Genomic DNA, 144,179 nt, shown 5'->3' with positions numbered 1-144,179 from the left:
GATCAAAAAGACAATTGACAAGATAGGAAACAAGAAAAATGAAACATTTCTGCAACCCTCTCTGGCTTTGTACAATCTGTGAGGAAGCTTTGCCAGAGTTTCAAGGAAGGTGATAAGGGACAGACTCAGAGGCTACCAAATGAAAACAAGCAAAATCAAACTGACCTTCACACGGCTATGCTGACATCCTCTTTGATTTCTGCTCTCTCCCAAACTAACATCTCTCCCTTTAAATAGGCCCTGAAATCTGTCTAGGCAGAACCATATCAGGGGTGTCCTTTCCCTTAGACCAACAACTGGTGAATGACAATGTCACTTGTATCAGTTACATTGTTTACACACACATCAACAACAGTATTGTTGCTTATTGTACACCAAAATAAGTACAAATAACATAAATACAAAACCAAATATTTAACTAAATAAAATAAATTCCCAGACACTTGGTCTAACCCATGACATCACTGGTGATGTCAGCAAGATCTTAAAATCAGGAAGTGGTTCAGTGCCTCCATTTTGTCTCCTGGCCGCATGGTGGGTAAGTATGGTAGGTTAGAACCTAAGCTAATCTATAACTCAAGAAACAATAAATGATAAACTTAAATACTTTTCTGTCTTGATTGAACCTTAAATGACAGCAATGTGACTGGCTAAACAAACAAATGACAAGTATGACAGGAAATACAAAGTTTAATGGAGACAAAATGGAGGTCTCACCCACTTTTTCACAGCCTCTAGAGACTATTCAGATAAAACAATCGTAGGACTACTTTCCTCCTCTGATCTTAAGATTTGATATATTTGATACTGACATAGTCAAAACTCTTTTTTTAACCAGGAAAAATTAAGCTAAATAATTTGGGTTTGGATATAAATAGCTTGACTCAACCAGTGAATACTGAACTGTTTTACTATTGAACATACTGTATGTTTGTATGCTAAGTCCTTCATATATTTTAAGTTAACATCCGGTGTCATTTATCTTTCCTCGTAGGCTCAAGTGAAACATGCATGCTGAGGTTCCTTGAGCTTCAAAGAAATCTCGGTATGATGTATGCTGAAATACTGTTGGTATTGCTTGAATTATTCCAGCGATTATTTCTTGACTCATCAATCAATTGTGTTGTCTATAAACTGTCAAAGTAAGAAAATACACCAATTTTAGTGTCATTTGCAGAAGCCCAAGGGAAATTCTTCAAATGTCTTGTTTCGTCTGACCAACAGTCCCAAATCCCAAGATATTCAATTCACAGTGATGTAACATAAAGAAAAGCAGCAAATCCACATATATGAGAAGCAGGAACCAACACATTTTTGGCATTTTTTCATGTGAAACAATTATATAAAATTAAGATATTATTGCTGATTAATTTTCTATTGATCAACTTTATCAATTTAACATTGTAGCTCCACTTCAAACCCTGCCCATATTACATTTGAAGTTTTTACTCGACTGTTATTTTGTAAACTAATCAAAAGTTCATATTCATGTGTTTTGTGCACATCTAGGACTAAATCACTCACTCACTAGAAAGTGGCTATTGTATTGGTAAGTCAGATAAATATTTACATTTTGTATTTAAAAAGTCACTTAAGCATTTCATTGTGAAGTCCTTGTTAACTGTATATCTGAATAATTAGCAATTAGGACTGTAACGATAAATCTGTTCCCACAGGATCAAATTGACTGAGTGACATTGCCCCTTGCACAGCAATCAGAGGTATGTTTTAAATTTGATTTTCTCTGCATCAGGAGTAGTATATCTGTATTGAATTATTCAAGAATATGTAGACTCAGTGCTTTTTATGTACTGAGCTATTACCAGACTGAATATCTGTCTGAACCCTGCTCAGACCAAAAATGGTCTGTATTAGTGTTGGCATGTTGCTTCAGGTAGCAGTGAGATGATGAAATATGATACAAGAAGTCCAGTTCGAGGGATAGATCCATGCATTTTTAGACTATTCAGATGCCAAAGCAAGTCAGTATTTTACAACCCTGGCAAGTTTGTAAAGTCTGGAAACATGACCACAAACATTTTTATATATATAATTCTCAAACACTGGCTTGGGCAACGATGGTTGTTTAAAAAAAAAAAAATAGAACCATTTTAATTATATTATTTTTTGGAAATTACATTAGTCAAACTGTTTCACTGTTTTGTGCTTGATGTTTGTGCGATGTATAATTATTTGTGTAATGATTATTACTTTTTCATTTTCAGTCTAGAACAAAATGTTCATGAAAATGAGATGCACTCTGGCCCTTCGTAGTCTTCCGGTGTATCAGCGCGAGGGGTTTCTGAGTTCTTCAAGACCAGCAGTGTAACTTCTCCGTACACTCACAGAAATGTCAATATCTATCAGTACAGTGTTGACATAACATATTGTATGGGAGACGAACTTGAACGCCTCCTGTAGCATTCTCAAAATTTAAATAGATTCAAGGATAGGTTTGGACTTTTTCAAGTCTATCTCAATACAATATTCAAATGTATATCGACAAAGTTATTAGTGGGCGGAAATTATTCGTCCTATCTCCATAATAGCCGTGAAGCAGTCCTTTCCTATCAGGTAGGATGAGTCTCTAACCGGTCTGCAGAATTACATTGAGTGTGTTTTTCCAGTTATCAAGTGGCTCCACATGATCACAGCTGATGGAGGCCACTGTCTAGTGAAAGCTTGATTCTAACTGATGCTACCTGGATGAGATGTCCCAAACTGATTTACTGCACAATAGTTGATGCTTCATATGATGGTCACTGTCTGTGTAGATTAGTCACTGCATAAATGCCTATCTATAGATGCCTGTTTTTTGTCTAGCTGTGAATATATCCACATTTCTATTTATTTTTTGAGACATTGAGTGTACAAACCTATTGATGAGGAGGTTCACTCAGTGTGACACCTGCTGGTCATTTTTTGTAACTACTTTTGGCATGCTTGCTGTTGGTTTTATGCCATTGATCTCTGTAATTATTGAGAGCTCATAGTACCCTATTACCCCACTAGGAAACTGCGCTCCCAGAATGCAGGCTTACTGGTGGTTCCTACAGTCTCCAAAAGTAGAATGGGAGGCAGAGCCTTCAACTATCAGGCTCCTCTCTTGTGGAACCATCTTCCAGATTCGGTTCGGGGGCGCAGACACCCTCTCTACCCTCTCTAAAAGTAGGCTTAAAACTTTCCTTTTTGATAAAGCTTATAGTTAGGGCCGAACAAGCTCGCCTTGGACCAGCCCTTAGTTATGCTGCTATAGGCCTAGACTGCCAGGAGACTTCCATTGATGCACTGAGCTCCTCTCTCCTCCTCTCCATCTGTATGTATTCATTTACCATTAATGCATGTTACTAACTTGACTTCTTCCCCGGAGTTCTTTGTGCTTTCTCATCTACAGGAAACCCCATGGACTGCACTGACATGGGGATGTCCTTCCCCTGCTGTTCCTTCTGTTGCTAGTCATGTATCTATTGTTATTGTTGTTGCTGTTGTTGTTCTGCTTCTCTGACCCACTGTGTACAGCATTGTAAATAACTTTGTTAATATATTTCACAGCCCAGTTTCTGTAGGGGTGGATGGCATTTTTTTTTATATCTTTCCTCCTGTTTCTGTTTAGTTAGGAGTTATGTCAGTGATTTGTATTTTTGTTTCTTTATGTTTAAATAGGTAATTTTAGGTTGATTAGTTTTAGTTCCCTTTTGTTTGTTGTTTTGCTGTTAACTCACCCTGAAACCAGAACTATGAAATAAACATTTAAAGGCTGCAAAATCCCTTGTTGCTTTTTTTTTGGGGGGGGGGGGGGTGGCAGCTGGGGAGAGGGAGTGTCATTTTCATGTTGCGCCACGGTTTCTCTTAGGCCTGGTCATAACAATATATTTTTAAATTTTTCTGCTTCTCCCAGTTTAAAGGCCCCTAATGATAGACCCACATAGATGTTTTTGCCTATTTTGCTTAATTAGACCTCTACTTAGCAGTGTGTGGGCCTGTATAGACTGTCTTTGATTGACATTTCCCCTGAAGAAGTAAAACACATTTCCAATCCACTGGAGATAGAAATATTAACATATATTCAGATTATACAATATATATCTAAAAAACACAGCAGTAGAGTGGACAAAAGAGTCATTAAGTTTCATTCAGCGTATTGTGCTCATTCATCATTCACCACAGTTGGATCACTCATTCAGTATATAGCAGGTTTAAATGTTTAGTGTGTTCATAATGGAAAAGTGACAAAATTGACTTTTGATTTATTTTTGTATGTGCTATTGATGGATAATATTCTCCCACAATGCAATGCACAAAACAAATTGAGGGAGCTACAAAAAATATCCCTCTGGAGAAGAGTGTCAGATGGATATATTGGATAGTTGCTTGTAATTACTGTCAAATACTATTTATATACAGTAAATACCATATATTAATTGGAAAAGTCTGTAGATCTATTGGATAGTTGCTTGTAATTACTTTCAGATAATGTTTATATAAGGTAATGATTATTAAAATTATGTTTTTGTAAGCCATTTTCGCATGATCCTATTTTTTTGCACAGTATCAAACCAATATTTTTTTACCATGAATTTACCGTAAATAGATGAGATAATCACATACAATTAAAGCCTAAAGCTCTCAAGATACCATTAATGGGTGTTAAAGGAGGATAATTTGAATATAACTTTACATAAAACAGAAATTTGTGCTTTGATGGGGCAGTCTTAAGGATAAACTGGATAATTCTATGAATTTACAAAAGAATACTGTACAAAACAAGCCGTTATTTAAATTAGGTAATTTTAAGGTATTTCTGCAATGTTTTTCATTTTTTTATGCACACATGTGTGCAATGCATGTGTTGCACATAAAAACTCCTAGTACTCACAGCAGTACTGTAGTCAGTGCTGCACAGTGGAAAGTATAGTATTGTGTGTATTTCTGGGCTGCATCGTCTTCTCTCACATTGAATCTTTATACTCCAGGAGCGCTGCTGGACGCTGCTGTGTAGTAGTTTTGTGTATTTTATGAAGGATGTGTGGCATGTGTGGACTGTCTCTGATTGCTTTTTTCTTCTTAGTGTGTGTGTTTCTTTTATTGTGTGTTAAGTTTTGGACACACTGCAAACGAATTTCCCTCTTTATCTTAATTTTTCTCTATTTTTTGACATTTCATACACAAAATGATTAATAGAGACATCTCTAACTAGATTTACTCTCCTCTCCTCACATGTTTTAAAATGTCTTTTTTATGTATTTATTTCTCCTTGTGTGTGTTAAGTCTGTATGGATCGCTGTTTTCTTGTATTGTCACTTGGTGGCACAGTTTCCTTGTTTGTATATTGCACCTGATTTCAGCAATAAAGTGAAGGAATAAAGAAAACACAGACAATTTAAAGTTAACAACTTTCCTGGGAAGAAACAAGTACTTTAGCACTACTTTATAGGTCAAATAAAGACAGTGTTCAATTGGTGTACTTCAAATTAATGAATTCCAGTTGCTAAACTAGCATAAGCTAAGGTCTTTTAGTCAGTTCACAGCAGGTCAGACAAACATGCAAACATGTTTCATCTACAGAAAAACATACAATTCAACATATATGAGAATAAAGTTTCCAATAATAAATTACTGATGAATAAATATTAAGTCAGGTGGAAATGGAAATCTACCAATAGGCGAAATTATACAGACAATTCCTTCCTGGAAACTTTGAAGAAATTAATAAGAAATTATAACAGTAATGGACCTTTAAAATAAAGCATGACCAAAAACTCAGATGGCGTGTCCTGGTGGTCCAATGGTTAGGCAGATATCAAAAACAAAGAACACAGATTCAATAAAATATGGCTCATTTATATACAAAGACAGAAAAAATGATTGCAATAAAATAGATGTCATACATGAAGCTGAAGCTGGTCACATGATAAAAATGCTGCAAGTTACTTTATTTCCACAGATGTCTCTGCAGTTAGAATTAAGTCTTTGTTTACCACCACCATCATCCCACCACTCTCCCTTCAGATGTCTATAAAACTTCTGAAAACCAACATTACAGAATGCTTTACATAAAACTAAGACACACATACAGGAAGAAAATAAACCAGTAAAACAGACATAAGATTCACATTTAAGATGTACAGCATATAAAACAAAAATAATCAGTAGATCAGTGGATAAAAATGACTTTGAAGAAGTGATTTAAAGGCAGATAATGACTTATCAGACTGAGCTCCTCAAACAGGTTGATCCAGAGCCCTGACAGCAAAGACCAGGACCCATATTTATCTGTGATGATAATCAGCACTAATTCATTTCCCACCACTCAGTGTCAAGTCATAAAAAAACAAGCTGCTTTCATGCAAATGGCAGCTTTATTTATTTAATGATTCATAGTTTTAAAATGCTGATGGCAGATATATATTTCAAATAGCTGTAAGGACACATACGTCAACAGGAGGTTAAGCTTGAGATTAGTGGGGCAGTGGAGAGCATAAATTTCATGTTTTTAATGAAGTTGTGCCCACAGTCTGTTTGCATTGTTATCACTGTATGCCTTAAAGGTATACCTATACCTTTAATATTTACACACAGAGAAACTCTGACATGTCATCTGGGGCCATGAAGAGCCTTTAAAAGTAATCAGTCAAATGTTTACAATCAATCCTAAAACAAACCAGTGAAGTGATGATAGAAATGGAGTAATATGATCTCTTTCCCTATTATTTTAATATGTTTTAATGGTGAAAACAGGACTGGACAAGCTGCTGATATGATCATCAAAAGGTTTTTCACCACAGACTTGATGTTGTTATCAACAGAACCAAGATATGTGCATGCAGGTTTTCTGGACCAATGATAATTGTGTTTCTCTCTCTCACTGTTTCTGCTATTATCTCTCTCCATCTGTGTGAGTGTGATACAACAGTTTTACAGATTTTACTTTTCCCAAACGTTAAATGTGAGACTCAGTTTCCTCGGCTGCAGTGGTCAGTCTGCAGTGATAAATCAGCTGCAGCAGGCTGTATACATTTCCATTATATCTTCTCATATTTTGTACCTTTCAACAGGAACATGTTAAGACACATTCTGTATTCTTTATCGCATGAGACCAAATACTCATTTTTTTCTATTTTACCTTTAGTAAATAAGGACAGACACAATTTGACTTGTTACTAAATCCTTAGTAAATATCATCCTGGGTTACCTGCTACTACTTTTGATTCTTTGACTGGAAAATCAAATAGCAATAGCAGCCCTGTCTCTGTCTCTGGTTAACATGTACATGAAGATCTGTTCTAGATTACAGCTGAATTGAAGGTAGTTCATTATTTCTTTCCACTGTGTTTCCTTCATATCTACACTACAACCTTAATGAAACCATCTCACTGAATATCTTCCGGTCAGTTTGCAGTAGAAACAGTCTCTTACTTTGTGCCTGAGGGTCCAGGTTCATTACTGAACTCTGGAGGATGACCTTTGTACCACTCGGCGATGGAGGATCACTTTTATACTGGTCACTCTTCATAGACACACAGCTGGGCTCTGCCCTGTCCTCATCTTCCTCCAAATCATTCATCTTCTGGAGTATGAGAAGTAAACCAGTAACACTGGAGACACACACACATACACAGTATAATACACCCAGTCCTTCCTCTCAACTTAGTATCTTCTTATTAGTTTACATGACTTTAACTACAACCATGTGTGTTTTCCAGCCATCACAAAGATAAACTTTGACTCTGGTTTAAATCCAACCAAAAGACTTCAGATAAACATCTGTGTTGTTCTTAATTGTGACTTCTCTCTATTTTGATCGCACCAGTGTGCCACGTTACATCACTGTGAGGACACAGAAACCAGGAAAAGAAGAAAGGAAACAATGTTTGAAGAAGTCAACACTGTGATCTCATTTTTTTGACAGTTTAATCAACTAAACAACTGATCAGAAAAATAATGAGCAGATTGATCGATAATGACAGTAATCATTATTTGTAGCCCTAATATTAACACTCACTCTGCCTCAGACTTGCTATTTTCCTCCTTCTGCTTTGTCGACTTTAAAATGGAGTCTGTACAGACTTTCACCTTTACTCCCTACTTGTTTGCTCCTCCCTTCCTCTTTACTGGAAGTCAAGTGTGTGTGAGTGTGTGTGTGTGTGTGTGTCACCATTTAAAGTTGATCTAAGCTTCCTAGAATCACTTACAGCTCAAAGTATGTGCAGTGAATTAAATTTAAGAGCTTTGTGAAAAGTTTTCTGACTGTACACTCGCTGTTTCACAAACACGGACACAAAGACTTCCTCATTGTACTAAAAAAGTTATTATCCAGTAAATATGAGTTCTGTGTCAACAGATGAAGTCAAACAGATATATCCACACCAGTCCACAGGATACTAAACTAGACCACCTGACAGTGAAATAATGATCATAATACTGTAACACTCAGGCTGTGTCACCAATGTTCCTCTGACATGTTACATCACTGTGAGGACGCAGAAACCAGGAAGAGAAAAAAGGAAACAACATTTGGAGACATCAGTGCTGTGATTGTTTTTATATTTTTCTGAAACAGTTTAATCAACTAAACAATTATACAGAAAAATAATCAGCAGATTGATCAATAATGACATTAATAATTATTTGCAGCCCTAATATTAACACTCACTCTGCCTCAGACTTGCTATTTTCCTCCTTCTGCTTTGTCGACTTTAAAATGGAGTCTGTACAGACTTCCACCTTTACTCCCTACTTGTTTGCTCCTCCCTTCCTCTTTACTGGAAGTCAAGTGTGTGTGTGTGTGTGTGTGTGTGTGTGTGTGTGTGTGTGTGTGTGTGTGTGTGTGTGTGTGTGTGTGTGTGTGTGTGTGTGTGTGTGTGTTTGTGTGTGTATGTCACTATTTAAATTTGATCCAAGCTTCCTAGAATCACTTACAGCTTAAGTGATTCTAGGAAGCTAATATGAAGCTTCAGCGTCCAAATGAGTCAAATCAAGTAGATATCTTTCAACGTTACAGTCTTTTTAGTGCCAAAGTCCCTCTTTTTGTTACTATACTTCCACTCCTTTTACTTTAATCACAAGCATTTCTCCCATTTTAGCTTCACTACATTGGCTTCCTGTAAAATCTAGAATAGAATTTAAAATCCTTCTCCTAACTTACAAAGCCCTTAATGGTCAGGCACCATCATATCTTGAAGAGCTCATAGTACTGTATTATCCCACTAGAACACTGTGCTCCCAGTATGCAGCTTACTGGTGGTTCCTACAGTCTTTAAAAGTAGAATGGGAGGCAGAGCCTTCAGCTATCAGGCTCCTCTTCTATGGAACCATCTACCAGATTGGGTCCGGGGTGCAGACACCCTCTCTATGTTTAAGAGTAGGCTTAGAACTTTCCTTTTTGATAAAGCTTATAGTTAGGGCCGACCTGGCTCGCCTTGGATCAGCCCTTAGTTATGCTGCTATAGGCCTAGACTGCTGGGGGACTTCCCATGATGCACTAAGCTCCTCTCTCCTCCTCCTCCTCTCCATCTGTATGCATTCATGTAACATCAATGCATGTCACTAACTTTGTTTCTTCCCCGGAGTTTTTTTTTGTGCTTTCTCATCTCACAGGAAACCCTGGGTTCTGGGCCAAGCCTTCGCGGTCCTTCACAGTCCTGTTGGCATCCTTCTCTGGCTGCTATGTCATTGTCATTATTAGGGGAGTTTTTCCTTACCACTGTCGCCAAGTGCTGCTCATGGGGGAATTGTTGGGTCTCTGGAAATTAAAGAGTACGATCTTGACCTGTTCTATGTGAAAAGTGGCTTGAGATGACTTCTGTTGTGATATGGCGCTATATAAATAAAAATTGATTGATTGATTGATTGATAATACTCATGTACTTTTACTGTAGTAGGATGTAAATTGCAGGACTGGTAGTGGAGGAAGTATTCAGTATCTTTACTGAAGTATAAGTTGTTTTACAACGTAAAACTATTTTGCTGCAAGTCAAAGTCCTGCATTGAAAATCTAAATTTAATGGTCAAAGTACAAAAGTTTTACCAGCAAAATGTTTGTTATCATCAAACTTTAATTTGTATAGCACCTTTCATACAGGTTAGTGCAATTCAAAGTGCTTTACAGATGACTGACTATAAGACGGGGGTTAGTTAGTTTAATCTATAACAATGCATCATATCTTGGAGGCTCATTATATATGCTTTCATTGCACAAACGTCATCTGTAGAGTAACTCAAGTATATTTGCTATTATGTAGTATACAAATTAAGTATAAATACAGTATAAAGTAGTATTTAAGTGGAAGAAAAGTTTGTCAGAACTGCTGCAGCCTAACTACAATACATCAGTAAGCACTTGGTTACTTTCCACCACAAACATGTATTTCTGGATTCATAACAACTTCTCTAATCAATCAACTTTGATTTTTTAAAGATTTTTTAGACTTCTATATTAGCTGCTGTGTCTTCTTTGTGTGAGGCATGTGAGTCGTCTGCTTTAGAGAGCGCCTGCATTAAAGCTGAATTATTCAACTAGTCAGTGAAGTAAAACAGTGAACAGTGTCTTCTGTATGGATGTATAGGCATTGGTACACACAAGACAACATGATGGCATATAAAACATCACAGGAAACATTTGATTCATTTTCTAATGTCTGATATCCTGTCAGTTTCTTCAATATCAGCTATCGATTAAAGGCAAAAATGCCCAAAAACAGAATAACCTTGTTGATGATGATAATCCAGACTGATCCAGATTCATATTTGTTTGAACACTGAACTCTGTCTGATAGATGGTTGAAATAAACAAACAAAAAACACACAAATTATTATTCAAAGCAGAGTATTTTCTTTTTATTCATTATTTTGCAAATAAGTATTTCATTAATATTAGAAATATTTTCCATTTCATGGCTGTTCTGACAATTAACATATAAACTATATCACAAACAAAAATAAATGTTTCAAAAAATAAACTCAAAACACAATTTCCATTAGATTCATCATAAAAACAGTCATTTCTATGATTCTTTTATACTTTCTTTTACTGGCTCACTTTGATCAATTGTGTCACAAATAAAGAAAGAAAAAATAGCACAATAATGATGGAAATATGGAAAGCTGATATGAAATGTGGTGAAGAAGAAGTATAAAGTAGCAGAAAATATACATACAGATATACAACACTGTTTTAAAAAGCAATAAAAAAAGAGAAACCTTGTTTTTCATATTTAACTGCTAAACACAACACATTGCCTCTCCCTGACTGGAGTACTGACATGCTTTAATCTTCAACAGGAAATGAAAATGCTCAATCTACATCATCATTGGTATTTTCCACTGAATACACCCCGCTGTCAGGTGCACTCATCTTTATGATCTCTAAACTTCCAGTGGTTGTGTTCAGGGTTGTTCGGTGATCATTCTGCCGCCAGATTTTTGTTGTGTTTCCACTGGATGCTGGTGATCTCTCCAGAGAGAGGAGGCCTCAACAGCAACGTATCGCTTTCCCCGAAAAACGTATCTTTAGCTAAAACAGAGTTCAGCACCGCTGACAGGAAACACCCCGCCAGCTTCTCCATGTCCACAGGTCAACACAGAACAGGAAGAATGTGCTATGTCCTTCTGTATTCTGGTGCGCATTTGGTTTCCCTTCCGCATTATAATAAACAGGAAGTTTATTATTAGCAATTACATAATATCTAATAACATTTGAATATCTTTCTGTTTTTTTTTAACATTCAAAGAACACCACACACGTCAAGATATAAATGTGTGACTGAGTAAACAAGGTTTTCATGCAACTACAGCAGCTGTCACACATGCAGACACCACTGTGCTATAACACATTATAGATCACATAAATCAAATGTCAAACAGTCTGTCAGTCACACTTAAAACCCCCACTTCCTGGAGCCTGCATTATGAAGCCATGTTTGAGTGTTATCAGCTATCTGTGGTTTAACTCATGTTTACTGGTATCATGAAGTTCTTCAAAAGCGAGAACATTTTTAAAGACTTCTTTTTGAGTTTATGAAATACCTAAGGGGAACCTTTATCCTCACTAATTTAACTTACTGTGAATATTCTACTAGTATGTATTCATCTCTGTAAAAAAGTAAAAACCATTGATGTAACAACTAATTATACTTTGAGAAAAGCATTATCTTAAAATATCCATCTTTTAGTTAGTCAGTTAAATGCTACATTTAATGTTTTGCAACATTCGAGCTGTGACTTGCAACATGAGAATTTCTTTTCAGGTAAATTTTGACAGACAGTACACTAAAAAGTAAATTGAGGATGTTTATGAATATATTGCTATAAATAATTTTTATTTATCAGTTAACTTGATATGAAGTTGAGTAAACAGCAAAAACCTAAAGTAAATCAATATTTGCTGAGAGCAGCTCTGTTTCAGCTTTAGTTCTTCATGACTCTGGCTGGATGTTTGGGCTCGTTGTCATGCTGCAGATAATCAGATACAAAAAATCTAAAAAGATTTTTTAGACTTTTATATTACCTGCTGTGTTCAGCCACTATCTGTCTTCTTTGTGTGAGGCATGTGAGTCGTCTGCTTTAGAGAGCGCCTGCATTAAAGCTGAATTATTCAACTAGTCAGTGAAGTAAAACAGTGAACAGTGTCTTCTGTATGGATGTATAGGCATTGGTACACACAAGACAACATGATGGCATATAAACATCACAGGAAACATTTGATTCATTTTCTAATGTCTAATATCCTGTCAGTTTCTTCAATATCAGCTATCGATTAAAGGCAAAAATGCCCAAAAACATGTTTTAAAAAAAAGAATAACTTTGTTGATGATGATAATCCAGACTGATCCAGATAAATATTTGGTTGAAGACTGAACTCTGTCTGATGGTTGAAATAAACAAACAAAAAACACACAAATTATTATTCAAAGCAGAGTACTTTATTTTTATTCATTATTTTGCAAATAAGTATTTTATTAATATTAGAAATATTTTCCATTTTATGCCTGTTCTGACAATTTAAATGTAATATATAAAATATATCACAAACAAAAATAAATGCTTCAGAAAAACAAAAAACATCCAAACTTAAAACAAAATTTAGATTCATCATGAAAACAGTCATTTCTATGATCCTTTTATACTTTTCTTTTACAGGCTCACTTTGATCAATTGTGTCACAAATAAAGGAAGAAAATATTAACATAATAATGATGGAAATATGGAAAACTGATCTGAAATGTGATGAAGAAGAAGTATAAAGTAGCAGAAAATATACATACAGATATACAACGCTGTTCTAAAAAGCAATAAAAAAAAGAGAAATCTTGTTTTCATGTTTAACTGCTAAACACAACACATTGCCTCTCTGTGACTGGAGTACTGACATGCTTTAATCTTCAACAGGAAACCAAAGTGATCAGGCACTTCAAGCTGCATTATCATAATCATCATCATCATCATCACTTTTTTTGATTAGACAAGTTCAGATCTGTTTCCTGACAAATTCTCATTTCCGCCACACCAAGTACACAAGAGAGACAAGGCAGCCAAAGCAAATTGATATACCACGCTCTTGAATAACGAGAGGGAAATAGCTCCATAAAGACAGCCTCTAAAACTTTCATCCAGAGTCTGCAGGCTCTTCTCTGAAGAAAGGTTTGCCTTTAGTTTTCAAAACCCTGCACCTACCACAGTGGCCAAGATGCCAACAACAAGCAGAAACAGATCCACAGGCAACCCAACTCCAGAACTGGCTGAAACCTTTTCTCTGAAGAAAGGGTTGGGTTTGGGGTCACTTTCTTTCCCACTGATTGGGTTCTTCATCCGGCAGGAGAACGTTTTAACTCTTTGTGTTTTCTCATCGTTGGCGATGCTCCTGTCCTTCTCCCCATCCTTCCACTCTCCTCCTCCCATCTTCCAGCTGTAGGTGACAAGTTCAGCCTCCTCTGTGTTTCCATAACAAGTCAGGGTGCATTGTTTCGATGCAGCAGCACATGCCGGTGGTCTCACCAACACAACAGGCTGTGACACTGCCTTGATCAGTTTTGCAGCATAGCGCTCAGCCTGGGGTTTGTTGTTGATTTCCACTGAATACACCCCACTGTCAGGTGCACTCATCTTTATGATCTCTAAACTTCCAGTGGTTGTGTTCAGGGTTGTTCGGTGATCATTCTGCCGCCAGATTTTTGTTGTGTTTCCACTGGATGCTGGTGATCTCTCCAGAGAGAGGAGGCCTCAACAGCAGCGTATTGCCTTCCCCGAAAAACTTATCTTTGGCCAAAACAGAGTTCAGCACTGCTGACAGAAAAAACACCCCGTCAGTTTCTCCATGTCCACAGATCAACACAGAACAGGAAGAATGTCTGATTTTATATCTGCACAACGTCTTCTTCACAGTTTCTTCCATATTCTGGTATGCATTCGGTTTCCTTTTAGAATTATAATAAATAATAAATTCATTATCAGAAAATCTTTCTGACACTTTTAACATTCAAAGAACACCATACACCTCGAGATATAAATGTGTGACTGAATAAACAACGTTTTCATGCAACTAAAGCAGCTGTCACACATGCAGACACCACTGTGCTATAACACATTATAGATCACATAAATCAAATATTAAACATTAAATTAAAGTCTGTCAGTCACACTTAAAACCCCCACTTCCTGGAGCCTGCAGTATGAAGCCATGTTAGAGTGTTATCAGCTATCTGTGGTTTAACTCGTGTTTACCGGTATCATGACGTTCTTTAAAGTGAGACCATTTTTAAAAACAATTATATTTGAATTTATAAAATACCCGAGGGGAACCTTTAGCTGAATTAATTGAACTTGCTGTGAGTATTCTAATAATATGTATTTACTCCTGTAAAAAAAGTAAAAACCATTGATGTCATAACTAATTATACTTTCAGAAAAGCATTATATTAAAATATCCATCTTTTAGTGCAACATGCGAATGTATTTTCAGATAAATTTTGACAGACAGTACACTAAAAAGTGAGGTGAGGATGGTTATGAAAATATTGCTATAAATAATATTTATTTATCAGTTAAATTGATACAAAGTTGAGTAAACAGCAAAAAGTAAATCAATATTTGCTGAGAGCAGCTCTGTTTCAGCTTTAGTTCTTCATGACTCTGGCTGGATGTTTGGGCTCGTTGTCATGCTGCAGATAATCAGATACAAAAAATCTAAAAAGATTTTTTAGACTTCTATATTACCTGCTGTGTTCAGCCACTATCTGTCTTCTTTGTGTGAGGCATGTGAGTCGTCTGCTTTAGAGAGCGCCTGCATTAAAGCTGAATTATTCAAGTAGTCAGTGAAGTAAAACAGTGAACAGTGTCTTCTGTATGGATGTATAGGCATTGGTACACACAAGACAACATGATGGCGTATATAAAACATCACAGGAAACATTTGATTTATTTTCTAATGTCAAAAATAAAGAAAGAAAAAATAACATAATAATGATGGAAATATGGAAAACTGATATGAAATGTGATGAAGAAGACGTATAAAGTAGCAGAAAATATACATACAGATATACAATGCTGTTCTAAAAAGCAAGAAAAAAGAGAGAAAGTTTTCATGTTTAACTGCTAAACACAACACATTGCCTCTCTGTGACTGGAGTACTGACATGCTTTAATCTTCAACAGGAAACCAAAGTGATCAGGTACTTCAAGCTGCATTATCATAATCATCATCATCATCATCACTTTTTTTGATTAGACAAGTTCAGATCTGTTTCCTGACAAATTCTCATTTCCGCCACACCAAGTACACAAGAGAGACAAGGCAGCCAAAGCAAATTGATATACCACGCTCTTGAATAACGAGAGGGAAATAGCTCCATAAAGACAGCCTCTAAAACTTTCATCCAGAGTCTGCAGGCTCTTCTCTGAAGAAAGGTTTGCCTTTAGTTTTCAAAACCCTGCACCTACCACAGTGGCCAAGATGCCAACAACAAGCAGAAACAGATCCACAGGCAACCCAACTCCAGAACTGGCTGAAACCTTTTCTCTGAAGAAAGGGTTGGGTTTGGGGTCACTTTCTTTCCCACTGATTGGGTTCTTCATACGGCAGGAGAACGTTTTAACTCTTTGTGTTTTCTCATCGTTGGCGATGCTCCTGTCCTTCTCCCCATCCTTCCACTCTCCTCCTCCCATCTTCCAGCTGTAGGTGACAAGTTCAGCCTCCCCTGTGTTTCCATAACAAGTCAGGGTGCATTGTTTCGATGCAGCAGCACATGCCGGTGGTCTCACCAACACAACAGGCTGTGACACTGCCTTGATCAGTTTTGCAGCATAGCGCTCAGCCTGGGGTTTGTTGTTGATTTCCACTGAATACACCCCACTGTCAGGTGCACTCATCTTTATGATCTCTAAACTTCCAGTGGTTGTGTTCAGGGTTGTTCGGTGATCATTCTGCCGCCAGATTTTTGTTGTGTTTCCACTGGATGCTGGTGATCTCTCCAGAGAGAGGAGGCCTCAACAGCAGCGTATTGCCTTCCCCGAAAAACTTATCTTTGGCCAAAACAGAGTTCAGCACTGCTGACAGAAAAAACACCCCGTCAGTTTCTCCATGTCCACAGATCAACACAGAACAGGAAGAATGTCTGATTTTATATCTGCACAACGTCTTCTTCACAGTTTCTTCCATATTCTGGTATGCATTCGGTTTCCTTTTAGAATTATAATAAATAATAAATTCATTATCAGAAAATCTTTCTGACACTTTTAACATTCAAAGAACACCATACACCTCGAGATATAAATGTGTGACTGAATAAACAACGTTTTCATGCAACTAAAGCAGCTGTCACACATGCAGACACCACTGTGCTATAACACATTATAGATCACATAAATCAAATATTAAACATTAAATTAAAGTCTGTCAGTCACACTTAAAACCCCCACTTCCTGGAGCCTGCAGTATGAAGCCATGTTAGAGTGTTATCAGCTATCTGTGGTTTAACTCGTGTTTACCGGTATCATGACGTTCTTTAAAGTGAGACCATTTTTAAAAACAATTATATTTGAATTTATAAAATACCCGAGGGGAACCTTTAGCTGAATTAATTGAACTTGCTGTGAGTATTCTAATAATATGTATTTACTCCTGTAAAAAAAGTAAAAACCATTGATGTCATAACTAATTATACTTTCAGAAAAGCATTATATTAAAATATCCATCTTTTAGTGCAACATGCGAATGTATTTTCAGATAAATTTTGACAGACAGTACACTAAAAAGTGAGGTGAGGATGGTTATGAAAATATTGCTATAAATAATATTTATTTATCAGTTAAATTGATACAAAGTTGAGTAAACAGCAAAAAGTAAATCAATATTTGCTGAGAGCAGCTCTGTTTCAGCTTTAGTTCTTCATGACTCTGGCTGGATGTTTGGGCTCGTTGTCATGCTGCAGATAATCAGATACAAAAAATCTAAAAAGATTTTTTAGACTTCTATATTACCTGCTGTGTTCAGCCACTATCTGTCTTCTTTGTGTGAGGCATGTGAGTCGTCTGCTTTAGAGAGCGCCTGCATTAAAGCTGAATTATTCAAGTAGTCAGTGAAGTAAAACAGTGAACAGTGTCTTCTGTATGGATGTATAGGCATTGGTACACACAAGACAACATGATGGCGTATATAAAACATCACAGGAAACATTTGATTTATTTTCTAATGTCAAAAATAAAGAAAGAAAAAATAACATAATAATGATGGAAATATGGAAAACTGATATGAAATGTGATGAAGAAGACGTATAAAGTAGCAGAAAATATACATACAGATATACAATGCTGTTCTAAAAAGCAAGAAAAAAGAGAGAAAGTTTTCATGTTTAACTGCTAAACACAACACATTGCCTCTCTGTGACTGGAGTACTGACATGCTTTAATCTTCAACAGGAAACCAAAGTGATCAGGTACTTCAAGCTGCATTATCATAATCATCATCATCATCATCACTTTTTTTGATTAGACAAGTTCAGATCTGTTTCCTGACAAATTCTCATTTCCGCCACACCAAGTACACAAGAGAGACAAGGCAGCCAAAGCAAATTGATATACCACGCTCTTGAATAACGAGAGGGAAATAGCTCCATAAAGACAGCCTCTAAAACTTTCATCCAGAGTCTGCAGGCTCTTCTCTGAAGAAAGGTTTGCCTTTAGTTTTCAAAACCCTGCACCTACCACAGTGGCCAAGATGCCAACAACAAGCAGAAACAGATCCACAGGCAACCCAACTCCAGAACTGGCTGAAACCTTTTCTCTGAAGAAAGGGTTGGGTTTGGGGTGACTTTCTTTCCCACTGATTGGGTTCTTCATACGGCAGGAGAACGTTTTAACTCTTTGTGTTTTCTCATCGTTGGCGATGCTCCTGTCCTTCTCCCCATCCTTCCACTCTCCTCCTCCCATCTTCCAGCTGTAGGTGACAAGTTCAGCCTCCCCTGTGTTTCCATAACAAGTCAGGGTGCATTGTTTCGATGCAGCAGCACATGCCGGTGGTCTCACCAACACAACAGGCTGTGACACTGCCTTGATCAGTTTTGCAGCATAGCGCTCAGCCTGGGGTTTGTTGTTGATTTCCACTGAATACACCCCACTGTCAGGTGCACTCATCTTTATGATCTCTAAACTTCCAGTGGTTGTGTTCAGGGTTGTTCGGTGATCATTCTGCCGCCAGATTTTTGTTGTGTTTCCACTGGATGCTGGTGATCTCTCCAGAGAGAGGAGGCCTCAACAGCAGCGTATTGCCTTCCCCGAAAAACTTATCTTTGGCCAAAACAGAGTTCAGCACTGCTGACAGAAAAAACACCCCGTCAGTTTCTCCATGTCCACAGATCAACACAGAACAGGAAGAATGTCTGATTTTATATCTGCACGTCTTCTTCACAGTTTCTTCCATATTCTGGTATGCATTCGGTTTCCTTTTAGAATCATAATAAATAATAAATTCATTATCAGAAAATCTTTCTGACACTTTTAACATTCAAAGAACACCATACACCTCAAGATATAAATGTGTGACTGAATAAACAACGTTTTCATGCAACTAAAGCAGCTGTCACACATGCAGACACCACTGTGCTATAACACATTATAGATCACATAAATCAAATATTAAACAGTCTGTCAGTCACACTTAAAACCCCCACTTCCTGGAGCCTGCAGTATGAAGCCATGTTAGAGTGTTATCAGCTATCTGTGGTTTAACTCGTGTTTACCGGTATCATGAAGTTCTTTAAAGTGAGACCATTTTTAAAAAGAATTATATTTGAATTTATAAAATACCCGAGGGGAACCTTTAGCTGAATTAATTGAACTTGCTGTGAGTATTCTAATAATATGTATTTACTCCTGTAAAAAAGTAAAAACCATTGATGTAATAACTAATTATACTTTCAGAAAAGCATTATATTAAAATATCCATCTTTTAGTGCAACATGCGAATGTATTTTCAGATAAATTTTGACAGACAGTATACTAAAAAGTGAGGTGAGGATGTTTATGAAAATATTGCTATATATAATTTTTATTTATCAGTTAACTTGATATGATGTTGAGTAAACAGCAAAAACCTAAAGTAAATCAATATTTGCTGAGAGCAGCTCTGTTTCAGCTTTAGTTCTTCATGACTCTGGCTGGATGTTTGGGCTCGTTGTCATGCTGCAGATAATCAGATACAAAAAATCTAAAAAGATTTTTTAGACTTCTATATTACCTGCTGTGTTCAGCCACTATCTGTCTTCTTTGTGTGAGGCATGTGAGTCGTCTGCTTTAGAGAGCGCCTGCATTAAAGCTGAATTATTCAAGTAGTCAGTGAAGTAAAACAGTGAACAGTGTCTTCTGTATGGATGTATAGGCATTGGTACACACGAGACAACATGATGGCATATAAAACATCACAGGAAACATTTGATTCATTTTCTAATGTCTAATATCCTGTCAGTTTCTTCAATATCAGCTATCGATTAAAGGCAAAAATGCCAAAAACATGTTTTAAAAAAAGAATAACTTTGTGGATGATGATAATCCAGACTGATCCAGATTAATATTTGTTTGAACACTGAACTCTGTCTGATGGTTGAAATAAACAAACAAAAAACACACAAATTATTATTCAAAGCAGAGTATTTTATTTTTATTCATTATTTTGCAAATAAGTATTTTATTAATATTAGAAATATTTTCCATTCTATGCCTGTTCTGACAATTTAAATGTAATATATAAAATATATCACAAACAAAAATAAATGCTTCAGAAAAACAAAAAACATCCAAACAAAATTTCCATTAGATTCATCATGAAAACAGTCATTTCTATGATCCTTTTATACTTTTCTTTTACAGGCTCACTTTGATCAATTGTGTCACAAATAAAGGAAGAAAATATTAACATAATAATGATGGAAATATGGAAAACTGATCTGAAATGTGATGAAGAAGAAGTATAAAGTAGCAGAAAATATACATACAGATATACAACGCTGTTCTAAAAAGCAATAAAAAAGAGAGAAATCTTGTTTTCATGTTTAACTGCTAAACACAACACATTGCCTCTCCCTGACTGGAGTACTGACATGCTTTAATCTTCAACAGGAAACCAAGGTGATCTTGTTTCCGCCAGACCAAGTACACAACAGCTACCAAGAGAGACAATACAGCCAAAGATCTCATGACAGCCCCTTAAACTTTCATCCAGAGTCTGCAGGCTCTTCTCTGAAGAAAGATTTGCCTTTAGTTTTCAAAACCCTGCACCTACCACAGTGGCCAAGATGCCAACAACAAGCAGAAACAGATCCACAGGCAACCCAACTCCAGAACTGGCTGAAACCTTTTCTTTGAAGAAAGGGTTGGGTTTGGGTTCACTTTCTTCCTCACTGATTGGGTTCTTCATCCGGCAGGAGAACATTTTAACTCTTTGTATTGTCTCATTGTTGGTGATGTTCCTGTCCTTCTCCCCATCCTTCCACTCTCCTCCTTCCATCTTCCAGCTGTAGGTGACAGGTTCAGCCTCCTTGGTTTTTCCATCACAGGTCAGGGTGCATTGTTTTGATGCATTGGTACATTCCGGTGGTTTCACCAATTCAACAGGCTGTGGCACTGCCTTGATCAGTGTTGCATTATAGCGCTCAGACTGGGGTTTGTCATTGATCATCACTGAATACTCCCCACTGTCAGCCCGACTCATGTTTATGATCTTCAAACTTCCAGTGGTTGTGTTCAGGGTTGTTCGACCTTTAAACGTACCATGGTTCTCAAAAGAATCATCTTCTTTCACCCATTTTGCTACCAGATTAAAATTGTTGTGCATCCACACGATGATGGTGATCTCTCCAGAGAAAGGAGGCCTCAACAGTAGTGTAACACTACCGCCTTCCTCGAAAAATGTATTTTTGGCTAAAACAGAGTTCAGCAACGCCAGCAGCAGCACTGCTGACAGAAAACACCCTGTCAGTTTCTCCATGTCCACAGATCAACACAGAACAGGAAGAATGTCTGATTTTATATTTGCACGTCTTCTTCACACTTCCTTCCGTATCATGGTTTCCTTTCCACATTATAATAAACAGGAAGTTCATCATCAGAAAATCTGTCTGACACTTTTAAACAAAATTAATATTTCTGCAAACTAAAAGCCAGTGCAACATCATGTCTCCACACAAGCAAGTCCTTTACTAATCCCTGTATCCCTGTATCCCTGTCTAACCTCTACATTTGACAGATGGAAAAGTTTTAGGCACTTTAGATGTTTAGATTCTTCTCCATAATGCAACATCATCAGGGAGGCACTTTGAAAACACACCATACACCTTGAGATATAAATGTGACTGAATAAACAAAGTTTTCATGCAACTATAGCAGCTGTCACACATGCAGACACCACTGTGCTATAACACATTATAGATCACATAAAACAAGTGTTTCACAGTCTGTCAGTCACATTCAAAACCTCTTCCTTCCTGGAGCCTGCATCATGAAGCCAAGTGAGAGGGTTACCAGCTATCTGTGGTTTAACTCATGTTTACTGGTATCATGAAGCTGTTTAAAGCAAGACCATTTTTAAAGACTTATATTCATAAAATACCTAAGAGGAACCTTTAACATAACTAATTTAACTTACTCTGATCTTGGATGCTGATCTTAACTTTCAGAAGCACATTTCCAGTATCTCTAAGACTGCTTTTTATCATCTTAGAAATACATCCAAAGTTAGATCTTTCCTGTCACAGCCTGATTCTGAAAAGTTGTTTCACGCATTCATTTCCAGTCGACTAGACTATTGTAATGGACTCTTTGCTGGACTGGCAAAGCAAACGCTTAATAAACTCAGCTTATTCAGAATGCTGCAGCCAGAGTATTAACCAAAACCAGAAGGTGTGGACACATCACTCCTGTTTTAATTTCTCTTCCCTGGCTCCCAGTAAATCAAATAATTGATTTTAAAATACTTCTTATTGTTTTTAAAGCAATGAACGGCCTAGCTCCCTCCTACGTTGTAGACATGCTCTCTGAATACACACCAGATAGACCCTTGAGATCATCAAATAAAGGTCTCCTCACCATACCTAGAATAAATACTAAATCAGCTCGTGGTGCCTTCAGTCATTATGGTCCTACTCTTTGGAATTCTCTACCACATGAACTCAGGTCTGTCTGTTTTTCACAAGCTTATAGTTAGGTTAATGGGTAAAACCTTATTTTTAGAAACAGTGTTATTATTGTTATTTCTTTTAACAATGATAATAATAATACCTTCATGCCTTACTCTCTTATTGTAATACCTTCTCTCCTTCTAATTTTTTTATGCTGTCTTATATGTTTTTATATGTCTTTATATATATAACATCTTCTTATTTTATGTTTTATCTTATTTGTTTTTTATATGTAATGTTAATGTAATCGATTGATTATGTATGATCTTTACTTGTTTTTAAGCACATTGAGTTTATGCCTGCCGCATGAAATGTGCTATATAAATAAATTTGACTCGACTTTGACTATTTATATTCAGCTTTTTTGCACACAAAGCTTTCTTTCTTATCTATGATAATTATGAATTATTGCTCATAACCAAACGCACTACTGCCCGTCCCAACATATCTTTCTTGTGTCTGTCGTCTGTCTACCTCCAAATAAGGCACTAACACCATGACAACATTCAGGATATTAAATAAAGCAGGGGATTGACTGTCTGGTTTCTCTGTAAAACTAAACAGGAGGAACCATCGAGTCAGTCGATAACGCCCCCTGGCCCCTGTTTGAAATGTCATAGTTCACAGACATTAAAGTGAACACAGTGACCAGCCCTTCAAGTGAATTAAAGGAACAGTTCACCATCTGGAGGTAGCAGTCCCATGAGGAGTGAGGTGTGGACAGTCTGTGTCTCAGGCTGTCTCGCTGCTCTGAGCTGCTCTGAGCTGCTCTGGTGATGAAGACGAGGCGGCTGGCTTCATTTGTGGTTTGATTTACATTTCTCATCTTCATACAAAAGAGCCTGAGGACAAAAAGAGAAATAAGAAAAGATCAATGAAAGAAATGACAAAGTGATGCAGAGTGCAAATCAAAGCTGTCATCTTTCTACTGTTGAAAATAAGAAAAATATAGAAAATCACCAGAATCATCCTTTAAATAAATCCCTACAACCATCCTAACTAGTCTGGTTTAACTCTACAGTTCAGTGTTGTCTTACAGTTGTGTGTTCGTCAGTTTAGTGTTGTGTCACCTTGCTCTCCAGCACTCGGCTGTAGGTCGGGCTGCTGAGCTCCTCCAGAGTTTCTGCTGCAGGTCTGTTGAGGGTTTCAGGCAGCAGGAGGCCCAGACAGCCTGCAGACAGACCGCTCAGACAGAACACACACACACACACACACACACACACACACACACACACACACACACACAGACACGTTAGATATTTCTGTATTGAGGATCCTCATTGACAAGATGCATTCCCAACCCCCCTAACCCTAAACTGAACATACCGTAAACCTGATTCTAACATTAAAAGGGACATATTCTGCTTTTTGTGGTTTTCTGTTATTTATATCCTGTTCTGATGTCAGATGTTAAACATGGTTTAAGTTCCAAAACTTGAGATGAACTTATGGAGAAATGCTGCCTGCTAGTCAAGTCAGGGCTTCAACTTGCTGTAATTGCTTAATTTACAGAGACAATTTATAGAGACATATTGAGAGCAATCATGTATTAACTAAATACACTTGTGCTTGAATAAGTCAGTGAGGTACACAGGTTCATGATGAACATGTAGATTATTCAATCATTTCAACAATAAAGAGTCACATAAACCCAAACAAAATATTTAAACTTCCTCTCTAGTTTTATGTACACTAATAAAATGTATTGATTATTGTAATACTAAAGTATCACCAATCAATAAAATACCAGCTTAATTTACTAGATAGAGGAAGTACTACAGTAACAGGTTTAATATTTATGAGCTGAAAAGGTCTCTGTAGATGTCACACCTGAACAAACAGCTGAATAAAAATTCTTTGTCACATTGATTCATCATGTTGAGCAGGTTTCAACATGATTCATCTCATAGTGTTTCCTCTTTCTAATGAACTGAATAGTGCCTAAAAGCATTCATGTGAAAACGCTGGTCAAAGTCTTTAAGGACACAAATTTCTGTTGTTGACTTAAATTCACTTTTTGGAACAGTTTTACTGTCTTATTTTGAAATATTTGTGACTGGATTATTTGTCTGTTTGCTACTTTATTGGTTTTTAGAACATCTTGTCAATTGTAAATTAGCCAGTCAGGTAACACTGGTACATTTACACAAATGTCGATTAATATGTATCCTTAAACTTTAAGGATACAATGAAAAAAATGTACCTTGGCTCCAAAAAGGTTGAAAAACACTGCCTTAAAGAACAGGTTCACAAAGCTGTCTTAAAACAACAGTCAGCAGCCGAAATTAACAGTGGAGCATGTGTTTCTTTGTTGTTCTTTGTTTTAATACACACTGAAAATATTGTCTTGTGACTCATTTAAAGTTCAAATGAAATCTCTATCTAAAACTATGTGGAAGCAGTAAATGTTCAAAAAGGTGTGGGTTCGCTCACTCTCTCAGTTCAAATATATGAGTATTTTTCCGTGTCCAGCTGCAGTTACTTATTGTCTCTACACACCTGACAGTACACATGTCAATCAAACTTTCAAAATAAAAGCACACCACACTTGTAAGAAATATCCCTCATTTTTAAAAAGCAAAATGATCTGATACCAACAGGCCAGAGTGCAAGGTCCCGACCAACACTGCTTGCAGCTTTAATTACTTTTTGTAATTGTGTCTCCTGTTCACATTTCACATGTCTATGAGTTGTTAACAGCTCCACCAAATAGTGATTTTTCCCTCTAAACTTCTCACATGCTTTCATTTCAATAAATGTTGTGACGCAATATTTCACCAAAAAATCAAAGAGTAGAGAAAAAAATCCAAAAACTGAAAACAGATTTGTGTATCAGAAACTTTGTTTTTCTTCTTTCCTCTCCCCTTAACTCATGATCTCTCAGATTTATCTGGTGACCCTTTGGAGGGGCCCGACCCCTAAGTTGGGAACCAGTGGACTAAACTAGCTAACTGTATATAAAGTAGTTGAAACTAGCTCCACCTCCAGCAGCTACAACAGTAACATGCTGCTCTAACGCTGATGCTTCAGTATTAATAATCTAATGATGTCATATATAATAATATATCAGTCAGAGGGACCAAACCACTATTTTTACTGCAATACTTTAACTACCTCAAGCTCATAATACTTATGTACTTTTACTGCAGTAGGATGTTAAGTGCAGGACTGGTAGTAGAGGAAGTATTCAGATTCTTTACTGAAGTATAAGTTGTTTTACATTGTAATACTATTTTACTGCAAGTTAAAGTCCTTACTCGAAGTAAACATGAAATAATCAAACTTTAATTTGTATAGCACCTTTCATACAGATTAGTGCAATTCAAAGTGCTTTACAGATGACTGACAATAAGACGGGGCTTAGTTAGTTTAATCTATGCATCATATTTTGGAGGCTCATTATATATGCTTTCAATGTACAGATGTAATCTGCAATGTAATTTAAGTTTAGTCAAACTTAAGTATATTTGTTATTATGTAGTATACAAATTAAGTATAAATACAGTATAAAGTAGCATTTAAGTGGAAGAAAAGTTTGTCAGAACTGATGCAGCTTAACTGCAATACATCAGTAAGCACTTGGTTACTTTCCACCAACAACATGTATTTCTGGATTCATAAAAACTTCTCCAATTGATCACCTTTAATTTTTTAAGGATTTTGTAGACTTCTATATCACCTGCTGTGTTCAGCCACTATCTGTTTTCTTTGTGTAAGGCGTGTGAGTCGTCTGCTTTAGAGAGCGCCTGCATTAAAGCTGAACTATTCAACTGGTCAGTGAGTAAAATATAACATCCATTCTTCTGTATGAATGTAAAGGCATTGGCACACACAAGACAACATGATGGCATACAAGATACCACAGGAAACATTTGATTCATTTTCTAATGTCTAATATCCTGTCAGTTTCTTCAATATCAACTATCAATTAAAAATGCAAAAATGCCCCCAAAACAGTATAACCTTGTTGATGATGATAATCCAGACTGATCCAGATTAATGTTTGTTTGAAAACTGAACTTCAGTCCAGAGTCTGAAGTCTGCAGGCTCTTCTCTGAAGAACACATTGGGTTTGGGGTCACTTTCTTCTACATTGATTGGGTTCTTCATCCAGCAGCAGAATCAATAGTACAAAACCAAAACCATTCTGTCTTGGTTAAAACACCAGATGACAATTTTTTGGATTGGCTGCTGTGTATCCACTAATGTTAGTAGAAAAGAAAAATAATTCTTTAATTCATTTCTAAAACAAGTTAGTGAGGGTTTCTGATTTTTCCATTGACATGAATGAATGTGATATTTACCCATAATTATGATGATATTGACCATATCAGATATTTGTTTGGAAACATTATCCTTGTATATTAAAATTTGGTGTGTCGAAAGGTGTGACATTTTCCATTTTAATAGGTAGTCAATTATTCAGGTTCTGTCAAAATTGTAATGTGACTGGACATGAATAGAAGAGTTGCAGAAACAACCTCAAATCCAAATCTTCTTCTTGGTGTTTCTGCTGCTGGATAATATTTATTAATAATTTTGAACTGTAATTCTTTTGCCTCTGGAGAAATTGGCCATTTAAAATATTTTGAATATTTGTCTGTGATTTTTAAATTATTGTCATTTATTCGGATATTTGTGTCTCTTGTATAATCATGAAAAAAGATTTGAGAATTTTCCTGATATTTTTGTTATTACACTTCCAATCACTGATATGCATTTGGAATTATCCAATTTATAAATCTGGTATGACTATCTGTTCATTTGAGTGGAAGAGTGTGTTTTGTATCAGTTGCACCAGGGGGAGTGGTATTGCTTTGCATATTCAGCTGAATTCCCTGTAAGAACATTGTAAATCAATTTTTTCTTTAAAGGTATTAAATTGAAAGAAGTAGCCCTGGTCATCCATCATGTCAGTGACAAAAAAATGTTTTTGTCATACTTATTTTGATTGAATAAGGTTTTCCTATTGATTGTAACTGTTCTGTTGTTCCGCAAGGTGGAGCCACGTGGAGTAAAATTATGGGTAAATATCTTCCAATAGTACAATATTTGTCCATTAAATTCTGACAACTTCAAAGGCAATTTTGCAATTTCAAAATCACATTTTAACAAAAATTCCAACCTTTCAATTTCTTTGAATCTGTTTCTGAGGATGTGAAACCATATTGACTCAGTCTGTGACATAAAGATTTTTATCCAATTTAACTTGAACACTACCATTGATTCAAAGTCAAGTGTATTTATTAAATTCTTTGACCACTTGTGAGTTTTTTAATATAGTGTGTTTTGTTGTATAATACCAAGTTGGCCCTTTTGATGCTTTGAGGAGCAACATACATAGAGTGGCATGATAAACCAATTCTTATATACCCTCAGATTTGGACAATAAGTTTCAACTAAAAATGGAAAGGTCTCTCAAAAACCAATGATTTAGGGATTTTTTCATATTCTGTTTTTCATGAATATTGTTTGTTTCCCTTTTATTGACATCTTTTATTAAGTTTATGCCTAAATATTTCACTTCAAGTTTAACAGGAATGGACATTATATGAAAACCTGTACAAGGAAGGAATGGTAGTAGTTTGAATTGTTCAGATTTAAACTTAAACCAGATGCCTCAGAGAAAATAGAAATTATGTTCAAAGCTTTTCCGATTACTGACTTGCCCTTTAAGGAAAAAAACATTAATTCATAATCAAAAATATTAATTCCTCTAAAGCCCAGGTGATTTACAGTCAGGTAAGCAAACAGCTGAGTGCATGAAATTAAGAATTTTGGTGATATGGGACAACCTTGTCTGATTCCACGAGAAACTTTTAGTCTAGGGGTCATTCCTGGATTGAGAGAAATATATGTTTATTCCATTTCTAGTGTTTAGATAAAAAAGGTGTGTTCTATAGAATAAAATGCCTTGAAAAAGTCAATAAATAGAATGAGACTTCCTGATTCTATGAGGGCTTGGTAGTCTAGCATATCCTGTATTAGTCTCACATCACGTTATGTATGTATGTGTCTACCTTTAATGAAGGCTGACTGAAATTCATCAACCAGTTTGACCATGACGTGTGTGTGTTTTTTCACCTTTCAGAAGTTGTTGTAGGAGGCCTCTGATACAGAAATTAAATGGTTTTCAGATTTTTTACATTTTGTGAGGAAGCCTGACCAGAGTGGCTGGTCACTTGGTAGGAGGCAGACACAGGAAACCTTGTTGAACGTGTAAAAACTGATTTATTCAGTCCAGTGTACCGAAAAAACTGAGCAAAAGGTGTCTCAAATTAAATGAACACAAGCAAATCAAAGTTAACCAGCTCAACTCAGGATAAAGCAAACTAAGGCATGATCACATGTACAAAGCTACACTGTCATCCTCCAATTTCTACTCTTTCCCTAACCTACATCTCTCCCCTTAAATAGGCCCTCCAATCTACCAGGCAGAACCACATTTATTGCAGGGGTGTCCTTTCCCTTATGCCACCTGGCATATAACAGTGCTACTTGTATCAGTCAACATTGTTTACACAAAACACATCCACAGCATTAAACCTCAACCTGAGCCAAACAAGTACAAATCATATCGATACTCAACCAAACATTTAACCAAACATAAATCCCCTCTATACTTGGTCTAACCCAGTAACATCACTGATGATGTCACCCAGCATATAAATACAGGAAGTAGTTGGGTGCCTCCTCCTTTTGTTTGTAGCGCACACGGTGGGTATGGTAAGTAAGAAAGAAAATGATTAACTTATGGAACACAGAATTGACCCAATAAACAATAACTAAACTTAATACTTGTCGGTGTTTTACTTTAACCAAAAATGTTGCTGGTATGTGAACTGTAACCAAACATAATGCAAACCAAACATGCATGCAAACGTGGGATAATATGTGTCTGCAAGTTACAGATTAATGCTGGACATATAGCTAAACAAACAATTAACAAGCATGGTTAAATAATTGGCTATATTGCATTGATGGTGAAAGTAGGGACAAATGGTGCGTTCTCACCCACTTTGTCACAAATTTATTACGTTTTAGGGAAATGTTGTAATATTGCAACATTGGGCCTAGTTGGGAGCAGAATTTATGTATTTGTACTCTTTGTACATTCTTTGAACAAATACACAGACCAACTAAGGGTTCATATGCAATCTTGCTTGCTTATTTAGCCCCATAACAGTATATGCCATAAATAATAATCACACAACAGTCATATTTTTTATGAATAGTCATTTGTGGGCAGCTGTGGCTCAGAGGGTAGAGCGGGTCGTCCACTAATAGGAGGATCGGAGGTTCGATTCCTGGTTCCTCCAGTCTGCATGACGATGTGTCCTTGGGCAAGATACTTGACCCCGAATTGTCAGTGTTAGAATGTAAGTGAATGATTATATTTCCTCTGATGGGCAGGTTGGGGCCTTGCATGGTAGCCCCTGTACCCATTCAGTGTATGAATGTGTGTGAATGAGTGAATGTGATTTGTGGTGTAAAAGCGCTTTGAGTGGTCGGAAGACTAGAAAGGCACTATACAAGTACAGTCCATTTATTAATATTTTTTAAAAAACAGGATAAAATTGTATTTACAAAACTGAATTTTGTCTTCATCACCCTGCATAGCGTATTGGTATATCCTTTATTGCAGCGTCCTCTCTTTGTCTTCGCTGGGAAATGTGCGATTTCTCAGCCAGCGATACCTTGTCACAGGGCATGGAGTGTTTGTATGATTTAGTCTCGGTTAACTCTAAGTGTGGGTCAGTGTCTGACTTAAAACACCTGTTTTTTTGTCTTTGCTGCATCAAACAGCTCATGTATAACACATTTGTAAAGTGCTGACTCCAACAAAATCCAGAGATAACTGTTCAGTTTGTAGTCAGTTAAGAGATTTAAGTGAAGATGACAAAATCCAGATCCAGACTCCGGTCCAGATGGATCATCAGGATGGATCATCCCCTCTCAACAAACACTCCTGGATGTTCACTCACACTCTTACAGAGATCATCACTTCCAGCTGATGAGAGAAGAAGAAACAACAGAGGCTATAAATCAGTGTTTAGTGAGATTCACTTCATCTGTCAGTCAGTGATGCAGCACATCCAGTACAACACCTTCAGTCCTGTTCAGACCAGAAGTGGAAAAGCTGTACGGCATAGTCAGCTTCCTTTCGGCTCTCATGTTATCATGTTGGAGTGAACACACTGAGCTCCAAGCTCACAGACCTGTAGAGACTTTTGGTATCAAGTCTGTTTAGTCTGCAGATTTCACTGAAGTACACAGAGGAAATAAACTGCTGAGAGTCATGAACACATCATTACTGCAGAAACAGAGACATTCATTCATCAGTTTACTGATGGATTTACTGTTGATACATGTATACTGTTAGAAAACTTTAAAAGCTACTGTGGGATTTGAAGATCTTTCCTGCTCTTAAACCTAGGGCTGTAGTCTCCTGGTCGACTGGATATACTCTCGTCCGACCAAATTCTCATTGGTCGAATAATCGCTGTGTTAGAGGCTGTGTAAGGAGAAAAGTACCACATTAATAGCCTTCCAGGATGATTCCATTATTGCCTGCAGCGGGAGGGACAGACTAACAAATTACCTGTGAAACCAGGGTATATATAGCGATGTATTCAAATCACCCCTGTTGTTTTCACAACTTTGAACTCGCCCAACCTAATGGAGACTGCTAGCTCTAACTGTGCTCAACATTTACTGAATCAGTGTTTCTCCTATAATTATAACAACAAGAACCCCCACATAGAAAAAAATGCCAAAACTAAAGCCAAATATCCATTCAGTTGAAAATCAATAGCACTGTTCCGATATATGAGTCAACCCCTGTGTCATTACCTGGGAAACTATCGGTAGAGTAGCTCAGTTAAGGAATAGGGCATTACGTAATATGTTTGCATAGTGGTTGGGAAAGATCAAGGGGCAGAATAGTGATGGTGGATGTGAGTGGAGCAGAGGAAAGGGTTAGCAGTAAATTGTCAGTGTGGCAGTAAATGTACAGTACAGGCTACAGTGTGTCAGTTAATAAATGTTGCAGCTTCTCAAAACCAAGAAAAGTCATGTCAGTTGTTTCCCAAACTGCTGGAAAAATGAAGGGGGTTAGCTCCAAAGTTAGCAACAATGGGTTAGCCTAACCTGAAAACACTAAACCAAGAAATAGAGAACAGAGAAATGTGTGGCTGCTGAGTTCACTCTGTCCTGTGACATCCAACAATTTTTAATCCCACATGGTTACTAAACGTAATGATGGTTATGTGAAATCAGAGTCAATGATTTGCAGGCTGAAGTCAGACTAATCATAGAGCTCTGACTAAGACAAACTGATCAATTCTTCAGTGTTTAAATGAGAGAATAAACACTTTCAGATCAGATTTGATGGTACAACAGTTTGATGATGAGGACCACTGTCTCTATACATCTTGTAAGGCTGTCGGCTGTAATCCAGTTTTATTTCCTGCAGATATGAACACAACAACAACAATTTACAATTTCATTTGGCAGACTTTTATCCAATGTGACATACATCTGAGACTGATACAACACAAGCAGGGATCTAGTCAGGAGACAACAACACAAGTGCCATAAAGCTTAAGTTGTGTAGGACACAGGTGCCAACAGGCAGTGCACCGAGGCAATGCATAGAGTGCATTGATTGCATAGAAGCTTTTTTTTTTTAAATTTGTGACTTTTTGTTTTTTCTCTACCTTCAGTCCAACAAGTGCAGAGGTGTTCACGAAAGAGTTCAGTCTTTAGTCTTTTCTTAAATATTGAGAGGGACTCTGCAGATCGAACAGAGTTTGGTCATTCGTTCCACTACCAGGGAACTACAGAGGAGAAGAGTCTAGCTAGTGACTTAGGGCCCTGTTGTGGTGGTGGTACCAGGCGCCTTTCATTGGCGGAGTGAGTGGGAGGGAGTGTAAACCTGAATGAGGGAATTCAGGTAAGCAGGAGCCATTTTAGTTGCTGTTTTGTAAGCAAGTGTCAGGGTTTTGAATTTGATATGGGCAGCGACTGGGAGCCAGTGGAGGCATATCAACAGCAGGGTGACGTGCTGTTTTGGGCTGGTTGAAAACCAGACACGCCAGCGCATTCTGGATCATCTGCAGAGGTTTGAATGTACATGCAGGGAGGCCTGCCAGTAAGGAGTTGCAGTAGTCAATGCATGATATTACTAGAGCCTGTACCAGGAGTTGTGCTGCATGCTCAGACAGGTGGGATCTGATCTTCCTGATGTTGTACAGAGCAAACCGACACGACTGTGCAACTTTGGCCACGTGAACCTTAAAGGTTAGTTGGTCACTGATCATGACACCCAAGTTCCAGGCAGACTTTGTAGGCATGAGTTGGGTTGATTTGAGCTGAATGCTGATGTTTTGTAGTATGGAGGGACTGGCAGGGATGACAAGGAGCTCTGTTGTAGAGAGGTTGAGTTGAAGGTGGCATTCTTTCATCCATGCTGATAAATCGGCAAGGCATGACGAGATCCTAGCCAAGACTGTGTGGTCTTCCCGCAGGAATGACAGGAAGAGCTGGGTATTGTCAGCATAGCAATGGTATGAGAAACCATGGAAGCGGATGATTGCGCAAAGTAAGGTGATGTATAATGAGAAACCTGAGATACCAAGCTCAGTGAGTGTGGAGAGGAGGATTTGGTGGTTAAATGTGTCAAAGGCAGCTGACAGGTCCAGCAGCAAAAGGGCTGAGGACTGACCAGCAGCTCTAGCTGAGCGTAGTGATTCCATAACCAAGAGGAGCGCAGTCTCGGTAGAGTGACCCCACTTAAAGCCATACAGGTTGTTCTCAGAGAGGAATTCAGAGACTTGGTTAAAGACTGTGCGCTCAAGTATTTTTGATAGGAAGGGCAGGAGTGAAACAAGTCTGTAGTTTTCAATCTGGGTTGGGTTGAGTGTTGGTTTTTTGAGCAGCGGGGTGACTTAGGCCTCCTTAAATGCGGCGGGGAAAACACCTGTTGTAAGTGAGGACTTGATGAAGTGTGCGACCGTGGGGTTAAGTGCAGGGGAAATGTTCTGTAGCAGGTCGGATGGCATTAGGTCCAGTGGACAGGTAGTGGGACGAGAGTCCAGCAGAATTTTGGAGATTTCCTCCTCAGTCATAGGGGAGAATGAGGACAGTGTCACCCCATTAACTGGCAGCTGTAGACTGAGTTGGTCTGGCTCAGAGAACTGGTTACTGTTGGCAGAGACCTTATCAGTAAAAATGAAGTGAACATGTCTGCAGTGAGCAGAGTGGAGGGTAGAGGAGGAGGCGGATGGAGGAGTGAGTTAAAAGCAGAGAATGTTTTCCAAGCATCTGTGTTGCTACAGATGCTTGGAATCTTAGCAAAAAAATCTTAGCAGTTTTTAAACTGGAGGAGAATGATGCAAGGAGACCCTGATAGTCACTGAGGTCAGTGGACTCTCTGGATTTACGACATTTTCTCTCTGCTGCTCTGAGTTCTGCCCTTTGCGCTCTGATGACTTCAGTGAGCCATGGACTAGAGTGGGTGATGTGAGCAGGTTTGGATGTTAGAGGGCAGAGATTGTTAAGAGAGGTGGCTAGTGAGGAACAGAATGTGTCTGTAGCTTTATTGCGAATAAGGAAAATTCATTATGAGGAGGAAGGGTAGCCAATACCTCATTGGAAAGTTGAGTCGGTGTGAGAGACTGGGTGTTGTGGCGGAAAGAGACCATTTGTGGAGGAACATGAGGATATTCTGGTACATTGATTATGAATTGAATAAAGAAGTGGTCAGACAGATGTAGGGGCTGACAGTCAGATTTGCTGTGGAGCAGTTCCAAGTAAAAATCAGATCAAGAGTATTGCCTGCTTTGTGTGTGGGAGGGGTGAAAACCTGTTTGAGGTCAAATGAGGACAGAAGTGACAGGTAGTCAACTGCTTGGGTTTTGTCAGTATGGATATTCATGTCTCCCATGACAATCAGTGGTGTGTCGTCATCAGGCATGGCTGTGAATAACATGTCAAGTTTGACAACAAAGTTCCCCAGTTGACAACCTTGTGAGTGGTATAGGACAACCACAAACAGCTTAACAGGAGCAGTGACTCCAATTGCATGGTATTCAAAGGAGGAGTTGTGTTTAGCGGAGAGAGCTCAGTTAAATTCCAGTGTTTGGAAATGAGGACCCCCATACCCTCTCCGTGCCCAACAGGATGGGGTCTGTGTGAGAAAGTGGAGTCAACAGAGATTGCAGCCAGAGTAGCAGTGTTTTCTGGACGGATCCAGGTTTCGGTCAGCACTAGTACCTGAATGTCTGTCATATTAGCAAGTCCTCTCTTTGCCTTTCTGTCCAATCCTGAAGCCTGTCACCATTCTCCTCTCACAGCTTCACCGAGGAAAGCAGCCACTGAGAGGGTAGGAAGTTCAGCAGGAAATATTGGATCTTCGCTTTGATACTAACTGTGTTTAATACAAGACTGCTGAAGCCAGCACGGACTGACTCCAACTCTCTACTGACCTCAGTTTCTCCAGTGTACAGTGTGGACTCTCCTGAAGATCAGACAGCAGCTTCACATCTGAATCCTGAAGGCTGTTTCCTCTAAGATGCAGCTCTCTCAGATGGGATGAGGAGTTGGACTTCAGAGCTGAGACCAGAGAAGCACAGCTGATCTCTGACAAACTGCAGTTGTCCAATCTGAATAAAGAATAAATGATGTAGATAAAAAAAATCCATTTATAATCAAATCAGATGTGTTCAGGTTTTAAATGTGTAGCTCAACATTGCTATGTCCTCATCAATAAGCTTTTCTTTAAAATGAGTAGAGTGATTTTGTCATTGTCTTATTGTGGATCATCATAATGTCAGCCTTCTACAGACATCATCAGAATGTCACCACAACATTCACACACATTCATGTCAACACTGATTCATAAAATGCTGCTGAACTCAGTCAAGTCTGTAATTAGATCAATAAGAAATCAGACATGTTGGACTAAAAACCTGTTCATTATTGATCTTTCTGTCAGGGCTCAGGAGATGCAGGAGTGGACCCAAACGCAGAGACCGGAATGCAGATATGACGAAAAACTCTTTAATTGTGGACGGTAACGGACAGGTAAACAGGGCTGAACAGAACTCACAGAAGGAACAACACAAAACGATCCAACAAAGACTGAACAGAAAACCAGAACTTAAAGAAACTGAACTAACAAGGAGATGAGGTGCAGGTGGGGAGATGGGTGGAGAACTCGAGAGGGGAATGAACATACAGGGAGCTGATTGGCTGAGGACACACAGGGAGCGGGGCAGGGCTGACGAGGCTAACACAGGGCAGGTGTGGGGAAGACAGCAGGGCAGGGCTAACGAGTCCAAATGCAGGGCAGGTGTGGAGGGGTACATGAACACACAAATGAAACAGAACAAAAACCCAGAAAACAAACTGAATGCCATCTACACTAACCCATCCAAAACCAAACACAAACCCAAGCACACAACCCAACAAACCAATGATGCAGTGATGAACCAAGGGACTAAACAAACGTGCAAAACCAGGAGACCACACAGAACACAACATAACACCAAAAAAACACCTTAAGTCCAGGCAAGATGTGACACTTTCTGTGTCCCTTTGTGTGTGTGGATGTGTGCGTGTGTGTGTGTGTGTGTGTGTGTGTGTGTATTCTGAGGAATCAATATCAATGCTCAGACCTTGTTTGTTAAAACACATTAAAGAATACAGTTAAGAAATATTTTTCCCTCAGCAAGTAAATTTGATCAGTTTAAAACAGATATTAGTTTAGAGGATCTTCTGTATGCATATGTGACTCTTTACCAAAATTGATGAACATTAATTTACTTTAACAACTAACAGTGGATATTTTCTTATTGTCTTTAAGAATCAGTCATGTTTTATAACTACAGATTAAACTTTGTACAGTAAAAATTAAAATGTGGAAAAAATAAAATGATGTATGTACATAAACAAGGTTCAGTTATTAAACGTTAAGATCAACAGTAGTAACAGACAGTCAGTGAACTGACCTCAGAGTCTCCAGTCTACAGTGTGGACTCTCCAGAAAATCACACAGCAGCTTCATTCCTGAATCCTGAAGCACATTGTCACTCAGACTCAGCTCTCTCAGATGGGAGGGGTTGGATTTCAGAGCTGAGGCCAGAGAAGCACAGCTGATCTTTGACAAACTGCAGTCTCTCAATCTGAATAAAGAATAAATGATGTTGATAAAAATCAATTTATTATCCAATCAGATATGTCCAGGATTTAAATGTGTAGTTCAGCATCACTATGTCCTCATCGATGAGCTTTTCTCTAAAATGAGTAGAGTGACTTTGTCATTTTGTTATTGTGGATCATCATAATGTCAGCCTTCTACCGACATCATCCAAATGTCTGTAGAAGGCAACATTCAGACACATATTCATGTCAGCACTGATCCATAAAATGCTGCTGAACTCAGTCAAGTCTGTAATTAGAAGATCAATAAGAAATCAAACATGTTGGACTAAAAACCTGTTCATTATTTATTGTATGATCTTCTTCCTGTATATGGTAGTTTAGTAGGTATGTGCAATTAAAACATGTTATTGGTGGCAGCAATCATTCCTCATGTCCATACTGACTGTGAAGTGGTCTCTTCCTAACACAGCTACATTGTAGGAAATTAGTTCATAAGTTCAGCTGAAGCTAATATGAGGCTTTGACAGTCTGGTAGACACCTGCTAGATTTGTCTGTCTCAAAGTTACAGACTACTTAGTACAAATTCCCCAAAAGTTATTTTTACACAGAACAAGATTGGATTTTGAATTCCTGAAAAAAATTAAATTACAGATTTGTGCTCAGGCAAATCCTGACAATTTATGAACCAAACATTTGAAACTTCAATGAATGATTTGAATTGAATATATAGAAAAACTACCAAAGCTACAACCAGTGAACTGACCTCAGAGTCTCCAGTCTACAGTTTGGACTCCCCAGTCCAGCACACAGAAGATTCACTGCTAAATCCTGCAGGTTGTTGCAGATCAGGTTCAGCTCTCTAAGATGGGAGGGGTTGGACTTCAGAGCTGAAGCCACAACTTCACAGTGAGTCTCTGAGAGTCCACAGTAAGAAAGTCTGTCATAACACATAGATTACAACATGTGTTATCATGAAGGAGGATACTTTATATTGACTTCATGCATTTGATGATGAAACAGTTTGACTTACTTACTATTTTGATTAAAATTTGCTCTTCACTTCAAGTGTTCAGCTAATCTTTTTTAATTTTTCCAAATCTTTTTTCAAGGGTATTTTATTCTTTTAATGGTAAGCAACAGTTGAGAGACAATAGGAAACAAGAAGAGAGAGAGAGACAGGGAATGACATTGTGGCTATATGGCATGCATCTGAGAGAAAATTGAGTTGCATTGAGGCTTCCATAATGTGCACAGTATGTCTGTGTGATCTGATCCCATGTCTGTCTCCACAAAGTTGGCATGAGGCCATCTTGATTAGAAAACCATTTTTGCTGTCCACTATTCTTAATTTGACTCCAGGATATTTATACTCAGTTCAACTCAGTGAACAGTTACAGTTGAGAGAGATCATCTCTCTTTGCCACCTGCTGTTGTCAGGTTCACATCCATGAGTGAGAAAATTTACTCTTGACTTTTGACAGTCAACAGTGAAACAAATGGCTTGACAATATTAGACCTGTACATAGTTAAATATTGATGTAATTAAATATTTAGATGTGCATGACAGATGACTGCATGACATTTAGTTGTCAACATTATATTCTGAGAATCTGAAAACCCGATTCAGCACACAAACACAATTAACAAACCAATAAGGTTGAATTATTTTTAACATGATGTCATCAGAAAGATATTATCAGGGTATCAGCATTAAAATATAACATTGATGATTAATGTGTATAAAATCTCTTGAATATCTACCATTCTGCTCTGCATTATATATTCATCAGACCACATTTCCTGCTACTACTCTCCTCTACACCAACAAAAGAGAAAACACCTGAGAGTTTCTGTCTGTGAACAACAGAATATAAGAAAAACTTAAAAACAAGACTATGTAACACAACTTCCCTCTTTCTTTCCTTCAACAAAAAGTTGAATTTTATTTAGATATTGTTGTATAACTGACATTACTGAATCAGTTTGCTGATCCACCTGCTCACTATGAAATGACTCAGAAACCATTAAGGAAAAAATGGTGATGAAAGCAATTCTCTCTGACTTCGGAAATTACCTTTGGAAAACAAAACAGATCTTATTTTAAACTTTTAATCATAGTGATAAAAACAGTGTCTACCTGATTATATATTTAATTTGTAATAATAACTTTACTGCATTTACTGATAACTGTAAAATACTGATATATTTTGTGATATAATGCTGCTGTAAGAAAACCTCAACCACAACCTCTAAAGTCCTTCATTTTTGAATGACGCCTCTGTCACCCAAAGGAAGATAAATAGAAGAAAAACACTATAACATCCAGTTACTAGAAATAAACAGAATAACTGTGTTCATTAATTTAACAACTATAAACACAACCAAATGAAAAATCAACATTGTTTGCACTCACAACATTTGAACAACTGAGACTAAATGTAACAGCATATTATTTCAACTATAAAGAAGAGCACTATTTTCACAATAATAAGAGCATTATATTATTTATATTTGAAGATCTAAACTACTAATCTGCACTGATTTATAATGCTAATGACATCTGGACTTACTGAGCCTTTTTGCAGTTCCTCACAGCTGGGATCAGTCTCAGTCGTCCCTCCTGTGATGTGTTGTACGTCTTCAAGTCAAACTCATCCAGAACCTCCTCTGACATCTGCAGCATGTAGGCCAGAGCTGAGCATTGGAACACAGAGAGTTTCTTCTGTGATCTGTTCTCTGACTTCAGGAACTCTTGGATCTCCTGATGTACTGAGCGGTCATTCATCTCCATCAGACAGTGGAAGATGTTGATGCTTCTGTCAGGAGAGATATCATACATGTTCATCTCCTTCAGGTTGTTGATGACTCTCTGGGTGATTTCTGGACTGTTCTCTGTCCGACCCAGCAGGCTTCCCAAGAGACTCTGGTTGGACTCCAGAGAGAGGCCATGAAGGAAGCGAACAAACAGGTCCAGGTGGCCATTTTTACTTCTGAAAGTTTTCTCCATGGCTCCCATAAGGAAGACATCCAGAGATGAGCAATCATGATTGCTGTCAAGTGGGTCACGCCTCTCATTGTTTCTGAAATGAGCTGAAAATTTCTCAAGGAAAAATTTTGGTTTTGATTTGTTGTGTTTGTAGTCTTTTCCCAGGAAGTCCATTAGTACCTCTGTGTTGCTGTTGATGTAACAGTGGCGCATGTAGACTGCAGCCAGAAACTCCTGAACGCTCAGGTGAACAAAGCAGTAAACTGTTTTCTGGAAGATCACACTCTCTCTTTTGAAGATTTCTGTACATACTCCTGATAACACCGAGGCCTCTGTGACATCAAGACCACACTTCTTCAGGTCTTCTTGGTAGAAGATGATGTTTCCTTTCTCCAGTTGTTCAAACGCCAGCCTCCCCAGTTTCAGAAGAAGTTCCCTGTCAGCCTTCGTCAGTTTCTGCGCTCTCGTCTCATGTCCCTCAACATACTTGTGTTTCTTCCTCTTTGTCTGCACCAGCAGGAAGTGTGAGTACATGTCAGTCAGGGTCTTGGGCAGCTCTCCTCTCTGGTGTGTAGTCAACATGTGCTCCAGAACTGTAGCAATGATCCAGCAGAAGACTGGGATGTGACACATGATGTAGAGGCTCCTGGATGTCTTGATGTGTGAGATGATTCTGCTAGACAGCTCTTCATCACTGAATCTCCTCCTGAAGTACTCCTCCTTCTGGGTGTCAGTGAAGCCTCGTACTTCTGTTAGCCTGTCAACACATGTAGGAGGAATCTGATTTCCTGCTGCAGGTCGGGAAGTTATCCAGATGAGAGCCGAAGGAAGCAGCTTCCCCTTGATGAGGTTTGTCAACAGCACGTTGACTGATGACTTCTGTGTGACAACAGACACGACCTTCCTGTTCTTGAAATCCAGTGAAAGTCTGCTTTCATCCAGGCCATCAAAGATGAACAAAACTTTACAGACAGCGAGCTTCTCTGCTGTGACCTTCTGTAATGTTGGATGAAAAATATGGATCAGCATGAGGAGACTGTACTTCTCATCTTTGATCAAGTTCAGCTCCCTGAACGAAAGCAGAATCACCAGACTGACATCTTGGTTTTCCAAGCCCTCTGCCCAGTCCAGAGTGAACTTCTGCACTGAGAAGGTTTTTCCAACACCAGCGACACCGTTCGTCAGAACAACTCTGATGTGTTTCTGTTGGTTAGGTAAGACTTTAAAGATGTCGTGACACTTGATTGGAGTGTCATGGAGGGTCTTCATCTTAGAAGCTTTTTCAAGCTGCCTCACCTCATGTTGGGTATTAACGTCTTCACTCTGTCCCTCTGTGATGTAGAGCTCAGTGTAGATCCTGTTGAGGAGGGTTTCACTTCCTGCTTCATCAGTTCCTTCAGTCACACATTCACATCTCCTCCTCAGACTGATCTTATGTTCATTTAAAACCTCCTGCAGACCACTTTCTGCTGAAAGGGAAGAAAAAATGTATAATTAAAAAGAAATATGTGTCAATGCATTAATTTTCAGTAGAATAGAGGAGGTAGATTCCTGTCCTGTTTTCAGAGATAATGACATCAACAGACAGATCTTCAGTCTTACTTTGTACAGTAATGGTCTGACTGTCTGCCTGCAGTCCAGGTCTTGCTCTGGATCTTTCTCCATACTGGGGACAGGAGGAGTCTCCTGATGAAGCAGATTGGTCCCAGTATGAGGTGATGCACTGTCTGCAGAACCAGTGTCCACAGCTGGTAGAGACTGGATCCTTCAGGACGTCCTGACACAAAGAACAGCACGACAGCTGCTCCTCTATAGAAACAGCCCTCGTCTTCTTCTCTCTGTGGACATGAGCACATTCTTTATGACACATGACATTAGTGATGGCCAACCAACAGCTCACAAGCTGCATGTAGCTCTTTCCCTGCATAAACAGTCCAGACTGTACGTATTTAAATAGTTACACATTTTTTTGTTCTTCAGGTTCTGGGATGCAGCGCATTCAAGTTGAAATAAAATAATATATACTACAATTACAAGGGTTCAAAAGTAATTTGACACATACAACAAAGCACCAACAAAGGCAGAGAAGAAGAGTGGAAGCGAATAAACATGGATGTAAACAATGCAGGATTTATAATACTGGCTTTAAAAAATGTCTTTGCAAATGTTTCATAAGGAGGGAAATTGACTCAACACACTTGTTAGACCACAAAGATTCACTCAGTGTGTTTTGGAAAGTAAGTCAATGTAAACATGACTTTCGTTTGTGAACAAGAAAAGTCCACAGGTCTCCTTGAAGCTACTATGAGCCATTAAAAGTCAGGAAAAATATGCAGGAGGCAACTAAGCAAAACAGAAAAGTCCACTTGTGAGAAATAACAGGCTGCTGCTCTTTTGTCTTGTGTTGTGGTGCTGAACAGAGAGCTCTGCTAAATATCTTCATAATGCATCTTTTTATTTGTGTTTCTCTCTCTCACTGTTTCTGTTATAATCTCTCTCCCTCTGTGTGAGTGTGATACAACAGTTTTACAGATTTTACTTTTCCCAAACATTAAATGTCAGACTCAGTTTCGTCTGCTGCAGTGGTCAGTCTGCAGTGATAAATCAGCTGCAACAGGCTGTTTGTATACATTTCCATTACCTCCTCCCATATTTTGTACCTTTGAACAGGAACACATTAAGACACATTCTGTATTCCATGAGACCAAACACTCAATTTTCTTCCATTTTACCTGCACAAAACCCCGGTGCAGTCCTTTAGTAAATAAGGACAGACACAATTGGACTTGATACTAAATCCTTGGTAAATATCACCCTGGGTTACCTACAACTACTTTTGATTCTTTGACTGGAAAATCAAATAGCAATACCAGCCCTGTCTCTGTCTCTGTTAATATGTACATGAAGATCTGGTCTAGATTACAGTTGAATGGAAGGTAGTCTATTATTTCTTTCCACTGTGTTTTCTTCATATCTACACTACAACCTTAATGGAACCGTCTCAATGAATTGTTTTCAGGTCAGTTTACAGTAGAAACAGTCTCTTACTTTGTGCCTGAAGGTCCAGGTCCATTACTGAAGTTTAGAGGCTCATGTTTAGACCGATCACTCTTCATAGACAGACAGCTGGATACTGGAGACTCTGCTCTCTGTCTGTGGAAAAAACAATTGTTTTACAGATATCATTAGTTCTTGTGAAGAGCAGATGTAACATGAAACATGGCACAGGGTCATGATTGAATAATGACAACAAATAGTTATGTTCATATCTCTTTCTGCATGTTCTAAACATTTTATCTACAGCTGCAAACTGGATGTATTTCACTGAAGAGTTTACATCTATGTGTTTGTCTGATATTTGAGGTGTGAAAATGACAAATGACAAAAAATAATTTTTATATAACAGTTTATTTAGTAACAGTTAAACTAAAGGCATTACTGCCTGATGCTGGGCTGTCAGATTAACTTGTGCAGGTCTAGAGAGCAAACAGAACAATCTGTCCTCTGCAACTTAACCTATGTTAACTATTGGTTGAAGCAACTAATAAACATGCAATCAGGCACTCTTTCTACTAAATTAAAGCTATAAATGAAGACATAATGCAGTCAATGCACAAACAGCAAAAAGATCAGTGACTGAATTTAAAAAAACAGAATTATAAAAGAATATTTTTGTAATGTAGGTTATCAAATGACATTAAAAAACTGAATCATCTTCAGGTCAGTTTACAGTAGAAACAGTCTCTTACTTTGTGTCTGAGGGTCCAGGTTCATTACTGAAGACTGGAGGATGATTTTTAGACTGGTCACTCCTCATAGACACGCAGCTGGATATTAGAGACTCTGCTCCGTCCTCCTCTTCCTCCAAATCATTCATCTTCTGGAGTCTAACACTGGTAACTGGAGACAAACACATATACACGGTATAATAAACCCAGTCCTTCCTCTCAGCTTAGTATCTTCTTATTAGTTTACATTAATTTAACTACAACCACGTGTGTTTTCCAGCCGTCACAAAAATAAACTTTGACTCTGGTTTAAATCCAACAAACAGACTTCAGATAAACATTTGTGTCATTCTTAACTGCCACGTCTCTCTATTTTGACCAAACCAGTGTGCCATGTTACATCACTGTGAGGACGCAGAAACCAGGAAGAGAACAAAGGAAAGTTTTGAAGACGACAACACTGTGATCCTATATTTTTTTGACAGTTTACTCTACTAAACAATTAATCAGAAAAATAATCAGCAAATTGATCAATAATGACAGTAATCATTATTTGCAACTCTAATGTTAACACTCACCCTGCCTCAGACTTGCTGTTTTCCTCTTTCTGCTCTGTTGACTTTAAAATGAAGTCTGACTGAATACTTTCACTCTCAGTGTTCCTACCTGTTTGCTCCTCCCACCTTCATCTTTACTGGAAGTCACATGTTTGTGTGTGTGTGTGTGTGTGTGTGTGTACCAGGTATTCCTCAAGTTGTGGGGACATAAATCTTTTCAAACAGTCACATGTGGGGACTTGCCTTCCTTTTGGGGACATTTTTTTCTTCTTTTTCTCTAATCTTTGATTTTTGCTGAAATACTGGATCATTTTAACATTTATTGAAATGAAAGCATGTGAGAAGTTTAGAGGAAAAAATCACTATTTGGTGGAGCTGTTAACAACTCATAGACATCTGAAACGTGACCCTGACTACACACTGCTTTTTGTAAGACGTCAAAAGCCAAAAAGGTTGGAAACCACTGGTTTCATCTTTAACAATGTGTTGTATTGTAAAAGCTTGTTACATTATCCATCGTGTCAAATCTTCACCTGAAAAGTTGTCAGTTAAATGCTACATCCAATGTTTTATCCACCAAAAAAGGTTTAACTTTCTCTTTTCTCCAAATTTGCAACATGCAAGCTGTGACTTGCAACATGAGAAGTTCTTTCCTGGTTAATTTTGACAGACAGTACTGTGAAAAGTTTAAGGCATAAAACCTAATAACTCACAGGACTCACAGACATCACTGTACATATATTATATCTACATAATACACACTGTAATAATATGATTGTATACATAGTACAAAATGATGGCGTATAAAACGTCTCAGGCAACATTTCATTTGTAAAATTTTCCATTTTAACACATTTTCATCTGAAATCTGAACTTCATCAGTGTTAAAGGCAGCATAAGAAGGCACAGTTGGTTAAGAATGAGAATGTTGATGTTGAATGATTGTTTTGAGGATGTGTTTCAGGCTGGTTTGTCTGAGCTGCAGATTTAGTGCTTATCATGTAATTCACACTCCAAGTGGTGATATATCATTTTTGGGTAATGCAACAGATATGTTTTTGACTTAAAGAGCCTTATTTTAATCATGCAAGTGCAAGACAAGCACACTTAGATACACGGACTGTGTGGGCATCTCCATGCGCTCCTGCTATTTTGGTTCATGTATGTGCAGCAGCGCAACATGCAAAAAGACTGAGTGAAGGTGAATATAGATCAGCGAGTGTGGCGATTAATAAATCTCTCTCAGCCAGTAACATCACTGCTTTCATAGCTCTGTAACAGCTGAACCAATCACAGTTAAACATGATAACAGCTCAACAAACAGAAAGCTTTTCTTCAGGAGAAGTCTGGACGGTTCAGGATTCACGACGTGAACACACATCACAAATCCGCAGCCAAAGACAGATGGAGTTGTTTGTTTTTTTTTTAATGACAGAAATAAAAAAATAAAGAAACTGATTTGCTGAAGCCGTTTATATATTGGACCAATGTTATTTCAGCAATAATTATAATGTATCTCACCTAGTACAGGGCCACATAGTTTAGTAATTAATGTTACACAAGAACGTTTGCCTTGAAATGTGTCTCAGGGATAACACATGAGACACTACTTTTGCTAAAAAGAAAGTTACAAAATAGGTTGATGAGCTGCTAACTCGACGTCACCGTCATAAAAAAGCAGAATATCGAGTTATAACCGACCGGTCTGATGTGCGTAGAGGTGTGTGTGTGATTATTCTGTAGCAGCCTGGTGTGGTTTTCACACACACACACACACACACACACACACACACACACATACATGTTGGATATGTCTATATTAAGGATCCTCACTGACAAAATGCATTCCCAGCCCCCCTAACCCTAAACTGAACCTAAACCTGATTAACATTAAAGGGGACATATTCTGCTTGTTGTGGTTTTCTGTTATAAATTTGTGTAGAAAATGCTGCCTGCAAGTCAAAAGTCAGCGCTTCAACTTGCTGTACAACGCTTTTTTCTATCTCGCTGACAAGCTGACGTTGGCTTGTCACACGTGCTCATAAATAGTTTTCTGATCTTTATGCTTGGCTGCTAAGGTGGTTGCTAAGCTGTTTCCATATGTTGTTCATGTACGGATGGATTTGAGAAGTTGATATTTAGTAAAGAATGAGAAAAAGTGGTGAAATGCTGCTACTATAGTTTGTTTCATAGATTGTTTACATAGCCTCCCTGATGCAGCTTCCGGGACCTGACCAATCAGGGAGCCTCAAGTTCAATTTATGGTCACTCAAAACTGTTTCTTACAATATGTCGTCTGAACACGTCGGAAACCACTCATCACTCCGAACGGCTTCAATCAAAGGGAGTGAAAAGCCAACCGTCACAGAGAGGGGAGGGGGATGGGACAGATGTGATTAAAGGCAAAAATGCCCAAAAACATGTTTTAAAAAAAGAATAACTTTGTGGATGATGATAATCCAGACTGATCCAGATTAAATTTTTGGTTGAAGACTGAACTCTGTCTGATGGTTGAAATAAAGAAACAAAAAATACACAAATTATTATTCAAAGCAGAGTATTTCATTTTTATTAATTATTTTGCAAATAAGTATTTTATTAATATTAGAAATATTTTCCATTTTATGCCTGTTCTGACAATTTAAATGTAATATATTAAATATATCACAAACAAAAATAAATGCTTCAAAAAAACAAAAAACATCCAAACTCAAAACAAAATTTCCATTAGATTCATCATGAAAACAGTCATTTCTATGATGCTTTTATACTTTTCTTTTACAGACTCACTTTGATCAATTGTGTCACAAATAAAGAAAGAAAAAATTAACATAATAATGATGGAAATATGTAAAACTGATCTGAAATGTGGTGAGGAAGACGTATAAAGTAGCAGAAAATATACATACAAATATACAATGCTGTTTTAAAAAGCAATAAAAAAAAAGGAAATGTTTTCATATTTAACTGCTAAGCACAACACATTGCCTCTTCCTGACTGGAGTACTGACATGCTTTAATATGCATCAGGAAACTCCAGTCTGCAGGCTCTTCTCTGAAGAAAGGTTCACCTTTAATTTTCAAAACCCTGCACCTACCACAGTGGCCCAGATGCCAACAACAAGCAGAAACAGATCCACAGGCAACCCAATTCCAGAACTGGCTGAAACCTTTTCTTTGAAGAAAGGGTTGGGTTTGGAGTTACTTTTTTCCTCACTGATTGGGTTCTTCATCTGAACGTTTTAATTCTTTGTGTTTTCTCATCATTGGTGATGCTCCTGTTCTTCTCCCCATCCATCCACTCTCCTCCTCCCATCTTCCAGCTGTAGGTGACAGGTTCAGCCTCCTTGGTTTTTCCATCACAGGTCAGGGTGCATTGTTTTGATGCATTGGTACATGCCAGTGGTTTCACCAATGCAACAGGCTGTGGCACTGCCTTGATCAGTGTTACATTATAGCGCTCATCCTGGAAAATGTCGTTGATCATCACTGAATACTCCCCACTGTCAGCCCGACTCTTACAATGTTTATGATCTTCAAATTTCCAGTGGATGTGTCCAGGGTTGTTCGACCTTCAAACGTACCGTGGTACTCCAAAGGAACATCTTCTTTCATCCATTTTGCCACCGGATTATAGTTGTTGTGCATCCACACGATGCTGATGATCTCTCCAGAGAAAGGAGGCCTCAACAGTAGCGTAACACTACCGTCTTCCTTGAAAAATAAGTTTTCAGCTAAAACAGAGTTCAGCACCGCCAGCAGCAGCACCGCTGACAGAAAACACCCTGTCAGTTTCTCCATGTCCACAGATCAACACAGAACATGAGGAATGTCTGATTTTATATCTGCGCATCTTCTTTACAGTTCCTTCCGTATCATGGTTTCCTTTCCACATTATAATGTAGGGCAGTAGCCTAAATAAGCCACTGGGTGTCATTGTTGCGCCGTGTATTCCCCTGAGAATTTAGCATTTATCGTTGTTTGTCCCTTGCAGGACACTGTAGTTCTCTAATTCATTCTGTGTGGGACGTCATTTTTTTTGTAGTTTACTTTCACTACATCGTAAGGTAAGCAGTGTTAATGCCGCCCTACATCATCCTAAATATCTCGGCTAAAAACACCCATCCAGTTATTGTGTTCAGTGATTGTGTTTATTAAGATGTTAACCTAGACCTAGGTGTGAGTTTGAGAAGTAAGCGAGTGTGTTTTTGTATGTAAATATTGGCTGTAATGTTGACTAGCTTGCTGTGTATGAGCAGAGCACCCATTAAGTGGAAATAGTACAGGATGAAGAATTAGCTTTTCATTTATTGTCTGCTATCGGTCCTGTCATTTAATTTATTACACTAAATTATATGTTAAGAGTGCCTAATTTAATTTCAACATGCAGCAATTTGTTATTTTCTGAGTCGGATTATTATTTTGTACTATTTATCTTGGCATGAGGACATATTTTCTAAAAAAAAGTTTACTTTCACTACTTCGTAAGGTCATGGAGCCAGCAGCCAGTATAGCAGACCAGCAACAGAGATGAAAGCTGTCATTGTGAGCCAATAAAGTGTCCCCAGGTCTCAACCACAATCCAGAACCCCTGTGTCGCGTGTCTCCTTCTCTCCACACGCCACCCCATCTCACACCGATAAACACAACACAGAGTCCCCGGGTGTCGAGAAGCTACGGCACATTCAGATTACAATAATAAACAGGAAGTTCATTATCAGAAAATCTGTCTGACACTTTTAAACAAAATTAATATTTCTGCAAACTTAAAGCCAGTGCAACACCATGTCTCCACACAAGCAAGTCCTTTACTAATCCCTGTATCCCTGTATCCCTGTCTAACCTCTACATTTGACAGATGGAAAAGTTTTAGGCACTTTAGATGTTTAGATTCTTCTCCATAATGCAACATCATCAGGAAGGCACTTTGAAAACACACCACACACCTTGAGATATAAATGTGTAACTGAATTAACAAAGTTTTCATGCAACTATAGCAGCTGTCACACATGCAGACACCACTGTGCTATAACACATTATAGATCACATAAAACAAGTGTTTAACAGTCTGTCAGTCACATTCAAAACCTCTTCCTTCCTGGAGCCTGCATCATGAAGCCAAGTGAGAGGGTTACCAGCTATCTGTGGTTTAACTCATGTTTACTGGTATTATGAAGTTCTTTAAAGCAAGACCATTTTTAAAGACTATTTGAATTCATAAAATACTCAAGGGGAACCTTTAACATAACTAATTTAACTTACTCTGATCTTGGATGCTGATCTTAACTTTCAGAAGCACATTTCCAGTATCTCTAAGACTGCTTTTTATCATCTTAGAAATATATCCAAAGTTAGATCTTTCCTGTCACAGCCTGATTCTGAAAAGTTGTTTCACGCATTCATTTCCAGTCGACTAGACTATTGTAATGGACTCTTTGCTGGACTGGCAAAGCAAACGCTTAATAAACTCAGCTTATTCAGAATTCTGCAGCCAGAGTATTAACCAAAACCAGAAGTTGTGGACACATCACTCCTGTTTTAATTTCTCTTCCCTGGCTCCCAGTAAATCAAAGAATTGATTTTAAAATACTTCTTATTGTTTTTAAAGGCCTAGCTCCCTCCTACATTGTAGACATGCTCTCTGAATACACACTAGATAGTCCCTTGAGATCATCAAATAAAGGTCTCCTCACCATACCTAGAATAAATACTAAATCAGCTCATGGTGCCTTCAGCCATTTGGAATTCTCCACCACATGAACTCAGGTCTGTTACAACAGTGTTTTCCTTTAAAAGCAGACTAAAAACATATTTTTTCACAAGCTTATAGTTAGGTTAATGGGTAAAACCTTATTTTTAGAAACAGTATTATTATTGTTATTTCTTTTAACAATGATAATAATAATACCTTAATGCCCTGCTCTCTTATTGTAATACATTCTCACCTTCTAATTTTTTTATGCTGTCTTATATGTTTTTATATGTCTTTATATATATAACATATTCTTATTTTATGTTTTATCTTATTTGTTTTTTATATGTAATGTTAATGTAATCGATTGATATTGTATGATCTTTACTTGTTTTTAAGCACATTGAGTTTATGCCTGCCATATGAAATGTGCTATATAAATAAATTTGACTTGACTTTGACTATTTATATTCAGCTTTTTTGCACACAAAGCTTTTATCATGTCAATATGTGAGCATATAGTCTGCCCCCATTACACAGAATCTATGTAAGTTACTGTCCCTCTCTTTCTCACACTGTTATGTTTGTGTTTATGTTTATTGTTTAATGTTCAGGTTTATTGCTTTTTTCTGTTGACATCTGGCCAACATTGAATTCCTTGTATTTTCTACTTGGAGAATAAATCTGATAAATAAAAAAATACTGAGCATTAGAAGATGCATAATGCATTTACAAGTGACAGGGGACAAAATCCACAGTCCTCCCTCTGTACAAAAATGTATTTAAAAGTTTATCTGAAGCGAATATGAAGCTTCAGCGTCCAAATGAGTCAAATCAAGTAGATATTGTTCAACATTACATTATTTTTAGTGCCAAAGTCCTTCTTTTTGTTACTATACTTCCACCTGCAGCTCAACAGGGAAACACTGTCTGAGGAATTTTGGTGCTAAAAAGACTGTAAATGTGTAAGATATCCACTTGATACGACTAACTCAGTCTGCTGAAGCCTCATATAAGCTTCACATTAACTTTTAAAGGACTGTGTGGACACACTGTGGATTTTGGCCTCCATCACTTACATTGAAAGCACATTTGAAGGATCTTTTAATAGCCAGTATGAACATAGAGATGAGATGAAGAAGAGGAGATGCTCTGATCAAAGAGAAGGAAGAGGAGGAGGAGGAAGGTCGACAGTTTGCCTCTTGATGTCCAAAGTGCCCTTTTGTCAAGACGTATTTTATGTTTAGCTTTACACAGACTGTTCATCACTTTATAGCTGCTAGCTCAGACCGGCTTCCTACTGCACTTTCTGTTGTAACTTTTAGGAGCGCTCGTTTTGTGCTTCATGTTCTGTCAGATTTTTAAAAGGAAAGCTTTTATATTTTCAGAGTGAGTGAAGGAATCAGGAGAGAGGAGACAAAAGTGAGGAAAAATCGCAGGATGTAATTGTGTAGAAAGAAAAACAAGGAGAAAAGACACAACTGATTGAAGATTGAAAGAAAAGTTTAAGGAGGAAAGAGAAACACATAGAAGCAGCCCAGATGTCAGGTGATGGAGAGATATGAACAAATTCAAAGCAGGAAAACTGGTAAGGAACTTGTAGCTGTATCTAGATGAATTACTGTTCTATAAACATGTTTAAAGGCACAATCTGTTATCCAAATGTAAACTTAAGGACATCCTAACAAACATAAGTCAAAGCACAAGACTGAAACCCTCTTTTGATACAGATACTAACACTATGCAACAACTCTATTAACATGATGTTTTCTTAAGCTGTTAAACAGTTTGTTGACCTCAGTAACTGTTCCTTAACCAAACAGGTGAGATGGGAAAAATGTGTCTAACTGTCTCTTGCACTACTTTGAACTCTGCCTCTCCATTATTTTTATCCATATTTAATAGTCTTTAAAGAGTCTCCCCTTTCCATCCCAGTTTTTGTTTGTCTTTTAGTTTTTTGAAATTTCTTTGTAATTATGGGATTTGAAGAGCTACATGTTATGCTCTGGATCAGAGATTGTCACCGAATCAAAAGCATATTCTTTGTTTAGAATATGTATATGCTAAATGTCTTTAAAGGAAGAGCCTTTTCACCGCTCATTCTTTTATATGTCGTTCAGTCAAACATTATAAACTGAGTCTTGTAGACAAAAATATTTGAAGCCATGGGCTGATCCTGCCATTCATTTACTCTTACAATGACAAATTATCTGTCCTCACAGTTTATGATCTATACTGTGGCCATTATGGTTCTCAGCTCTTAGTGTGCAGAACACACACAGACAAACACACACACACACTCCCTGAGGTTGTTGGACCCTGAGGTTCTTCATAGGTACATTTTGTTTTTTAGTTTATGGTTCTCTATCCAGTAGGATAGAGAACCATCTGTAGGTAAAACCACTAGAAAAATGAAGCAACACGTCAGTTCTCTGGTTCTAGTTTCTTAAATGTGAATATTTTCTGGGTTCTTTAGTCCTCTATGACAGTAAACTGAATATCTTTGTGTTGTGGAGAAAACAAGACATTTGAGGACGCCATCTTGGACTTTGGGAAACACTGATCCACATTTTGCACCATTTTCTGACTTTTTATGGACCAAACAACTCATCGATTAATCAAGAAAATAAAAATAATGGTTACTTGCAGCTCTAATATACACATATACTGTATATATATATAGCCTAAAAAAGGAGGCAAGGACGCCGTAGTCTCAGTGAGGATTTGCAAGTCTAGTTTCAGTTTTTCAGGTTCAGTGTAAGGTAAGGTCAGAGTAAAGAGGACTGTGGTCTAATGTTAGTTTTTGGGGACTCGTTGTGTATATTTGAATCCTCTGAGCTGTGATAAATAAAAGAACATGTGACTGTTGAGTACAGTGTTGAAGTAAATTCAGATCAACGTCTCCCTCTGCTGGACAAACACAGGAATACCTGAGAGACTGAAGACTTCCTGAAAAAAAGGGTCAGCAGCACTGACATTAGGGCTGAATCCTAATGTCCACCTCCCAGTCAGCACCACAAGGAGGGCAGGTGTGTATGTGTTGCACATAAAAACTCCTAGTATTCACAGCAGTAATGTAGTCAGTGCTGCACAGTGGAAAGTATCGTATTGTGTGTATTTCTGGGCTACATTGTGCCTTCTCTCACATTGAATCTTTGTACTCCAGGAGCTGGACGCTGCTGTGTAGTAGTTTTGTGTACTTTATGAAGGATGTGTGCTATGTGTGGACTATGTCTTGGAATTGCTTTTTTCTTCTTAGCGTGTATGTTTCTCTTATTATTATAAATCTAACAGATCCACAGATATTCAAAACAGAACAAGATTACAGAATGCTTTACACAAAACTAACACACACATACAGGGAGAAAATAGACCAGTAAAACACACATAAGACTCACATTTAAGATGTACAGCATACAAAACAAAAATAAATGGTAGTGGATAAAAAGGAGCTTGAAGAAGTGATTTAAAGGAAGATAATGACTTATCAGACTGAGCTCCTCAAACAGGTTGATCCAGAGCCCTGACAGCAAAGTCCAGGACCCATATTTATCTGTGCTGATAATCAGCACCAAATCATTTCCTACTGCTCAGTGTCAAGTTATAGAAAAAACAGCTACATTCATGCAAATGGTGGCTTTATTTATTTAACAATTCATTAGTTTTAAACTGCTGATGGCAGAGATATATTTAAAATAGCTTTAAGGACATACAAGTCAACAGGAGGTTTAGCTGGAGATGAGTTCAACAGTGGAGTTGAAAAATTTCATGTTTTTAATGATGCTGTGCCGACAGTCCGTTTGCATCATTATCACTGTGTGCAGTGTTGTACAATACATGCAAGATGCTGCACTAATGCAGAAAAAGGATGTGATTGGATAGGGTTGGATCACACAGTTGAATCACATGATCTAACCTGCAAGTTTACATTATATAGTTATTGTTAAAGCCATCTGATTTGCTTACCAGTGTTTACTTACAGCCTAATGCAAATGACTTGTTAAATATCATTATGAGATATAAACTATTCATTTTGACATCATATTTTTGCATATAAAAGCTAGATACCTATACTTTTAATAGCTACACACAGAGCAAATCTGAAATGTAATCTGGAGTCATGAAGAGCCTTTAAAAGTAATCAATCAAATCTATTGAATCAATCCTAAAACAAACAGGTAACTAGTTAAGTGATGATAGAAATGGAGTGATATGATCTCTTTTCCTGGTTTTAGTTCAAAGTCTAACAGCAGCAGTGTTCTGTGATAGTTTTATATATATATTATTTTAATATGTTTTAATGGTGAAAACAGGACTGGACAAGCTGCTGATATGATCATCAAAACTACGACTGGAATCAAAAAATACAAAGTGTTTCACCACAGGCTTGATGTTGTTATCAACAGAAGCAAGATATGATTTGACCTGTGCATGCAGGTTTTCTGGACCAATAATAAATTCTTTCAGAATTTAACCCAATGAAATTTGTGGACATCCAATCTGTAACATGTTTCCTATCTGGGCCTGTATTTATCAAGCGTCTCAGATTAGGAAATCACTTGTAGGTTTTAGTCCTTGGTTAACTCTCAGTGCAATTCTGAGACTCTTGAGAAATATGGGCCCAGGGTCAGAGTCTGATTTATAATACCTGTTTTTAAAATCTTTTTCTGCATCAAACAGCTCATGTATAACACATCTGTAAAGTGCTGAAAAAGCAAAATCCAGAGACAACTGTTCAGTTTGTAGTGAGTTAAGTGAAGAGTGAAGATGACAAAATCTAGATCCAGACTACGGTCCAGATGGATCATCAGGATATATCTTCTCTCAACAAACTTCAATGGATGTTCACTCACATTCTTACTGAGATCACCTCCTCCATCTGATGGGAGAAGAAACAACAGAGGTCATAAATCAGTGTTTAGTGAGACTCACTTTGTCAGCTGTCAGTCAGTGATGCAGCACATCCAGTATAAAGAGCAGCAGGGACTTCAGTTCTGTTCAGACCAGAAGTGGAACAATTGTGCAGCGTGGCCAGCTTCCTTCAGCTTTCATGTTAACATGTTATCAAGTCTGTTTACTCTGCAGAATTCATTGCAGTACACAGAGGGAATAAACTGCTGAGAGTCATGAGTCATGAACACATCATTACTGCGGAAACAGAGACATTCACTCATCAGTTTACTGATGGATTTACTGTTGATACATGTGAACTGTTAGAAAAGTTTAAAAGCTACAGAGTCTCTGTGGGATTTGAAGATATTTCCTGCTGTTAAATCATCACATGATTTTCAGGCTGCAGTCAGACTGATCTTAGAGCTCTGACAGAGATGAACTCATCAATTCTTTAGTGTTGAAATGAGACAACAAACACTTTCAGATCAGATTTGATGGTACAACAGTTTGATGATGAGGACCACTGTCTCTATACATCTTGTAAGGCTGTCAGCTGTAATCCAGCTTTATTTCCTGCAGATATGAACAACAACAACAACAGTCATCTTGACTTCAACTCAAACACATGATCACAACAAGCTTGAAACTTGTCACCATTCTCCTCTCACAGCTTCAATGAGTTTAAGCAGCCACTGAGAAGATTGAAGGTTCACCAGGAAATACTGGATATTTACTTTGATACTAACTGTGTTTAACACAATACTGCTGAAACCAGGACGGACAGACTCCAAATATCTACTGACCTCAAAGTCTCCAGTCTACAGTGTGGACTCTCCTTAAGATCAGACAGCAGCTTTACATCTGAAACCTGAAGGCTGTTGTAGTTCAGATCCAGCTCTCTCAGATAGGAGGGGTTGGACTTCAGAGCTGAGGCCAGAGAAGCACAGCTGATCTCTGACAAACTGCAGCACCACAATCTGAATAAAGAATAAATGATGTAGATAAAAATCCATTTATAGTACGATCAGATTTGTTCAGGTTTTAAATGTGTAGTTCAACATTACTATGTCCTTATCAATGAGCTTTTCTCTAAAATGAGTAGAGTGACTTTGTCATTGTGTTATTGTGGATCATCATAATGTCTGCCTTCTATAGACATCATCCAAATGTCACCACAACATTCAAACACATATTCATGTCAACACTGGTTCATAAAATGCTGCTGAACTCAGTCAAGTCTGTAACTAGAGGCTCAATATGAAATCAGACATGTTGGACCAAGAACCTGTTCATTATTTATTACATGACCCCCTTCTTTCTGTATTTGGTAGTTTGGTAGGTATGTGTGAGAAAAAATGCTCATTTGTGAAGGAAAGATGTTCAATGTTCATTTTATGGAAATGCTCAACTTATGAGCTATATCTTTTCAAAAGAATGTGCTAATCAAAGCTACAGGGCCTCACTCTGGCCTCCAAGGTCTCATGCAAGAGTTCTCTTATGTTCATGGCGCCAGGCTGGGAGATAAGGTGGTAACCTTGGATGGGTAACAACAGTTGCCTGCGTTATTTTCCAATAAGAGTTCATTCTGACACCAAGTGTCCTCGTTTCTCCCCTCACTGGTGGCATGACTTGGGCAATTCTACAAGAACTGATTATTTTCCTGTTTGTGCTAAGAATTTGGTACAACTGTATCCGTGTAATCACTGTGCCAAAGGTGTCTCCGATGTCAGATATTTGTTTTCAATAAACTTCATATATTCAAGTAAGCATCAATTGGACCCTGTGGAGTATGTTCAGCTATATTTTTCATCAAAGTATTATTCCACTATTATTCAACAAGTACAAGATTTATTCTATCAGTATGTGTAATTAAAACATGTTATTCGTGGCAGTAATCATTCCTCCTGTCCATACTGACTGTGAAGTGGTCTCTTCCAAACACAGCTGCACTGTAGGAAAATTCATAATGCTAATATGAGGCTTTGACAGTCTGGTAGACACCTACTTGATTTGTCTAACTCAAAGTTACAGACTATTAGTACAAAATTCCCTCTTTCAGTTACAATCCATCCACTGCAGCTCAGCAAGGAAACACTGAAGAAACACAAAGATACTCATTTGATATGTGTAACTCAGACTGCCGAAGCTTCATATTAGTTTAAACTTTGGAAGTCATTTTTTCAAAGAACAAGACTGTGGATTTGGAATCCCTGAAAAATTTAAATTCTACAGATTTGTGCAAATCCTGAAAATTTATGAACCAAACATTTGAAACTTCAATGAAGGATTTGAATTGAAAATATAGAAAAAAACTACCAAACCTACAGCCAGTGAACTGACCTCAGAGTCTCCAGTCTACAATTTGAACTCTCTAGTCCAGCACACAGAAGCTTCACTGCTGAAACCTGTAGGTTGTTGTAGCTCAGATCCAGCTCTCTCAGATGGGAGGGGTTGGACTTCAGAGCTGAGGCCACAACTTCATAATGAGTCTCTGAGAGTCCACAGTTATACAGTCTGTCATGACATGACATATATTACAACACATGTTATCATCAAAGAAGGCTCTTTATATTTACTTCATGCTTTTGATGACAAAATAGTTTGACATTCCTTATTTTGATTAACATTTTCTCTTCACATCAGTGGTTCAGCTAATCTTTTTTTAAATTTTTTAAAATATTTTGGTTTTGGGGCATTTTATTCCTTACATGGAAATTGACAGTTGAGAGATAACAGGAAACAATAGGAGAGAGAGACAGGGAATGATATGAAAAAAGGTCAGTTGCTGGATTTAAACCACCAGCATTCTTTTGACCGTTTTGGTATGAAGTAACCAAAACAGCATTCCCAGTTCAGCTAATCGTATCTCACTGTGACTGAATGAAACTGTGATTCCCATCACTCTCTCTCACACCTGCAGATTTTTAATCTTTGTTTTACTTTAATCTTGCAGATGAAGGGAGAGAAAATGGAGTTACATTGAGGCTTCCATAATGTGCATAGTCTGTGTGATTTGTCTGTCTCCACAAAGTTAGCATTAGGCCATCTTGATTAGAAAACCATTTTTACTCTCTACTATTTTTAATTTGACTCCAGGATATTTTTACTCAGTTCAACTCAGTGAACAGTTACAGTTGAGAAAGATCATCTCTCTTTGCTACCTGCTGCTGTCAGGTTAACATCCATATGCAGGGAAATTTAGTGACTGTTGAGAAACACAAATGGCTTGACAATACAGAGCTGTACATAATTAAATATTAATGTAATTGAATATTTAGATGTGCATGACAGATGAAGGCATGATGTTTAGTTGTTAACATTCTTTTCTGAGAATCTGAAAAACTGATTCAGCACACAAACACTTGAAAATTAACAAACCAATAAGGTTGAATTCTTTTCAATATAATGCCATCAGAAAGAAGAAAGATGTTGAAGCTATCAGGGTATCAACATGAAAATATAATATTGACCTTTAAAGTATATAAATCCTCTTAAACAGTCTGAATTCTACCATTCTGCTCTTATATATTCATCAGCCCTCTGTGCATTTCCTTCTACCACTCTTCTCTACAACAACAAAAGAGAAACATCTGAGAAGTTTTATTTCTGTGACCAACAGAATATAAGAAATACTTAAAAACATGACTATGTAACACAACTTCCCTCTTAAAATTAGAAGTTGAATCCATGAGAAATAAAAGGCACCATTGCTTGGTTCAACAAACTCAGGGGTTTTGTCTCTAATGAAACCTCAACGACAACCTCTAAAGTCCTTCATTTGTTTTAATGTTTGAATGATGCCACCATCCCCAAATGAAGATAAATAGAAGAAAAAACTGTAAAATCCAATACTTTCTAGAAATAAATAGAATAACTGATTTCAATAACTTAACAGCTATAAACACAAACAACTGAAAAATCAACATTATTTGCATTCACAATATTTGAAACAGTTCAAGAACATCTGAGACTAAATATAACTTAGATATTATTTCAGCTATAAACAAGCAGAACAATATTTTAACAATAATAAGAATTTTATATCACTTATATTTTAAGAACTAAACTACTGATCTACACCGATTTATAATGCTAACCACATCTGGACTTACTGAGCCTTTCTGCAGTTCCTCACAGCTGGGATCAGTCTCAGTCGTCCTTCAGGTGATGTGTTGTACTTTCTCAGGTCCAACTCATCCAGAACCTCCTCTGACATCTGCAGCATGTAGGCCAGAGCTGAGCATTGGAACACAGAGAGTTTCTTCACTGATCTGTTCTCGATCTTCAGGAACTCTTGGATCTCCTGATGTACTGAGCGGTCATTCATTTCCATCAGACAGTGAAAGATGTTGATGCTTCTGTCAGGAGAGATATCCTCACTGTTCATCTCCTTCAGGTTGTTGATGACTGTCTGAATGATTTCTGGACTGTTCTCTGTCCGACCCAGCAGGCCTCCTAAGAGACTCTGGTTGGACTCCAGAGAGAGGCCATGAAGGAAGCGAAGAAACAGGTCCAGGTGGCCATTTTTACTTTTAAGAGATTTCTCCATGGCTGCCATCAGGAGGACATCCAGAGATGGGTATTTATGATTGCTGCCAGATGGGCCATAGCTATCATTGTTTCTGAAATACTTAGAAATCTTCGTGAGGAAAGACTTTGGTTTTGATTTGCTGTGTCCGTAGTCTTTTCCCAGGAAGTCCTCCAGTACCTCTGTGTTTCTGTTGGTGTAACAGTGGTACATGTAGACTGCAGCCAGAAACTCCTGAACGCTCAGATGAACAAAGCAGTAGACTGTTTTCTGGAAGATCACATTCTCTCTCTTGAAGATCTCTGTACAAACTCCTGATAACACCGAGGCCTCTGTGACATCAAGACCACACTGCTCCAGGTCTTCCTGGTAGAAGATGAGATTTCCTTTCTCCAGATGTTCACACGCCAGCCTCCCCAGTTTCAGAAGAACTTCCCTGTCAGCCTCCGTCAGCTTCTGTGGACTTGTCTTATGTCCCTCACTATACTTGTGCTTCTTCCTCTTTGTCTGAACCAGCAGGAAGTGTGAGTATAGGTCAGTCAGGGTCTTGGGCAGCTCTCCTCTCTGGTATGTGGTCAACATGTGCTCCATAACTGTAGCAGTGATCCAGCAGAAGACTGGGATGAGACACATAATGTAGAGGCTCCTGGATGTCTTGATGTGTGAAATGATTCTGCTGGCCAGCTCTTCGTCACTGAATCTCCTCCTGAAGTACTCCTCCTTCTGGGCATCAGTGAAGCCTCGTACTTCTGTTACCCTGTCAACACATGTAGTAGGGATCTGATTGGCTGCTGCAGGTCGCGAAGTTATCCAGACGAGAGCCGAGGGAAGCAGATTCCCTTCAAAGAGGTTTGTCAACAGCACGTTGACTGATGACTTCTGTGTGACATCAGACACGACCTTCCTGTTCTTGAAGTCCAGTGAAAGTCTGCTTTCATCCAGACCATCAAAGATGAACAAAACTTTAAAGACAGCGAGCTTCTCTGCTGTGACCTTCTGTAATGTTGGATGGAAAACATGGATCAGCATGAGAAGACTGTACTGCTCATCTTTAATCAAGTTCAGCTCCCTGAACGAAAGCAGAATCACCAGACTGACATCTTGGTTTTCCAAGCCCTCTGCCCAGTCCAGAGTGAACTTCTGCACTGCGAAGGTTTTTCCAACACCAGCGACACCGTTCGTCAGAACAACTCTGATGTGTTTCTGTTGGTCAGGTAAGACTTTAAAGATGTCATTACACTTGATTGGAGTGTCATGGAGGGTCTTCATTTTGGAAGCTGTTTCAAGCTGCCTCACCTCATGTTGGGTATTAACCTCTTCACTCTGTCCCTCTGTGATGTAGAGCTCAGTGTAGATCCTGTTGAGGAGGATTTCACTTCCTGCTTCATCAGTTCCTTCAGTCACATGTTCACATCTCCTCCTCAGACTGATCTTATGTTCATCTAAAACCTCCTGCAGACCACTTTCTGCTGAAAGACATGAAAAAAGGTACAATTAAAAAGAAATATGTCTCATTACATTAATTTTCAGTAGGACAGAGAAAGTAGATTCCTGCCCTGTTTTCAGAGATGATAACATCAGCAGACAGATCTTCAGTCTTACTTTGTACAGCGCTGGTCTGACTGTCTGTCTGCAGTCCAGGTCTTGTTCTGGATCTTTCTGCACACTGAGGACAGGAGGAATCTCCTGATGAAGCAGATTGGTCCCAGTATGAGGTGATGCACTGTCTGCAGAACCAGTGTCCACAGCTGGTAGAGACTGGATCCTTCAGGACGTCCTGACACAAAGAACAGTAGGACAGCTGCTCCTCCACAGAAACACCCCTCATCTTCCTCTCTCTGTGGACATGAATATATTCTTTATGACACTACTATATTAGTGGTGGCCAACTGACAGCTCACAATTTGCATGCAGCTCTTTTCCTACATAAACAGTCCAGACTGTAAGTATTTGGACAGTCACACATTTTTTTGTTCTTCATGTTCTGGGTTTCAGCACATTCAATTTAAAACAAAAAAATATATACTGCAATTGCAAGGGTTTAAAAGTAATTAGACAGACACAACAGAGCGCCAGCAAAAGCAGAGAAGAAGAAGAATAGTGCAAGCCAGTAAAAATGGATGTAAACAATGCAGGATTTAAAATACTAGCTTCAAAAATTGTCTTTGCAAATGTTTCATGAGGAGGAAAATGGATTCAACACATTTGTTAGACCACAAGGACACACACAATGTGTTTTGGTAAGTGAATCAATGTAGACATGACTTCTTTTTGTTAACAAGAAAACCCCACAGGGCTCCTTTAAACTACTATGAACCATTAAAGGTCAGGTAAGCAGGAGGCAACTGAGCAAAACAGAAAAGTCCACTTGTGAAAAATAACAGACTGCTGCTCTTTTTTCTTGTGGTGTGGTTCTGAACAGAGAGCTCTGCTAAATATCTTCATAATGCATCTTTTCAGATGTAACATGAAACATGGCACAGGGTCATGATTTAATAATGATAACAAATAGTTATGTTCATATCTCCTTCTGCATGTTCTAAACATTTTATCTACAGCTGCAAACTGGATATATTTCACTGAAGAGATTTTATCATCTACATGTTTGTCTGACCTTTGGGGTCTGAAAATGACAAATGACAAAAAATTATTTTTATATAACAGTTTATTTAGTAACAGTTAAACTAAAGGCACTGCTGCCTGATGCTGGGCTGTTAGATTAACTTGTTCATGTCTGGAAAGCAAACAAAACAATCTGTCCTCTGCAACTTAACCTATAAAAGCACTCTTTCTATAAAATTAAAGCTATAAACGAAGAAATAATGCAGTCAATGATCAAACAACAAAACTCAGCAAACATGCCCATGCGGGCCCACTGCGGGTATGTGTGGGTTTACTATGGGGAAGTGTGGGCAGGGCAAACCCACACTAATCCCAGATGGACCCCATGTGGGTAAGCATATGCGGGGCCCACAGCAGTTTTGACCTTTTGGGCCCCTCTGTGGGCTTTCTGTGGTCAAGCCCACTGTTGGACCTGCCCACAGAAAACCCACATGGGTCCCCTGTGCAGGGCTCACAGCAGTCTTGCCCTTTTGGGCACCCATCATGGTTTTCTGTGGGAAACCCACTGTGGGCTTACTCACAGAAATCCAACATGGGCCACACTGTGGGATGGCCCATGCCGGGCCCACAGCAGTTTTGCCCTTTGGGGCCACCATGAGGGTTTCCCATGGAATACCCACTGTTGGCTTGCCTACAGAATGCCCACACAGACCCCCCTGTGGGTTAGCCTCTGCAGGTCCCACAGCAATTTTACTTCTTCAGGCCCAAATGAGGGTTTTCTGTGGGAAACCCATTGTGGGCTTGTCCACAGAATGCCCACACAGACCCCCCTGTGGGATAGTCTGTGCCGGGCCCAAAGCAGTTTTGCTCTTTGGGGCCACCATGAGGGTTTCCCATGGGATACGTACTGTGGGCTTGCCCACAGAATGCACACACAGGCTGTGGGATAGTCTGGGTGTGTAAAATTTAAATCTGTATATGTCGCAGGAAACATTGAATTTATGTCACTGTATTTGCAGAGAATTGATTGGCTGTAGTTCCTGTCACTGTTTGTTAAAAGTTTTGATCTGCTGAAGGCCTTTGGATTGTTTTTCTCACCCTAATCCCAGCAAACATGCCCCTTTGGGACCCATGTGGGGCCACTGCGGGAATAAAATGAGCCCCACAGGGGCAGCCCACTGTGGGCCCCATTACCTGTGTGAAATGGCACATGTGGGCACAATGAATTAAAAAGAAAACAGAATTATAAAAGAATATTGCTGTAATGTAGGTTATCAAATGACATTAAGAAACTGAATCATCTTCAGGTCAGTTTACAGTAGAAACAGTCTATTACTTTGTGTCTGAGGGTCCAGGTCCATTACTGAAGTTTAGAGGATCACGTTTAGACCGGTCACTCTTAATAGACAGACAGCTGGATATCAGAGACTTTGCTCCGTCCTCCTCTTCCTCCAAATCATTCATCTTCTGGAGTCTGAGAAGTAAACTAGTAACACTGGAGACACACACACATACACAGTATAATGAACCCAGTTCTTTCTTACACCCATACACATCTGCTTGCTCTCTTAGTTCAAACATGCAAAATTTGCTCTCTGTTCCATGCACCTGCCTTAAAACCCATGGTGATCAAGCTTTTGAGGCCGTGGCACTTAAGCCTTGGAATGCTCTACCTGCACCCTTAAGGTCTGCTGATTCTGCATATTCATTTAAAAAGCTGCTTAAAACACACCTTTTTAGACAGGCATTAGAGAATTTCCTGTAAGTACTTGACATTTTATATTTCCATGTTTTTTGTGTATTTTTCTGTGCACTTTTTATGTTTTTTACTGTGTATTTTTTATTACAGATTGTTTATTTCTCTGTATTTCTTTGTGGCATCATGCTCATGTAATGCACTTTGTGACGATTGTCTGTGAAAAGTGCCATATAAATAAATTTTACTCACTTTACTTTTACTTACTTCCTCTCAAGTTAGTATCTTCTTATTAGTTTACATTACTTTAACTACAACCATGTGTATTTTCCAGCCATCACAAAGATACACTTTGACTCTGGTTTAAATCCAACAAATAGACTTCAGATAAACATCTGTTTCACTCTTAACTCTGATTTCTATCTGTTTTGACTGCAGCAGTGTGCCACATTACATCACTGTGAGGACACAGAAAACAGGAAAAGAAAAAAGGAAACGTTTGAAGACGTCAACTGTGTGTCACTGTGATTTGATATTTTTCAGTCAACTAAATCAACTAATCAGAAAAATAATCAGCAGATTGATCAATAATGACAGTAATCATTATTTGCAGCTCTAATATTAACACTCACCCTGCCTTTGACTTGCTGTTTTCCTCCTTCTGCTCTGTTGACATTAAAAATGGAGACTGCAGATAGTTTCACTTCCAGCGTTCCTCCCCGTTTGCTCCTCCTGCGTTCTTCTTTACTGAAAGTCACGTGTGTGTGTGTGTGTGTGTGTACCAGGTATTCCTCATGTTGTGGGGAGATAAATCTGTTTAAACAGTTTCATGTGGGGACTCGCCTCACCTTTGGAGACAATTTTTGGACCCTTTGTCTAATCTTTGATTTTTGGTGAAATATTGGATCATTTGAACATTTATTGAAATGAAAGCATGTGAGAAGTTTAGAGGGAAAAATCACTATTTGGTGGAGCTGTTAACAACTCATAGACATGTGAAACGTGACCCCGACTACACACTGCTTTTTGTAAGACGTCAAAAGCCAAAAAGGTTGGAAACCACTGGTTTCATCTTTAACAATGTGTTGTATTTTAAAAGCTTGTTATATTATCCGTTGTGTCAAATCTTCATCTGAAAAGTAACTAAATCTGTCAAATAAATGTAGTGGAGTAGAGTACAATATTTCCCTCTGAAATGTAGTGGAATGGTAGTATAAAGTAGCATCACATGGAAATACTCAAGTAAAGTGCAAGTACCTCTAAATTGTACTTAAGTACAGTACTTGTCAGTGTGCAGAAACAGAGATTTTGTAGGATTTAATGGCACAGAGTTGAATCAGAATCTACATGGTGATGGTGGAGAACTCACTCTCAATAACATGAAAGAGCTGACTGCCTCCACGTTTCTGCTGCAGACTGAACAGAAATGCAACCAGCCAACAACCACTGCAAACATATTGACTATTATCTGTATGTACAGTAAACATGCAGGGCTCCGTTTTTTTAATAATGGACTTCAGACCTACACAAAGACACAAAGCAAAGGCTATTCCTGGTGGTTGATCTATGATTAATCAGCTAATAAACTGTTATTGGACACAATGTTAAACTGTGTTTAGTAAAGTCACAGTAAAGCAGTTCTGCATTAATATGAATGTTATTACATGATGAAGAAAATAAATTTGTATTAACTGGATTCAGGAGATTTTCAACTGTTACTTTAATGGCTTTTATATAAATATACATAAAACATTTTAAGGACTCACAGATATCACTGTACATATATTATATCTACATAATACACACTGTAATAATATGATTGTACACACAGTACAAAATGATGGTGTATAAAACATCTCAGGCAACGCTTCATTTGTAAAATTTTCCATTTTAACACATTTTCATCTGAACTTCATCAGTGTTAAAGGCTGTGTAAGAAGGCACAGAAGGCAGAATTGTTGTCAAGCGCTTCCATCTTTTCATCTGCTGATGCATGAAAAACATTACTTGATATTGTAGAATTTGGGGTTTTGGTCACTCTCACAAAAAAGATGTCAATATGTATCAACAAAATGTAAAGTTTGTGTTCCAGAGTGAAGGTTTGATGATTTTTATATTGGTAAATATATATAAGTTGGTACCATTATTAATTATTCTCTTATTTAACACCTTGACGTATATTATTTCATGAGCCTGGAGAAACTTGCTGCCAATGTTAATAAAAGGTCCTTGATCATATACTTTTGTGGGCCGAGTTTGCAGTCAATAACACAAACACTTTTACTGAATAAACACATTCATCTTGCAGGAATTCATTGTAAAAACTAAATTCAATGTGCTTATCTGTCTCAATTTACCTCATTTCCAGACTGTCGCCTCATCAAGCTCATGTCTGGATGAGATCTTTCACAATCCAGTGTGAGAGACGTGTCACCTCTGGGAACCTCCAGTTAGTCAGTTAAACCTGCATTAACTGATATTTTTATCCACTAGATTCCAGCAGAAACAAGTAGTGAACACAACACTGACACATCGTCACCTTTTAAGTTGATATGTTGAACTTGTCAGCAAACAGTTCACCAGCTAGTCTACAGCTAACTTTGGTGCTGAGCAGGTAGTGTACAGTGGCTTTTTACAGCTTTTTCTCTGAAAACAGCTGCCTGCTGCAGCCCAAAACGATGCTATGAGACGCTGAGAGTGAAGCAAAACAGTAAAGTTGCAGCCGGACAGATAAACAATGAGCTGAAACTCACTATAAAGCTCCGTAAAGCCGAGAGGAGCTGCAGGGTCACTGATAATTCTCTGTAAGTTCATCACTACGAGCCACGACCAACACATTACACACTGACAGCTCAGACAATATTATTATTATTAAAAATATCCATTATAGCCGCTTTAATGTTAATAAGACACAGCTAGAATGTTAAATAGACAGTCGACACCAAATTGAGTCCCTGTAGCTTTCACAGCTTCTTGACTTTGTCCAGATGTCCACGAGCTCGACAAGACAGCTTTATGAGATTAAAACCATTATCCAGTACTTCCTGTGACATCACTGTTTCTGCCTTAAAAGATCCTATGACATGGGCGATTGAACTTCCTGGAAAACACTCAGAAACTCCATACTAACATGCCATTAAGCACACTAAAACCGTATATGAGATTATTTGGTATGTCTGAAAAGTATAAAACCAATAGTATGTGTGTAGTATGTTTCTGAGGAAATATTACAGTATGCAAGCACTGAACACTACGCCAACGTAAATATCCCACAATGCAATGCTGTATTAACGACGACAACAACGGTGGACAGCGACCAAGGCAGCTCTGATGTAACGTCAATAATGCTTCAATTTAAGTGTACGTTCAAGGTTTTTCACTTTTCTAGGTGTAATATATTCTTAAAGTTAGTTCAGTTTAGCCGGTAGAGATGAGGTTGGCATGGTTACGTGTCTTCAACCAGCATGGAGGCTCTCAGGAGGTGACGTGATAATTACAGCTCAGTGTGTCTGAAAGGATACAGACTACTGTTTATTCACACTAAAGTATGTTGAACGATAGTAACCATATTGGGGATGTAGTGCATCGTATGAGATTTCAGACGCAGCGTAACTATGTTTACCGTTTACTGCCGTCGACATTCAAAACACTAAAATCTACTCAGCTCTGTAACCACTGATTTTACATTTCATCCTCTGGTCTTCCTATGAACACAAATATTCTTGATTTTAATTGGACAAGTATTCATCAGTCATTCCAGTTGACATTGTGTCTACATGTGATGTGCTATTGTGTGAAACCTTGCAATATCTATCCTGTATTATTTTGTGGTCTTTATACTGTGTTTATTCTGTATTATTCTTTATCCTTTGTATTATGTTTTTTGACTAGTACTGTGCTGTAATATGTTTTAACTGTGACAAGAGACTGCACATGAAAACTAGCTATAAGCTAACTCTGGTACAGTGTATCAAAAGGCAACGTTCATGTTTAAAACTGTACATGGTCCCTTTCAAATATAAAAAAAAAAAGAAGCTAAAACTTTGATTTGTAATGACGCTGAAACCTGCAGCACAGAAAATAAAAACAGTATCCTGAGTGTAATGGTTAAGGTGCATGGTGTCACATGATTCCAGCTGGTTGTTAAATCCGACCTCAACATGTTCTATTGGTCTAAAAGGGCTCCAAGATTTTCTTTTTCCAACATCAAGTCCTATTCCCATCACGACAGCTAAAGCTATACTCCATTATATCTGCCTCTGGACACTCAGAGCACCAGATGCTTTAGCATGTGTGAAGGACAGATTTCCCCCTTAAAATCTACCCGAGCTGCATTTTGTGGAATATTAACTGGTGTGTATCCTCCAGCACTGTTATGACAGATAACTCTATTTTGGAAACGTTGGAAGTGAGTAAACTGTCTTGTTTTGCAACTGAGAAAGCAGATTTAAAATTAAAGATTGTTCCGTCTCATTTTCCACCTTTACAGTTTCTCAGGAATGTAATTAAGTCACATATCTTTCTTGTGTCTGTCGTCTGTCTACCTCCAAATAAGGCACTAACTCCATGACAACATTCAGGATATTAAATAAAGCAGGGGATTGACTGTCTGGTTTCTCTGTAAAACTTAACAGGAGGAACCCTTGAGTCAGTCGATAACACCCCCTGACCCCTGTTTGAAATGTCATAGTTCACAGACATTAAAGTGAACACAGTGACCAGCCCTTCAAGTGAATTAAAGGGACAGTTCACCATCTGGAGGCAGCAGTCCCATGAGGAGTGAGGTGTGGACAGTCTGTGTCTCAGGCTGTCTCGCTGCTCTGAGCTGCTCTGGTGATGAAGACGAGGCGGCTGGCTTCATTTGTGGTTTGATTTCCATTTCTCATCCTCATACAAAAGAGCCTGAGGACAAAAAGAGAAGTAAGAAAAGATCAATGAAAGAAACGACAAAGTGATGCAGAGTGCAAATAAAAGATGTCATCTCTCTACTGTTGACAATAAGAAAAATATAGAAAAAACACCAGAATCATCCTTTAAATAAATCCCTACAACCATCCTAACTAGTCTGGTTTAACTCTACAGTACAGTGTTGTGTTACAGTTGTGTGTTTGTCAGTTTAGTGTTGTGTCACCTTGCTCTCCAGCACTCGGCTGTAGGTCGGGCTGCTGAGCTCCTCCAGAGTTTCTGCTGCAGGTCTGTTGAGGGTTTCAGGCAGCAGGAGGCCCAGACAGCCTGCAGACAGACCGCTCAGACAGAACACCGTGAAGGGCATGGAGCTGTGGAGAGCCCGCTGGAACACACACACGGTAAGAACAATCAGTTTGATATATGGTTGCTCAGAACCGTTTCTTACAACATGTCGTCTGAACATGCCAGCAATCAAATGTGTTTATTGTCGTTCTGAACGGCTTCAATCAAAGAGAGTGAAAAGCTGACCGTTACAGAGAGGGGAAGGGGGGGACGGCAGAGATGTGATATTGTTTAAATACGGATATAACAGAGTCTCTCCTGGAAGTCAGTCATAGTGCTGCACTCAGTTGTTCACATGAAAAGTGACAGAAATAGTCGTGAAAAAAGTTAAAACTCTGACTCCTCTCTCACCTCCACACAGCTGACCAATCACTGCGTGAAGTGGGTCTGAATGTCGACTTCACTGGTTTGGAACGTTACAGAAATGGTCGTACGCAGCGCCACTTATCCGCCATCAGAAAGGTGCGGGCGGAGGGGGTTTAATGGGCATTCCCACAGTTCAACAAGCATGTCTGAAGGAGTGTACAGACACCTTTAAAGAGACAGGAGCTAAAACAGCCTGTTTCAGACAGAGGCTGAACTGAGGGGCTGCATAAAGGGCCAGTAGAAGTTTTTAACTGGAAATCATGCAAAGATATTCCAGTAGAGCCCCAGAATATAAATATAGAGCTGGAAATATGCAGAATATGTTCCTCTTTAAATCTATGTTGTCTGGAACAAGTCACAAATCTGTTTGCTGTGTCATCAGATGCTGTGGTTCAAACTGTGTCTGTGGTTTAGTTGCTGTGTTATTGAAGTCAACTAAATCACCACTAGGTGTCACTATATCTTCAGGTTTCACCTGCTGCTTATGCAGGTTATCTGATGTCAACAGTTACAGGGTTCTGTTTAACTGTTTTATCTTAATATCTTTCACCACATGTGCAGTTAAAAGTCAACTCTCATGGAAAAGTACAACAAATGTTGTATTGTGTACTAAAAAATCCCTTTTCAATGCATTAAGACAAACTAAAGAGACATATTGAGAGCAATCATGTATTAACTGAATACACTTGATGTACATGTAGATTATTCAATCACTTCAACAATAAAGAGTCACAAAAAACCCAAACAAAATGTTTAAACTTCCTCTCTAGTTTTACGTACGCTAATAAAATGTATCGATTATTGTAATACTCAAAGTATCACTAATCAATGAAATACCAGCTTAATTCACTAGATAGAGGAAGTACTACAGTAACAGGTTTCATATTTTTGAGCTGAAAAGGCCTCTGTAGATATCACACCTGAACAAACAGCTGAATAAAAACCCAATTAATCATTAAGCTTGAAGGTTCCTTCTGGACTTTCTTTGTCACATTGATTCATCATGTTGAGCAGGTTTCAACATGACTCATCTCGTAGTGTTTCCTCTTTCTAATGAACTGAACTGTGCCTGAAATAACGCATGTGAAAACGCTGGTCAAAGTCTTAAGGGACGCAAACTTCTGTTGTCGACTTAAATTTCACTTTTTGGAACATTTGAACCTTCCAGAATTTATTATTTTGTGTTTGGACTTTTAACTCCGATTCTTCTAGTGTTGAGCTCTTCTAATACTCAACGCCACTGTCCTATTTTACCATATCTGTGACTGAATGATTGTCTGTTTGCCACTTTCTTTTTTAGTTTTTAGAAAGGACTGCAGTTGAAAATTAGTCAGTCAGGCAACACTGGTACATTTATACAGAGAGAACATAAGACGACATTTGGACAGCTGTTAAGCTACAGACACAAACATCCTTACACAGAGCCCATGCATAAGCAAACTAAGCACTTGCTTAGGGCCCCAGCATGGGAGGGAGTAACTGTCTCAAAATGTGGGAATCCCCTCTTAACTGCAGTACCATTACAGCAAAAACCAGTGCTAGGAAACCCCTAAGAGGCCCCATCTCATTGGCGTCTCTGTGAATCACAGAGCTGTTCATAGACACACAAATTTGTTTGCATTGACTACGCAAATTAGAAAGGGATTATCTGTCCGGGAGTGAAAAAAGAAAGAAAGGAGGAAGAGGAAAGAAAGCAGGACAGTGATAAGTGGAGCAGATAATGAGGAATGATGATAAATGATGATTAATGATAGCAAACAGTGAGCCAAAAAGTTAGTTAACAAAGACGAATGAGGTCATGTAACATGTAGCTAGCATTTTAGGAGTTGTCAAAAACCTGACTAATACCATCTAGCAAGCTAACAGAATTTAGCTTAGTTATTTTCCTTGCGATTATTTGAGTCTAATTAAAATCTAATGTAAACTAAATAAATAGTTTTAAGCATTGGTAAGGTTTGTGAAACTGATTAAAGTTAAGTAAATGAAATGTAATTAAAGCTGTGAGCAGCGTTGGTCGGGACCTCGCACTCTGACCCGTCGGGATCAGATCATTTTGCTTTTTAAAAATGAGGGATATTTCTTACAAGTGTGGTGTGCTTTTATTTTGAAAGTTTGATTGACATGTGTACTGTCAGGTGTGTAGAGACAATAAGTAACTGCAGCTGGACACAGAAAAATACTCATGTGTTTGAATGGAGAGTGTGAGTGAACCCACACCTTTTTGAACATTTACTGCTTCCACATAGTTTTAGATACAAACTTCATTTGAACTTTAAATGAATCATGAGACTTTGACCTACAAACCTTGAATTTACATGTTTTTTCTATCTTTTATTGTTTTTGAGATATTAGAGTGTGAGTTTTAAAGTCTTTTCTTGCTCCTCCTGTGATTTTATAATGAGTGTGTATTGCGGAATGTTTCACAGCACTGAGGGAGTGACATCACCAGGAGCAGTTGGAGAGGAGGATTTTAGAGTACGCTTCTTGTGAAATATCTTCATAAATCCCATGAGTTTGGCCAAATCTAACATTAAAAATCATATTTTAGTAGGAAATTTCATGGCGAAGTGAGTGGTGAGTTTTTGAGCATGTTTAGGGGGGTCAAATTAAGGGTTTAAGTGGCGTAATAATAAAGAAAGAAAGAAAGAAACACAAACACACGAAAAACAATAGGTTTTACAGTGGTCCTCTGCCTTTTGGGCTTGGTCCCTAATAAATTAAATACAGGTAGTAGTTCTGTTTATACTCCTTTCTGAAGTCTGCTTGGAGGACAAATTCCACACATGTGCAGTAGAAGTATAAGTAGCCCTTGTAGCCTAGTGGCTGCACAGACTACAGACAACAAATTGGAGGTATGAGGATGTCCGTGTTCGGCTTAAGGAGGGCCCCCAAAGAAAATCTTGCTTGGGGCCTTCTAGAGTTGTCTAGAGCCAGACCTGTCCTTACCATGGAAGGAACAAACGGTGCAAGAATTCCTCCAACTCTGCACGACATGGAACAAACTCCCAAACCAGCGTTCCTGAAACACAAAAATATGTACAAACATGTAGGAAATGTTTGAGAAGTAAAAACTGACTCCATTAGAAAAATGCTAGCTGCACCAAAAACTTATCAGTCCATTAAACACTAAGAAGAAGCCATACTGCATACTTGTCACCTTCAGACAGTGTGATGAGTGTAAATTATTTGTTATACAGACTGTGGTTAGTTTACCTGATAACTGTTGGGTAGAGTTCAGAGGTGTAGACGTAGGCGATGTTGAATGCTGCGCTGACCATCAGCTTTCCCAGCAGTGCCAGCGACGTAACACTCAACAAGGTCCCTGCAAACACAAAGAAAACCAGTTCCAGGCTTTTTAAATCTCACATTACATACACAAAAAACTTCGGAAAGGAGAATTTTATGACCATCAGCTGCAGGAGCAGCAACATGCCCCAAAGGTTTGAGTGGATTCAGGATGTTACATCATTGGTATGAAAGTGTGATGACATAGCAGGCCCAAATTAATAACAGTCATATCTTTAAAGGACAGGTTCAAAATTTTTCAAAAGAAAGAAAGAGGTTTTCCTCGCTGTAATCATTCCTCCTGTTCATACCGGCTGTTAAAATGTGCTTTCAATGGAAGTGATGGAGGCCAAATTCTCTCTTTGTGTTTCCTCGGACAGTGTTTCCTTGTTGAGCTGCGGTGGAAGTACAGTAACAAAAAGAGGAACTTTGGCACTAAAAAGACTGTAACCTTGAAAGATATCTACTTGATTTGACTCATTTGGACGCTGAAGCTTCATATTAGCTTCAGATAAACTTTTAAATACATTTTTGCACAGAGTCATTTTAAGACACACTTGAAAAATTGTGAATCTTTTAACTCCTGTAAATATGGCTTAAAGTTACAGTCAGGCTACAGTGTGTGGGTATATTTTTGATCATATGTGTTTTTAAAATCACAAATTAAATAAAAAGTGAATAACCCTTTTGAATATATCCATTTGGCTGTAGTTATATCTGTCAGAGTCTCACCTGTGTTTTCTGGGATGAACATGGTGCAGAGGCAGGCAGAACCAGCCAGACACAAGAAACTGGCCATGCTTTTCCTCCTCCCGGCCCTGCAAGACCAGACACACAACAGCTGAATATGGTGTATTGCCAAAAAAAAGTGTCTTAAATCAATCAAACTGAAAACATCAACAACTTTTCTGGGCAGGAGGTGTACGGTGTTACATGGGGTTGCTAACAGTATGTATTAATTTATATGTGTGTGTCTCACCAGTGTTTGCTGATGAAGTACATGCAGAGCGGGTAGGCGGGCAGCTCCACCAGGCCGTACATGGCTACGTTCATATAGCGGCTACCAGACGTCTCACTGGCTCCCAGAGTCAGACCATAATACACCAGACTGCACGCATACCTGCCACACATACATATATACACACACAGAAGGTAAGGGCCTATGGTAATGTGCACTGATAAATTTGATTTATTCAGAATTCTGTTTGAAAAACGAGGTAGAAAACTGATTAAAAAGGTTGCATCTGCAGGGTTTTTGTTTTTAGTAATAACTTAGATGTGCAGCCTACTCAGCCGCTCTTTGACATTTCTGCTCATCGAGCACATCATGCACCATCGCTTCCTGCAGAGGGATTTGTTTACTGTAAACTCAACAGTGTCACCAGGAAACACTACAACTCTTTGAAGAATGGAAATATCTAGAGAGCAATCAGACTAAACTGATCTGAACTGATAAAAAAGAAAGAAGAAAAAAGAAACGGGTGACACATTCAAAAAGTCTAAAAGTCATCAGCTAAACTAAACAGCTCTTGAAGGTCATAATGCTAACTGGACAAACTTTTAAAAGAGATAACTAACAATTATTTTCATTATCTATTATTCTGTTGAATTATTTTCTTGATTAATCGATTAGTCGTTTGGTCCCTAAAATGTCAGAAATGGTGAAAAATATCAATCAGTGTTTCCCAAAATCCCAAGATGACGTCATCAAATTAATTAGATTAACATTAAAAAGAGTTTATTGTGTTGTGAAGATGTAAGTGCTGGAGATGTGTATAGAAGTATTAAACTGTTGTTTGTGTAAAGACGGTGGAAGTAGAAAGGTCCTTTAAGTTGTCCTAAAGGTGTTTAAAGTCAACACTTCTTTCTCACAGACTGAAAATACTTGTGAGTTAACTGACAGCATGTTGCCGACCAAAAACTACATGCCGCAGTTATACAGCGTGTTAAATTCTCAGGTTACTAAAATGATTCACTTGTCATCTGCTCATTTCCACTTTTTCTTTTTAGAATTTATTACAATATACACTGCCTGGCCAAAAAACAAAACGTCGCCACCTGGATTTAACTAAGCAAATAGGTAAGAGCCTCCTATTGGATAATTACTGCATGGGCGATTATCTTTCAGCTGGCAACAAGTTATTAAACCCCAACTGATGCAATGAGTAGCTTCTCATTTCTTAAACAACCATGTCAAAAGACATATCCTGTGGTTGTGGAAAAGATGTTTGATGAGGGTCAAATCATTGGCATGCATCAAGAACTGTCCAACGTGTTATTAAAAACCGGAAGGATAGTAGGGAACCATCATCTTCCAGGAAGAAATGTGGTCGGGAAAAAAATCCTAACTTATTGTAATCGGCGATCACTTAAATCTGTCAAAGAATTGACTTTAAGATATTGCTGTTGGTTTATAAAGCACTAAATGGTTTTAGGGCCAAAATACATCTCTGATCTGCTGCTACATTATGAACCATCTAGACCTCTCAGGTGGTCTGGATCAGGTCTGCTTTCTGTCCCCAGAGTCAAAACTGAACCTGGAGAAGCAGCTTTCAGTTTTTATGCTCCACATATCTGAACAAACTCCCAGAAAACTGAAGATCTGCTGCGACTCTCAGTTCTTTTAAATCGCAGCTGAAGACTTTTCTGTTTGCTGCCTTTCATTAAACCACATTAAGGGTGAATATTTTAAACTTCACTATTACTTATATTCTCTTGTCTTATCTGTCTTATTTCCTTTTTAGCTTCTTTTTTATTTCCATATTTAACACTTTTTAATTGTTTGTATTGTCTTTTTTCTTGTGTTGCTTTATATTCTGTTTTAAAGCCTTTTATGTTCTATGTAAAGCACTTTGAATTGCCTTCTTGTTGAAATGTGCTATACAAATAAACTTGCCTTGCCTTGCCTTAAATGTTTGGTGAAATAAAATCGCAGAAAAGCATCAGTAGAACTCAGGGCTGTGTTTAATAGTGAAAGTAAGAGCATTTCCACACACACACAATGCAAAGGGAACTCAAGGGATTGGGACTGAACAGCTGTGTAGACATAAGAAAACCACTAATCAGTGAGGCTTATGGGAAAAAAAGGCTTCAGTTTGCTAGGGAGCATAAAGATAGGGACTCTGGAGCAATGGACTGTGCTATGATCTGGGGTTGCTGTAGTTGGTCGGGTCTAGGTTCTCAAACATTATGTGCCCAAAGAATGAGGTCAGCTGACTACCTGAATATAACCAACGACCAGATTATTCCATCAATGGATTTTTTCTTCCCTGATGGAACAGTCATATTCCAAGATGACAATGCCAGGATTCATCAGGCTCAAACTGTGAAAGAGTGGTTCAAGGAGCATAAGACATCATTTTCACACATGGATTGGCCACCACAGAGTCCAGACCTTAACCCCCATTGAGAATCTTTGGGATGTGCTGGAGAAGGCTTTGCGCAGTGGTTCGACCCTCCCACCACTGATACAAGATCTTGGTGAAAAATTAATGCAACACTGGACAGATATAAATCTTGTGACATTGCAGAAGCTTATCGAATCAATGCCACAGCAAATGAGTGCCGTAATCAAATCTAAAGGCGGCCCAACGAAATATTAGAGTGTGTGACCTTTTTTTTTTTTTTTGGCCAGGCAGTGTATATAAACAAACATTCTTCTAATTCTTACAGACAATTTCAACAGTGTGTAATCTCAGACAAGCTCAAGGACGCTGCTCACTGAATGTTTCGGGTGTTTGGCTGCCGCAGCTCTACTGAAACTAGATGCAACCACACCCAGATATGCAGCATTTTTGGGGGGATTAGATTCATGACAAATCTCTGAACTGCAACAATCTTACTCTTAAAAAGAACAAATTCACAACTTTTCAAGTCTGTAAAAAACAATTGATACACAAATCTGTTTTCAGTTTTTGGACTTTTTCTCTAATCTTTGATTTTTGCTGAAATATTGGATCATTTGAACATTTATTGAAATGAAAGCATGTGAGAAGTTTAGAGGGAAAAATCACTATTTGGTGGAGCTGTTAACAACTCATAGACATGTGAAATGTGACCCCGACTACACACTGCTTTTTGTAAGACGTCAAAAGACAAAAAGGTTGGAAACCACTGGTTTCATCTTTAACAATGTGTTGTATTTTAAAAGCTTGTTATGTTATCCATTGTGTCAAATCTTCATCTGAAAAGTTGTCAGTGAAATGTTACATCCAATGTTTTGTCACCCAAAAAAGGTTCAGCTTTCTCCTGTCAATAAGCAAGTAGAGTTCAAGGACCCATTTCACCAAAATTGCAACATGCAAACTACGACTTGCAAGATTAGAATTTTCTTCCTGGTACAGTACTGTGAAAAGCTTCAGGCATAAAACCTAATAACTAGATTCAGGAAATTTTCAACGGTTATTTTAATGCTTCTTACATAAATAGACATAGTAAAATATAATATTTTAAAAGCTTGTTATATTATCCATTGTACTTGAGTAAATGTTCTTAGTTACTTTCCACCACTGGTAGTAATACTGTAGAAGTTGAGGTAATATAAGTGATGGTTCTGGTTTGAGTCTGTGGTAGCAGCAGGATTTGAACCAGTAACCCTGAGTTCAGTGGTATGTCCTCTGTATTTATATATACACAGCTTGTATGTTTTATTCTTCTTCTGTGGTGGTATACTTACCAGACATACATGAGCACCATGGTCCTGAGGCGGAGGACTGGATGGATCACCAATTGCAGGACACCCGTTCCCCTGCTGCCACGGTTACCGGCTTTGGTGACGGGGGTGGTGGCGACTCGCTGCAGCATCAGGTTGTTGGCAGCGTTGCCGTTCCTCAGCGCCATGTAGCGCAGAACCTCCAATCAGGACACAGCAACACAAACAGGTTCAGTTACTGACAACAGAGACGGACAGCAGAGTGAGAACAAAGCAGATTTAAGTTACAATACAGCAGTGGTGGGCAAACAGGGGCCCGTGGGCCAAATCCAGCCCTTCAGCAAAAATATTTGGCCCAAAATAGACGCAAGATTTGAATGAAATGAAATGTTAACAAGTCAACACGGTTTCAATTCCACCATTCTTTTTTATTATAAGCCAACAACACTTCTCTCAATCAACCATAAATGGATCAGACTACTGTTTATCATGTGTTGATAACCAACAAAGTACATACTATATATTCCTAAAATAAGCTGTTAGCCTTCACTTACTAATCAGCCAAGAGGCAGCAACGCAGCACCACAGTTGCTGAGTTCACTTAGAAGTTGAGCTGTTCTGATACCGATACCAGTATCAGAAAAGCCTCCAATACAGGCGTAAATACTGGATCAGGTATCAGCGAGTATGCAAGTCAATGCACTGATCCAATATCATGTCGTTTATTAGACCTGAAACTAGTACACCTGTTTGCAACTTAGCACAAGTAGCCAATATCCATAAACCACAAGCAACTTGTGTAACTTCAAGCACACGTCGGGTCGAAAACCCCCAACAACTTCAAAGTAGTTTTATTCAGATAAAAACGGCCGTTTTCCCAGAAATCAATTCTTCTTCCCTGCCCTAAAACTGTAGCTGACACAGCAAGTTGCGTGTGCTGTGCTGCCACTGGCAACTACTGTTTTAGAGCCGAGAAGAAGAACTGATTTCCAGTAATTTTGTATATCATTAGTTATATTAAATTAAATTGCTGATATTTTGCTTATAAATTGCAAATGTTAGCAAAATATCAGCAATTTGGCAATATTTTACAATGGAAAATCCCACCACTAAAAAGCATAACGTTGATAAAACTAGCGATGCACATGACATTCTACCTTCGACTTTTTAATCAAAGAACCAGATATTTTTCTAACACAGTTGTTCATCTTTTGTACTGATGATTCAACCAGGGGAGTTTCATGTTTATCCAAACTGTGAGTTGCGTAACGTTATCCATGGAGAAAAATATTTGGTATGTCCAGAACCCCGCCCGAAATATCTCCTCACACTCTCTGTACGTCTATAAAGACTCTTCCCAACTGCTTTTACTTTGTAGCAATGACAACATCACAACTACATCATGTAAGTGCTATGGAAATATGATTCAGTACTATCTCATCTCTAATGAGGAACTGAAAACGAGCCCCGCCCTTTGAGAGTGATCTCAGTCCAACTCTCTCTGGCTTTTTCTGACTGGTAATAATTTGATGCATTTCTACCTCCTCCTTTTCCCTCCATCTCACTTTATGACATGTTTTAATTCAGATCAGGGGAAAAGAGGTGAAAAAGAATAATGTTTCAACTCCTCTCCCCACTCTGACCTTGCAGGTGAAACACTCTTATCTTTTAGAAATGTCAGTTTGTGTAAACAAGTAGAACCTCAAGCAAAAGATAACACACAAGGCACATTTCACATTTTTTGGGAGGCAAAATCTAAAGTTACACCCACACTATGAAAACTACACAAAAGTCGTTTCTGTTGTCAGTTTGTATTTGCAGCCTCTTCACAGTCCGAGAGGCTCTGACAGGCATTTTTAAAATATCTGCATATGAATTACAGCACGATGTCACCACAAACCACATCACAGTCACACAGAGAGGCCTGTGATGACCGACTTTATCAAACTTTGATGTTGGTATTAAATTCTCAGGCTGCATTATTTCTTTTAGTATTGATTGAAGGACAGGTTCACAATGTTTCCAGCTGTCTTAAACCAGCAGTCAGGTGTCCATGTGATCAGTGAAAGAGGTTTTCCTCGCTGTAATCGTTCCTCCTGTTCATACTGGATATTAAAAGATCCTTAAAATGTGCTTTCAATGTAAAGTGATGTTTCGATGTTCATTTTGGCTCTTGGCTGTTGTTTTAAGACAAACTTGAAAAACTGTGAACCTGTTCTTTAAAAATGCATAAAGCAAACATTCCTTTAATTCCTACAGTCAGTAGCCAACAGCCAACAGAGTCAACAGCCTACTTAACTACATTTTTGTAATTCTTAACTTATAACAATCCTAAATAGTGCGGCAGCTTTACTCGTGCTTTTTCACAGCACAGAAAGAACATTTCTAGATATTTACCTCTTCGGCTCGCTCTGTCCGACCCTGAGAATACAGCCAGCGAGGAGACTCTGGAAGAGTGCTGAAAGAGTGGAGAGGAAACTGTAAATATTACTTATTAAGCTGGGCACAAACCTTAAGACGAGATGAAAACTACAAAGACTGAACAGATCACACATAAAGATTGTTTTCCTTATCTGAATCGAGGGTCTAATGACAGAGGATGTTGTATTGCTGCACAGACTGTAAAGCCCCCTGAGGCAAATTTGTTAATTGTGATATTGGGCTATACAAATAAAACTGACTTGACTTTTTTTTAGTCTTTGACAGTCGGGAAGGAGTATAAACTTGTGATCAAACAGACAGCACACTGAACCACTGCTCTGAAACGACTTGAGTTCTGGTGGGAGATGAGGTGCAATTCCTGCGAGAACGATTCCAATTATCCTGTGTTTGTTATACCAGAACAAACATGGTGGGACAGAGTGCACAGTAAACTCGGCAGCCACACATTTCTCTGTTCTGTGTCTTCAGGTTATGCTAGCCCATTGTTGCTAACTTTGGAGCTAACCTTCTTCACTTTTCCAGCATTTAGAGAAACAACAGACGTGACTTTTTAGCATTTATTAACTGACACACTGTAGTCTGTACTGTACATTTACTGCCAGACTGACAACATACCGCTAACCTTTTCCTCTGCTCCGCTCATATCCACCGTCACTTCTCTGCCCCTCGCTGTTTCCCGCTCACTACGCAAACATACTCCTTAACGGAGCCGCGCGACCGGTGGTTTCCCAGGCAACGACAGAGATTGACTTACGCACTGAAACAGCGCTGCACAGAGACTCCCAAACGCTATTGAAAAAATATTTTTTTTGGCCTGGCGGGGGTTCTCGTCGTGCCATTATGGAGAAACACAGATTCAGTAAACGTTCAGTAAACGTTCAGTACAGTTAGACCCAGCAGTCTCCGTTAGGTTGGGCGAGTTCAAAGTTGTGAAAACAACGGGGGTGTTTTGAATACAACCCCGTTGTTTTCACAGGTAATTAGTTAGTCTGTCCCTCCCGCCGCAGGAAATAATGGATTACTCCTGGAAAGCTATTGATGTAGCACTTTTCTCCTTATGAAAGTAACACGGAGATTATTCGACCAATGAGAATTTAGTCGGAGGAGAGCATATCGACCAACTAATCTACTAATCGACCAGCAGACTACAGCCCTAGAGATCCTGGATGGCGGTAAGAGGGTAATGTGGACTGTGATTGGAGGTGAGTGAGTCTAACTTCCGGCTCTGGTCGGCTGTGCAGCTCTTTGATTTGATGTTGTAGAGACGTTCGTTCTCTTTACAGCACAATCAGCTTTTCCTCCGTTTCAGCTGCCCAGTGCTCTCTCACACCACAAACCTTTCTGCTCGCCACCCCACCCCTACTTTTATTTATTTACAGTACATCTTCCTTGCATCAGTTAGCCACAAAAAAAAAAAATCTTTATGAGCAAGATGCAGGTGCCCAGTGGTCTAATGTTTGTACTCACACAGACAGCAGGAAGAAAAGGACGCCGGAGGAGTTGGCTGCGGTCGCCAGGTTCCTCCACGGCCGGATGCAGTAGCCCAGAGCTCCAAACAGAGCGATGCCGACCGCAAACATCATACTGGTAAATGTCCCTAAAGAAAGAACAAAACACAGCTGGATGCATCTGCAGCACCGTCATTCATAAACCCAACTGTATTCTGACATCGTCTCAATCCAAATCCCTGACAGCTGATCACTATGCAGTATAATATTGATAAGCAATAAATGTAGTATGGTACTATTGTTATTATATCAAGATGATATCGAGCAGAAAATCCCCCTTTTTCAGAATCTACAACCATAAAACATTCATTTTAGCTTCCTAAAATACTCAGCACACCGTAATTTCACTAATTTGGTTAAAATCCAAAACATTACATAAATTGAAGTAGAGCTGCAATGACGAGTCAGTCGACAAAAAATTAAACTATTTTGATAATCAAATCATCATTTTAGTCTTTTTTTAAAGCAAAAATATTTTCCAGCTTCTTAAATGTGAGAATTTGATGCTTTTCTTTGTCATAAATACTGCTGGTCGTATAAAAAAAAGACATCTGAAGACGTCAATTTAGGCTGTGGGAAATTATAACAACCATTTTTCAATATTTACTGACATTTTATAGATAGAGCGATTAATCGATAATGAAAATAATCATTAGTTGCAGCCCTATATTGAAGTGTGATATAGTAGGTCTCTGTTTTGGCCGTTTTCGTACCGGTCATGGCCCAGTAGGACTTGCCCACGTACTCCTGAGTGAGGACGAAGCAGACGAGGCCGATGCCGCCGTTCATCAGCCCCACCAGGAGACGGGACACGGCGAAGACCTCGTAGCTGGGCGCAAAGGCGGTCACATAACCGAAGACCACTTCAAAAAACAGACCTGGAGGAAAGAGAGAGAGAGAGAGACGGGAGAGAGACAGGAGAGGAACGGATGAGTGGAATGAGGAGTGGCAGGGAGGAGGGGGAGGGGGAGGAGGAGGAGGAGGAGGAAGAGGGGGAGAGACATTTCAAGCATAGTTTGGTATTTTTATGGATGCCTTTCACACACTTTCTCATCAGATCGCCGTACTGTTCACAGGACACAACTTTCCGTCTCGCAGTCAGGAATCGTGAAGTCGTTGTGGTTTGTAAACTACATGACCGATCGATCGGTGACAGGTCACACATTACAAGATCTTTTTACCGGGAGGAATCCCTGACGAGTCTGTGAGACGGGAAATGAGGCGATACGAAGCTCGTACATAAGGCAAATAAATATTTTTGCAATGAAAACAGTTGCCTGCTCCTGTTGTCAGCAAGGACGACAAGGTTACAAAAAGCTTGTGTGTGTGTGTCAACGTATCCTGATAGAAGATATATTATTGTGTCTCCTCTCTATACAAATAGATGCATGATGAAACTGGGTTCAGGAAGCTGCTGTGGATGACAGCGGACGAGTTTGCTCCGCTGTCATCACCCCGTGTCCTGCGCTCTCATTGGCTCTCACAACACTGTTCACACTACAGGATTTTGACTCCCCAACAGGTCCAGATAATTAACCTGACTGATATGTTTCGGGCATCGCGTCTTTGAACAGTTCACACACAGTCATTGAGAACAGATTTGCGAACGCCGATCTGCCTCTGATCCGGGGCTTTTGTCGGCGATCTCCAAAAAGTGTCGGTGAGTGGAACATCGTGTTAGTGCAGCACAGTACACATAAAGATTGTTTTTGAAGTTTGTTGTGAGGCTGAACAGATTGGGGAAAAGACTTTTGTCAGTGCAATTCTTCAATTTCAATTTTGATTTTCTAAAAAATTCCATGCTTGAATTGGTTGGTTTGTTGTCAGCTGTGAAACTCAGGCAAATATCTAAGAGCCATCATCACTGATGCTGTCTCTCTTAAATCATAAGTTAAAGTCTATTAAATCTAAGACATGAAAATCTCGTGCTTACTTCTTCTTTTCATTTCACATTTCTAAATCTGTCCAAAAGTCAAACCACCATTGGTTACAAGACAAACAAAGCAGACAGAGAGCCTCAGAAAACTCATCTGGGAAAATCTGTCTAGTAATCGTGGTCTGTGGTTTTCCTCACCTGTCAGGTAGACAGGTCTCCTGCCGATCCTGTCAGAGAGCGGCCCAAAGACAACGTTCCCCACTAGAAGCCCGGCGAAGAACAGCGATCCAGCTAAGCTGACTTTATAGGCCTGCTGCTTGATGAGAAACCACTGAGGAACACAGAGACAAAGTGGAAACCACTTACAGTCTTTCAAATCTTTATTTGTGGTTTCACTGAAGCAAACAAGCACCAGTAATGGAAGAAGCATTCAGATCCTTTAGTAAAAGTATCGACACAGTAATGTAAAAATACTCCATTAAAAGTCATGCATGTAAAATCCAACTTAAGTAAAAAGTACATAAGTATTATGAGCTTGATGTAGTTAAAGTATTGCAGTAAAAGTACATAAGTATTATGAGCTTGATGTAGTTAAAGTATTGCAGTAAAAGTACATAAGTATTATGAGCTTGATGTAGTTAAAGTATTGCAGTAAAAGTAGTGGTTTGGTCCCTCTGACTGATATATTATTATATATGACATCATTAGATTATTAATAGTGAAGCATCAGTGTTAGAGCAGCATGTTACTGTTGTAGCTGCTGGAGGTGGAGCTAGTTTACACTACTTTATATACAGTTGGCTAGTTTAGTCCAGTGGTTCCCAACCTAGGGGTCGGGCCCCTCCAAAGGGTCAGCAGATAAATCTGAGGGGTGGTGAGATGATTAATGGGAGAGGAAAGAAGAAAAAACAAAGTTCTGATACACAAATCTGTTTTCAGGACTTTTTCTCTAATCTTTGATTTTTGCTGAAATATTGGATCATTTGAACATTTATTGAAATGAAAGCATGTGAAAAGTTTAGAGGGAAAAATCACTATTTGGTGGAGCTGTTAACAACTCATAGACATGCGAAATGTGACCCCGACTACACACTGCTTTTTGTAAGACGTCAAAAGACAAAAAGGTTGGAAACCACTGGTTTCATCTTTAACAATGTGCTGTATTTTAAAAGCTTGTTATATTATCCATTGTGTCAAATCTTCATCTGAAAAGTAACTAAAGCTGTCAAATAAATGTAGTGGAGTAGAAAGTACAATATTTCCCTCTGAAATGTAGTGGAGTGGAAGTATAATATGTAAAAGTGAAAATGCAGATGAACTCTGGCTCTCTCACCTCGGTCACTATGGAGTCGATGTCACCTGTAAAGGTGACGTGTTGGAGGAGTTCCTGCTGGGAGGATGGGACGCCTTCCTGCTGCTCGATCCGGTACTCTGGAGTAGCTCCAACCAGAACAATCAGCATGGACTGACAAGCCATGTACAGCTGAAACACACAGATCCCTATTATTAGTATTATTATTATTATTATGTTACATTAATACAAACTTTTATTATTATCATTACTTGCACACTGCATATACTGTTTACACTATGAACATTTGCACATCAATATTTTTACATTTTAAACTTGAAGCAGCTCTTTTCACTTAGAATATTTTACATAGTTTTTATTGTAAATTTCTTTTTTATATTATTTATGATTATTCAATTTATTTATGTGCAAATATAAATAAACCTGGATCTGATTCTGATATTATTACTGTTCAAAATGATCCTCCATAAATCAATGTGATTATACTTCAAACCATAAGCAGCACAAATATAGAAGATGTCAAAACCTCATCATGTAAACAATATCATCATGTACACTCCCGTTATTCGGTTAGAGGATTATCTTAACCATAGAGAACACTGTGACAAACTCCATTCAAACATGCGCACATTTGCAATTAAATTCGTTATTAGTGACAATACAGGCCAGAATGGAAATTACTTAAAGCCGTTTAGGAATACATGTGGTGTTGTGATAAATTCGGCATACAAATGACCAACCTAAAAGTGATCTCCTTTCAATAAATTGTACTTTTTTCGGTATGTGTCGCACTCCGCGAGAGTTGTTTCTTCGGCGAAATGAACGACGCGAAAATAAGAAGTTTGATAACTTTTTTGTTAAAACAAGCTTTGTTTCACCAGACGAATTAAAGAATGGCTAATAACGATTTGTAAAAATGTGTTTGTTAATGGTCTGCATTCTTTGTGAGTTCGCCAATAAACAAGGTAATGCTACTACGCCGGGTTCTTGAAGGGAGTCTGGTGAGAAGTTCTCCGCTACGGAAAGTGCACTCGCTGCAGCTACAGTTAGCTAAAATTGTAAGAAAGTGTTGACAGTTCACATTTAAAACGGCTATTAGCACTCAGATGTGGCTGGTAAGTGTTTAAGATGGAGTTCAACTGGTTATTTTGTGGATAAATTTGTCCGAAAACCAGAAAAAAAACCCTCCGTCAGAGGCTGAAAGCCACGTAGCGTTAACGCTGCTCGGTAGCAACGATATAACAAGAGACTCTAGCGAGTTGTTTATAACATATAACAATAAAACGCTTATTTTTTTAAAATAACTAACCTGTGTCAGGACAAGGACAGCTACCGCCCGCCTTTGGTAGGGTCCAAACTCGCCGACAACTTGAAAAGCCTCCTCCACATCCATCCCAGGTAGGATGGCAGGCGGCTCTGCAGGTTAGCATCACCGGAGAGGAGGGAGAGATATCCGCGCTCACTTCCGGCTTCGCTTCACTCAGGCGTCCATTTCAGAATCATCTTGATAAATACTAGGTGGGTTGGTTGGTTAGATGGAGCTCTCGCGATGTTAGGGTTACAGTTAGATTAGGGTTATGGTTAAAGTCTCGCGAGAGAACCCTCAGGCTTTCAATCCATTTATTTAAGTTCTTTTATTTAAGAGAACACATGTATATTAACAGTATGTACACACACAAATGTCCATACCAGGGGCGTATATACAAAGTTACAAGAAAAAGTAATACAAATTCAAAATAATGTATCATCAGTCCATAAGAAATTAATCAGAAACACAACTAGTTTTAACTGCTTTAAGGCCTCTTTTATCATGGGCTGATTCGGTCTGGCGTCAAAAGGAGATGATGATAATCTTCTTTTGGTAACCAACCTCTGATGTGGAATGATGACTAAAGATCTCTCCTCTCCCTAACACCTCTACCAAACAATTATGATTGAAACAAAGAAAAACCCCATAATAGTCATAATTAAATAAATAAAATGAACCAAATGAAAACAGTAGATAAACAATAAATAATACTTATACTACTCAGATTCATTGGTCTTGTTGATCCTAAATACTCCAGAAGGAGTTTCCAACTTGTCACCTGAGGATTTTTTTTTGAATATTACTGATATTATTTGATATTTTGCTGTTCCTTCCTCTCCACAATATTCACACGTTCCATTATTACACTTTCCAATCATCAGAATCATCTTAATGTATTTATCATTTTACTTATCAATCAATTTCTTTCTCATTATGGGCTTTTTTTTTTTTATTAATAATGATGAGCCTACAGTTAGTGAAGCAGTTTTACAGATTTATTTCTATGGTACTTCATGGAAAAACAATCATATGTCAATGCAAAAGATTTCAAATGCTAACTAAAATAAATTAAAACCTTCTCCTCCTCATTCATTTAGTCAACATAAGAAGGCACTTTGACTGGATGGATGGAGGACAAAGTTAACAATTAAAGGCACAACATACTGCACATCTCAGAGATGATAATCCATGAATTTTAAGAAGATTGTCTCAGATTATTGTTCTATATATCACAGACAAATTCCACATGGCGTTTGCTGTATAGCTTGAAAATCAGCCCATAATATAGAAGCATAGAAGCACAATCTTTACATTCTCGTTAGTACAAAAGTATGTGATGTTCATATTAACACAGATATTCACACAGTGCACTTTTTTCTTTAACTATTAATTGACACAGGATAGAAGCATTGGACAGTATTCAAAAACACGAGTTACAAGAACGATAGGCATATGATGATAAGACAAATATCATCCAAGCAAGTACTGGAAAATCTGTAAAGTGCTCTCGTTTGATCAAAGTCATCAGCACTGTGAGTCAGCTTCACACAATTCCTCATTTATATTTCTGATAGTCCGCCCAGCTCAGCATAACTAAAAAAAATCACTGTCAAGGAATAAAAATGAAATGAAATTAATAAAAGTCCCAATGGAAGGCCTTCCATTCAACTTCAACAGCACTGCTTTTTAAAATGCTGGCATGCAATTACAGTATTTAATTACTTGGATCAACTGAGATGTCATAATACTGTGAATTACAAGGCCAAATTTGATCAGTCGACACTAAAGAGCAGTTACCGAGTGGTTTTACTATTCAATGCGGTGAACATGAACTTTATATCCATGTGTCCATCGATCCACTTATCTTCCCTTCTTACCCATACAGGCACATAAACACACACACATATGTTTTAAAGCAATAAAAAAGTTCATAATGTCCTCCGTTCTATTGTTTTAGGAAGACAGTGCGGAAATCCCTCTGCAGCTTCCTGTGAGTAACAGTCCATGATGCTCAAGAGTTGAAACCTGATTAAAAAAAACAAAAACAAGAATGGAGATGTTGTTCTGTCAAACATGAACAGAGCAACAGCAATCTGAAGTCTGATGGCACATGAGTGCAGGTCAGAGTCTGTCTCAAAGACTTCACAGAGTCAGGGTCCAGGGCCTGCACCAGGTTTTTCATTTTCTTCAGCGCCTTGGTTTTGTAATGGATTCGACTCCGGGTTGTTTTCATTTCCATTACTACTTGTGCCTGATTTTCTCAATTCATTGATTCGTTTCTCGATATCCTTTCGTTTCCGAAACCCTACACACCCACACACACCAAACAAGGCGATAAGAACCAGAACCACCACCACAGGTATAACAGGGCTCGGTGTAGGCTTGTCTTTGTAGAAAGGGTTGTCTTTGGGTTTACTTTCTTCCTCACTGATTGTGTTGTTCATCCGGCAGGAGAACGTTTTAACTCTTTTGGTGGTCTCATCGTTGGTGATTTTCCTGTCCTTCTTCCCATCCTCCCACTCTTCTCCTCCCATCTTCCAGCTGTAGGTGACAGGTTCAGCTTCCTCTGTGTTTCCATGACAAGTCAGGATGCAGTTTTCTGATGTAGCGGTACATGTCAGTGGTTTCACCAACACAGCAGGCTTCGGCACTCTTCCGATCAGTTTTGCAGTGTAGCGCTTAGGCTGGACCTTGTTGTTGATTTCCACTGAATACTCCCCGCTGTCAGCTAGACTCATGTTTCTGATCTCCAAATCTCCAGTGATTATGTTCAGGGTTGTTCGGTTATTAAAGCCACCGTAATACTGCAGACCAACTATACCTTTCACCCATTCTGCCACCAGATTGTTGTTGTGTTTCCACTGGATGCTGGTGATATCTTCGGAGACAGGAGGCCTCAACAGCAGCTCACCACCTTCCCCGAAAAACTTATCTTCAGCGGAAACAGAGCTCGGCACCGCCAGCAGCAGCAGCACCGACAGAAAACAACTCGTCGGTTTCTCCATGTCCACAGATCAACACAGAACAGGAGGAATATCAAGCTTCATGTCAGCTACAAAACGTTTATTTCTTGAGTCGTCGCGAGGTAAAAAGCGCGTCCACACCCTTTCAGTCGGTCTTCTAGAATGACCGAATGGCGGAAAAGGAACCGGAAGTCTTTTCTCTCGCCCCTTTTTTTTTAGGTGTTCCTTTCAGTGCACTGTCCAAATTCGGTTAGTTTTAGCTTTTTATTTATTTATTTCCTTCTTCTTTATTGACATGTAAAACCATTACAATTTCCTCTTTCACAAATGATCATATACAGAATATCACAGTTTGCAGAAGAAAAATTTAAAAAACAACAAAACTGAGCTATACGGAGAGTTACAGTTCATATAAAGATTTTTTTTTTTTTGAAAAAAAGATATTCATAGCTTTTACGGTCTTTGGATTAGAGGAGAGTCTAACTGGATCTAAGAACTGTTTGACGTTCGGCTTTTCTAGTACGCCATACAGGCTGCTGATAAATACACGTATGAAATAAGTGATAGTTTTAGCTTTTAGCAGGCTTGTTGAGCTCTTAGTACACGACAAACTATGTCAGCGACATCACGTCAAAATGTTATTTAAAAGCAAATACAAACGTCGCTTTCTCCATAAGCAGGCAATTTCCCGGGCAACCACGAGGCGGGTCATCGGTAACTGAGGAGACCAAATCGCCCGTTACACCGGCCTGAAACCGAAAGTAAAATATCTGGACTTTCCACAGCGGGGAAATATCGACTTGAGATTTGTAATAATTTCCGAACAGCATAGCGCACGTTTATCAGGAGTGGAAAGTAACTAAGTACATTTACTCAAGTACTCTACTTAAGTACAGTTTTGAGGTACTTGTACTTTACTTGAGTATTTCCATGTGATGCTTCTTTATACTTCCACTCCACTACATTTCAGAGGGAAATATTGTACTTTCTACTCCATTACATATATTTGACAGCTTTAGTTACTTTTCAGATCAATATTTTTCATGTAAAGCAGATTTTTTTTTCCATATTTTTTTTTTACATTCATAATTAATTTAAATCACTTTGAAGAGACTTGTTTTCATCTTGACATTAAAGGGTCAAGCAGCAACATCAAGCAACGTCAAATGTCTTGTTTTGTCCACAAACCAAAGATATTCAGTCTACTGTCACAGAGAACTAAAAAAAACCCAAAATATTCATATATTACAAAGCCAGAAGCAGATAACTCTAGTATTTCATCTAAAAAAATCACTCCATCATCAAAATTGTCAATTAATTTCCTGTCAATTGACTAATCGTTGAAGCTCTACAGAATACACTTAATGCACAACACCTGCAGCATTCAGAGCGACATGTTTTTGTCCTACATGAAGTTAATCTAATGTAATCTCCACTGCTGAACACTTTGTTTCTCGTTAGTAGTCTGAGGATTCACCGTTTGACTATAAATATGTATTTCCATCCCCCTTGGAAGACTTTGTCCATGTCTCACCTCCACAGCTTTACTACAGCGAAGAAGGATTTTAAATACCTTGTCACCCACCTCACAATGAAGCGCATATTCACAGAATAATAAAATAGCTGAAGAAACTATATCTTTACAGTTAGATTAGGACGTATACACCCTGTCTCTAATACAGTGGTTCTCAAAGTAGGGGCCGGGGACCCCCAGGGGTCCTTGAGGGGGTTCCTAGCAAAAAGGGGAATCATTTATTTTTACTACAATTTCATCCATAACTAACACAATGACAGGATGTATGGCTGTGCACTGTAGGTCATGGTTTCATACACTTTCTGTAATAAAACATCTAAAAGCAAAAATCTTATCAAACAGGGGTCCGTGGTCTAATTTGAGTCAGTTTAAGGGTCCTTGATATGAAAAAAGTTTGAGAACCACTTTTCTGATACAGATCTTCATGCTGTTACACTTTCAAAAATGTCCTACTGTCCTCCAATTAGATGTCTTACTACCTCGGGACGTATTAAACCAATAGCCTGACTAATCTTAAACTTTCTCCTTTCTGGATCATTATATTTATACAGAACTTGTGTACCATCAACTATATTATCACCTTGTTCACTTTGTTCTATTTTTACCAAGACATAAAACCACAGTGTCACAAAAGGAACTGAACCCAAAAACTGCTTTTAAAAAGGTAACTGCAGTTTAAGATCTGGAGTAAAAATCCCAAATCACATTAGAAATTCCCACCTCCTTACAATTTAAACTGAAATTTCCTTCTTCAAAATCAAAACTGCAACTGCTAATATCTAAATAATCAATCTTATTGTTCCCTATGAAGTCTGTGCAACTTGTCTATATACACTTAAAATTAGTTTAATCTTATTTTTTGCTTTTTATTGAGTATTCACTCTTAGAAATAGGTTTGTTTAGCCCATATATGAGGAATATTTTTTGTCTAACTCGTAGACATTGCTCTGCTGTTTTTTTTTCCTGATAAATAAAATAACTGAAAATAATTTAAAAAGCTGCTGCAGCATCCTAGATGAAGCTCGTTAAGTGTCTAAATGAGATCTAAAAACCCTCCAAACAGCTCACTGTTGGTGATGAGTGGAACTTATAAGTGTTGGTGTTGAGAAACATCCTGCTGCTTCTATTTAAAGATCTCAAAACTTTACTTCCTCATTTTACAAACATGATAAATCTTGTTCAGCTACCAGAATAAAAAAAATAAATAAATAGTGCGTATCAGAGTATTTTACTCCACTGAGTTTTATCTACTGGAATATTTTTTTTTAAAAAAAGAACAAAAGTATAAAACAAGTATAAATCTCTTTAATTTTACAAGCAACTTGAAAATTAAGACAATTACAATTATGATGATAAAACAAGAGACAGTTCATTAGACGGCATCCTAACATTTAGAATAAAACTTTAAAAAAAAAGAAAAAAAAGCAGAAGAAAAATAGTTGGACAGTAATAAACATTGTTTTTTAAAGAATATATTAAAACTGTTAGTTCTGACAGCGGAGTGGAAGTCTGGATTTCTGAGGTGTTGACGTGGCTTCGTTTTCTGCTACTTTTGGCCTGCTGGGGATCTTCGTCTCCTTTCCACCTTTCTTCTGCTGGAAATTACAAGAATATAGAATCAATAATAATAATAATAATAATAATAATAATAATAATAATAATAATAATGTGCAGGTGAAGAAACTCTTCATTTCTTAAAGCTTGAGACGGATGCTCTTCTGAACGAGATCAACTTTAAAGAAAACTTTTTCAACCTTTAATTAATCTCAAGTTTTAGAGGACAGATTCAACAAGTCAGGAGCCCGAATGAACATTGAAAACAGGTTTTTATTGCTTTTCTAGCTAATATGAAGCTTCAGCGTCCAAATGAGTCAAATCAAGTAGATATCTTTCAACGTTACAGTCTTTTTAGTGCCAAAGTTCCTCTTTTTGTTACTATACTTCCACCTGCAGCTCAACAGGGAAACAGTCCTGTAAATGTGTCAGATATCCACTTGATATGACTAACTCAGACTGATGAAGCTGAATAGAAGCTTCACACAGACTTTTAAATGACTGTGTGGACACACTGTGGATTTTATCCTTCATCACTAACATTGAAAACACATTTGAAGGATCTTTTAATATCCAGTATGAACAGGAGGAATGATTACAGCGAGGAAAAACCTCTTTCACTGTTCATATGGACACCTGACTGCTAAACTGAACTTGTCCTCCTACATTTTTTTTGCTGCTCACCTTGAAGAAAGGAAGGCGTTTGCTCTCGTTGAAGACGAGGTTCTCGTCGATGAAGGACGGCTCCGTGGCCACGCTTTCATTACAGGCGCTCGGCTCGTCCTCCAGAGAGTCCTAAACAGGACAAAGAGGAACAAAGTGAAAATGGAGCAGAAATGAACAAGAGCTGGTTGTTTTGTTTAAATTCAGAGCTGCAGAGTCACTGATAATTCTCTGTATGTTCATCACTACAGGCGACGACCAACACTGACAGATCACTGACTGTGTTATTATAAAAATATCGATCATAGTCGCTTCAAGTAAACCTGATTACTGGAGAAATCTCAGTAACTCTGTCTGAACATATGTGGTCAACCTGGCTGCGTTTGTCCTCCTCTTCCTCCTCCTCCTCCTCATCCTCTTCCTCCATGGCAGCCTGCAGCTCCTCCTGTTTCCTCCTCAGACTCTCCAGCAGCTCGCTGCGGCTCCGCGACTTCGCCACCTGCCCGGGATACGCAAACTCCCGCCGCTGAGGGGTCGTACCTGAAGGGAACAGCACATGCGTCTTGTGACCTGAACGGGCAAAAAAGGACTCGAGGACACGAGACTTTACACCGTCTCTACACAAAGTCGAAGCTTAAGCTTTAAACATAAAGACAAAACTGACGTATGAAAGTTAGAACTCAACAGCGTGAATCAGCCAGTCTCTAAAAACACTCAACTTTTCCACATGAAATTAAACTTTATTTCTATGTTGATGGATTTATTTTAATGGAATTGTTTACTGGATTTTAATTGGTGCTAATGTTGAGGTGAACGTTTCTTTTCTAAAGTTTAAAATTCCCACAATTTTACTGCAAAAAAAGCACATAAAATATTGCAAACTGCATCACGATTTTTGAGAAAAGCTGCTGCAAAAATCACACAAAAACAAAAAACAAACTGCATCCTGACCGATCGACAGAAAAATGCATCCAGGATAAATCATTTACCGGTGGGGACGTCCTCCTGCAGCTCATCCTGCAGGAAGTTGTGGACCAGCTGCTGATTCGTCCGCATGCGGTCCCCGAGCTCAGACTGCTGTTGGTCCAGGACAGTTCGGTTCAGGGAGATCTGGTTCTGCACAGCCGTCACAGCCTGCTTCACCTCCTGCTGCTGGCCGGACAGCTCCTTCTCCGCCGCTCGGAGCTGCTCGGTGCAGCGCATCTCCACGCTCTGGAGGAAAGATGGAGGATTAGAGTAAAAGGGCTCCATATGGAGAAGTTTTATCTGGCAGGTGATGCATTTGGGTGTAAAATAACTCTGAACGACTGAAATGAAGTTCAGGAGGTTTTTAACAACAGCAGGATGTTTTTTTTTACCTTCTGCAGGGTCTCAACCTCAGTGGAAATCCTCTCCATCATGGTGAGCTGTTCCTGGGCTTGAGTCTCAGCATGTTTGCTGACTCTGGAGCTCCACTGGAGGTCACGTTCCACCAGACCTGCAGTCACACGTTGACGTTAACAATATAGACTGAATAGCTGAACGTACCGTAGAGTTTTTTCCAGTGTAAAGTTTAAACGATAACTTTAAAAAAAGGAAGGATGAGTTCGGTACCGGACACGGAGCTGTGGAGGTGCGAGCAGCATCCCGTCAGCTCCTCCAGAGTCTGCTGGCTCTCATCGGCGCTGAGACGCAGCGAGGAGGCGAGGGAGGAGGAGGTGGAGGAGAGGATGTCTGCCTGAGCTGAGGCCTGACGCTCCACCGTGCTGCAACCGCTGCACACACACACACACACACACACAGAGAAACAAGACGGTGATGATACTGTAGGGACAACCTCACGTCATGTGACTCGAATGGAATTCATGACCCTTGATGTGACTTTAACACGGATTTGAAAACTTGTCGGTGAAAGTGTGTTTGTGCGTCACCTGCTGACGTTCTCCTGGAGACTCTGCAGAGGTTTCTTCAGAGTTCTGGAGGCAGAGCGCAGATCGGTGTAGTCCTGCTGGGTCTCCATGGTCAGCAGGTTCAGCTGGTCCTGCAGGCACTGGATGGTCTGCTTCATACCCTGAAAGACGGACACACAGAAGCAATGTTAGTTTGACTCGTTCATTTACAATCATCTTAAACGCACAATATGTAATTTCAGCCGCTAGGCGTCTCAATCAAAACAATAACAAGAGACGGAGTGTGATGACGGTGTGAAGTAGCAAAGGATCATGGGAGTTGTTGTCTTTCTTGTTAAATAAACAGCTTCAGCGGGATAGGATTACTCCAGTGTTCATCATTCAGGATGTTTTTACAAACAGACCCAGAGATTACAGGTAAAAACACTGAATAAAGCTGTTTCACCTAAAATCAATGTTTCTCCGACGACGTTTGGTGACCACCGGACTTCCTGGAGGGGCTGTTAGCCGAGCTGCTGCTAACGTTTGTCCAGTTTATTTCTCTGATAACTTAAGATCCAGACGTCCAATGACTAAAATCCTTCTTCCGGCTAAAAGATATAGTTAAAAACCACCTAAATTTATCATGAAAATGTGTCTTAAAACTGAATAAAAGTCCATTTATAACAGTTTGTGTGGAACAACCACAACGCCGATGTATTATCTTGTATGTGTGTAAGTTACTCTTTGGTAGACGCCATTGTAGCGGACAAACACAGCGCCGCCGTATGCATCTGGTGCGTGTTTACTCTTTGGTAGAGGAGGTATGACGCCATCGACAGGCGACCAAATGAAACGGTCCGTTACTTTGATTAAATTACAGATTTCACTGAGTTTGAAAATACACAACTCAACAACATATATAACACAGGTCTAGTTGATTTTAGACATTTTAATGTGGAATAATTACATATTAGAGCTTTAACTGAGGACAATAACTGATATAACTACAGGTATGAAAACATTTATAGATATGAAAATGTGATGATGTGCATCAAAGAGCTGAAAAATGCCAGAATCAGCTCAGACAGTGTAAAAGGAATTAATCATTTTCTCACTTTTTGTACACATTAAACCAATTAGATATAATGTGTTAATTAGGGAGGTTTAAAAGGTAGATTGTCTCCTTTGTAAAAACTATGAACTGCGAGTTCTGCTTTAGTTTTTGTTGTCATTGTTACATCGAAACTTCCTGCTTCAAATAATCATTATTTTCATCAGATATCAGTCTGTTCATGTCGCTGCCTCGTCCCTGGAATCGACTGAGGAGTGAAATTAGGTGTCGAATCGATAGAATAAAAGGAGTTTGATGTCAGGACAACGTATCGTGTCGTACCGTCTGGTGTCTCTCCTGCGCCCGTCTGATCTGATCCTCCAGCTTGTCGTGTTCGACCTGCAGGGAGCTCAGGCTCTGCACCGTGTCCTCTCGCAGCCCTGCGAGGTCCCGGACCAGTCCGCTGAAAAACACCCCCGTCTCCTTCATCGCCTCCACCTGACGGAGCCAGACAATAAAGAACAGCTGCAGGTAAGAAACCACGACCTAAAGTTATAATAAAAAATGATTCGACTGATCTAGAGCTGCAACCATTACTGGATTAGTTGCCGACTATTAAATTGAGAAAAGAAAATGTCTTAAATGTGAATAAACCAAACAACTAATCAATTAAATCAAGACAATAACTTTCTGTTCTCAAAAAAAACAGTTTTCCCCAATTCAACACATAATCAAATATGATACAGAATATTGATTAAAGTCACGTCTTTCATCGATAACGAGGTATAAAGACAGATGGTGACAGACCTTGTCGGCCAGCGCTCGCTGCGTCTCCACTGTGGCTCTCAGAGTGTCGTTGAGCTCCTTAACAGCCGACAGACCCATCAGAGTCCGAACCACCAGGACCTCCTCCATGTCCTGCCGATGCTCCTCCTGCACGCAAACACACACACACACACACACACACACGCAAACACACAAAACAAATAAAACAACCAACCCTCAAATTAACAAAAGCAGGCAAATATGCGTTTTGTGTCCCATGACGACGACCCCACCCTGATAAAAGTCAGAGGAAAACTGATTTGGGGATTATTATTATTATTATTATTGTTAATAATCAAACTGCAGCTTCAAACCAAATCTGCGTTTCACGACCTTTTTAATAGCACACAGGATTTAATTTAAGCACCTTTGTCACAGTCATACCGATCAAAGAAAGACAGAAAGCCAGCAGGGACAAAAAGGCCTACAAGTATTTACTAAGTAAATAATCAGGGAGTAAATGGACGGATTAACTAATTACTGCATGTATTTAAGTTTTATCTAAACTCTCGATAACTCCTGTGGCTGCAGCGGTGACAGTGTTCGACTTTCAAAATGTGGATTCGATTTTAAATTTGTATTTAAACGTTTTGTCTTAAAGAGTTGACTTAATCTCATCGTTTTGATATAATACAGACGTATCATTCGGTTATTGCAACGTTGTCTGATATTCATGACCTTGAAAGTCACTTTTTTTTTTTAACTTAATGTCTCTTAAAAGTTTATACCTATCTCATAATCCCTAAACTTTTTTCCTTTTTAAACACAGAACGAGGACTATCGGTTTGTTCATCACATCAGGAGAAGATGTGGACCAGAGGAACGTTTACTAATATCATCTTACAACTAATGTTACCGTCTACAGCAGGAAAGATATTTAAAACTTTAACACCTTCTTAGGTGTTTTATAGAAAGGAAACTGAACTCAACGTTTCCCTTTTAAGACTTAAAGACCTGCAGAAACCTTCGTCTCGTCTATTAAACTGTTGTGTTTCAGCTGTGGACGTCGTTTTCTCACCAGCAGCTGCAGCAGATTCTCCTTATCTTGCAGACACAGGGCCGACTGCTGCTTCACTCTCTCCTGACAGCGAGCCACGCCCTCCCCGACCAGCTGCCCGACGCCGCCCACAAAGCTCTCCACGGTGGTCAGGGCTCCTTTCAACGCCGCCTCGTTCTTCACGAGCAAACCGTCTGTACGGAGGGGAAAAGGAAGGACAAAAAAAAAAAAGGACATCAGAGTCAAGTTTTACACAATTTCAGGAAGAAAAAAAAACTACTTTTCTCTACAACCTTTGGTCTGATCTTCTGTCATGACATGTCCCTCAGAGAATAAACCTTATACATTTTAACGACCCCCATGACCTTTCCTCTCTTTCACTTTTAGTTCCACTAGTGGTAACACGAGACAAACTAAACCACGAGTTATCTTTCATCCTGTGGCTGTAATGAACACCGCAGCTTCTCCGCTCTCACCGATGGCCTGCGTGTAGCTGCTCAGCATGTCGTGGTGTTTGCTTCCTTGCTGCTCGACGCAGCGCTGCATGCTGCTGAACGCTCCCTCCATCCGCTCAGCGAAACCCTGCTGGATCTGCCTGTTGTGCTGCTCCACCTGCAGTTTCAAAGCAAGTGTTTGTCTATTAGTCCTGATTTTACAAAAAAAAAAAAAAAACCCAACAACATTTCAACACTCCAAAACGTGACGTGCAAATTAGTCTTAAAGCCCCTGGAAACGCAAATCCATGTTTGGCTATTAATTATGTAATTTGGGATCTAATGTGCATATAGTAAACAATTAAAAAGTATGAGAACAGCCTTTGACATAGTCTATGTAATTCTTTAGAAAGTTTCTCTCCCTTCTCTTGTTACTGGGTTGTAGTTAGACGGGGCTAAAAGTAGTGATTATTAGTTTTACTGTGTGTAGTGTGGAACTATCCATGTGATTTTCAGGCAATTAGATGAAAGAAATCCATACCTCTGATATAAAAACATTTGAAAACGGGTCAAATTTGACCCCGAGGACAACAGAAGGGTTAATTAACTGCAATTTAGATAATCAGGTAATTATTGCTGTTTAACATTTGTTATTTCCTGCTTCTCAAAACGAGAGGATTTACTTATTTTCTCTGTTTTATATCACTGTAAACTGAATATCTATGGACTTTTGAACAAGTGACAATAATAAACACCATCTTTAGTCCTGCGATGGGCATTTTCTGACATTTTTTTTTAATTGTGAAAGATTAATTAAATATAAAACAAATTCATAATTGCTTCTACATTCATTGTTTGACCTACACTTAACACTCTAGCTGGGTGCACTCTTCTCTAATCTGATTATTTTAACCTGTGGGACTCTAAATCTATTTGATTGTTCAGCGTTTGCGGTTTGAAAAGTGCATGTGACCTCTTTCTTCCTGTCCAGCTTGCTGTGGAGACCCGACACGTCACTGGTGCTAGCGTCCACTGTGTTCAGCAACTGGGAGGAGGAGGAAACACACACACACACACACACACACACACACACACACAGATGGAAAAAAAGAGTTAACTTCCTGGAAAGTGCTCCAAAACATTATTCAGATATCCACACCACAGCAAAAACAGAAATGTAAGAACAAGTTGTCTTCAGTTGAATGATTTTTTAACCGCTGACTGCAAACAAAATTAAAAAAAAACATATTCTCTTGAAAAGGGAAGTTTAGTCAAAAACAGCAGTAAAGAGGAAGCTACAAACAGAGAACGATGAAGTCTTTAATAGTATGTAAAGTACAGAGACAGAAAAAAAAGGGAACATAACAGAAAAAGTGAGAGAAGGTGGGAGGGGATCGACACTAGTGAACGAAACTTCACATTTAGCCGCACGACATTCACTCGTTTATTCATTATTAAAAGCGTCAGGAGTCATGTTGAAGTCGGCGTCAGTGCTGCATGTCCGTACCTGTGTGGCGGTGTTGTAGAGGCTCTCCTGCGCCGAGTTAAACTCCGAGCAGATAAACTCCTCCTGACTCAGCTTCTCTTTGGTGTGCTGCAGGTCTCGGCTCGTCTCCTCCAGCCTGAAGTCGACACGGACAGTTTGAATCAAAAGTTACATTAAAAAAAAAAAAAAAAAAAGCGAATGCATCATGTCAGTGTCTCCTGTGTGATAACAGTCGTTCACCTCTGCTGCTTCTCCTCCAGGTCTACGGCGCACTGCTCCAGTTTGGCTTTACTGTCCACAAACAGCTCAGACACCTGCGGAGAGGAGAAGCATGAAGACACCTGGTGCAGGTAGAAACATCGACGGCAGCTAGGATAACATTCAGATGCAAAGATTTCTGCTCAACAGCCCTGTTTTTATCCTCCAGTACGATCAAATTTGAACACTGTATATATGTGGGAATGTGTGTTTTTGGCATCTTATTCTGTCCTTTGCTCCTGTTATGTTTGTCCTGTAAAGCAGTTTGTAATTGTTTGGTTTTGATAAATGCTATGTGAATAAACTTTAAGATGATGACATATTTAAATGTCTTGTTTTGTCTAAATAACATCCCAAAACCCAAAGATATTCATTCATCGTCATCATGGAGGACGAAGAAAACACACCTGAGAAGCGGAAACTAGTGAATTTTTGCCATTTTTTCCTTGAAAACGTACATATCGGCCAACGCGGCACCTTGACGGATGACGTCATCTTGCATTGTGGCAAAAACAGAGCCAAGTTCAACATTCATAAATGTAGATTATTATTAATGAGGTAATGTTTGAATGTTTAATCTTTGTGTCATCCGTTAGCATAGAATACTAAAGGGGCGAAGACCCTATTGTTTTTCGTATGTTTGTTTCTTTATTATTACGCCACTTCAACCCTAAATTTGACCCCCTAAACATGCTCAAACTACTACTAACTATTATACTACTATTACACCAAAACTTCCAAATAATCTTGTGTTCAGCTGGAGCATCAAAATGTCAAATTAAGACTCTTTCTTTTCTTTTAAAATCCATCATAAATCATGTGTGTGAAGGGAAAGTCAGGCTCTCGTACCTTCTTCAGCTCCTCTTCCATGGCTGCGATCCGGTCGGTGTACTCGGTTACTTGTTCCTCACCGGAGTTGAGCTGACCCATCATGCTCCTGAAACACACGCACACAGGACTGTCAGTTTATATCTGATTGATTAGAGCCGCAACAATTAAAAATCGATCAATTCTTTTACTTGTATTAACATTCTAGTAAACTGAATATCTTTGGGTTTTATGATGTTGTTGTGTTCTGTTGGAAACTGTCATGTTTCACAATTTTTGTGTCGGCAGATTAATTGATAATGAAAGAAACTTTTAGTTGCTGTAATATCTGTTACAGCATCGAGTATCACAACAGGTGAATGTACATTAAAAAAAAATCATTATTTTTCTATTAATCATTTGGTCTGTAAAACATCAGAAAACTGGAAAATGTCCTTCAAGTCTTCAAATGTCTTATTTTAACAGTCCAACAGTCCACAGCACAAAATATTCAGGTTATTATCATGTTAAGTCAAATAGAAGCAGAACTATTCTGAATAAACACACTTTATAAAAAAAAAAAAAAAAGTTTAACCTGCGGATTATTTACTCGATTAAGTGCTTATGAATTATCCGAAATCAGTGAGAAATGTTTCCCACAGCTCAATGAGATGTCTTCAAATGTTGTAGTTTTGTCCGACAAACAGTCAAAAACCTGAAGATATTCAATTAACTGTCATGTTTGACGAAGAAAAGCTGCAAATCTTCACATCTGAGAAGCTGGAACCAGAAATTTTAGCATTTTTTTTTGCTTGAAAAGTGATTAAAACAGTTAATTGATGATTAAAATAGTTGTCGATCGACTAATCATTGCAGCTCTGTATCATTTTAGTTATTTAATTTCGTGGATAAAATGAGGATGTATGGTTAAACTAATCTCCCGTTTCTGTCATGTGACCTACTCGTAGTTTTCCACAGACAGGTAAACTCCGTTCTTGTCTCGAGCGGCGGCCAGATCTCGCTTCAGACGCTCAATCTCCTCCGTGTATTCCTGAAGGAAAAAACAAACAACAGTCAACATTTCCTCGAGGATGTCGCAACATGCCATTAAAATAATGATAAACTGATATAAAACTTATATATCCTCAAGATGTTTTAATGATGATTTCAGAGGGGGAAACACTCGTCTACCTTGATGAGCGTCCTCTTGGTGAGTTTCTGGTTGACTTCGGGTTTGTTCATGATGTTCTTGGCTCGGCTGGCGTACTCCAGTGTGCTCAGAGTCTCCTGCACAGAGACACAAAGAACATCACAATCATTAAAAAGCATTCACTCCTAACTTCAAGCACCTGAATTAAAGAGTTCTTATCTATTATTCACAGAGAAAACAGAACGTACCTCCAGGTTGCTGGAGGAAGGCGACACGGTGGCGATGATGGAGGTTTTTGTTCGTCCTCCCAGCGAGTCCTGCAGGATTCGAGTCAGCTTGGACTCTCTGTTTGAAGAGGACACATCATTTATCTAACCCAGTAATATAACCAGTTAACATGTTAGTATAATAACAGCTGGTGCCCATATCAACACTTCCCCCAGTTGCCGATCAATCCTCCAATAGATTGAGGCTGTTTACAGGAAACAAAGTTTCATACACAACAAGTCAAACAATAGATTGAGGCCTTAATACGACCGTCCTGCACTCTAATATTTAGGGACAGAGCCCAAAAGGCAGAGAACTACTGTAAAACAGTAGCCGTGTGTTGTTTTTCGTGTGTTTGTTTGTTTCTTTCTTTCTTTATTATTACGCCACTTCAGACCTAAATTTGACCCCCTAAACATGCTCAAAAACTCACCAAATTTGGCACACACACATCAGGTCTGGTGAAAAATGTGATAAATTGTAAAAATTAACCCCTAAAGTGCCAAAATGTGCTCTCTAGCGCCACCTATGTAACTAAAATGGCCGCCACGGCCCGTAGGAATGTCGTAGAGAGATCAAACCAAAACTCAATTATTCGTCTCAGCAAGACCTGCAAATCATACACTGACACCCCTGACCTAAATCCAACAGGAAGTCCACAATCAGACTTTCAAAATAAGACTTTGCTCCAATTTTGGACCCCGAACAAACACTATCTCCTCCGAGGGCGTTAACAGTATCAGCTTCAAACTTTAATATATGACTTGTGACACTATGCTGAGAAAAAGTTGTTAAAACTTTGTAATAACTTGAACGGTTTGGATTTAATAAGCCCTGAAAGTTGCAGTGCCACATCACACCTTACAATGTAAACCAATGGGGAGGCAATCTATGGGCATGAACTTTGTGTCAAACAGAGGCTACTGATGTCTAAACTATAAGTCTGACCACTTTCAAACCTGTATCAATGGATTCACCACGAAATTTCCTACTAAAATATGATTTTTAATGTAAGATTTGGCCAAAGTCATGGGATTTATGAGGAGATTTCACAAGAAGCGTACTCTAAAATCCTCCTCTCCAACTGCTCCTGGTGATGTCACTCCCTCAGTGCTGTGAAACATTCCGCAATACACACTCATTATAAAATCACAGGAGGAGCAAGAAAAGACTTTAAAACTCACACTCTAATATCTCAAAAACAATAAAAGATAGAAAACATGTAAATTCAAGATTTGTAGGTCAAAGTCTCGTGACTCATTTAAAGTTCAAATGAAGTTTGTATCTAAAACTATGTGGAAGCAGTAAATGTTCAAAAAGGTGTGGGTTCACTCACACTCTCCATTCAAATATATGAGTATTTTTCTGTCCAGCTGCAGTTACTTATTGTCTCTTCACACCTGACAGTACACATGTCAATCAAACTTTCAAAATAAAAGCACACCACACTTGTAAGAAATATCCCTCATTTTTAAAAAGCAAAATGATCTGATCCCGACGGGCCAGAGTGCGAGGTCCCGACCAACGCTGCTCACAGCTTTAATTTGCATTTTGTGTTTGGTTTCACAAATGTTATCTTATGAGTTACTAAGATGATTGTATGTTTATGTCATCGTGTGTGTGTGTTTCGTGTTCGTACCTGTAGGGGATGTGAGGTCTTTTCTCCACCAGAGCGGTGATCACTCTGCCCAGCGTCAGCAGAGACTGGTTGATGTTTCCGGCCTCGCGGGCTCGTTTGTCCACCGCACCTGAACGGCCGATGTTCTCACTGCCGGCGAGATCCACCTGGAGAGGAAGGAAGTTATACACCAGATCTAAGAAGTAGAAAACTTGTTCTGCACTCATTTTTAATCTTTAACTCAATAAAACATCAGAAGGAAAACTGTGAAAAATGTTCAGAGTATCCTACACCACAAAGATATATCATCAGATTTCTTGTTTTGTCCAACAAACAATCCAAAAATATTCGATTCACTGTAGCATAAAAAGCAGCAAATACTCACATTTGACATCCTACAACTACGATTACATAGATTTATCTCTTCATCTTCTAATTATTGAAGCTATAAATTGTTAGGTAATTATAAACTCTGAGCAATTTATTTGAAAAAAAGTCTTATTTCAGTCTAATAATTGATGTCAAATAAATATTAGTGGTGGATTTTCTTTGCATTGGCCAAAAGAAAAGCATCATCAATACATTAATTCACACATTTAACATAAGAGGATCATTACCAGGTTGAGTTTTCCGATCTTCACCAGCTCCTCTCCATCCAGAGTGATTTCCTTCATGTGAATGGTGACGGAGAACACGGAGTGGGAGCGACTGCAGAGAGAAACAAGGACAAGTAAATAAAAAGTTGTGAATGAAACGAGCAAGAAACTATAGAAACAACTCAATCCACTCGTCAGACGACAGCGCGTTTCTCTCTGCGTGTACCTGGAGTAGGCGTTCATCAGCGTGGACGCCGTCCTCCTCTTGGCTGCTCCTCTCTCCAGGATCTGATAAACTTCGTCTTTGTTGTGAACCGTCACCTCCTCCAGACCCTTCACCACCACGCCGCGCTGCAACACACACACACACACACACAACACAGCAGTCAGCACAGCGGAAAGAAACTGTTCATCTGATAGCAGCCATTACCATTTTATCTACCAAACAACTAACTGACTAATTGAGAAAATAACCAACAGATTAACTGATAATAAAAGTAATCGTTAGTTGCAGCTTTACTGTCGTGGATTACATAGAAAGACTTCAATTCCTCATATTTTCTGTTTAAAATAAATAACTACCAGTTACCAAAATAGTTGCTGATGTCTGTTGTAAAGTTTGTTCCAATTCATTTGATATTGAAATATTTCTCAGAATCAAAAGAAAACTTCAGGCAGCAGGTGGTGCTGCAGGGAAAAGTCAGAGGATCATTAAAGTCATTAAAGATCAATTTCAAGATATTTACATAAAAGCCAAAACCGTCACTGTGCTGAGGGCACTACAGGAAGTCAGATTCATCCTCTGGGGAACATGAATGTTTGTACAACATTTCCTAGTTGTGGGTTAACAGACAGATAACCGCCGTCTCCAGAGGAATACAGCGAGTCAAAAGATAAATCCAGATCCAGTCCGACAGTTACCTTGTTTCTCGGGTCGTCAAAGAGCTGCAGCCGCTCGTTGACGTCCTCGGAGGGGCTGAGCAGGTCGAACAGCTCCTCGTTGTAGATCTCCAGCAGGGACACTTTGACGGAGAACTCGGTGCCGTTCTCAGACAGCTTCTCGAAGATCTGGTGCAGCGTTCTGGGTATGATGCCGGCCAGAGGGTCCTGGCGAACACAGGAAACATTATCAGTTCATTTCCTGTCTGATTATCCCATAAATATTCCATTTAAAAAAAAAGACTAAATTTACCTCCTCCCAGGTGAACTGCTCGTCTGGACTCCTCTCTCCCTCCATGGTGAACGTCTTTCCTGTTCCAGTCTGACCGTAGCTGAACAGGAAGCACAGAGGGAACAATAACAGATTTGATTTCAGGAGAAAGACTTTTCTCTGGGTGTTAATTTATCTGTCAACTGCAGCATTAAAAATGAACTTTGACAGCAACAGAACACTTACGCAAAAACAGTGCAGTTGTATCCCATGATGACTTCATTCAGGATGGGACAGACGACGCTTCTGTAGACCTCGATCTGCTTTGCAGCGGGACCGAACACCTGAAAGGAAAAAAAACAAAAAAAAGACAGAAGTGATCATTAAAAAAAAAACAAAAAACAAAAAAAAAAACAAGATTTAAGCTCCGGGGTCGTATATTGCTGCCAAGCATTTGCCGTTTTCAGCTTCTCAAATGTGATGATTTAACGCTTTTCTTTGTCAAACATGATGATAATCTGATTTTCTTCAGGTTTTGGACTGTTGGTCAAACAAAGTAAAACATATGAAGACGTCATCTTTAACTCTGGGAATTTGTAACAAGAATTCTTCACTTTCTTATAACATTTTTTTTTTTACAGACAAAACAATTCAAATAAATGAGAGAAAATAAACAACTTGATGATTATTTTTCGTAACATTCACTGACACAGAGTGGTCACTTGTCAACCAATCACTGCGGAGATAGTGAGTGAGTTCATTCATTAAACAAATCACCATAGCAACAGGGTCTCTAAGCAGCTTTGTGTCTCAAGAGGAGGACTCCTAGTGGTAAAGATAAGACTCCTGATCAGCCTCCAGGACACAAACGCTAAACACAACAGATGGTTTGTGTCCCCACAGTTTACATCAACTGTCTGAACAACAGCTCGAGGACGGTTTTTAACGTTAAAAAATCCTTTTAACAGCCGTGTAAAGATAAACATGTCTGCAGCCGCTCACCATGTCAAATGTGTAGGTCTTTCGAGACGCCTTGTCGTTCACCCCTCCCGTCCTCACGAGCACCTCCTTCCTGTTTGAGTCGCAGTCGATAACTCCGTAGGACGACTTGCGCTCCATCGTGTTGAAAGGTCTGAAAACGTGAAGCAATACGTCGATTAGATATAAAGGCTGAGACAAGCATCAATACAGCAACATATCACAACATCTTCTCATTTATCACATGACGGCACAAAGATCCAGACTGAAAAAAGCGTCTAAATTACTGAAACAAGGGAGAATGATTCCTTTAATCCAGCATATTATCTTCTGTTGACTATTTAAATTTGAGAAATACCAGAATGTGTTTGTGTGAGAGTTTATTTACAGGAAAGTAAAAAAAACATGTTTAGATCTGTTTAAACACCTGAATGACAGCAGCACACGTCCACGTTACAATGTGACGATTATCCGATCAAACTATTTGAACTATAAAATCTTATTAAAACAAGGTGAAAAATGCTGATCATAACTTTATTCAAAATGCTTGTTTGTTTCTGACAAACAGTCCCAAACCCAAAGATATTACACTTTCTATCACACAAGACAAATAAACAAAGAAAACAAAGTGAATGTTTGGCATTTTTGCTTAAAACAAAACAAACAAAACATTAACCACTTAAGCTCTATTTATAAACATCAGTTAAGGCTGAAACTAATGATTATTTTCATTCTCAATTAATCTGGTGATTATTTTCTCAATTAAACGATTAGTTGTTTGGTGAGGAAAAATGAGGATCAGTGTTTCCCTGTGACCAGGAGAACTTCCTCAAATGTCTTGTTTTGTCAACAACCCAAAAATATTCACTTTACCTCCAGCAAAAATATATTTACAAGTTTATCTGAAGCTAATATGAAGCTTCAGCGTCCAAATGAGTCAAATCAAGTAGATATCTTTCAACATTACAGTCTTGTTAGTGCCAAAGTCTCTCTTTTTGTTACTATACTTCCACAGCAGCTCAACAGGGAAACACTGTCCTGTAAATGTGTCAGATATCCACTTGATATGACTAACTCAGACTGCTGAAGCTGAATAGAAGCTTCACAGAGACTTTTAAATAACTGTGTGGACACACCGTGGATTTTAGCCTCCATCACTAACATTGAAAGCATATTTGAAGGATCTTTTAATATCCAGTATGAACAGGAGGAATGATTACAGTGAGGAAAACCTCTTTCACTGTTCATATGAACACCTGACTGCTGGTTTAAGACAAAACCGTGAATCTGTCCTTTAATGTGCTGCCTGTTAAAGCTCCGTGAAACAAAAACCAGTGAACAACATGCAAAGATTCACATTAACAAAAAAGTAGTTTTTCTCCCCATACCTGCATCTGACAACGACCTGGATGTTTCTCCCCTTTTCATCCCGTTTAAATCCGCTCAGGTTGTGTGAAGCCATGTTTGCAGAGAGATGCTCAACTCTGCTAAACCAGTCTGTAAAAACCAGAAAAACACCGCAAGTTAGCACGTAAATAAAACAACAAGCTTCAGATTTAATAATGAACTAAAAGCGAAATCGGACACCTGATAAATAACACAGAGAGCAGTCGCAGTTTAAACATATCGCAGAAATATGCCGTTAATTAACAACAAATCGCTAGCCATCTTGGAATTGGCGTTAATACAAAATAACTTACCGTACGACGGTGTTCACTCGTCTTCTCTGTCTTTACGAATTATCCTCGTATTGTTGCCAACACAAATATACTTTTTAAGCTCTATATATGGCGTCTCCCGCTTCCTGTGACACCGTATCCACTTTCCACAGTCGCGTCTCTGCCGCTCGAAAGCCTCCGATAAGAAACATTTCAAACTGTACTTTTAAATTTCGCTGAGCCAATCACAGCAGAGCAACGGCAAAACAGGCGACGTCATTGGTCAAAAAGGGCACGTGACGGCTTTGGTGTGGAGCATCACGGGAAGATCACATGGTATAAAGACCAGAGAGGCGTTATTTATTTTCAGAGGTCCCACTAGGTGGCGAAATTGTTCTGAAAATTGTTTTATACTTTATGATTAAAACATAAATTAATCACAGACAATAAACGCCCTTTCTATGAGCATCTTTTGGGATAACATATATCTTTATCAGCAGCCATATCGATGGAAATTTTATATTATTTTGGAAACATGTACTCTTTGCAATACCAGAAGACAACCCAAAATTGAATTGTCAGCTATATATTACAAATGTTTTAATTTTATTGGCTAAATTTCATATTCATTAAAGCAAATTAACAGGTAAAAAGTCAAACTTCTTGAATTTCACAAAGGAGGTCAAACAGTACATCGAATCCAAAAGCTGTAAAACTATGAATACCTGTTTTTTTTTAAATCTTTATATGAACTGTAACTCCCCCTTGATTTTGAGTTTGTTTGTTTTTGTTTTGTTTTTATTTCTCTTCTGCAAACCATAAGATGAATATTTTGATATTCTTTATGTGATCTTTTTGTGGAACAGGAAATTGTAACTGTTTTATATGTCAAAACTGAAGAATAAAAACATATGATTAAAACATGCTGGACACTATTTCCAGGTTAAAAATAACATTGTTCATTACAAAATGAAACACAAGCATGAAATACACTTATTAGTATGTTTATAGTTAAGTACATTTATAAGCATTGTACTTAAGAACAGTTTTGAGGTACTTGTACTTTATTTGAGTATTTCCATGTGATGCTACTTTCTACATTTCAGAGGGAAATATTGTAATTTCTACTCCACTACATTTATTTGACAGCTTTAGTTACTTTTCAGATGAAGATTTGACACAATGGATAATATAACAAGCTTTTAAAATACAACACATTGTTAAAGATGAAACCAGTGGTTTCCAACCTTTTTGTCTTTTGACGTCTTACAAAAAGCAGTGTGTAGTCGGGGTCACATTTCACATGTCTATGAGTTGTTAACAGCTCCACCAAATAGTGATTTTTCCCTCTAAACTTCTCACATGCTTTCATTTCAATAAATGTTCAAATGATCCAATATTTCAGCAAAAATCAAAGATTAGAGAAGAAGTCCAAAAACTGAAAACAGATTTGTGTATCAGAACTTTGTTTTTTCTTCTTTCCTCTCCCATTAATCATCTCACCACCCCTCAGATTTATCTGCTGACCCTTTGGAGGGGCCCGACCCCTAGGTTGGGAACCACTGGACTAAACTAGCTAACTGTATATAAAGTAGTGTAAACTAGCTCCACCTCCAGCAGCTACAACAGTAACATGCTGCTCTAACACTGATGCTTCACTATTAATAATCTAATGATGTCATATATAATAATATATCAGTCAGAGGGACCAAACCACTACTTTTACTGCAATACTTTAACTACATCAAGTGCATAATACTTATGTACTTTTACTGCAATACTTTAACTACATCAAGCTCATAATACTTATGTACTTTTACTGCAATACTTTAACTACATCAAGCTCATAATACTTATGTACTTTTACTGCAATACTTTAACTACATCAAGCTCATAATACTTATGTACTTTTACTGCAATACTTTAACTACATCAAGCTCATAATACTTATGTACTTTTACTGCAATACTTTACTACGTCAAGCTCATAATACTTATGTACTTTTACTGTAGTAGGATTTTTCATGCAGGACTTTTACTTGTAATGGAGTATTTTTGTAATGCAGTATTGGTACTTTTACTATAGTAAAGCATCTTAAAGAACTTTTTCCACCTTTGCTCCACATAAACACACTAGAAAACAACATTATTTTAAGAGAAAACAACATTATTTTAAGATTTATTTCAGCCTGAAATAAAAGCAGATCTTTGACATTGTTGTGCTGTCAAAGCCTCGTGGGAGCTGTTGTTGCTGAATGCTAATTGTTTTATCTTTGTTGATCTTGTTCTTACTAGTACAATAAATATCTATTTATTTCAGAGTATGGACAGAAGACATGTTTTAAACCCCCACACACCCACAGTCATGGAAAGGAAAAGCATTTTGCACACAAACAAAGTGTATAGTACATAAACACACGCAGATTAATTACATAGTAATAAATACAAACATTTGCAGAAAAAATATACACTACAGACATGTGTGTATTCTCCATAAATATACATCTATCATTACAAAAAAACCAAAATGTTCACATCATAATCCTACAAATGCTAACTTGTTTTCATAATGCTACAATCTTTTGGCAGCCATATCTCTCATGTAATAAAGGTTTGATTAAAATATTTTTAGGTTGAGGTTAGATCAGGGTTTTAACTTACACACAGTCAACATACGAGTTCATAAATATGCACACAGAACCACGAAGAACCAAAAAAACATACAGATGAACAAAAACAAAAAGATATTACAATAATACCCAAAACCCCATCAAAATGAAGCCTTTCAAATGTTGTATTCCAATGCAATAAAATACAACAAAATAAAAGAAATAATCCAGATTATTATAATATTTCCTACATTAATGCACCTCGTCCTGTTTCAGGTTTATGAAGTGAGCAGTGGCGAGCAGCAATCCATCTGCTGAGGACCGTCCGCCCACTCAGCCCCCTGAGGAGGAGGAGGGGGTTGCCCTTTTTGCTCTGGCAACCTTTTTAACACACACACACACACACACACACACATACACACACATTTATGCATGCATTGATTCAAGAATACACATGAAAACAAAAACATTTCTGTGAACAGCTGATTTTGTTTCTATCTCAATGGATTTAAAGGAGAACTTGAGCGGTTTAGCGTCATTTTTGTCAAGTTACATGATGTTCAAGAAAAAGATTTTAAAGGACACACATTCTGCACATTTCCAGGTTTATATTTATATTCTGGGGCTCTACTGGAATATCTTTCCATGATTTACAGTTAAAAACTCCTTATTTATCTTCTACTGGTCCTTTATGCAGCCCCTCAGTTCAGCCTCTGTCTGAAACAGGCCGTTTTAGCTCCTGTCTCTTTAAGACCCGCGTCCTGATGACCCACTCTGTTCTGATTGGTCATCTTTCAGGAAGCTTCCTCCGGCTCCGGAGGCTACGTAAACAAACTATAGTAGCATATATATAGTATATATATAACACATGGAAACACCTTAGCAACTTAATTATAGTAGCAGGATTTTACTTCTTCTTCTCCTTTTTTTACCCCAAACGTCAACTTTGTCATGATTCCCGCCTCTGTTCTGTGTCTCCCTTCTTGCCACCTCCCCAGTGGCTTCGTCCCTCTCTCTCCCTGTGTGTGATTGTGTGAGCGGAGACAGGTGTGCTGGATTCAGAGCAGAACGCCACCAGCAGCAACCCGTTTCATAATCAAGACCTCTACTTATACTCAGCCCTGCCGAATCCACACCGCCAGACCGTAGCCTCTGCACCATCCCGTCCGCTGTCTCCTGTTCCTCATCTCGTCAGCCCTGCTTACCTCCGTTCCCAGCTACCAACCTGAGCTTCCCTTGGCCCGCATCTCCAGCCCTTTCTCACTCCCAACTCGTCACATACGGACCCCTTGGCGTCATTATTTTATGCACTGGGTACCACTTTAGCGTCATTATTTAGGGTTAGGGGAAGATTACAGTTTGGGTTCAAATTGTGGGTTAAATTTACTACTACCTTAAAGTTAGGCAACCTTCGTCGCCATGGCAACAAATATGAGCGTGAGCAACACATGGATATACCTCTTAAAAAACGTTTATGGGCATGCACGATGAGCCGACGTCAGCTCGTCAGCAAGGTAGAGAAAAACGTCACAAAGTGTTCAAGAGAAAGTTGAAGCCCTGAACATCTACAGTGTTCAGTGAAGGAGGAGTGTCTAACAGTAAAACTTTAGAAATGGACAATATTTACATATTCAGAGATTCTGGATTTTTTAAAAGTAGGGACAAGGAAGAGATGTTATTTTAAAGATTTTAACAATGTAATTGAACTGAAAAAATATATATATCAGACACAGATTATTAATCAAAGCAGAGCAATTTTGGAGCAATGTGTGCAAAATGATGTGCATAAAATTTAGAATATTTCCATTTAATGGAATAGTGCAGCCATAAATAACATGGAGTCTTAATTACGTTTGAACATTTAACTCATAAAGCTTCAGTAAAGAGCTGGAACAAAATGATATTTATGATATCTGTATGATGCTGTCTGATGATTTTACCATCCTTAAAGGGGACATATTCTGCTTTTTACAGTTTTCTGTTATTTATATCTTGTTCTGATGTCTGATGTTAAACATGGTCAAAGCTCCAAAACATGAGGTGAACATATGTAGAAAAGTCAGGGCTTCAACCTGCTCTGAATGCTTCGTTTGCAATGTTTTTTTCTACCTTGCTGATAAACAGCCCTCCGTTCTGCCGTCTTGGTTGCTAAGGTGGTTGCTAAGGTGGTTGCTAAGGTGTTCCCATGTGTTGTTCAGCTCCAACATGTACGGATGGATTTGAGAAGTTGACATTTGGAGTAAAGAAGGAGAAAAAGAAGTGAAATCCTGCTACTATAGTTTGTTTACGTAGCCTCCGGAGCCGGAGGAAGCTTCCTGAAGCTGACCAATCAGAACAGAGTGGGCTCATCAGGAGGCGGGCCTTAAAGAGACAGGAGCTAAAACGGCCTGTTTCAGACAGAGGCTGAACTGAGGGGCTGCATAAAGGACCAGTAGAAGATAAATAAGGAGTTTTTAACTGGAAATCATGCAAAGATATTCCAGTAGAGCCCCAGAATATAAATATAGAGCTGGAAATGTGCAGAATATGTGTCCTCTTTAATGCAGCTTAAACTTTCTCCACTTCATTCAAAACTCATCATCATCCTTTTCATGTCCAGGGCAGCAGCTGCCTTGCTCCCGGTGGTGAGGCAGCGCTCTCCGGCTGACCCGAACACCTCCGGGCCTCCACTTCCAGTCAAAGAAACATCTCTCTGTTACAATCTGCTGTCCGGCAAAAAATCCACTTCATTACCATAACAATTTTAACTGTGAGGGTGGAAGCAAAGTGAGGTGGGAACAATCGTATTGTTTCTCCCCCCCCTACACACACACTCTCTCTCTCTCTCTCTCTCTCTTTCTCTCTCTCTCTCTCTGTCTTTTTGTCATTGGCAGCCCACTCAGACTGCGGGTGATGATGACCCTTTCCGGGGGCGAGCGAGAAATCCAGAGCGGGTAACTTTTTGGTTGGACAGACAAACGACGGGCTGCTCAGGAAGCATCTCTGCTCCCTCTCTATCTCAACTCCCTCTTTCTCTTTCTCTTTCTTTTTCTCTCCGTCCACCTCTCCGTCTCTCTGGAGGAGGAGGCGAGGAGGCCCGCTGGACGTCGTCTTGGTGGGACCCTGACGGAGGAGAAGGAGGATTTCTCTTCAGCTGAAGCTTTAAAGTGAGTTTGATGCTTTTGTCACGTTAGGATGTAAATCCAGATCGGTTGAGTATGAACGGGGAGCTAACTGAGGGTAAACCTGCCTAGATTTACTTCACAATGAGTTTTACTTGTAGAATTTAGATCACTTTTGCTGATAAATCCGAATTTCTAGTAGAAATCATATTAAGTGGCATAAAAAAGCTAAAAAACATGACTCCAGAACATGATTTCTGTTCATATCGGTGGCTTTTAGTCTCCCAGTGCTCAACTTTTAGATGTATTTTCCCTTTTTGTGGTGACATCACTTAGTATGAAAGGATTTATGTTTTCTTGTGGAGAGAAACAAGAAGCTGAAATACTTGGAAACTAGACGAATGATGAAGTGAAACAGACAAAAATGATCAACACACAACACGACATCAGGCTTATAGTTTCAAAAAGTGCTATAAGAGAAATACTAGCAGTGTTTTAAGAGGGAGATGATGCAGAACGGTTTTCCTATGTGGCGTTTTTACAGTTCTGTGCTGTGTTTGTATCATTTTATGTTCCTCTGTTATCAGTCCTGAAGCTGAATACCAACTCTGAGATTTGTAGTGAATCGAAATTTCAGAAGTCAGCAAAAGTGAACAAAAAACGTCTATAAATATCTTCTGAAAAGCAACAGAATCTGTTTCCTTTTCATCATTTTGTAAGAGGAGATGTTATATTGTTTTGGCAAATTGTAGAACAATAGGTTGATTAATTGATTAGTTAATGAATCTGCAACTATTTCAAGTCGTTTTCAAGCAAAAACACAAAACACTGTCTGGTTCCAGCGACTTAAATGTGAGAATTTGCTATTTTTCTTTGTCTTAATTGATTGTTACCTGAATATTTTTCAGTTTTGGGGCTGTTAGTTGGATAAAAAACTAATTTTAATATGTGATTCTGGGTTGTTTCTACTTTCTGGCATCATATTGACCAAAAGACATTTGGAGATTTTGTGGGGATTTGTGTAAATTGTTTAAATTGAATGCAAAATCCTCTGATTGAAGTTTATTTCTGAGATTGTTCAGAGAGCAGTAATGTTTGAAAATTTGGCTTTTAAGAGCAACTTTTTTGAACGTAAAGGATTTAAAGACAAAATGCAGTTCAGCAATATTTTCATGGTTGCAGCCAAACTGTTAAACCTGCTTTCATGTTACTCGTATTTTACCATCATTTCCTTTGTTTTCATGCTGCTTTTTGGTGACGTGGTGTTCTATATGTGAGTCTACTGTCATCTACAAGTAACCACAAATGCTCTGTGATGGATTATTCTCCATTTTTGTTTCATGTTGTGCTTTTTTGAAGCCGAACGAGTGACTAGAAACATTCACGCATCATAAAGTTTATTGTAAGAGGCTCAAACACGTCAGATCCGTTGTTCTTTGGCTTCATACACGATTATAAAAGTGATCTGAAGCTAATTATCCTCGTTGGATATCGTCTGACGAGCTCGGAGAGTAACCGATGACACATTCTGGGTCCCGCAGATAATGTTGAAGCCATTCACTGTGGCTCCACGGTCATTGACGTGCCTGTCTATTATCCGACACTCAGCAGTCAATACATTTCCCATGAATATGCAATTGCTTCTATTGATGGCGCGGTTGGAAGGTTCATCGCCGAAACCTCCCAAAACCCCTGACTCATCTGCGGGAGAGTCGACCACATTAAGACTTTAATCCAAAAAGGAGAAATCTGGGAAACACCTACGGGTTTCATATGAAGGATAGGACCACATCAGGATGATTTATGGTGCTTTGTTAGTCCTGGCATCTGTTTCCCTCCAACAAAACAACAACAGCTACTGGTCACTGATCATTTATCAATTATTTACTTTCACGATGTTGATTTCCAACATGCTGCTGCAGGAAAATGAGTCATCCAGCATTTAAAAAAAAACACCTACAGTTCTGACAAGAAGCGGCAGTGGCAGAAAATTCTGATGATTTATGGTGTTTATTTTAAAGACAGATCGTCCTTTGTTGACAAAATGATCCAACCTGGCTGCGTGATATCTGTCAGAGAGGACGAAGAAATGCATTCAGTGGATCTTCAGAGAACATCCAAACTTACTGATCGTCTACTTTTTGCTTTATTCAATCAAGAAAACACACAAAACAAGGATGAGAACCGGAAACTGTTTGAAAATGATCAACGTGCACAATATCAAGAAAATGCCATAAAATAATGCAAAAAAATGTATTTCTTCTGTGGCGTTTATACAGTTTTGTGCTGTTTTTCTGGATGGAATATACAAGGTGTTTGTATTGTTTTATGTCCGTCTGTTATCAGTCCTGAAGCTGAATGCTAACGCTAAGATCTGCAGTGAATCGACATTTACCAAGTCAGCAAAAATGAACAAAAAATATCCTCTAAATCAGTAAAAACACACACAAAAGGATGAGGCTTTACTGATCCATGTGGAGGATTTGGAATAAAGTTTGAAACATCAAGAACTGACATTTAAAATAATAAACACACTAATGGAGAGTTTTAAAAAATAGGCGGCAAAAGTGAGAAAAATTTTGTATGTTTGTCGAGAACTGAAGAAAATTTGATATTAGAAGAATGCTGTCATCTATTCCTTGGAAAGTGTGTAAAAAAAAAGAAGCAGATTACTGTGCAAAGCAGTTAACATCAGTTAGCATTAAGACGGATGAGAGACGTGTGCAGAAGTCTGTGAACAAAGCAACAAAACTGAGGTAAAAATCTTCATATTTCTTTATCAGGAGGGAAGAAAAGCTTCCCATTGTTTCGCTGCTGCTCCTGTATTTTTGATACTACAAAAATGAGGTGTCAATACGAGGTGTCAAAGGTCACGAAATTTGCTCGAACAGCAGATGACTCCATAAAACCTTCAGTGCTGAGAAAGCAAACAGCAGAAAGAGGCGTTTTTTGTTGTTTTTTTGTTGTTTTTCGGTGATATTCAGTTTGCAAAAAAATGTAAACGAGGGCGGCAGGCGGCAGGCCCGACCCGAGCGTCCGTTTGAGGACGAAGACAAAGATCCATATTAACAAAAAACACAGATGACAGATGATTAATCGGCGTGTTGGGGACTGCCGAGTTGCCGGACCCCCGGCTGACACCCCGAGCCACCAAACACAAAACCAAAAACCCCCCAGAGCCTCGGCGGCCTGGAGGAGCGTGGGCGAAGGGTGGAAGCAGGGCATCGTCCCCACGGAGCTCCCTGTGTGTGTGTGTGTGTGTGTGTGTGTGTGTGTGTGTGTGTGTGTGTGTGCAATAGATTCTGACAGAGAAAGAGAGAAAATGTGTGTATTTGTGAGTTACACTGAGAGAAAGTGAAAGGGTGTGTGTGTGTGTGTGGGAGAGTGTTTGTGTTTGTGAGATTAAGCACTAAAAAATGTGTGTGTTTTTCTTAAGTGTATGTGTGTGTGTGTGTGTGTGTGTGTGTGTGTGTGTGTGTGTGTGTGTGTGCGTGGATCGACCAAACCCCCATCTGCCACAGGGTGGGCGGCTCGCCACACAACGACAATACACACCAACATTTTTGTAACTGTGGGCGTTCAAAAGGCTGTGAGAGCTGCAGTCCTCCTGCTCGCTGCGCTCGTCTCTCCAGCGCTCAGTCGATCCGGCAGAAGGCTTCACTTTGATCAACTATCTGTTCAGCACATTAACAAATCAAACACTATCACGGTTTTAAACATCTTGTAGTTTACGCTCATCGCATCTATAAGGATTCATCCTCCGGGAAACATGAATATCTGCAGATTTTCCCCTCAAGATGCAACTGAATCTACATTCAGTCCACTCCTGTTGTGTGAATATTAGAAGATAAACACTAATTCTCCAGTTGGTGCCATTAAATCAGAGCAGAAGAAGAGGACACAATAAGATGACGTCATTAAAACGATGGAAAACCATGAAGGAAATATGACGTTTCTGTTTGTTGTAGATGTTGAGATGTTTCGAAGGATCAGAGGATCAACAAAGTCATTAAGATTCATCCTCTGGGCAACATGAATATCTGAACCGAATATCAAGGCAATGTCAGTAAACCCTCTGGTGGTGCTAGATTAAAGTCAGAGGATCAACAGAGTCTCTCTCCAGTCAGGTTTCCATCTGAACCAAACATTTGCTTTTTTATCCACACAACAACTTTAACACCTCAGCTTGAAAACGTTTCTGCAATATTTTGAATTTCTGGCATTTCCACACATGTGGAAATTGAAAATGTGAATAAAAACGTGTGGTTTAACGCACTCTGAGACATCTTAAGGCGAACACACACTGGAAGGATATGACAGCATATTGCTTGAAGAGCATTAAGAGAAGCAACTGCTGATTTCTTATTAGCCGCGTTAGCTTCACGGCTCTGAGGTCCGTCCACCATCTTTGATCCAGACTGAAATATCTACACAACTATCGGATGGATTGATATGAAATTTGGTACAAACATTCATGTTCCCCTCAAGAAGTATCGGAATAACTTTGGTGATCCTCTGATTTTTCATCTAGCGCCACCAGCAGGTCAAAGTTTTCACTGATCCTGACAAATATTTTAATATCTGTCAGATGAAAGGATACACTTTGTACCGTCGTTCTGGATCCTCTGACTTTTCATCAAGTCAAAATTTGAATTTATCCAGTTAAACATCTCAACATGACTTTGTGCAGACATTCATGAATCCTGCTGACTTTGGTGATTCTCCGACTTTAATCTAGCGCCTCCAGCAGGTGGACATTTTTGGCCTTTACTGATGTATCTTGACAAGTATTTTTGGTGAAATTTGGTTCAGACATTCATTTTCCCCAGAGGATGAATCTGTCTGACTTTGGTCATCCTCTGACTTTTCCTCTAGCGCCACCAGCAGGTCAAAGTTTTCACTGATCCTGAGAAATATTTCAATATCTACTGGATGAATGGATACAAAACTTTATGCGGTCATTCATGTTCCCCTCAGGATGGATTGTAATAACTTTGGTGATCCTCTGACTTTTTAATCAAGTAAAAATTTGAATTTATCCAGTTAAATATCTCAACATGAAATGGGGCAGAATTTTGTGCAGACATTCATGTTCCCCAGAGGATGAATCCGTCTGACTTTGGTGATCCTCTGACTTTAATCTAGCGCCTCCAGCAGGTGGACATTTTTCGTCTTTACTGATGTATCTTGACAAGTATTTTTGGTTAAATTTGGTTCAGACATTCATTTTCCCCAGAAGATGAATCCTGCTGACTTTGGTCATTCTCTGACTTTTCCTCTAGCATGCGTTTTTAATACAATCAGATGGATCGCCATGGTGATCCTCTGACTTTTCATTGAGCGCCATCATCTGGTTAAAAATGTTAATTTCTCCAATACTTTTGTTTGTGACCAAACACCTGCAAAACTGACATTGACGTGACATCACTGTGCTCACCATCAGCATGTTGGCATGTTGTCACATTTAGCTCAAAGTACCGTTGTGCTTTACAAAGATTGAGTTTGTATAGCAAGCAAAAAAGAAAATTCTGCAGTTTATTAAGTTTTAACAGTTTCTTTTAGGGTTCGGCTCAGGTTAAATGATTTTGGATACAGTAATATATTATAATATATATTGAACCAGTTTCTGGATCAGACGTAAACTCAGCATAACTTTGCAGATTTGTATCAATAACAGAACTCTGCATCAACATGAATAAAGTTTATGGCACTCATATACAGCCCTAAAACTGATTTATGAATCAATTTGACTATTTAATGAATTATAAATAAATAAATAAACAAACTATATAAAAACATGCTAGCCTGCGTGTTTTTAGGGCTGCAGGAATAATAAAAAAGAAAAGAGTCTAAATCTTGATTTTGAGCATCTTGTTGGGGCGACCTGAGGACTAAAGGAGGTCAACAAACTAATCTAATCCTGACAAGGCAAGAGAGAGAAAACAAATAGGTCTGTGCAGTCAGTGTGTGGGCTCAGCTGGCACAGAGACAACACAATGTATCTCGGTTTTACCCGGATACCAGCCTTATAAGCAGGCAGAGATCCTCTCACCTCACCGGAGAATCCATTTATGGGTATTAAGTGTGACCGGAATTCCGAATGATGGAGCTTCTTTTGTTTTCCTTGACACGAGGCCGAAAGCAGCAACGGCAGCAGTTTGTGATCAATCTTAAAATAGAAACATCACATTTCCTTTATGACAAAAATTGCCGGTTTTACGCGTAATATCTGAAGCTGGAAGATGTAATTTTTTTTTCCACGTTTCGTCACGGCGAGCACCATTAGTCCTATTTTTGGAGTTCCCTTTTTTTTTTTTTTTTTTTTTTTAAACTCAAGTCCATATTTGGTAAATGACGTTCCGGGACACCCAGAGATTCCCTTTATAACCATACTGCACCATGCAGCAGCTATTTACAAGAGATGAGAGGCGGATCAGACAAGGGTTAACAGGCAAAATGAGGAGAAATATTCATAATGTGAGAGATTAAACTGGAGAAACCGACTCAATCATATTATTAGTTTGAATCTTCACCTCAAAAGACGGAATGACCGCTAAAATAGTTGATGAAGTTTCTGCGTCTCTCAGCAGTCTCGTAGACAGTATTCGCTCCGTTGAGGGGGGGCTGGATGCACAGACGGTTGTTTTTAAAGAAGAGGCTGTAGGGGAGGATGAATATGGAGGGAAACCCGATGAAGGCGGTAAGAATCTGTGTCGTTTGGATGGATGTTTGAGTCGATCAGTGAAAATACAAAATTCAAAACTGTACATTTTGTTCAATGACATTTAGGATAATATCTTGTTTTAAGTGATGTTTATGTGATAGTTTATTTCCACTAAAATGTGAACTTTCTCTACATTTTTCAGGTGACCTTCTGTTCGAGGAGAGGAGCGAATCTGACCTTTGCCACGCGCAGTACGTGGCAACATTACGCACGCACCCTTTGGCGTTTACCGGCAAGTTCTCGGTGGAGTCCAGGGTTGCAGGAGGACCGTGGACTCCCGGGGACATCATCAACGTGGTCAGCGCTGACATCGCCACCCCGGGACCGGCCACGGTGTCTGGTTCTCCGTCAGTATCGCCCGATATTTACGCAGGAGGAGGAGGAGGAGGAGGAGGAGGAGGAGACGCAGCGGACGCGGGGGACGATACCATGGCGCACGGCCCGCCGGACATCACCCACATGTACGCTCACCCTCACCCCCACCCCCACCCACACCCGGCCCCCTCCTACTCCTGCAGCGGGGACATGTATCAGGACCAGTCGGCGGCGGGATACCTGGCGACGTCCACCTGCGCCGTGTCCTACCACCCGCCTCCGTCCTACAACTCTGCGCCCAAACCGACCGTAGACGGCACCGCGCTGCTCTCCATCATGCCAGAGTACGGAGGCTTCTACCAGCAGAGCTGCCAGAGAGACATCCAGGGGGCTTTCCCGGAGAGGAAATCCCTCCCGTACCCGCTGGACTCGCTCAGGGTGCCGCCACCTCTCACGCCTCTCAACACCATCAGGAACTTTACGCTCAGTGCGCCCTCACCGGCAGCTGAGGGCCCGATGGCCGCCGCTTTCCCCAGCCACCAGAACCTCCCTCTCAGACCGATCCTGAGACCCAGGAAGTACCCGAACCGGCCGAGCAAGACCCCCGTGCACCAGAGGCCGTATCCGTGCCCGGCGGAGAGCTGCGACCGTAGGTTCTCCAGGTCAGACGAGCTGAGCCGGCACCTGCGCATCCACACCGGCCACAAACCCTTCCAGTGCCGCATCTGTATGAGGAACTTCAGCCGCAGCGACCACCTGACCACGCACATCCGCACGCACACGGGGGAGAAACCCTTCTCCTGCGACCAGTGCGGGAGGAAGTTCGCCCGCAGTGATGAGAGAAGGAGGCACATGAAGATTCACCTCCGGCAGAAGGAGAAAAAGTCCTCTGCGTCCTAAAGCTCACCGCGCATGGGCAGATGCTGCTGAATGTAAACTTTATGAGTTTAAACACGGGCTGTACGGCTCCTGTCACAGTCCAAATTTGATCTTGGAGTTACAAAAAGCCAGAAATCTGTTTAGAAACAATTTCTGCAATTTTCCCATCAGGGAGACTCAGAACCAGAGTTCAATGATGTGTTTGATCATGTCTTCTTAATTTCTTTCTTATCAGATCATTACTAGGAACATATGTCAATAGCACAGCTGGACAATTTAGTATTAAATGATATGAAACCTAAAGGGAGTTAATGTAATGCTCTCCAAAACACAACCGGTTTCAGAGTTTGTGTCAAGATGCTCCAGACTGCTTTAGTGCTCTGTGATAACACATTATGTTCACTGTCTATGCTCCATGCATGCTCTCAGGGATTCTGTCACAATTCAGGCTGAAGAGATGAGACCAAAATCATGAAAGACAGCTGAGTCAAAAGGATGCTGCTGCTGCTGCTGCTGCTGCTGCTGCACCGCCTCCAGCTGCAGGCGGTTTGGTTTCATTTGTAGTCAAATGCTCAAAAACCTGTTCATTCCAGGAAAAAAAAAAAACACAGCAAGTCTGGAATAATCATCAATAATCACACATCCACACACACACAGACCTACAGCAACCTCTTCCCATAAACAAAATGATATAATTTCACTTGCAAACTGAAGAATTTCAGTTTTGCGGTGAGAAAAAAGGGGATTCTTCTGTTGAAATCCACCTCCACATCTTCTCTTTACACTGTTAAAAAGTAGCTACATCAGGATATTTAACATCATCAAACAGCTGAAAAGATCCTGTAAGTATCAACCGATATTAAAGATGTTTTGCAGGTTTTATATGTTTTATACAAACGTGTCACTGCAACATCTCGAAAGGTCGATTTCAAGCACTGTTTCACGATATACGACTATGCCTGCTACACAATTTTTAAAACTGCTTGTCGGAGGGAAGTGATGTCACAGTGCACCCAGGACACGCTGTGACATCACACATCAGGGGGGCGGGGCAAAGGAGAGCAACACAGTTTGTTTTTTTGTATTACTTCAGAAATGTTGACACGGATTAATATGTTTCATTCAAGAGTTGAATTTGGTTTTTAATTAATGATTAAATACAACACATGGAACTCTGTTTACAGGATTGTAGCCTGATGATCTGTTACTTTTTTTTATTTTTTTAATGTTTTCAGGTGCACAGAGGTGTTGATACTTGTTAAGATCCGACCAGCTTTTCTACCTGATGAATGTGAGATAACGAGAGAAAGAGAGAAAGTCACTGGAAAAACGAAAAGTTTTTTTTTTTTTTGTGTTTGTGTTTTATAATTTTTATGCAAACTGGTCGAGCACTAAAGCTTTTATTCTGCTGGACTGATGCTTCTCATCAAATGCAAATAAATGTTGACTCGTTGAGTTGTCGCTGCTCTTTATTTTGGCTGTTCTGGAGCTTTTAAACACATCACATGATCTTCATCAGCACATGAAATGTAGATGTTCAAATTAACATTATTTTCGGAGAACGAAGAAACGAAGAACGTAGAATAAAGTCAAGAGGTTTTGCTACGTAGCACAACAAGCTAGCAAAGCTGTAAACACAACCGCGGTCCTGCACATGCTCAGTAGCGTCTGCCTTATACAGAACTACTCTCCAGAGACTGAAAACATGATGCTGTTATTAGTCTTCGGAGCCGTTTCTAAACAAACTAACATGACCAAATGCTTCATGATGAAGGAACATGTCACTCAGTGCAGCGGTGTGACTCACTGACGTGTTTATAATAGTTTCTGGAGCAACAACAGAGGAATAAATAAGATACATCAGGCTTTAGATACACTGACACAACACTTGTTAGTAGATCAGTTCATTGTTGGTTTGGATCCAAACATGAGAGGAAGAATGTAGAAAATCACCAGACTCATCGTTTAAGCTTAGGAGACCAATAAAAACCACGTGGTGAAGGTTAGGAGACACAAACAGTGATCTCACGTGTTAAAGTCGGATGTTTTGTTGACTCATCCATCCAACCCGACCCCTGTGTGGACTTTATCGCATATATTTACTGTACTTCATCTTATTTTCTCCTTTACTCCGGTCATAAGCCTTTCCAGGAATCTGTCACTTGATCGTAAACATGTCACATTAACGACCGATCGAGTCGTTTTTCACTAACAAGGACCACACCATCAACCAGATGCGTTTGGGTGATTTATTGAGGAAAACAGTTAACGTGCAAAGTTCTTCCAGTCGCTGACTGCGTTGTGAGGAAGCTTACGGGGAATCCGCCGCAGCATCCGGGCAACAGCGGACCCCCTCGGGACCCTACGAAGGAGAGGAAGAAGCAGAAAGAGAGAAATAGGGCGGGAGGGAGGGAGGGGCGCAGAATACGAGAGCAGAAGAAGAGGAGAGGGTTAGGTGGTATTTATAGGAAGTGGCGTAAATGAGGTGTGGTCCTGCTCCTGAAACTTTGTGAGACAACAGGATCCGGATTGTTTGCTTCCAAAAGTTAAAAAAATTGAAAATTGTCAACAAACACTTTATTATTAAAAGCGTTAGAGAGTTTTCCACTGATTTAACATTTGATGTCAGACTAACATGGACGGTTTAGCAGAACTGGACATGTTGGGTTTTTTTTATTACACACATTCTTATTCCTGAAAGCAGCTTCACTTTAAGGAAGTAGTAACTTTAACCCACATCACATGTTTCTCTAACCTTCTCTAACAAAGTGATCATTTTAACCCAAACCAGGATCTTTCCCCTAAACCTCACCAGACCGTAACCGCAGTTCTGGAGTCACATGATCAAAACCACGTATCTGCTCGCTGAGAGACACAAAAGACTTTATGCTGAAAACAGATTTTAATGTGTAAAATCAACAGATCTTCACTATGAGCCGGTCCAGCTCAGTTGCTGGTCTTCTGTTTGACCTTTGACCCTTTTAGCAGAGAGTTGAAACCACTCTTCTGACGTGCGGAGCCACATGATGCTGTGGTGACCTGCGGTTACATATAACAGCCTTTTCTGTGTAAATCTGCACAGACCAGCGGTTTTCATATAATCATAAGTGGAAACAGTTGAAGCTTCTCTTGTGCTGAACGTTTATATTTCAGATGAATTTTACAAAACATTTATGATACAAAGATCAACACATACACTGATTATTTTACTGTTTCTGACCTTTGTCTTCAGTATTCTGTTTTTATGTTTACGTGTGTCTTCGCAGTAAAAAAACGAAAGAATATAAATGAATATCAGAACAAAAGTTTAATTCCTTCATTAATTTTTTTGTGTGACAATATTCATTAGAGACCAGTGGTGGAACGTAGCTAAAGTACTGTACTTAAGTACAATCTTGAGGTACTTGTACTTTCCATTTGATGCTACTTTATACTTCTACTCCACTACATTTATTTGACAGTTTTAGTTGCTTTTCAGATGAAGATTTAATATTCTGTTTGTTTAAATTGTCTATTTTCTTTTTTTTAAAAATTTGTCATGTACTTTGTGTGAAAGGTACTATATAAATAAAGTGTATTATTATTATTATTATTATTATTATTATAATTATCATCGAGGCTTCCTTGAGGTTTATTATCGCTGTGAGTTGAAGCTTTTACTTTGTTACATGAAGCAAAATTTCCTTCAACTCAAAACTCAATAATGATTCTGTTCAGTCCCCCTGATCTGTAAAAACCCCCCATCAGTCCTGGTTCCCTCTCCACCTACATGAAGCCCCGCTGCCAGAAATCTGAGAGAAAGTTTTAAACATTAACAAAAGTTGTCCAGTCCTGCTTCCTCCAAATAAGAATCATTTCTAGGAAAAAAAAAAAAATCATCCACACTTTCATTTTCTCCAGACTAGATTACTGTAACTCCCTCCTCTGAACGCAGCAGCTCGTTGGTTCTTACTGGTTCTAACAGACATCACATCACCTCGATCCTGCCTCCTCTCCGTCGGCTCCCTGCTCCTTTTAGAATTGATTTTAAGATTTTATTGATCACTTTTAAAGCACATCTGGGTCTGAAGCTCAAAGCTACATAACAGAAATGTTCCGTCTGTCTTAAAGTCGAAGTTTAAACCTGAAGGTGACCGAACTTTTGTCATCAGGACCCTTCGACCTGCCTGAAGAGATAAAGCTGCAGAATCAGTGACTTCTTTTAAATCACTTCTTAAAACTCATTTTTACAGACTTGCTTTATTTAATGTCTTCTTTAGATCATCTTTGTCTTGTCTTTTAATCTTTTTATCATCTCTCTATTGTGTTTTGTGTTGTATCTTTGCTTTGCATTGTTCTACTTTTGCTTTGTCTGTCTACAGATTATTATTATTATTATTATTATTATTATTATTATTATTATTATATATAAAAGACTATTCTTGGTCCTTGGTCTGGACTATGTTGCAGAATGACTGAATCTCATTAAACACATTTAAATCCCAAATGAAAGAATCAGATTCTCTGGGTTTTAATTCATCTGGTTAAACAATTGATTCCTAGAAATGTGAGTTTCTTTATGCTTGTTTTTAATTTCCTTTTGTGTTTTCTGTCAGGTCTTAATCTCACTGCGACTCTCCTGGTTAAATCAAATAAATATTATTATAAAAAGACACGATACGCTTATATAATCTGATGCAGTGCTATTTCTATTAATCTATACAAAGTGTCTAAAATTGGCTCCACATTGATGAATTACAGCATTAAAAAGCTCTTACGTGTTTGTTAGTGATAAAAACAAACAATATAATAAACTATAATAATATAACACTGTAAAAGAAGCCAGCACTTTTACTTTTGATACTTTAGTTCATGTTTTAACTACTTCTTTCACCACGTGCCTCGTTTCTCTAAAAACACGCCGACGCAGTGAAACTTATTAACCTTTTCAGTACTTCCAGTAACAGCTCGTCACATCTGGAGGCAAATAAAAACACAGACGTGTTTAGGCAAAATAAACTGCACATTTTATATGAACAGACAGAAAAAAAACCTTCATTACAGGCAAAATACATCAATACTGTTCATTTAACATCGACTGGATCAGATTCCGGACTGATTAAAAGAGCTTTCTACAATCCCACAACCACTAAAACATACAGACGTCACTCCTTTTCACCCTTCAGAGATGTTTTTTTTATAGTTAATATTCATCTGTTTAATATAGAAGTTGTTCAAAATGTGTCCTTTCACTTTTCAAATGATTCAGTTCTCCTAAAACAGCCGTTGATGACGGATCATGTGCTTTACTGTCAATAACTTTTCAACCATTAAATCACATCTTTACAGCTGAGCTCGTTTAACTTCTGTCTGAAGTTTATTATAAACACAAACCTTCAACATTCCCATGTATTATCACCTGGTCAAACTGTGAAAACTCGTCTTTTTTTCTCTCAATTAATTGTCAGAAAATAGTGAAAAATACCTGCTTTCATTCCCCACAGCTCAGGGAGATTTATTCAGAGCTGCAACTAACGATTATTTTCATTATCAATTAGTTGTTTTGTCAGTAAAATGTCAGAAAAAGGTGAAAAATGTCGATCAGTGTTTCCTAAAAGACCAAAAAACGTCCTCAAATGTCCACAACCCAAAAGATATTCAGTTTACTGTCACTAAAGAAACCAAAGAATATTCACATTTTAGAAGCTGGAATCAGAGAATTTGGACATTTTAAAAAAAAAAAAGTCTGGCAACTAATCGATGAATCGTTGCAGGAGAGTCGTTTCTTCACATCTGAGAAGCTGAAAGCTGAATTTTTGGGTCATTTTTGCTCGATTGAATTATCAAAAAACAGTCGCAGATTCATTTTTCTCTCAAATCGACTGATCGATTAAACGTTGCAGCTTTAAAACTTTGTGCTAAGAAAACACGACACAGTCCTGAGGATCCAACTCCAAATCACAACATAAGAAAACCTGCAGTTTTTTTTTTTGTTTGTTTGTTTTTTTGATATTTCTGAGTCTTCAAAAAGGAGACCTGAAGATTCACACTGTTCCTCATCTGCCCGGGAAAAACAAAACAACAAAAACAACACAAAGCCTGAAGCAGGAAGACGATTTTATGCACATCAACCTTCTGCAGATAAAACTCAGCTCATTCGCTGCGTTCAAGATGCAGTCAGACGTCTGGAATTCACAACTAGCAGGTTATGACTCCGACTATCATGCAAAAAAAAAAAAAATCGCTTGCTTTAGATTGAAGGTCATGTGATACTGAAATATGAAATTTAGCGCATTTAATGGTGAATAAAAGCACAGAATGTAACACTTCAACCAAGATACAAGCAGCAAATCCAGACTTCCCGACTTCTCCTGAACGCAGCATCCTGCACACCATCGACTTTGTCATCTGTTGGCATCTTTCACGCAAAAAGCACCTCACAGGGTCGTAATCTCAGCCCACAATGTTTACAAAACCCACATTTAAATCACAATAAATCCATCAAATCAACCCAGACGTGCATGTGGTGAAGCTGAAAAGTCATTTTCATAGTTTTTGACATTTTTGTTTGGGGGATAAAGATGAGGCTGCAGGAGTCAAACCTTCCACCTCGCTCTTCAACCAAAAACACTTCGCTTCTGTCGACCTGTGCAGCTTTTTATTTTTCTTCTCAAGATCTGCAAAAAAGTGAAAGTCCTCTCTTTCTCCAGTTACAGCTGTCGATCGTCAAACACAAAATGTCCTGAGATTTAGTTGCTTCTAAGCTCAGAGACGGACTCGTCTTCCCCCCCTCACGCCGGGATCACTTTTAGAGATCGTTCACAAACGACACAGGACGACAAAATGGACGAAAATGACATGATTATGAGGAGAAAAAAAAAAGCATCTTAAAAGTGTGATTTCATTCCCTAATACTCCACAAATAGCATTCCTGCAGTACTGAGAACCAGCGAGTGCATCAAAAGCAAGAAAATGAGTCAATTATCTGCTTTCCTGATGATAACATCAGGATGTTGTTTAGTGTTTCGTTCAAACATCTACAATCCCACAGTGACAAAAACATGAGTTTTTTCTAATTAATGTCTTCTAATATGTCTCAAATGTCTTGTTTTGTGTGATTTCATTTCCTAATACTCAACAAATAGCATCCTCGCATTAAAGATGACCTGTAAATGCATCAAGAGCAAGAAAGTTATTGAATGATCTACTTTCCTGACATTAATAATCCTTAAAAAAAAGAGTCAGAGGGGGGATCTGGATGTTGTTTAGAGGCGCCTGAGGCTGCAATTTTTGTTCAAGTGAAATGGAAACTTTGAGTTATTATATTTCACCTTTGAGAAGCAGAGTTGCAGCTGTTCACCACTGAGCCAAACAATGAGCTCACCTAACTTTGTGCTGTATCATCTCTCTACAGGAGCAGGTGGAAATTACATTCTTTGTTGGTTATAAATAAAAGCCAAAATGTTGACTCTAGACTGTAATTGTTTCACATGCACACTGACAAATCACAATGATTAAGTGTGACCCTTCATTTAGCCCAGTTTGTCCAAACATGTCTATGAGCTCCGGCCTTGTGACACCACCGGGTGCATGAACCCGACCAGGCCGAGAAAAGAAGACATTTTTACGGCTCAGAGGCTGACCTCCGGGCCCGGGTACGGCTCCCCTCCGCACCAGAACTCCGGAGGCTGTGAGATCTCCATGAGCCAGACCTCCTTCTCCTTCTGCTCCCTCTGCTCCGTGTGTTCCCCCTCCTCCGCGTCTGTCAGCAGCCGGTAATAGTGACAGTCTCTGCCGTCGTCCGGGTCGTACGGCGGGGCCAAGATGTCCATGAACGCCGTCGGGCCGTCCACGGCGTCGATCTGGTGGAGGTTGTCCCGGTCAGGGGAGAGGACGCACGGGTCGCTGTCCTCCGTGTACTCCGCGGTGGAGCGGAGCACGGAGCGCCGCAGCGCGCCCGGCTGGGCCGCCTGCGGGCTCCGCTGCAGCCGGTCGAAGCAGCTGATCCGGACCTTTCCGTACATGACTTTGAGCATGCCGTGCATCCCCGGGTGGTCGTGCAGCGGGATGGAGGCGCCGCTCTTCAGCAGAAACACCCCCATGCTGAACTGGTCCGTCTCGCAGATGTGCATGTAGGTGACCGGGGGCGGAACGGGCACGGCGGGCGGGCTGTCGGAGGCTCTCCGCGGGACTAGATGCAGGTCCGCCGCCCGCACTTCCGTCATCAGGCTCTTCAGCTTGCTGTGGTTCTCCAGGAAGGATTTACTGGCCTCTTCCCCGATCCGAGGCGGGCTCCGGAAGGTGAGGAGAGCCTGCCGAGCGATTCTCTGCACTATGGAGGTCATGTTGCTGTCGCATGGCATCATACCGACGCGAAGAACGACGCTGCCCGCTGTCCGGTGTCCGCTGTACGCTAGCGGTAGCCCTTTAGTTAGCGCCGAAGATCGTCTATGAACAAGAGGAGTCACTCGGCTGACATTCTTGTCCCCTGGGGTTTTTTTTGTGTGTGTGTGTGTGTGTGTGTGTGTGTGTGTGTGTGTGTGTGTGTGTGTGGTGGGTGGGTGGGTGGGGGGGGGGGGGGGGGGGGGTAACATATACTTGATATATATATATGCACACACAGTGGTATGGAGAACAGAAACTGACATAAGTATAAATAAATGCATAAATAAAAGTAGAAATACAAAAGTTCCTTTTCATTACCAGCTGTATTGTACAAATTGTATTTATTATGTATTTAACTATTTATTTATGCATTTATTTATACTTGTGTCATTGGCCACCACTCTAAACACAGAGTAGGATTGACATGTCATGACCAAAACAACCAATCTCATCAGCCCAAACAAATATATAACATAAACATAAAATAATTTCAATCAAATCAAAAATTTGAAAAAACAAAAATGATAAAACTACACATCTCCAGACATTTTTGTTGACGTTTAAGGTATCCTGAAAGGCCGGCAGAGTGAGAGCTCGCTGCATTTTCCTACGCTTTGATCAGTCCACCACACTCATCTCCCACCTGAAACTGTCTGCTGCTTCACGTGCTCATTCACGCGTATTTCTTTGGCTTATAAACACGCGGGAATTTGAGTGAAGTGAAAACACAACAAATATGTGATGATGTGACTTTGTGTGATTAATTTCCGGCGGGATTTGACCCAGAAGCGGCCGCTTTACGTCGCCTTCAGTTCCCCATTTGTGAATATCTGTCAAACACGTCCGCACCAGACAGCGCTTAACAGTTTACACCTCGTGCATTATGGGACATGTAGTCTGTCAGGTCATAACTACAACGCTCACTGACACTAAATCAGTGGTGGAAGAAGTATTCAGATCATTTACTTCAAGTAAAAGTAGAAATACTGTAAAAATACTCCATTACAAGTAAAAGTACTGAATTGAAAATGTTACTTAAGTACAAGTACAGGAGTATAAACAGCAATGTGTACTTCAAGTATTAAAGTAAAAGTACTCATTATGCAGACTGACTTCTTTTAGAGTGTTATATTAATATAGCATATTATATTTTTTGTTTTAATTACTAACACATACATGTAAGAATATTTTAATGCTGTAGTTCATCAGTGTGGAGCCAATTTTAGATACTTTGGGTGGATTAATAGTAATATTACTGCATCATATTATATAAGTGTATATGTTTTTTAATAACAATAATAATAATAATGATACACTTTATTTATACAGCAATTTTCACACACTAATGCAGCTCAAAGTGCAAAACACATAAAGAAAAGAGTGACAATTTAAACAGTTAGAATATTAAAATATATTATTTTATGTCAAATCTTCATCTGAAAAGTAACTAAAACTGTAATAATAAATGTAGTGGAGTAGAAAGTACAATATTTCCCTCTGAAATGTAGTGGAGTGGAAGTATAAAGTAGCATCACATGGAAATACTCAAAGTAAAGTACAAGTACCTCAAAACTGTACTTAAATACAATACTTGAGTAAATGTACTTAGTTACTTTCCATCACTGCACAAAATAATATTTCAATACAATATTGACAGAGTTGTTATTGTTGTCACATTCCTTCATACAACCGATGTTGTCTCTCTGTGAATTTATAGATTACCTCAAAAACAAACCACCATGAAGATGCACTACAATACCCAGCATGCCACAGAGTATTTAACTTTTGATTATCTTTGCCCTCAGTCATTACTCAAACACCAATAGTGAACATACAGTAGTAATGCCTCAGCTGCAATGAACACTTGTATACTATACTATAACTTGTACAATCTGTTATTTTAGTATTTATTTGTTGTTCTTATTTTTCATATAATGTGTTCATGTGCTTTGTGTTTATATCCTGTTACACTGTTGCACAGCCAATAAACAGCGGTGGAAAGTAACTAAGTACATTTTCAAGTACAATTTTGAAGTACTTGTACTTTACTTGAGTATTTCCTTGTGATGCTACTTTATACTTCCACTCCACTACATTTCAGAGGGAAATATTGTACAGTGGATAAACTGTTTTGAGTGTCACACAACTCATCAGAATTTGATCCATTCCACCACGTATAATGTGAAATACAGAGAGATTTATCTGATGGTGAGAGGCTTAAGCTGAAATTATAGTTACCACGTCCGCGAGTCCACGAGGGTCCATGTGATGTAAATTTCGTCATCAGAGGGTGAGCGTATGGGCTCTGTGTGGACATCCGCGTATCTGCAATTTGTTGTGTCCGCGTGGACCTGTCCGCACCATGGATGCATTATAAGAGCTGGATACCGGACTAAAAATGGCGCCCATTCAGTCCTATAGGAACTGCTCGCCTGACGCGTACGCCAAAAAAAGTTTCTAGCTTCCGCGTTGTGCGGCCCACTGAATATGCGCAGTAGTGTTTCCCCCGCTGGCCCACAGACTTTACATTGTGATGACGTCACCGATTTTTAAATCGCTTTTCTCGGCTTGAGAAAAGTTTTACAAACATAAAACCTCCATGGATCAAAGTTCATAATAGAAAGAGTCATAGTTGACGTTGTTTGCAGTTCGAGGCGTCCTGTCAACAGTTTTACAGACGTCTCTTTTACAATGGTGGTTTATGGGGGAAAATGCTTTTTGGGCCGCAGGGGGATTTTTCACTGCAATACCGCGAGTGGCCACTGGGAAAAATTGGCTGCAAGGCAGAGCGGCGGCGCCTTATCCAGCTCTTATTATACATCCATGGTCTGCACCAGTCTGCACGGTCACAACACTGTGTTCCCGTAGACGGTGATCTACTGCACGTGTGGAAGAAGGTAGTATGAGCACATCAACTATCCGTCCATGGTGTCCGCAGCTGTCCGTGTGTGCGTATCTGCTCGGGAGTATAAATGAAGCTTTTATCAGCATTGCGTGAACTCGTTTGGCTTGAATATAACGGACGTTCATTTATATGTAAAAGTTCCGCACTGCAGGTTTTCATCAGGACTTTTACTTGTAATGAAGTATTTTTAGACGACAGTATTTATACTTTTACTTTAAATAAATGATCTCAATACTTCTTCCACCACTGCAAATAAAGTAATAATTGATAACTGATTTGGTTCTCCAACAGAAATATATTTTCCTTCTGTGCATTATGTCAAATCTTTTACCTTTTTTTATCCCCCAACTGACTTTATACTAACTATAAACAGACCCACGTTCCTGCACATGCTCAGTAGCGTCCGCCTTACACAGAACTACTTTCCAGAAAGAACTCGTCGCTGTTATTCGTCTTTGGAGCCGTTTCTAAACAAACACATGTGACCATGATGAAGGAACATGTCACCCAGTGCAGCGGTGTGACTCACTGATGTGTTTTTACTAGTTTTTGGAACAACAACGGAGGTTTACGGCACAGAGGAATAAGATATATCAGGCTTTGGATACACACACAATACTTGTTAGTAGATCAGTTCATTGTTGGTTTGGATCCAAACATGAGATTTGTTGATTTACACAAACAAATCCACCAGGAGAGTTTATTTATTTATTACCCCCCAACACCCAGACATGAATGTCATCTTCATCCATCAGATGTTTGGGGTCAAAAGGTCACGAAGCTGATTTTTTTTCTACCACACAATCGAGCTGGAGGATAAATTAAATCTCCTCATGAAACACACTTCAGTCCCTGCCAGATCAACAATGACTCATCATGTATGTGAGCGTGACTCACTTGTTGTGGCGTCCGTGTTCAGCATTTCATTATCGAGACGTAGGCAGTGAATTTGGACGTCTTTCTACTGGGAAACACCCACCCACACAAACACACACACACAGGCTCATAAAAAGAGAGTGATGACAGCCCGTTTAATGGAAATTCAACCTGATAAAGGCATTTGTTTGGAGGAATGTGACGGCCTATTAAAAGATGTGTTTGTGTTTATTAGAGGTATGAAAGCAGAGAGAAACAGGAAGCAGTGGGAGGCAGAGGACTGTTCAGACCTGAGCGACCGCTCGTGATCAGATCGTGTCTTTACTCTCTGAATTGATTTTATCTGTGAGGGAAAAGAAAACAACACATTTCCAATCTGGTAGAAAACAATTAGCACCACATGGTTTAGCAGAGGGAGATACTCTATGTTGTATAAGCACACTACATCACAGCAGGCAGGGATGAATACTCTCACAGGTAGTGATACTCATCAGGGCTGAAGCTGCAGACATCTAGAAATCCTGACTTTTAGTCTCAAGCTCCAAAAACACTGCATCCTACATTCCCCATAATGCAACTCAACAGCGTCTTTTCATTAAACTCACAAGTCTCTCTCAATTCTGAGTCTGCCAAGTTCAAACTTAGCAAGTTCAATTCAGGAGTCTAAACTCTTTATTCGTCTTAATTGGCCAAGTATTTTCATGCATACCAGGTCTCTTAATGTACTTACACAACAATCCGTCAGGGAGATTCACAGTGACATACGGCCAAAACAAGGACAACAAGCTGAACAGAGATAGGTAAACATAAACATATGACTATTATGTAGAGGCGAAAAATAGATACAACAAATATAGAAAGAACAAATGGACAACAGCATACAATGTGTTTATCCAGGTAGAACTGTTTCTGTAAACGTCTTCTTGTTGAGTTTCTTTGGAACTTTGAAGCAAATTCTCCCATTTTAGCTTCTCTGCATTGGCTTCCTATAAAATCCTTCTCCTCACCTACAAAGCTCTTACTGGTCAGGCACCATCATATCTTAAAGAGCTCATAGTACCCTGTTAGGAGGCTTACTGGTGGTTCCTACAGTCTCCAACAGCAGAAGGGGAGGCAGAGCCTTCAGCTATCAGGCTTCTCTCCTGTGGAACCATCTTCCAGATTCGGCTTAAAACTTTGCTTTTTGATAAAGCTTATAGTGAAGGCCGACCAGCCTCGCCTTGGATCAGCCCTTAGTTATGCTGCTATAGGCCTAGACTGCCAAGGGACTTCCCATGATGCACTGAGCTCCTCTATCCTCCTCCTCCTCCTCTCCATCTGTATGCATTCATGTACCATTAATGTATGTTACTAACTTGGCTTCTTCCTCGGAGTGGTTGTGCTTTCTCGTCTCGCAGGTTTCTAAGGAATCACGGTCGCGGACCGCCTGGTTATGGATTGCGGGCTTCCTTGGGTTGTGGCTGCGAAGGTCCTGCTCAACGCTCATGCCTGCTATTATTATTATTAGTCATATTCCTATTATTAGTGTTGCTGTTGTTGTTATTCTTTCTCTCTCTCGACCCAACCGGTCAAGGCAGATGGCGTCCACCTAGAGTCCGGTTCTGCCTGAGGTTTTTCCCGTTAAAGGGGAGTTTTCCCTTGCCGCTGTTGCCAAGTGCTGCTCATTGGGGGAATGTTGGGTCTCTGTAAAGTAAAGAGTATAGTCTAGACCTGCTCTATGTGAGAAGTTCCCTGAGATAACTTCTGTTGTGATTTGGCGTTATATAAATAAAACTTACTTGACTTGAATTGACAAATTGTGAAGCTGTGTGCAAACAGCGTTTGTTTTGTTTGAGGAAACCATAATGACCTTATTCTATCATGCTTTTATTGAATCGTTTTATCTTTTTCTTTGGTGTCATGATTTGGAAACTTATCCTCAAAAAACAGAAACTCTCTAGATCAAATTGTTAAATGGTCTAGTGGGCTGATCGGTGAGTCACAGCTGAACCCGACGCCCCTGAACACCAGACACTTACAGCGGATAAACAGCTCGATTTTAAATGACGACTCCCACTGTTTGGACAGCGAATTCCAGCTTCTTCCCTCTGGACGGAGGTTTATCTTCCCCATATAGGTGTAAACACAGCAATATAAAGAGTATCTTTGTTCCAGGAGCCATCAGTCAGATGAACAAGACGTAGCAACATTGCAGATGCTGTAGAAGCAACATTTCTTTCTTTCTTTTTACCTTGTTTATTCTAGTGGTTATGTGTTTTAGTGTTTTTCATTGTTATATTTCTCTGTTTAAGTCCTGATTATTGGAGCATCAAGCACTTTATCATGTTTGTCTGTTGTCTGTGCTGTTGTCAAGATGGATTCCTGTCTTCCCCTGCCTCTCATCATTTTCATTTATTTCCATGTAATGAAGTGTAATGATAAGGAGGCCAAAGTCCACACAGTCATTACTGCTGTTCTGTCCAATAAAAACATGATGATGCTTCAACTGATTTGGCAGCAACAAATATTAGATTTAATATCTGAGAACAAAATGTTTCTTCCAAAAGGAGTTATATCATATATCAAAACTCTACATCAGAGCTGGCGGTAAATGATGAAAGGGCTGCAGAGATCAGGACCCGTATTGATCAAACTCCTCAGAATCACTCATAGGAATCAGTTTTTCTGAAAGCTCCCAACTGCCTGAAAACCAAACAAACATGGACGCCTCACATTAGCCATTAGCCAAAATTTAAAGGACATGATGTTTTATTGTCAATGTACAGTTCTCTGAGCCATGAAATCATCTTTATTTATTCATTACAGTTGGTGATTCTTTAATGTAAAAGAAATATCCAACAAATGTGAATCTTTGGTTTGATGAATACTAATAATAGAAATTAAAGCTGTGAGCAGCGTTGGTCGGGACCTCGCACTCTGGCCCGTCGGGATCAGATCATTTTGCTTTTTTAAAATGAGGGATATTTCTTACAAGTGTGTTGTGCTTTTATTTTGAAAGTTTAATTGACATGTGTACTGTCAGGTGTATAGAGACACAGAAAAATACTCATATATTTGAATGGAGAGTGTGAGTGAACCCACATCTTTTTGAACATTTACTGCTTCCACATAGTTTTAGATACAAACTTCATTTGAACTTTAAATGAGTCACGAGACTTTGACCTACAAATCTTGAATTTACATGTTTTTTCTATCTTTTATTGTTTTTGAGATATTAGAGTGTGAGTTTTAAAGTCTTTTCTTGCTCCTCCTGTGATTTTATAATGAATGTGTATTGCGGAATGTTTCACAGCACTGAGGGAGTGACATCACCAGGAGCAGTTGGAGAGGATTTTAGAGTACACTTCTTGTGAAATATCCTCATAAATCCCATGACTTTGGCCAAATCTTACATTAAAAATCATATTTTAGTGGGAAATTTCATGGCGAATCCATTGATACAGGTTTGAAAGTGGTCAGACTTATAGTTTAGACGCCAGAAGCCTCTGTTTGACACAAAGTTCATGCCCATTGATTGCCTCCCCATTGGTTTACATTGTAAGGGTGATGTGGCACTGCAACTTTCAGGGCTTATTAAATCCAAACCGTTCAAGTTATTACAAAGTTTTAACAACTTTTTTTCAGCATAATGTCATAAGTCACCTATTAAAGTTTGAAGCCGATACTGTTAACACCCTCGGAGGAGATTGTTCGGAGGCCAAAATTGGGGCAAAGTCTTATTTTGAAAGGCTAATTGCGGACTTCCTGTTGGATTTAGGTCAGGGGTATCAGTGTATGATTTGTAGGTCTTGATGAGACGAATAATTGAGTTTTGGTTTGATTTCTCTACGACATTCCTACGGTCCGTGGCAGCCATTTTAGTTACATAGGTGGCGCTAGAGAGCACATTTTGGCACTTTGGGGGTTAATTTTTACATATTATCAAATATTTCACCAGACCTGATGTGCGTACCAAATTTGGTGAGTTTTTGAGCATGTTTAGGGGGTCAAATTTAGGTCTGAAGTGGCATAATAATAAAGAAAGAAAGAAAGAAAGAAAGAAAGAAACAAACAAACAAACACACGAAAAACAACATGATCCTTGCCCTTACAGTGGTCCTCTGCCTTTTGGGCTCAGTCTCTAATGAAAACTGAGATATTCTCAGTTAATCAGTGCCGCATGAGTCCCAGTGGTGAAGAGTTGCATAAACCATCATCTTCGTTGTTATTGGATTGTTTTGATTTGCTGGTGAGCTGATTGGATCTTCATTAACTCCACCGTCATCTAAATAAGCTTTTATAAGTTTGTTATGAATCTTTCCAAACTGCTGACACATCGAGGCTCATTATCCACATCCTCTAACTTCTCTCAGAGCTTTTGGGCTGCTTTTAGTGCTGTAACAGGCTTTGTGAACCAAAAACTGGCTATTAAAAGATCTTTCAATTGTGCTTTCAATGGAAGTGATGGAGGCTACAGTGTGTCCACACAGTCATTTAAAAGTTGATGTGAAGCTTATATGAGTCTTCATCAGTCTGAGTTAGTCATATCAAGTGGATATCTGACACATTTACAGTCTTTTTTTAGCATCAAATTCCCTCTTTGTGTTTCCTCAGACAGTGTTGAGCTGCGGTGAAAGTATAGTAACAAAAAGAGGAACTTTGGCACTAAAAAGACTGTAACGTTGAAAGATATCTACTTGATTTGACTCATTTGGACGCTGAAGCTTCATATTAGCTTCAGATAAACTTTTAAATACATTTTGTCTCCCATCACTTCTATTGTAAGTGTATTATGAAAGGATCCTCTAATGGTCAGTATGAACAGGAGGAATGATTACAACAAGACAAACAGGTTTCACTAATCATTTAGGCTCCTGACTGTCATTTTAAGACACACTTGAAAAAAACCCCGTCCTTTAAACTGACACGTCTGTTTCTCTTAACTCGGCCGGTTTTGAAGCTACTTTTATCCTGAGGATGTTTTGTGAAAACGGCCTCAGAACTGGACATGAACACTGAATGTGGTACTTCATCCTGCCGCCCTCATGTTGACTTTTTAACACCCACAATAAAAATATAATTTGTACCGAGGCTGCGTGAGGGAACTCGTAGTGATCATAAAAGACACAAACAGCTCCGTCCGTGGAGATGTCACCCGCTCCTACGCAGCTCACTTCCTCCCTTCCTCCCTTCCCCTCAGCTCCACAATCTTCATCACTTTGACACCCACCTACTCACCATGTGACACAGAGGCCTCGTTTGTACACTGAAAATAGCGTGTGTGTGTGTGTGTGTGTGTGTGTGTGCCGGTGACGTTGCCTTTCTCTTGAAGCAACATGTTGTTTTTATTAGTAGGAAGTGAAGGCAGGCTGAAAATAGACGCCGTGATTCAGAGCGCAGACGCTTTTAGTCCTGATGTCGAGCCAAACTGTGGAAGCCCTGCGTAGGTCGTCTTCTAGATCAAATAAACAGGACGAATTATTACGCTGCAACAGGCTGTCGTACACACACACACACACACACACACACACAACACACACAGGCTTGTATATTTATAATGCAACAGTAAACAGCAGAAGCTCTGATTGTTGTTGTGTGTAGACTACAGACTGTTCAGAGGTTTGCTGTAATGATTGTGATGCGTTTAAACTGATAAACAGTAAAGTCCTTCTTGTAATGATCTCCTCATGTTCCTGCGTTCACATGTGCAAAAGTTTTATGTTTATGATCAGTCCAGGTTACGTGTTACACATGTAAATATCTTGTCAGCTGGAGGATTGTGATTGAAACCAGGATACTGTCGCCCGTAAACACCTGGGTCTGTATTTATCAGGCTTCTCAGAGCAGGAAATCACTTCTAACTGGCCAGACATTCTCAGAGTGACGCATTTTTGGTCCGACTTTTAGGATGAGGAGTAAAAGCATCGTATCAATTTTCTTAACTTAGCAAATCACTCCTATCTTGGCTTTTTTTTTTTAGAAGCTCCAGAGGAGTCCTGACCTGTTAGGAGTTTCCAGGAGACGGCGTCCAGGCAGAGATACTCCATGAGAGGAGAGATGTTTTTGTGGACTAAAACTTATATGAACACAATCACGTCCCCCCGGCTGGATGATGAATCTCAACTTCATTACAACAGGTCAAATATTTTTATAAGATCTTAAACACACAGTATGTAATTTCTGCCGGTAGGGGGTCTCCCAATCAAAACAATAACAAAACAACCAGCTTCTCCAGGATAGTATTACTTCACTGTTCATCGTTCAAGAAGTTTTTACTGGGAGTTGAATCATCCGCAGAGGTCTCCTCCTCTCCGAAACAAACGTACACGGGGATTAAAACCGTGAAAATACTGAAAAAAGCAGTTTCACATTAAAAATCAGTGTTTCTCTGATACTATTCAGCGAGCACAGGACGTCCAGTAGGGGCTGTTAGCTGAGCTGCTGCTAACGTTTGCTCAGCTTGTTTCTCTAATAACTTAAGATCCAGACGTCTGATGACTAAAATCCTTCATCCGGTTAAAAGATATAGTTAAAAATGACCAAGATCTAAAAACTTTTTCATAAAATGTGGCTTAAAACTGAATAAAATTTATAACTTACTAACAATTTAAACAACCATAACAGCAACGTATTATCTTGTAGGTGTACGATCTTTGGTAGACGCCATTGTAGCGGACAAACACAGCGCCGCCGTATGCATCTTGTGCATGTTTACTCTTTGGTAGAGGAGGTATGACGCCATCGACAGGCGACCAAATGAAACGGTCCATTACCTTAATTAAAATTACAGACTGTTGGAAACATTTGGGATAATGTAAGTACACAACTCAACAAAATATATAACACAGGTCTGGGTTTTTTTAGACATTTTAATGTGGAATAATTACATATTATAGCTTTAAATCTTATTATTTATTTAGGCTACAGAGGCTGTTCACACAGTGCATTTACAAACACTGTGTGACATCACCAATATGTGCAAGATATTAGACATATTATGGTGTTGAATGGGGCTGATTTCACACAGCTGAGTCACATTAGGCTCACCTACTTAACTTAATAGGCTGCATTTATGTTTTTAAACCCTGTGAGTAGCTTTGTTTAGTCTGAAGGCTAAATGTTGTCTATTTATCTGTGTAAGAGAACATGTCATCATAGTACACAGTAAGAGCAGGACGCTTCATAAATGGTATATTAAGAAATGTATTGATAAATACAGACCCTGATTCAGGTTTCTGATCATTTTCAGCCATGTTCACTAGTGTGTCATCAACTCAACTTGCGTAATAATTTCTCAGTAACACAAAAAATATGTCAGTAAATGATGTAATGATGATCTGCACACTGAAGAGGAAAATCTGACTGTGGTAATGCAGATGTTGAGATGTGTTGTCACTCTAGTTTTCCCTCATCGGTGATCAGATGGAGAAAATAAATCCTAAACTGTGTTCATTCTCACCTCGGATACGATAAAAACCAGGATACTAATGCATGTAAACACATATAGAAACACAGGAGTCTTCTGGATAATTAAACCAGTTTTACGTTATGACCATCAGTTTTAATGATTTTAACTTTATTCGCGACATTTATTCAAGTAATGTACTTAACCCATAAGAACCTGGACCCATTTCTCCTTAAAAGAAAATTCTGGGGAATATAAAACAGACCAAATAGGCCACAAGGAACACATTTCTGAATTTTATTTTCTGAATTTTAAATTCTACCTTCAGTGTCAAAGATCTGTAATGTAACAGGACGTCTTATTAAAGCATCAGAATTGTTAAATGGGTTGAAACCTACCTTTAGTAACAGCTCTGTCTACATTTGCTGACCAGGCACACTGCCGCCATTTTGGAAGTGATGTCATGGGTACACAGATTCACACATTGTCACATGACTGCACCAGGATGTTCAGTAGATGTCACTGAGGGACTTCATGAGTTCAAATCAAGGATAAAAGCTATATAAGGAATTTTCCAGAACACTGAAAGTGTTGGTGACACCTGTGTCAGCATGGGGTTCTTATGGGTTAAAGCAGCTACATACATTATTTTTATTACTCCGCTGTGTTCACTGTCAGTGTGTAATGTGTTGGTTGTGGGTCATAGTGATGAACCTACAGAGAATTATCAGTGACTCTGCAGCTCCTCTCAGCTTTACGGAGCTTTATAGTGAGTTTCAGCTCATTGTTTATCTGTCTGGCTGCAACTTTACTGTTCTGGTTCACTCTCAGCGTCTCATAACGTCGTTTTCAGAGAAAAAGCTGTAAAAAAAGCCGCTGTACACTACCTGCTCAGCACCAAATGGCAAACAGACACAGTTAGCTGTAGACTAGCTGGTGAACATAGCGGAAGTGACATCACTTGAGGCCGTTTATCAGATTTCACACAGCTGCCTTTGGAGACACAAAAGGTTTTATACTACTTTTTACATATAGAACATCTGGAAACACACTGAGGTGGAAAATTGTTGGAGTTCAAGTTTAACTTCATCAGTTAGCTACTTATTTTTTTTCCAGTAAGGTTTCAACATAGGAAATTTGCTTTTTGAATAGAAATACTGGCATAAAAGCAGGGTTGTGACGTGAAAAGGATCGTTGAAGACTGATCTCAGCAGCTTTATCTCAATCAAACTTTCTCAAAAGAGTTTACAGAAAACACATCTTTCCACATTTCTACAGATGTAGATAATTAAATGACATTTAGCACATTTAGGTTTAAAGCCTCCAGGTACAGAGGAAGTGTGGCTTTTAGCTGCTTTCTGTCTTCAGGTTTAAATTAGCGGGTTCTTCCTTTTCCACCTGTTTTCAGCTTCATGCAGCAGTTTTTTTTTTTTTCTGCAGATAAGCCCCAGCACTGTATGCAGAGATCAAGACTCTGTGCTTGTAAAAGTAAAATCAGGCTAAATCTGAGGTTTGCATGCTTCTATCCCTCAGACACTTCAACTTGAGTGGATCCAAATGTGTTTTGTGACAGAGGCTTTAGTCCACAGGGTATAGACAGGAAACTGGATCTAGAAGCCAAAACATCCCACAGGGAACCTTCGCATACAGACACTGATATCATCCATAACCCCGAGATTTCACTGTGGAAGTAAAACCATGAAGTTTATGAAATTCTTTTCTTCTTTCTGGAGCAGCAACATGTCTTCTTCTTTCAATCAAACCAGTTGATTTCTATTCGAAACAGGTTGAAACTCTGACTGTAGCTGCAGATTTAATTATATCATTAATATTAATTATATAAACAGAAATGACTTAATGAGATGGAGATTCTTCACAGAGATGATGAAAGGGATGTGAACCAGTGCTCAGTTTTTTGCTGGCATGTGACTTTTTTGTATTATATTTTGTTATAAATCACATGCACATTGTCGATTTGATCTTTTACTTGTGAAGCAACTGGTAGATTTCAAAGTATCTTCCCCAACACTGATTAAACCCTCCTGCACCTTTCTCTCTCCATCTCTCCTTTTTCACTCATGACACGATTATTTCTGTCACTTTTCATGTGAAACAACTGAGCGCAGCGCTATGATTGACTTCCAGGAGAGACAGTCTGAAAATATGCTCCGTTATCTCCGTATTTAAACGACATCACATCTCTCCCGCCGCCCTCCTCCCCCTCTCTGTCTGTCGGCTTCTCTCTTCTTCCCTTTGATTGAAGCCGTTCAGCTCGACTCTAAACACACTTATAGTTGTGTTTATGGTGAACTTTACAAGTCAAAGTTCACCTCAAGTTTTTGAACTTTGGCCATGTTTAACATCTGACATCATAACAGGATATAAATACCAAAAAAAAAAAACACATGATGTGTCCCCTTTGAAGGTGGAGTTACATCGCTCCACTTCTAGTATCGTCATGATGGTGAAGACGCTGTTTTGAGGGCTGTGAACGCAGCACAATCCCCCCCCCCCCCCCGTCATCCCGCGGTGACGTCAAAGCGTCGTGTTATCGTGTTTACTCTCTCCATGAAAGATCAACATCAGCCTGCAGTATTTATTGACACACTGTGACGCAGTCAGGAACCGTAACATAACAAGCCAGATAACGTCCTGCAGCGCTCTCAAGTTCAACTCCGCTCCTGTTTATCCCCAATATAAAAATAAAAAAAATAGAAACACAAAGATGTAAATAAAGACAGTTACGCTACACATGAAGCAGATATCATGTGATATTTCTGGGTTTTGGATCGTTGATGTGACAAAATAAAACATCTGAAGACATCAGTTGGACTGATTTTTCACTATTTTTATAACATTTTAAAGATAATTGAAAAAATAATACAAATACATGTAAATAAAAGATAAATGCTGATTGTTATTTAAGGCTAATTTTTCAGATTTTAATCAAATCACTCTGACATTCTGCAGAAGTATTTATTTGTATTTGTATTAATATTTATTTTTCTTTTTATTTAACCTTTATTTAACCAGCTAAAATCACATGCAGGTAAACAACCTCTTGGCAGCATTACAAGTTACAGACAGAACAAATACTAATAAAACAGAACTAAAGACCAGATGACGACGTGTAAAAGTTACAAAACAAGTGTCAGTATTGAGACTAAAGCTAAAAATAAGCTAAAAATAGAGACAGTTAGTAAAGGAATCAGTTTAAAGTCGCCTGGAATTCAGTCTGAGATACAAACCTCTTTAATTTAAAGGAGACAAATTCAGCTTTTTGTGGTTATTTATATCCTGTTTGTAACTAAATCAGCTACTCAGATTGGTTGCACCTTGGGGCATAACTTAACTAGTTTGGACGTAAAGTCATTACAAAGGCAAGTGGCCAATCAATGACAGACAAAGACAGAGTTCCATCGTCATGGTTACCGTGCAAATTAGCTTTCTGGATGGCACGAGCCTCTTGGCATCGTAGCACATCGTAGTAAGCTAGGTCAATATTGAGATACATCAATAATCAGGTCTCTACTGGTTTACTGTTTTGCAAAATGGCTGTTAGTGAGTATAATTCTGTGACATTTTATGATCTACACCTACCCTAAGAGCATGTGTGTAACTATTTAGGCTATCCTGTTCCGACGTTGGATTGTCACACATGCTCATAAACGGCTGTCTGTTCTGTAGCCTTGGT

The 144,179-nt window shown here is 39.0% G+C and overlaps 7 protein-coding genes, 2 long non-coding RNA genes and 2 pseudogenes across 11 annotated transcripts; 2 read left to right on the top strand and 9 right to left on the bottom strand.

Annotated features, from left to right (window-relative positions):
* The first annotated feature begins 1,348 nt into the window (after positions 1 to 1,348).
* Positions 1,349 to 3,057, top strand: LOC122996690. Its single transcript, XR_006407062.1, has 3 exons — positions 1,349 to 1,549; positions 1,677 to 1,721; positions 2,226 to 3,057. It is a non-coding gene; the product is annotated as an uncharacterized LOC122996690 (long non-coding RNA).
* Positions 3,058 to 17,945: 14,888 nt separating this feature from the next.
* LOC122997395 lies at positions 17,946 to 18,910 on the bottom strand (annotated as a pseudogene).
* Positions 18,911 to 20,121: 1,211 nt separating this feature from the next.
* LOC122996652 lies at positions 20,122 to 21,641 on the bottom strand. Its single transcript, XM_044372251.1, has one exon. It carries the CDS (start codon positions 21,470 to 21,472, stop codon positions 20,750 to 20,752), a length of 723 nt encoding a protein of 240 aa, XP_044228186.1. The 5' UTR covers positions 21,473 to 21,641; the 3' UTR covers positions 20,122 to 20,749.
* An 8,819-nt stretch (positions 21,642 to 30,460) lies between these two features.
* On the bottom strand, positions 30,461 to 63,306 carry LOC122996602 (protein NLRC3-like). 2 transcript variants are annotated; one of them, XM_044372159.1, is made up of 6 exons: positions 63,111 to 63,306; positions 60,815 to 61,050; positions 58,797 to 60,681; positions 57,025 to 57,198; positions 55,488 to 55,661; positions 30,461 to 30,672 (listed from the first exon to the last, which is right to left on the bottom strand). In XM_044372159.1, exons 1-6 carry the CDS (start codon positions 63,236 to 63,238, stop codon positions 30,663 to 30,665), a joined length of 2,607 nt encoding a protein of 868 aa, XP_044228094.1. In that variant the 5' UTR covers positions 63,239 to 63,306; the 3' UTR covers positions 30,461 to 30,662. The 2 variants fall into 2 exon arrangements, with proteins under 2 accessions (XP_044228094.1, XP_044228093.1); XM_044372158.1 differs by lacking the exon at positions 30,461 to 30,672 and adding an exon at positions 52,485 to 54,670.
* On the bottom strand, positions 40,506 to 41,684 carry LOC122996861 (annotated as a pseudogene).
* A 1,860-nt stretch (positions 63,307 to 65,166) lies between the features above and the next one.
* slc22a15 (solute carrier family 22 member 15) lies at positions 65,167 to 85,657 on the bottom strand. Its single transcript, XM_044372201.1, has 13 exons — positions 85,470 to 85,657; positions 84,182 to 84,331; positions 83,047 to 83,179; positions 81,686 to 81,850; positions 80,932 to 81,061; positions 79,420 to 79,480; positions 77,047 to 77,222; positions 73,351 to 73,491; positions 73,104 to 73,189; positions 72,300 to 72,408; positions 72,033 to 72,105; positions 68,602 to 68,760; positions 65,167 to 68,372 (listed from the first exon to the last, which is right to left on the bottom strand). Exons 1-13 carry the CDS (start codon positions 85,551 to 85,553, stop codon positions 68,328 to 68,330), a joined length of 1,512 nt encoding a protein of 503 aa, XP_044228136.1. The 5' UTR covers positions 85,554 to 85,657; the 3' UTR covers positions 65,167 to 68,327.
* Positions 85,658 to 85,783: 126 nt separating this feature from the next.
* Positions 85,784 to 88,626, bottom strand: LOC122996649 (T-cell surface antigen CD2-like). Its single transcript, XM_044372248.1, has one exon. The coding sequence runs from the start codon at positions 88,472 to 88,474 to the stop codon at positions 87,620 to 87,622; it is 855 nt and encodes a 284-aa protein (XP_044228183.1). The 5' UTR covers positions 88,475 to 88,626; the 3' UTR covers positions 85,784 to 87,619.
* Positions 88,627 to 91,251: 2,625 nt separating this feature from the next.
* kif11 (kinesin family member 11) lies at positions 91,252 to 107,554 on the bottom strand. Of its 2 annotated transcripts, none has more exons than XM_044372142.1 (27): positions 107,372 to 107,554; positions 107,060 to 107,168; positions 105,696 to 105,825; positions 104,940 to 105,037; positions 104,736 to 104,814; positions 104,465 to 104,650; positions 103,770 to 103,894; positions 103,565 to 103,655; positions 102,969 to 103,114; positions 101,311 to 101,407; positions 101,104 to 101,199; positions 100,875 to 100,963; positions 99,955 to 100,042; positions 99,088 to 99,161; positions 98,869 to 98,983; positions 98,335 to 98,406; positions 97,404 to 97,539; positions 96,949 to 97,121; positions 95,913 to 96,038; positions 95,448 to 95,603; positions 94,094 to 94,233; positions 93,777 to 93,937; positions 93,542 to 93,660; positions 93,173 to 93,395; positions 92,557 to 92,723; positions 92,205 to 92,315; positions 91,252 to 91,558 (listed from the first exon to the last, which is right to left on the bottom strand). In XM_044372142.1, exons 2-27 carry the CDS (start codon positions 107,131 to 107,133, stop codon positions 91,451 to 91,453), a joined length of 3,180 nt encoding a protein of 1,059 aa, XP_044228077.1. In that variant the 5' UTR covers positions 107,134 to 107,168; positions 107,372 to 107,554; the 3' UTR covers positions 91,252 to 91,450. The 2 variants fall into 2 exon arrangements, with proteins under 2 accessions (XP_044228077.1, XP_044228076.1); XM_044372141.1 differs by having other exon boundaries at positions 91,252 to 91,561; positions 107,372 to 107,553.
* A 10,610-nt stretch (positions 107,555 to 118,164) lies between these two features.
* egr2a (early growth response 2a) lies at positions 118,165 to 122,411 on the top strand. The gene is made up of 2 exons (XM_044372219.1): positions 118,165 to 119,738; positions 119,905 to 122,411. The coding sequence occupies exons 1-2, from the start codon at positions 119,585 to 119,587 to the stop codon at positions 120,975 to 120,977; spliced, it is 1,227 nt and encodes a 408-aa protein (XP_044228154.1). The 5' UTR covers positions 118,165 to 119,584; the 3' UTR covers positions 120,978 to 122,411.
* LOC122996682 lies at positions 118,426 to 132,792 on the bottom strand. Its single transcript, XR_006407054.1, has 3 exons — positions 132,712 to 132,792; positions 132,461 to 132,462; positions 118,426 to 118,437 (listed from the first exon to the last, which is right to left on the bottom strand). It is a non-coding gene; the product is annotated as an uncharacterized LOC122996682 (long non-coding RNA).
* adob (2-aminoethanethiol (cysteamine) dioxygenase b) lies at positions 126,672 to 129,455 on the bottom strand. The gene has a single exon (XM_044372249.1). It carries the CDS (start codon positions 129,299 to 129,301, stop codon positions 128,567 to 128,569), a length of 735 nt encoding a protein of 244 aa, XP_044228184.1. The 5' UTR covers positions 129,302 to 129,455; the 3' UTR covers positions 126,672 to 128,566.
* Positions 132,793 to 144,179: the final 11,387 nt, after the last annotated feature.

This window comes from Thunnus albacares, chromosome 14, assembly GCF_914725855.1.
Source record: "Thunnus albacares chromosome 14, fThuAlb1.1, whole genome shotgun sequence".
In the NCBI taxonomy this organism is placed as follows: Eukaryota; Metazoa; Chordata; class Actinopteri; order Scombriformes; family Scombridae; genus Thunnus; species Thunnus albacares.
Note: the sequence above shows the minus strand (reverse complement) of the source record. Positions and strands in the feature narration are given on the sequence as shown.

Coding starts and splice junctions, on each gene's coding strand:
- LOC122996602 (XM_044372158.1), bottom strand. CDS start 63,238: ATGAATGATTTGGAGGAAGAGGAGGACGGAGCAAAGTCTCTGATATCC. Junction 61,051..63,110: donor CCTGGACCCTCAGACACAAA/GTAATAGACTGT, acceptor TCATGTCCACAG/AGAGAGGAAGATGAGGGGTG. Junction 55,662..57,024: donor TGTAGACTGGAGACTCTGAG/GTCAGTTCACTG, acceptor TTCTTTATTCAG/ATTGTGGTGCTGCAGTTTGT.
- egr2a (XM_044372219.1), top strand. CDS start 119,585: ATGACCGCTAAAATAGTTGATGAAGTTTCTGCGTCTCTCAGCAGTCTC. Junction 119,739..119,904: donor AGGGAAACCCGATGAAGGCG/GTAAGAATCTGT, acceptor TACATTTTTCAG/GTGACCTTCTGTTCGAGGAG.
- adob (XM_044372249.1), bottom strand. CDS start 129,301: ATGATGCCATGCGACAGCAACATGACCTCCATAGTGCAGAGAATCGCT.
- kif11 (XM_044372141.1), bottom strand. CDS start 107,133: ATGGCTTCACACAACCTGAGCGGATTTAAACGGGATGAAAAGGGGAGA. Junction 98,407..98,868: donor TCTACAACACCGCCACACAG/GTACGGACATGC, acceptor TCCTCCTCCCAG/TTGCTGAACACAGTGGACGC. Junction 93,661..93,776: donor CCTCCACAGCTCCGTGTCCG/GTACCGAACTCA, acceptor GTGTGACTGCAG/GTCTGGTGGAACGTGACCTC.
- slc22a15 (XM_044372201.1), bottom strand. CDS start 85,553: ATGGATGTGGAGGAGGCTTTTCAAGTTGTCGGCGAGTTTGGACCCTAC. Junction 72,106..72,299: donor CTCTACCCAACAGTTATCAG/GTAAACTAACCA, acceptor TTTGTGTTTCAG/GAACGCTGGTTTGGGAGTTT. Junction 68,761..72,032: donor CACCGTTTGTTCCTTCCATG/GTAAGGACAGGT, acceptor TGTGTGTTCCAG/CGGGCTCTCCACAGCTCCAT.
- LOC122996652 (XM_044372251.1), bottom strand. CDS start 21,472: ATGGAGAAACTGACAGGGTGTTTTCTGTCAGCAGTGCTGCTGCTGGCG.
- LOC122996649 (XM_044372248.1), bottom strand. CDS start 88,474: ATGGAGAAACCGACGAGTTGTTTTCTGTCGGTGCTGCTGCTGCTGGCG.